A 132887-nucleotide genomic window follows, 5' to 3' on the forward strand; every position below is an offset into this window, starting at 1 on the left:
TAATAATCCTTACCGACTAGCTCTTCCGACGGTGGAATCGTATGACCTTCGCTTTTGTCGTCGGCCTTAGTCAGGTCGAATGAATACTCTTTTTGTACTACCGCGGTCTTATTCCTTTTAACAAAGCCAGGCTTTCGCAAGGCCGAACATTCCAGGGGTTTCGTTCCCAAATATTCGGCCATGTTGACTTCATCCTCGGAACCACTATCTTCGCTATCGGACACCACGGCCACGTCAAGCTGGTCTTTATAATAGGTCCCTTTAGATGCGCCTCTCCTCTGTTCTTTCTCCTGGAGGAGTCTTTCGTAGCTCGTCACCCTGTTTGTTAGCTCGAACAAGTCCCGAAACCTGTGGCCCTCGAAATGCTCCCTCATAGCGAAACTCATTCCTCTTACCACCATCGGTACGCAATCGGCCTCTGACATTTTGGTGGAGCACCTAGTCCTGAGGTTTCTAAATCGGCCGATATACTTTTCTGCCGACTCACTTGGTAGCTGTGAGATTCGGGCGAGGTCAGCCAGGGTGACATCAGGTGGTGCCCTGTAAAACTCTTCATGGAAGAGGATTTCGAGATCCTTCCATGTGTCCACCGAATTGGGCGACAATCTAGAGTACCACGTGAACGCCATTTTCGTCAAAGAGCTGGCGAAAAGCCGGAGCTTCCAGAAATCGTGAGCGGCTGCTTCGCCGCATTGGGCTGAAAACCGGGCGACATGTTCAACCGTCGACTGACCCTTCTCCTCGCCCGAAAACAAACTGAACTCTGGCACTTTATACCCCCTTGGGAAAGGATATAACTTGTCGATCCAGTCTGGATACGGTTTCATGTACGATGGGCGAGGCATAGGTCGCAGATCCACCCCGAGCCTTTCTAGCATGTCCACGAGTTGCCCTTGATTGTATATACTTGGATCGCCTCCCTCGGAGTACGATCGTTCGCCCGTGTTGGGCTCCTGGGTGTTGGCTCCAGTAGCTCCCCCTTGTGGCCTAGCCTCGCCTTGTGGGTTGGACGAGCTTGCTCCCGGATGATCGGCCCTTCCTGAGAACTCGGCCTCGTTCCTTGTTAAGAGCTTAACGGAACCATATGTATACCCCATCTTGTTAGGTTGTTGTTCGGCCGAACCACCTGGTTGACCAAAACGGCTCGGTGTTTGGTTCTGTTCGGCCCTTCTGTACCCTTGATCGGCCGCGGATTGCCCAGAAAATAATCGCCCTAGGTTTTCCATTGCCTTGTTGAGGCCATCTAAGTTCCCTTGGATCTGCCTCTGGACCGACGTTTGGTCGGCCATGATGTTCCTCATCACTTCGGACATCTGATGCATAGCACCGTCGAACATTTGCTTGTTCTCTTGCGCTATTTCGCCCCTCATGGCCGAGAAGTCGGCCTGTGATAAAGAAGGGCGAGAGGGAGGAAGCTGGCGCGAGTAGTCTATCATGTCATCGGTCGCGTCGTCGATCTTGTCCTTAGGTAGGCTCCCCTCGGTGTCCGTTGTGTTTGGCACCTTGCTTGATTGGTTCACCTGTTTATCCTTGGCCATGGTCTCTGATCTATCCGAATCTGATTCGTCTACTATGTCACCTTCCTTCCGTTGTTGTCGGCGTATAGACCGAGCGTGCCTGGAATCGTCCTTAAAGTCCGTTTTTGTGCTAACCATAAACTGGTCCCCAGTGGAGTCGCCAAAAGATGTTCGCCTGGAAATATTCCGGACTCGAATCTTTGAATTTATAATCGGGATCGGTTTGAGGTTTGATACTTTAACGAACCTATGCAGATATTCACAGGGCTTGTTTGGTTAAAAACACTTAACCACGTGATCTAAGAAGTAATAATCTGGGAGTCACGGACTCAGGCGAGATTAATACCGAAAACTACTCCTAAATTAAAACAATCCGGAGATTGCGGGATAAAAAGCACTGGGCTTGGTTTTTGATTGATTGATTTGTTGATCCAAAAATAATAAAACTCTGAGCTATTTATAGCTCCTCATACTTAAGACTCCTAATTTAACTAGGACTAAGACTCTGAAAGAAAATCACTCCTATTGAGCTACAAACTCCTAATAAAATAGAAAAAAGCAATAATAAACAAGCTTTCCGTTGGGCCTTAATCCCTGATAAGCCCGTATGAAGTTCTATTCGGTAATTATTTGGGCCGGTGTAAACAGTTATGCACAAATTATAACTAATCAAGCTGTTGAGTTATGGCTCATATCAATTCTATTTAGATTAGCATACTTAATCCTTTATTTAACATTGTTTTTCTTTTGGAATTTATAATCTAGTTCCTTAATGGATTAGGACATAAATTGTGTTTTAAGGGTTCACTATAAATACAGGTATGACCCTATTGTAAACTCACAACAAACATATAGAATAAATTCTCTCTCTGTCGTGGAGTAGATCGTATTGATCGAACCACGTAAAAAATCTTGAATGATTCTTTTCTCTTTTCTTATTTATTTTCTGCTGCGCTAACAAGTGGTATCAGAGCCTAGATTTCAAATCTGAGATTTTAGGTATTTTGTTGATTGAAGATGTCGCTTCATAAATTCGATATTGAGAAATTCAATGGTTCGAATGACTTTACTTTGTGGAAAGTCAAGATGAGGGCTGTTTTGGTTCAACAAGGATGCGTTGCGGCGTTAGGAGGAGAAAGCAATTTACCGGAAGGTTTGTCTGTGGGAAAGAAGGCAGATATTATGTCAAAGACACATAGTACGATTTTATTGAGTCTTTCTGATGAGGTATTGAGAGAGGTTATCGGTAAAGGAACTGCTGATGCTTTATGGGGAGCGTTGGAAAGCAAGTTTCAGAAGAAATCTCTTACAAACCGGTTGTATCAGAAACAACATTTGTATACATTGAGGATGACAGAGAATACTCAGGTAAGAGATCATGTTAATAACTTCAATCGAATTGTTATAGATTTACAAGGTGTTGGTGTTTCGATTGAAGAAGAGGATCAAGCCCTCATTCTTTTATGTTCTTTGCCCAGTTCATATGAAAACTTTGTTGATACAATGTTATATGGTAGAGATTCGATTTCTGTTAGTGATGTAAAGGATGCTTTGCAATCCAAAGAACTAAAGAAAAAGGTCTCTAACTCTAATGAAGAGGAATCAGTTTCTGGTCTTGTGGTGAGTCGGGGCAGGAGTCATGAGAGAGATTGTGGGAAAGGAAACAGGTCGCTTTCCAAATCGAAGTCTAATGGACGACGATGCTATCACTACAAGGAGAAGGGGCACTTTAGAAGAGATTGTCCAAAGCTGAAAAAGGGTGGCGAAAACAAGGAATCAAGCGGTAATGCTAATGCAGCTGTGGTACAGGAGAGTTCCGATGAGGAAGAAAGCGGTGATGTTTTGACTGTGAGTACATCAAGTTCTGATAGTACCTGGGTCCTAGATACTGGTGCATCTTATCATATGTCTTCTAGAAAGAAATTGTTTAATTCTTTCAAGGAGTGGAATGGCACTGTAAAGGTGGCGAATGATAAGGAGCTTGCTGTCAAGGGTAGTAGTTCTGTTCAGATCAAGATGTATGATGGTATGATTAAAACATTTGATGCTTGGTTTATTCCTGAGCTGCGGAAGAACTTGATTTATGTGGGTACACTTGATAAACAAGGGTACAACCATTCAGGCGGAGATGGACATATCAGAATTTCTAAAGGTGCTTTGACTGTGATGAAGGGTGTGCTACAACACGACATTTATATTCTCATAGGGAGTGCGGTAGTGGGAACAGTGGCAGTTGCTCGATCCTTGGAGGTACATGATAGTAAAACCGAGTTGTGGTATCAGAGGTTAGGTCATATGAGTGAGAGAGGGCTATCCATATTGAGTAAACAAGGGTTGTTCAAAGGAGCGGAAACGGGGAAGCTGGAGTTCTGTGAAACTTGTATTCTTGGCAAGCAACGCATGGTGAAATTTACTTCTGGAAGGCACACTTCTAAAGGCATCCTGGATTATATTCACTCGGATTTATGGGGTCCTGCTCGGGTTGAATCCCATAAGGGACTCAAATATTTTGTGACCTTTATCGATGACTACTCGAGAAAGGTGTGGTTGTATTTTCTGAAATCGAAGGATGAAGTGTTTGGGCGGTTCAAGGAGTGGAAGACCATGGTTGAAAAGCATACTGGAAGACAAGTCAAGACACTCAGGACGGACAACGGGTTAGAGTTTTGCAATGCACAATTCGATGACTTCTGTAGAAAGGAAGGTATAGTGAGGCATCACACTGTACGATACACACCACAGCAGAATGGGGTTGCAGAGCGGATGAACCAAACATTACTGCAGCGTGCTCGGTGCATGCGATTAAATGCGGGTCTTCCAAAGCGTTTCTGGGCTGAAGCAGTTAACACTGCTTGTTATTTGGTGAATAGATCGCCATCTACTGCAATTGATTTGAAGACGCCTCAAGAGGTATGGTATGGTAAACCCTTTGATTATTCTGGCTTGCGTGTTTTTGGTTGTGTTGCCTATGCTCATATTAGTGATGGTAAACTTGAGGCGAGGGCAATGAAATGCATATTTCTAGGGTATGCGACTAGAGTTAAAGGATATAAACTGTGGTGCACAGAGATGGATAGAACTCCAAAACTGATTATTAGTAGAGACATAACCTTTGATGAATCTACTATGTTTGGCCAGAAAGAGGAACTTGGTGATCTTGCAGGAAAAACTGATATGGGTGCTAGCCAGAAGGTGGAGTTTGTAGCTCCAAATAGGATTACTACTGATCCTATAAGCGAGCCTAATAAAGAAGTGGTAGAAGAGAGTATAGCAACAAAGAGAGGAAGAAGGCAAATCAGAACACCAATGAGATATGTGGATTGTGTTGATACGGTTGATACTAATCATATTGCTTATGCTTTGGCAATAAGTGAGATCATTGATTCTGATGAGCCGCAGTCGTATAAAGAGGCAGTGCAGAGTAGAGAAGCATCTGAATGGTTAATTGCCATGAATGAGGAGATGCAGTCTCTTGAGAAGAACAGTACATGGGAGTTGGTACCTCGACTAAAAGGAGTGAAACCGGTAGTATGCAAATGGGTCTTCAAGAAGAAAGAGGGTATTCCTGGAGTTGAATCAGCTAGATTCAAGGCGAGACTTGTAGCGAAGGGTTTTTCACAAAAGGAGGGAATTGACTACAATGAAGTATTCTCACCTGTTGTGAAGCACAAAACCATTCGGGTTCTTCTATCTATGGTGAGTGCGTTGGATCTTGAGTTAGAACAACTTGATGTGAAAACAACATTCTTGCATGGGAGTTTAGAGGAGCAGATTTATATGTCACAGCCGGAGGGATTTCTTGATTCTGATCACAAGGACTATGTGTGTTTGCTGAAAAAGTCCTTGTATGGTTTGAAGCAGTCTCCTAGACAATGGTACAAGAGGTTTGATGCTTTCATGCTTTCTCATGGGTATGTTCGAAATCAGTTTGACAACTGTGTGTACTCTAGGAAGCTGCCTGATGATTCCTTGATCTATTTGTTGCTATATATGGATGATATGTTAATTGCAGCTAAGTCAAATTAATGACTTGAAAGTCTTGTTGAGTAGTGAGTTTGAGATGAAGAATTTGGGCGCAGCCAAGAAGATTTTGGGCATGGAGATTTGGAGAGATAGGAAAGAAGGCCTGTTGTATGTTTCTCAATAGAAATATATTGAGAAGGTGTTGCAATCTTTTCAAATGGACAACTCTAAGCCAGTAAGTACTCCTTTGACGTCACATTTTAAATTTGATGTTAATGCACTACATAGTACTGATGCTGAGAAGGAATACATGAGCGCTGTTCCGTATTCGAGTGCGGTTGGAAGCTTGATGTATGCAATGGTCTGTACAACACCTGATTTAGCACATGCTGTTAGTGTGGTTAGCAGATTTATGAGTAATCCGGGAAAGACTCATTGGGAGGCGGTCAAGTGGATTATGCGGTATTTGAAGGGAACGAGTGGCATATGTCTGGTTTATGGTTCTAGTGGTGGTTCTGATGGAATTGTGGGCTATACAGATTCCGACTATGGAGGAGATCTTATTCGAAGGAGGTCCTTAACATGTTATATCTTCACCCTGTATGGATGTGCTATTAGTTGGAAAGCAACTTTACAATCTACAATTGCTTTGTCTACAACTGAGGTGGAATACATGTCATTGACAGAAGGGGTCAAGGAAGATATGTGGTTGCAAGGTCTGATTGATAGCTTGGGTTTAGAAGTTCAAAAGCCTGTGATTTATTGCGATAGTCAAAGTGCTTTGTGCTTGGCGAAGAATCTGGTGTATCATGAGAGATCAAAGCACATTGATGTGAGGATGAACTTCATTCGGGATGTCGTGGAAGACAAGAGATTTCTTATAGAGAAGATAGCCACTGCAGTTAATCCAACAGATATGTTGACAAAGCCATTGCCAATTGAAAAGTTCAAGCTTAGCTTGGACTTGGTTAATGTACGCATTGTATGAGGCCCTTAAAGGGCATGGATGGCAGAGAGAGAGTTGGTCTTGCTTAACTTTGACTTTGGAGTAATTTTAAGTCAAGGTGGAGAGTTTATTCTGTGATGCAATTTGGTGGCCTTTGTGATTTGCTGAAGAAGGTTTCAGGATTAATCTTGTTGGGTGTATTCGCCAAGGTGGAGATTGTTGAGTTATGGCTCATATCATTCCTATTTGGATTGGGATACTTAATCCTTTGTTTAGCATTGCTTTTCTTTTGGGATTTGTAATCTAGTTCCTTAATGGATTAGGACGTAAATTGTGTCTTAAAGGTTCACTATAAATACATGTGATGACCCTATTGTAAACTCACAACAAACATATAGAATAAATTCTCTCTCTATCATGGAGTAGATCGCATTGATCGAACCACGTAAAAAATCTTGTGTGATTCTTTTCTTTTTTCTTATTTATTTTCTGTTGCGCTAACACAAGCATTCGACATATACATAAGCTATAGGAAACTTTATATATCTTCATTAGCAAAAAGTTCGATTTCATCAAAATGAAAATCACTATCAAAATCCACAGAAGTAGCAATGTTGAAACTTTGACAAGTGTCCTCTGTGGAATGAGGCAAACTGAAGCAGGTAGGCGACTCAAATGCCACAAAATCTTTCCACACCATCATAGAGTCGGTTATATGAGTTGAGGTTTCTTCTTCATTGCATTCTTGCCTTACAACAATAGATTCCGAGAGATTGTTATCAAGAATCAAGTCGTCCCTGCAGGTATGATGGCCAATGTAAGTTGTGCAGTACACTTGCGGGTCTTGTTCCATTTTCTGAACTTGTTTTGTTGCTTTGCAACCTCGATCATACTTGTGTGTGCACCTAAAGTAACTCCTGCAATATGCCCATCAACATCAAAACCTAGAACACTACACAAACAGGTCATCAAAGCACGACCATCTTCAATAGGTACCTCATATACTTAGCATTGAGGATCTGCTTCTGCCCGTATTTTCTCCAAGCACGACCATCTTCAATCGAGGCAGAGACAGTTGCCCACGACTCTGAACTCTTTCTGCAGCCAATTTAAGTTTGATTATCAACTAATCATGTAGGGTTGAAGTTAAATAAAAGTGTGTGTATATATACTTACTTTCTCTTGTGAGAACCTCTCCCGTCCTTACAATTAGCTCTCTTCCTGCTCTCACCTGAAGCTTCAGACCTCCGGTCATCACAACCAACTGAGTCCACTTGCGATGTAGGAGCTAGATTCATCTCACAAACCTCAGCAGAAAGCAGAGAAAGAGCCTGAGTGAAAGATGTTAAGATGTGGAGTACAAGTTGATGTTGCAAAGTGAAAAAAGCATCATCCCCTTGAGGTTTCTTGAAAAGAATTTGAAGTTGAGTTGCAAAGTCTTGGCCTTGAATCAGCTCTTTCACCACACTGTCCTTGCTCATCATTGATAGCTTGTCAGGCCAATTTCTTGAACTGTTACGTTGCTATTATAATTTATATGTAAATGTATTCCTATATCCTATCATTCAAAGCAGAGAGCAATGGATTATAATTGAGTTATTATGATGATGTTGCTTAATGGAGAAAAAAAGGGTGGGGAAATAGAGAAGAAAATTGTAGGAAGGAGGCATGATACTGAAAGTGAATGGAAGTTCCAGAAACATGATGCTGACAAAGGGGTATGTGACGTTTTCACCATGATGCAATGCTTTCTTCAGTCTTCTCTTGGACAATTAATCAAGGATTCTATATTGGGCTTTTTATATGAAATACTGTTTTTTTCCAACATTTACTTTTTTTACCACCCCTTCTAGATCTTTACATTTCATACCAGCTTTCTTTTCTTTTATACTACTTTTTAAAAAAACTTTACTTTTTATATTAATTCATATTTTCCATCATTTTCTTTCATTATTTTTAATTATTTTTTTCACCATTATATTCATGCACTTAATATTCATCACATGTTTTAATTTCAATTTTTTTAATTTTTTTAATTTTTTTTAATTTTTTTGGATTTTGACTTTTTTTTTATTGCTGATGTTTTTTGTCAGTTATAATATCAACATGAAATCAACACGAAATCAACATATATAATAAATTTATTAATTTAAATTTTTCAATCTTTTTTTTGCACTAATTTTTATTTTTTAAACATTTTTTCAATTTGATATCAATTTTTTTATTTTATTTCACATATAATTTGTTCTTTTTCGTTGATGTTAAATCAAGTAAATATCAACATAATATCAACACAATATCAACATAAGATCAACATTGTAACATTACAATAATTTAACATCATTATTGTCTTCTTCACCGATGATAAAATCAACAAAATATCAACCGAAAATCAACACAATATCAACACTGTAATATTACAATAATTCAACATAATTATATGTCTTCTCCTTGATGCTACCATATTATTTCTAGTCTCAATTTAATTTAATTTAATATTTTTAGTTGATTTCACAAACATTATTATTTTATTTTTCAATATTAAAATATAAAAAAATCAGTTGATATTAACATAAGTCAATATAAAATCAACAATACTGTAACATTACAATAATTCAGCAATCAATCATCATCAAGAAATCGTTTTGCGGAATAATAAAAACGCAAAAACACAAAAAAATGCAGAAATAACAGAATTTTATTCTATAAAATCACAAAATTATTCTACATAACATGAAATGAGTATTAGATTCTTTAAAGATACTCTTTATACATATTTAATGGTGAAAAAACAGTAATAAATAAATAAATTACAGATATGAAAATAAAAGAAAGAACAAAAAATTTCAGATCTGAAATCAAAACGATAAAAGAAAGCTAACGGCGAAATGAAGGCAGAACGGCGGAGGCGAAACGACGAAAATGGAATGGCGGAGGCGGATTGATGCAAAGAACAAAAGGTGAGTTGAGAGAGAAAGGAGAGAGAAATCGGAGGAGAGAGAAAATAATCTTGTTTATAAGTGTTTGTGCTATTAGGGCTCTATTTATATGAATGGTATAAAAGTAATAATTTTTTTTTGTATGTTAGTTTTAAGAGAAAATTACAAAACTATACAAAAAGAGGAAGAAAATAACAACAATGCTAAATTTGCTGAAATATCACATGAGCACCTCAAAAAATTGAAACTTTACATGTAATACCTTCCCAATGAGAATGCAACACATGGCACGCACAAAACAAATAAAAAAAGGTCAAAAACGCGTCAGAAACGCGTCTGACATGCGTCTGACATGCGCGTCAGATTGCGTGCATCAGTCACGCGTCATTTTGTCAAACTATTCAAACATGTATCATTTATGTATCTGTTATGTATTGGATATGTATCAAACACATATCTGATTATTATTTTTTCATATTTCTAAAATAAAAATAAATAAATAAATATATTATTAATATGTACTATTTATATGTCTCTAAGGTGTATGTATAATATATTTTAAATTAAAAGATATATATATATATATATCACGTGCTTTAATAAAATTCACGCATCAAATTATATATATTATTGATATGTTACTATTCACTATAAATTGAAATATAAAAATAATAAGTTGTGATTTTTTTAACTCAACTTTGATCAATATAAACATCCTCACTTGAATTACAACCACTATTATATACAATGTATCAGAGATCTATCGATAATACTACATTTCAAAATACACACATAATACATATATTAAAATAAAAATTATAGGTCTAAACTATTTCTGATATGTATAAAAGATGTGTCGAATATGTATAGTATTTGTATTTGAGTTATATATTTAACGTATTGAATATATAACTTACGAGTAATTGAAATTTACCTATAACATATATTAAAATAAAAACATGTCATATGCTCTGTAAATTGTGTAAATTATTTATCAATGATACGTGTTAAGGATATATTTGTCATGTTTTAATTGTATATGAAAGATATATCTAAAAATACATCTAAAAGACATATATATTTATATAATATATATTTAAATATTCTTTGTGTTTCTGATATGTATTAATGACGTATGCAAGATGTATCGGAAATGTATAGGAGATGTACCGAAAATGTATCTCGAAGGCATTGAGGTACCACCATTGACGAGAAGTCGCATATCAAGGATATATTTATCATGTAATTATATATTAAAAATTTACCTAATAAATACATTTAAGAAACATATCAAACACGTTTGATGAATTAATATATATTTAAAAATAAATATAAACTGTTTCTAACATGTATCTGATATGTATAATATATGTATCTGCTATGTATAACATATGTATAACATAGATAAAAAAAAGCAGAAATCTAAAAAATTAGAGTTGGACTCAATACCATTCAACAAACACTTACAATTAGATACTGAACTTTTCTATCTTTTTTTTTACAAAGAAAGTTAAAATGTATCCTTTACCTAATATCTAAATACTTTTTCATATGTTTGGTTATTCTTAAGAAAGTTTTGTGAAAAATAAGAACAGGTGGTATAAGCATTTCAAGCAGGGTACTGCAAATCTAAACCTCTCAAAGGCTAGTTTTATCACAGCAAGAGAAAAAAACTAAGATATCCTTACAAACAAATTATGTAATCATTCACAAACTCTATTTAATTAAAAAAATTAACACAAAACATAATTTAGGCAAAGTTTCTAAGTATGCAGTAGAAATCTCCAGCTAAGTATGCAGTAAAATTTAGATTAAATCAACAAACCTAACTACCAAGCTAGTGGGCTAATCAGTTATTACTGGCTTTTTAAAAAGGTCAAGGTGAGCTTAATTCTTATCAATAGCCAAATTGTGAAGTGTGTTTAGTTGGAAAATTATCCAATACAACCGTTGTGCCATGTTATTCATGCAACAAATCAAGCCATGTAAAATTTGTAATGATTAAAAATTCAAATAATAATTGAAAAAATTTCTATCGCAAATACTAATTGACTTGTTGTACATATGACATGGAACAACTATTGCATGGGATAAACACTCTATTAGTTGATGTTTTTGTAATATAATATAAATATTAGGTTTTTGCAAATTAAATGACTTAAATTATATTTTTTTATTTTTTAGATACAAATTTAATAAATTAATAATTTTAATAATTATTAAATTAATAATTTTAATAATCAATAAATTTTTGGTCCGCTATGTATATTAATTATAAGAGGGTCTGTATCTAGTTTGAAGTCTATTAAATTAATGAAATTTTATTTATAAAAAAAGGGAATATAATGGAGTTTTAAATATTTTTTTTATATAAACTTTGTTATTTTAAGAGATTAATTTATAAGGAGATAAATGAAATGGTGAGTATAGAATGAAGTCTCGTAAACTATATATGCATTGTCACGTTGGATTTGAAATTGAAATAGAGAAGGACAGTAAAAAAAGAAATGGTAAAGTTAATTGTAAAGTTGGAATAGAGAAAGACACATGTTAATTTGAGAGAGAGTTAGCATTAGGTAAAATAAATATGAAAACTGGCACATTAATTGTAAAGTTAAAATTAGCATTGATGTAAATAATTAGAAGGGTTAACACTATTGTAATAATTGAGCGTGTTTAGCTCATTTTTGTAATTTTCTCTTGTTTTAAAATATCAAATATGAATTAGTATAAAAATAAATCAAACTTGAATATTGGTAATTTGAGTAAAAAGCCCTTCTATATTCTAATTGGACTTAGACAATACTAAAGTTTAGGCCCAATACGAAACCACGCCTGTAATTATAATAATTTAAAACCATTATCCAACAACAGCAGCCTCAAAGAGGCAGAATGGTGATTAGGTGCAGATCAGCTCCATTGCTCTCCCCCAGCATCTCAAGATTTATCAAACACTCTTCTATTTCTTCTTCCTCTCGCCTTCCTATTTTCTTTAAAACGAGGATTGATTCTCTCAGCTTACCTAAAAACATGACTTTACCCTCTATTGCTAACTGCTTCTCTTCTACTGCTGCTGCTGCTGCTGCTGCTGCCACGGCCACTGCCCCAGTTCCCATTGAATCCACTTTGGTGGTGCTTTCGTTCTACAAGTTCGCTGATTTTCCTGACCACGCTCATATGCGAAACTCCTTGAAGGACCTCTGCCAGCAGCTGGTATTTTCCCCTCATTTTTAGCTCATCTTGTTATTCTACTGCTTACTATCTTTCTTTGAGCGCACACCTCTCTGAACTGATCCTCTCCAGCGTGTTTCAGGCGGTATCATTCTCGCACCTGAAGGAATCAACGGAAGCATATGCGGGACTAGGGAATCCGTGGACAAAGTGATTGACTTCATCAAAAGCGATGAACGGCTGAAGGGGCTCAGACAGATGGAATCACCTGTCACTCCTGAGGATGAAGCTATCCATCATGGACACAGTGACACTTCTCCTCTGGCAGCAGGAGAGGATACCCCCTTTCGGTGGGATCATGTCAGGGTCAAGGTGAAGAAAGAGGTACTTTCTTATGCTTTTTGAGCTATTGTAAGCAGGTCTGGAGGAGAATCTTGATCATGGAATGCTTATATTTTTGTTCTTTCTTTATGCCTATGTAGATTGTTACTCTAGGAATGCCAGAGGTGTCTCCTATTGAAAGGGTCGGGAAGTATGTCAAACCAAAGGAGTGGAATGAATTGATCAGTGACCCAGATACTGTGAGCCACTTAAACTCTACCAATTACTATCCATATTTAAGTTGCTCTTTGTTGCCTTTGATTGCCCTTTCAAACTGCAGAATTAGGAAGTTGAGCTTGCCTTAAAAGAAATATCTGAGGATTATTTTCTGTTCAAGCCATTGCATTTAATTTCTTTCTTCCCAAACATCTTTGGCTAATTTTTGTTTAAAATAATATTCAACTAACTAGGCTTTTTTGTGTGAATGACATTTTAATGCATTTGGTCTTTTCATTGGGTTTGTTGGCTTATATATAGAAATTTGGTGGCTGGACTTGAATTTTATAAGCTTTTGTTTGTATGCAAATGGATAATAGATTTGTCGGTGCTATCGGCTATTAAGAGGTTATCATGGTTGCTTTCTCCAAGAGTTTATGGGCAATCAAATGTGTCCCAAGGAATATCAGGCCTGCATATGAGCTTTGGTCTTAAAAGCTTGTTTTAACTGACGATCTTGATTCTATTAGTTCCATTCCATTCATGTCAAAGTTGCTTATTCAACTCTATCATAGTATCACTGTATTTTTGAAAAGTTTCAAGATACTTAAGTCAAAACTCATCTACATTTTTGGAGTTTTAACACATCGAATGTCAAATTATGTAGAAGTTGGAGATGTATGCGCTTACAGGGCAGTAGAATTTAGAATTGGGAAGTTAACAAAATTAAAACCTAAAATGTTTTGAAGGTCGTGTATGTTTGCGCTTTTATGTTTTAATATTGTTCTCGATCCTCCACATAGGTGGTGATTGACGTCCGGAATGCTTATGAAACTAGAATTGGGAAGTTTGAAAGAGCAGTAGATCCTTGTACAACATCATTTCGCGAATTTCCTTCTTGGGTGGAGAATCAGTTCCAATTTGAAGACACTGCGGAGGAGAACCATCAAGAAGGAAACAAAGACACAGATGTTGAGAGCCCAAAAGAAAAAAAGCCACCTCGTGTGGCTATGTATTGTACTGGAGGAATTAGATGTGAGAAAGCTTCAAGTTATCTTCTCAGCAAAGGTTTCAAAGAGGTGACGTCCTATTGTTCTATCTTTTAAAGTGAAGTGTTTATACATAGAGTTTCGTTTCTTCTGCTTGTCTGCATATTCAGCATACATGTCTTCTCTTGTCCTTTTAGATTCTTATAGATTGGAGCGAGGGATTGTTTAGTTTCTGAAACAGAAGTGTGCAATCATTCAAAGTGAAAAATGTTTACCATATCTCAGCTGATACTTGCTGAGATATAGTATCATCCTCTGTGAACTGTTGAACATTCAATAGTTTGATTTCAATCTTGCTTATCTGCAGGTTTATCACCTGGAAGGTGGGATTCTGAAATACCTAGAGGAAGTTCCAAAGTCTGAGAGCCGGTGGGAGGGTGAATGCTTTGTTTTTGACAAGCGAGTCTCAGTGAAGCATGGGTTGGAACAGGGTGAATTCAAGCTGTGCTATGGATGTAAGCAACCAGTGAGTGATGCTGACATGGAAACTCGAGAATGGGAGACTGGGGTTTCTTGTCCGTATTGTTATTCATTGAAATCGGAGGAAGAAAAGGAAAGGGCAAGAGCACGGCATATGCAGTTTAAGAGCTGGGGCCTCATTGGAGGTCCTGACAAGGGTCGCCGGCCAATATCTAAACCAGATAGTAATACTAATAGGAGCAGCTTAAACAAGCAGTCAAGCTGAATGTAGGCAGTAAGCTGCAAGAATAGATGATTTTGTTAGAATGAACTTGGACTATTTTTATCTACCGGTGTCTCTGCCTTGCAGTGTTATTAATTAATTCTTTTATGTGTAATTGAAATTAGCAAAGCAGCATTTCCTTTTATTATTACTCTTCACTCTTCAGCTAAATGTTACTATTTTAAAGCTTATACATGTTGCTACTACATATAATTACTATTTTTTTTTATCTAAAATGAATATATGTATACTGATTGAAACGTATTTTGGGTGATTTAAATTAATTCAATAAAATATACATCATTGATTTATATTAAATCAGTATAAAATATGGGATTTTGTTTGATCTTTTATTATGTTTAGTAGATAAAAATACTGGTCACTATTTTTAAGAATAAAAGGGTCAACGCGCCCCCTGAACTTGTGATACGAGGTCATCTAATTCAATTTTTATTTTTTTGAGCAACTAACCTCAAAACTCTTCATTTTTGGGTCAAATAACCCTATAATTGTATTTTTAAAATGTGTAAAATACAAATCGGAAATGAGAGATACAAAAATATAATTAGATACTTCCATAATTGTTGCGATATAATTATCCTAAATTCATTTTTTTGAAATAAAAATATAAATTATGTGTTATTTGACCGAAAAATAAAGAGTTTTGGGGTTAGTTGCTTAAAAAAGTACTATAAATTGGGTTAAATGACTTCGTGTCACAAGTTCAGGGGGCGCGTTGACTCTTTGTTTCTATTTTTAATATATCTTAGTCAATTATTATGGGCTTAACAGCCCAAAGGTTCATATAAATGATCTAGGTTGAATTTACAAATACGACGAAAGAAGAACAATTTGATTTTTGATTTTCTCTCGATTTTGAAAAGTGATACAATCGAATCGGTTGAGAAATGGCAGGCGAAATGACGATATTCAAGTTCCTAAAGCCAAGGTCTCGTCCTCAACCCGCTGATGTGCAAGCCGCCGCCGTTTGGGGCGTCGCCGCCGCCACAGGTGCTCTTTGGTTCGTTCAGGTAAAATTTTCTCCGATTCATCTGTCTTATATACTTATCCTTCGAATTGCTAGCCCATCTTTTGCAATAATAAAAAAACCATCTTCTTTTGTTCTTTAATTTTGCAATAAGCTATAGAATTCATGAAATTAGTCAAAGTAAGGGTTATAATCTTATTTTAAGATAATTACAATTCTGTTTTGGTTTAGATTGGATCTTACAATTCTTGTTCTAAAATTTACTAGTTCGTTGTATGTGGTTGCTATACTGGTTTTACCAGATGCTCAACTTCATCTACTGTAATATTATTCTTATCTGCAGGTTGCTTTGAATTGCCTGAGTTTTACTTGCTAGAGTCTGTATTCAAGTTATAACCAAAACTGTGCTTATCTTTGGGTACCAGCTTACAATATTCACATCATTATTATAAAAAACATGTAAATAATAGTACCTATATTGCACAGAAATTTATGGAGACTTTCTGAAAACGATCTGGATTCTCCAAAACTTTATATTTATAACCTATTCTTATCAAAACTATTATTTTGCTGTTTCTTCGTCTCAGCATTTGTCCGTTTCAAGTTTTTTTCTTTCCGGTGCAACATAGATAGGTTTTGTGTCTGTATGAAAGCTGAAAACTGAATCACAAAAAGTTGGCTGGTTATATCACCATAGGAGAGTGTAGGTTTTGTAATTTGTAGGCATGGAGAGGATGGAGCCTTCCTTTGGTCACTTTTAATAGTTGGATATTTTATTTTCAATTTCAATCATCTAGTCTTGAATGTTGTTTTGCTTCATTTTTACTGATTTGTAGTGAAAAATTTCGCTTTCTGTCTTTGTATATCATCTTTCTGTGCCTGTATGTTTCTGACAAACCGTCTAGGAGAAGTAGGATTCTATATGCATGTTAGACAACGTCTGCTAGATTTCTGATTTTTTTATCAACCTTTACCAATTTAATTAACGTTGGCAGACCGTGCTTAAATTTATTAAAGTGTTGCATCTCACTACCAATTCATGGAAAATTGGGAAAATATAGACCCGAGTTTTTCTCTGCACCCTTGTTCTTTCTTCCTTGCATTATTACAATTTTTTAGTCATAAGTTTCTTTTATTAAGTGTTTTTCTTCTTTCTCTCAGCCATTTGATTGGATTAAGAAGACTTTTTTCGAGAAGGGAGAGCCTGAAGCCTGAAGGAAAATGAGTGATTTTTTTTTTTGAGTGCTTGCATCAGGGAAAGCAATGAAACAGAGTCGATATAAATAATGTTGTTCCATTTTCTAATCCATTGTTGAGGCCTTATTGGGCAGTAATATTTGGTGTCATTCTGGCATGGAACTATTTTTATCTCTTCCATAATCTGTGTTATCTTAACTGTACTTGAGCTTTTTGCTAATCTATTTTTCTTCTTTGACACCAACTTCCTTAATTTAGTAATTATTGCCAAGTGGATAAGATTATGTTTGTTTATGCTCCTAATATTCGCACACTTTGATAAGCTTAATGGTGACAGAATGATTTGTTGAATGGATCACAATTGCATGATAAACAGGTTATAACACGTTCCGGAAAAGAGATGAAAAAGTAAAACAGAGAAAGTATGCAGTTCCTAGTTGTAAGGTTTGGCTGCAATAAGAAACTAAAGCCTAAATATAGTTAAAAATCGAAAAAAGAATTAATGCTACTGCCTAGGTATTTTATCAGAAATTCCTACTTCTTGGGTTGTGGAAATGGTAAAAATTGAAATCATGGGGATAGATTTAATTGATGACCATATTCTAACCAACTTCTCTTTTGAGTCGAACTCCATATTCTTTATGTATGTAGTTTCCAAGTTGAACAGAAAAGCCTTTCCTTCTCTCTTTCTATCTTCTTATCCCCTCGGATTGGCCATAGTTCTTTTAATCTTTTGAATTGTATCAGTTTGTTAGTGGAATGAATGTATAATGGTGGTGGAGAGATAAAAGGAGAAAGCATCAGTGGAGTTATTCGAAGCTGCTAAGAGAGCTGCCGAGTTGGAGGAAGGAGGAGGCGCGAAGAAAATAGGTGGCTTGATGCATTGTCTCAGCTTAAGGCCTTTCCTGTCACCATTCAACTTCTTGTTTCCATTCAGGTTAGCTTAGCGTTTATTATGTGTACTTGATCTCTAGAAATATGCTCCTGTTACTGTCAGCATCAAATATACTCCTATTAATGTGCTCATGAATTTGATGACATATTGACATGGCCTCATTACATAAAACGGACTAGAACCTGACTGTTGTCTGTTCGTACACATATATATATACTGGTTAGAACTGCTGTTTCTTGCAAAACAAATTGATGTACTTTGATTTGTTTTCCTGCAGGTTGGTAAGCCTCTCTGATTTCTTACAAAGCATTCTAGGAAGAACATCAATTATCTTGCTTTTGATGTGTTTGCACTGCATGCGGAGAAAAATGCCAATGGAGCAAAGAAATAATGTCAGAAGTGCCTTGTGTTTGGAAGCTCTGTTCATTAATCTGTTTATACTCGGATTTGAGCTTCCATCTCCTTAGGTTATATTATTGAACTGCCAGTTTAGGATGTGTATATGTATTCAGGAGTGTTTAGAGTATCATAGTTATGAATTTGAAATAATGGATACTGTAATTAAGCAATTGCTATCACTTGATTGTCCTTTTGTGCAAAAATGATTGATTCATTAGATTCTAAATTCCACAAGTGACATTGAGCAAGAATTGATAGTATGGTTACACTCGAAAAAACAAGAAGGACAGTTGATGATTGACAGAATGAAAATGAAATGTAAGATTAGTGAGAAGGTGGGGTAGTGCGTTGCTTGAGTGCCTGAAAGACTTGAGAACTCTTGTCGAAGATCTGAGCTCTTCTGTTGTAATCATTAGGGTTCCTGCCTTGATCATCCCCCATGATTGCTTCTCTCTCTAAGCACTCCAACAGCTCCACTATCCCCTTCCTTTCTTTGCTCCTCCCCAACTCCCTCATCCATTCTTCCTCCTCTTTTTGGTTCATCTCACTGAGCCACCTGAATCCAGCTTAGCACACCCGGCAGCCAGCCTTTGGAGCTTCAAGTTCAGGCTGGTCGTGGATGGAGGAGTTGAACTAAGTTGAGGTTTAGTTTGGTAAGAAAATAAAGATGTAGAATTCTGATAAGAAATCAATGATTTCATTGTCGTAAGAGGTAGACTTTTTCTGACTTGGAGGATGGATGATGAGCTTTTATAATGGAGCAACCCACATGCAGAAGCGGCCACGTGTAAGCATGGCTGTTGGTGAGATTTGGGGCACGCGCTTCAAAGATTGATAGCCACGTTCCTGTCAAAATCTGTTTTTATTTGGCAACTTGTCCATTTGCAATCAATGCAGCGGCTCTGATCATCTTCTTCTTCTCCACCCGGCCCAAACTTCTGACGTTCTACAATACAAAACTTGGGGAATGGATCTCCTCAAGTTCATAATTTCCTCTATTTTTCTCAACTATACTTAGATAAATGATACATAAGTAAAATAATAAATTTATTATCAAACTAAATTATAATTTGTTTATGTGTCATCCATTTAAGTGGACTTGAGGGAAATTGAGGGATTATTGACTTGAGGGAAGTCACTCCCCAGAACTCGCGCTACTTAGGCTCTATTTTTATCCAACAAGATGACGTGTGATTAAAGAAAAGGCAAAGACTGGAAAACAAAATATAGACGTATATAAATTTATTTTTTGGAGAAGAATAAAATAGCAAACAGATGATATACGTCCCTTACTGAAAAATACGCTCAAATGGAAAAATTAAATATTGTAATCATAAATATAATATTATACTTAAAAAAAAAACATAAATAAACAATTACTTATATAATATGTTAAGCACCATTTTGATTGAAAATTTGTGGATTTTAAATTTATAAAATAAAATCATAAACTTAAAGATTTTATTGTTTGTACTATAGAATTAATGATCCTGTAAGAATAACTTTAAAATAATAAAATATTACAACAAACCAAGATGATTGTTTTTTAAAGACGGGGATTGTTATCATGTTTTAACATACATCACACCGCTGATTATTTTTTAATTATTTGTCTAAAATTCCTCATGCCTTATTTTTTCATTGTATTATAAAATTAAAATTTAACTTGTATAGATGACTATTTTTTAGTGTAAAACGAATATTATATTTAACCAAACTATTTCACAATGAACAAATAGTAAAGAAGAAAAACACTGGCATTTGTATTAGTATGCACAGCACAGTTATGTATCCAAAGCCTGGCATGACACTTGCAGCATTTCCATTCCATGACAAGCAAGTACTGAGTGATTAAAGCTTCCTTTTATATTTGACAATGTACAGATTATACTAATTTACCAATTGATGAATCAGTTGCCTACAATGAGCTACAATTTTTTTTTCCCGATAAATAAGCTACAATCTACATTAGTCTCCCTACCTGTTAGTGAGGACTTAATGATTGCCTATGTACACCAAAAAACTAACATTCTAGCTGCAAACAAAAGTTTGGTTAGAGAACCTACAAATACAGTGGGATGATCAAGAGCTTCTGTCAGATGTAAGATGACCAGAAGATCGCTTTATTGCAGTTGCATTCCGGTGGTTTTCTACTAGCATCCCCGTTACAAAGAATGTCATGCTGTATTCTCCTTTAGTCTCCTCTCAGCTGCTATAGCAGCAGCCGCAGAAGCAGGCAAATGTCTAAGACTTTCAGTCGCCTCTTCACCACTTTCTGGAACTGCAGATCCTACTGTCGCGAATAAGGACTCAACATCCTTGAGTGTCAAAAGTGGCTGATCCTGTTTTTTTGTGTTGCCACTTATAAAAGATTTGGTATTTCTGCTCCTATTCAGCTTATATATGCTCTCCTCCACCGTGTTTTGAACCTGAACTCATTTAAGAATAGATAAAACAAATATTGAGTGATGAAAAATAAAAAAAATGATCAAGCAGAAAGAAACGAGCTTATATATGTCTAAACATATGATACGTGAGGGAGTGCGTTTTAAAATGCAGTTTTCTTACTATAAAACGATGGACGAGTGTTCTCTTTTCCTGCCCAATTCGGTGTACCCGGCTAATTGCTTGTGCTTCAGCTGCAGGGTTAAGTAGTGGCTCCACAAGAACAACATGTTGTGCTTCTAAGAGATTAAGACCATTAGCGCCATGTTGGATTAAGAGCATCAACACTTGAGCTGATTTTGGCGATTCCATTTCGCCACCTACTCCTTGGGTTCCTTTCGCATTCATTGCCTGTCCTTTGAACTGGCTGATGGAAACATGTGCTTTTCTAAAGTAAAAGAACCAACAGCAAACGAATGAGAACAGACATAAGTTTATAACCATTAAATAATAGCAAATCTGTATGTGCCAGCTTTTTGTTTATCATAGCAGCCAAACCGTTATATCTATTACCAAATTAAGAATATTTAGTAGCTTCTTTTACCTGCCTCCTTTCATCCGTATATAGGTGATACCATTACTATTGAAAGCATGTTCTAACACATCAAGGACATCATTCCAACTTGAGAAAACCAAAACTTTTGCTTCAGGATCTGAAGATTTTATCCACAGTATTCTTCTCGTGACAGCTTCAATCTATATGTCACAAATATGCACATGTAAAGAAGGGGTACAAAAAGAATTATGAGCTATCCTACAGCAAAATTTATTCACATAAAAAACGTAAGCGCCCAGTATTTCATAACGCACTGACTTAGGAAGGAGTACCTTCGTTCCATATGACCCTTGAACAGACAAAGATACTTCACTCTTTTCATAATCTTGAACTGTACTTAATGCTGCTCGATTGCAAGATTTGTCATGTCTGTCATCTGCATAAGCAATATTTCCAAAATCTGTATGCTGCCGACAGGTTGGGCACATTACCCACTTATGTTGGAGCTTTTTCTCGTGCAGCTCAGTCATGGAAAATAAACCTGCAAGAAATGATCATGATATTGTAATTAGATGAGTGGTAATATTAAGTATAAACCCCAGAAAATGGGCATTTGACAATATAAGACATCTTGTAGACAAGTGTGCTTTCATAAGAGAGATGAGCTGGGTCTCTTGCATGGTTAAAATGTTTGATAACGATCCAAGGAAGCTCGCAGATATAAACCACTATGTCATAGGCGCACCTTAAATGTTTTCTGGTCAAGCTGAATCCTATCTGAGCAAGCGAAATGGCTATAGCACTCCAGGGATTGTTTAAAATAAATCAATGATTATAATAGAAGGAAAGAAGAAAGGGCAGAAAGTGAGTTGCTTATCATGTGAATATAAGGAAAGAAGAAAGGCATAATTGAAATATGATAGTCATAGGCATGAAGGACAACTAAAGATGACGAACAAAAGAACAAAACCCATTCTATAGTGAGAAGATTGTTAATATTTTAATGACAGAAATCGAAAGATAAGACTTTCTTTGAGAAAACACTGACAGTCGCTTCATACAAGATGAAAGATTGAATCTAGAAATAGATTGCTGGAACATCTAAAAGGCTTATGACATGGAAATTGAACCTTTTCAATTTGAAAAAAAAATTAAGTTGTCAGAGATAATAATACTACTGTTGGAGCCGCACCTAACAACTTAAACTTTTGGCTGATTGGTTATTTGACACGTCTTAATATCGAAAAGTCTAAAGTTCAATCTTGGGCAATCCTCATTTGATTAATTAAATATACAAGGTAAAATAGGCATGTACTTGTCCACGCTTCAAGTGCAGTGAGCCAGTGAGCATTCGCATGCGGGACATGTTAAAGATAATATAATTATTGGAGTCTTGCTTAGCAGCTTGACCTTTTGGCTGAATTGAATATTTGACATCTATAAATTACTTGCAAGCAATACAGATAAAAAAACAAAATAACATGCTTTTTCCTATTCATATATCAGCCACTTGTCTGTGACTCTGTGTTTTCACATTCAGAATATTTTTCATGGGATCTTATACAGAAGAAATTAGATTTATGGTACTCTCTCATGCATGGCCTTTGCAGCAGTTAGATCATGATGAAACAGGCAATGAAAAAAAACTTACATTTACAGCAAGTGAAATGTCCACATTGAAAAACCATCTTTTGATTGTTGAGCTTTTCTTGACAGATTGGACATGCTTCCTCTTCATTTTTGTAAAGGTCTTCATTTATCTTCTCTCTAGATGATGTCGCCCTAGATATTCCATGTGGTAACCCGGAACTTGAACTTTTTGCTGGTGAGTTCTGTTTGGAGGATGCCAAACCCTAAATATACAAGAGTAAAAATGCAGCAGCTCAGGAATCATTTCATCTAACGAAAAAAAAATGATTGGTCACTGGTCAGTGACAAACGTGCAATATCTGTTTAGACCATGCAGATGAGAAAACTCAGGATAGACATTTGATATTTCCTTACATATATTATAAAGTTTGAACCCACAGGGAAAAATAATTTTAATAAAGATAAATTGAAGTGGGTAACAGATGTTCGCAGTTCGCCCATAGTAGTGGAGGATAGCAAACCTTCCCATCAACCCATAATACTAAAATATTAAAATGCCATTTCCTCAGTAAATTTTACTAAGATGGTAATCCATATAACTGAAATTTCAAAAATGCTAATACCTTTAGATATCGAAGCCTCCCTTTTATTTGTGACAATGAGGTTAAGGAAATAAACTTTTCAGTGGACTGTATCACACTAGCAGACTCCAATTCATTTGGACCTAAAGCATCAATTGAATTATCATCTTCACTCTCTCTTAGGTGCAAACGCGAGGTCGCCATCTTAATCTCATCATGGGCACACAGGAGTTGAGCTTGGGAAACTGCTAAGGATCTGGCATGGCTGTATTCCTTTCTCATGCCCTTGTCAGTGTAAATGGAAGGACGCAAAAAGAAAATCAGATTTCTGAACAGATATGGAATGCTTGCATGCAGTTATGAATGGTTCAATCATATCAATGCACGGCCATTTTAGCTGTTGCTAGCAGCATAAAGGGATTAGCGGACTATACCTCCAAAATGTGTAGCTGCTTACTGGCTGCTGACATACCGTGCTTTCCTAACTGAACTTTGCCATAGCTCTTTATAACACCAAGAACAACCTCTAAATCCGAGGGTGACTTTGAAACCTACCAACTCAAAACCATTAATAGAACTACAAGGAAATTCTAGCCTTTCTAATTATCAAGTTTCAGCCAAAATTGACACAGAAAAGAATCGATACTCATAGTACTTCTCACACAAACATTTGGCAGGGTCTCTTCGAACTTGTAGGTATATTTAATAATGAAGCACAAGTTAAAAGCATGACATATCAAATATAAGCACCATCAATTTCTTGCATGCATGTGTTTTGGATCCTAAATTGTACTTCTGATGAGCCTACCCATCAAAATCTTTTCAGGTTACTAACAGGAAGGAAAAAGAATTGAACAGAAAGGTTTATTGGATTTCTCTGGATTACAGTGTACTCCAACTTTTAGGAATTATGGATGCTTTTTTTTTTTAACACAATCACAATTTAGGATTAACAATAATAAAGATATTCTTATGCTGTCGCCATATTTTACAGAGAAACCCCCCCCACACACACCCTCATAATCTGGTGAAAGATAAAATTATCCACCATCTCCTGCATGTGCTCCAATAAAGGATCGTCCAATGACAACCTAGTACATGCAACTTTGAACTGAAAGATTTAGAAGATGAGCCATATCCAGTGCCAAAAAGTGGGTCTTAACATGTAGGTGGAAACTTCTTATCAGTCGACTTAAGTTCATTGCAGGCCAAGGAGCAAATCAAGATGGTAGATAAAATTTGGTTAACTTTGGCCCAAGGTAAAGTAACTTACCACTATTCTTTCTCCGGCATCTCTCTTCTTTGAAGCTTTGTTAACATCAGTAGATGATGTACTCTTATTTGTCCCCGATAAGTTCCAGTAGAAACGATTAAGTGCAGAGTTTTTTTCCTGCAAATCTACAGCCTCTTCTGCAGATGTAATAATCTCTCCATGTGATTTATTGAGTCGGAACAGTCTTGCCTCATAATCCTGATGAAAGAAGAAAAAAATATCCATTTTTTCTATTTCAACTCTAATTTTTATGAACTAAGCAACTTAAGCAGGCAGGACAGCAGCAAACCTTAAATAATCCCTCTAGTTCACAATGAAGACATGTAGGACCATCATCAGTAGCTTGGCAAATTTGACAGTATCTTACACGTTCAATATCCTCATCCTTTGGTTTCTCCATAGTCTGATCAATTTCCAAAATCCGATCAAGCAATATTTTCCTAGAGGTTTCCAACTGGTCAAGGCGAGTCTGAATATGGTACTTTAAAGCAGTAACACTTCGGAAGCTGAAATAGAATCCATGACAGTTTATCACTATCAAATGAAACTCAAAGAAGAAAGTACATAAACATGTTAAAACTTAGTTTATTTAATTTAATCATTCAAAATAGAACAGATAAAATAATTGCTGAGAAGTGCATTTATCTTAAGCTAAAGAAACCCTAACTTTTCTATTCCTGCAGGTCTATCTCTCCATTCAAATACTCCATAGCATCATGGAAAAGCAGTATCTCATAGTTCTTTATTACCCTCTTCATGAACTAAAGCTCTACATTTTAAACTAAGAAATTCCTATGTGTTCAATCACATCAAACTCTCATCAAACAGACTGAAAGAGAGAACCCCAGTAGCTCATGGCCATTCACTTCAGAGTAAAATTAGTATGCATTGATCGCATTAATATGTGAAGGTCAGGTAGTGCCCATCCACTCCCCACCAAATCCATTCTTTCTATAACCATGAAGCTATTTCTGAAGTAACTATGTAACAGAATCGTGTATTAAGCATGCAACAATTATAAAATGGTCAGTAACAGCTATAAGCCATTATATTATTCCAAACTGAGAATGAAGGAAATGCATTCTAGCATCAATATATACCAACATATAGAGAAGAGAAGAGAATATGAGGAAAAAAATTACAAAGTCATCTCAATCAATAATGCTATCAAAGAAGTGCACATGAAAAATGATTGTCAATGTGAGGAAACAAGCATATTTCTTAAAAAGAAAAAAAAAATCATAAGATAGATACTGACTGTGATGCGATTCTGGATGATCTTGAATTGTTTAGAGTTACTGAGACAGCCTCTTCAATCTTTTTTATCAAGTCTCTTGAGTAGTCTTTGTTCAGCTCAGCATGATGAAGAACATCCAACCACCATGCTGACAGCTGATTTTCTTCATTACTAATTGCATTACAAACCTTGAAAAGAATTAAAAAAAAAAACTTTTTCAAACCAGATTGTTTAAAACATGCTGATGAAACTAATAAAAACAAGTGCCACATGACGAATTCCATCATTTGGTTTTGCAGATCTCTCCAGCATTTAAGAATAACCAAAACACTTGGCAGGGCATGTTGATAATAGATGCCAACAGTTTTACATGCATGACATACATTCTATGGGCCAGCATGGTTAAAATATACCTGCATGTATGACTTTTTGAAGTCTTGTTGAGCCACAGAGAGCTTTGCAGTAAAGACAGCTAGATATTTTTGTTTTAATTCTTCACATGATGCTCGTAGAGATCCCTCGCTGAAAGATCTAGAGAATACTTTAGATTTATCACTACCTCCCATGCCACCATGCAAGTTATCTTCTGATGCAAATAAAATATTCCCAGCATCAGCAGTGAAAACTGAATTGGCTTCTCCACTAACTTTTTGTTTCTTTACAGCATTAATGTTGCAATCTTCAAGTGTGTGCAGCTTAGAGGCCTTTTCTCCATGCAACTGTTGTCCGTTTAAGGAGAGATGAGATGAGCAGTCAGGGACCAATGGAAGTATGTCAGCAAGGTTATGATGAATGTGAATATTCAATAAAGGGTCTAGGCGGAAATCTTCAGAATGCTCTTCAGTCAGAGACAGTGCTTCTCTATATAACGATACAGCTTGAGAAAAGTTGTTCTCAATCATAGCTATCCCAGCAATTGCATTTAAAGCAACAACTAACTTCCTGAGAGCTTCTTCCCCTTCTATCTTGGTCTTACCAATAAGGACCTTTAAAAGAGAGATCCCAATGAACAAGATTTATTAAGGGAATCTTCATAAAAAAGACTCATTCAAATGAACCATACCATTAATATTTCTTCCATAGTCATGGGAGATTGTTGCATAGAACGCAGCCCTGAACTTCCCACTTGAGGGTGGCAGCAGGCTTGCCGAAGCTTCAAGAGTGAGTTGAGTAGCTTTGCAGCCTCTGCATGGGTAATGAACGGATCATATGAATCATTAGCAGGTGGACAGCCTGTTTGAAGCAAACATGAAGACAATTTAAAGACATATTTTTCCTGTGATTATACATTATAGCAAATGCTTCGAGAAGAATTGACCCTTAGATGAAGGTGCAGGACATCATATAAGAACCTGTGGCTTTTCTTTTAAGAATGTCATCTTTCAAACTTGCAACAACTTCGCGAGCATAACTAACACAAGTTTCATGCTGTCTCTGGTAAAAGTGCTCTTCAATAGCTGACAAGGAGAGCCAAGATACACATTCTTCTTGAGGTGGGAGTTCTAACTCATCAGCAACATGTACTTTTGAAGAACGCCACATGATTTGTTTGAAGAACTTATGGGTAAACTCCATAGCTCCTACATCTCTTCTCTGCATAGATCAGAAACTAGATACTAATATTTTCCCAACATACAAATATTATATAGATGAAGGAATTGACAATCACAGACCTCATATGGATCTTTAATAACATCAGTCCACCAACGAGATATATTGAAAGGGCTTGCTTTTAGGAATCTTAGAAGTCCATATAAGTCATCAAGTTTGCGCTGTATTGGAGTGCCTGTAATACACCAGCGGTACTTAGCAGACAATCGAAGAGCCATTTCTGCTGCTGCTGCTGCATTACTCTCCACCATTTGAGCCTCATCCAAGCACACTCTCCACCAAAATATCCTGGTAAGAAGAGTTGGAATGACAGGATACCTACAACATATGGCCACAGATTATTTTTGCATACTCAGTTTAAGTACTAAAACTACATCTAGCTAGAATAATTCTCTGGAATAAATCACAAAAGTTTAAACCTTTTTAATACTTCACTAGCAGTTGAGAAGCTAGCATCAGTAAATATGACAAGACATATTGAAGCACCGTGTTATTATTATGCATATGATTTACTGTATAAGAGATACAGTAAAGCTCGTATTCAGAACCAAGCAAATTTCCTAAGAATTAGCGATCAATTATAAAGAATGCAAATACAAGCCAATTTCGAGGAAGGAAAAAAGAAGTTATCTCTAATAAAACTAACAAATCACAAGGTTTGTAAGAACCTCTTCTGGAGTCTCAGGAAGTGTCGATCACCTTCATGCCTATCAGAGTCATGTGATAAATCCTCTTTAAGCACATCATATGTTGTCAGTACGATGTCCGCATTGACAAGTTCACTGATATCTATTCCAGGTGAATTTGAAAGAGACGCATCCCTCACACCTTCGTATACACAGGTTTTTAAAGAGCCTGGACGTGTATGACTAAGAAAACAAATTAAGAGGATCAAGTCAGTACCAAATTTGATCCATTGGAAAATCACTATAGAGTGATTTGATGCAATGGAAAATCACTATAGAGTGATTTGATGCAATGGAAAATCATTGTATACTGCATAGTGATTTGATGCATCGGAAAATCACTGTATAGTGTTTATGAATAAAATTAAACAAGTAATGACATAAAATATTTTGTTATAATTTTTACTCCTCCACATCCACACTGAAGGACCACATCGAAAGGCATTGTGGCAAATAAAAGATCACTCTCAATATCCTAAGGAATTTTAGTTCTACAAGCAACAGATAAACTTGATTTCTGCACTTCAAGTCTTGAAATATGCTAGTGTAACAAATAAATAACTATTAACTAGAAGTTAATACCGTGCAATTTCAGAACACCACTGGGGCAATATAGGAGCAGGACAGACAATAAGAGTGGCTCCGGTGTCTATGGGAGAGTCAGTAGCTTGTATCAATTCAGAGCACATCCTACAAACATGCTCTCCATCTCTCTCAACAAAGTTGACTGTAGTTTTCTTTCTATGTTTTTGTACCTCGACTGCTGACCTTTTCTTTTTCCCCTTGGCAGAATAACCAACACAATCTGCATGTTGCCAAGCATCACAAACGTCACACTGTACCCATAGTCCTTTATATTTATAACTTTCACTCACAGCTCCACATATGCACTCAACACGCTCTTTTTTCAACCTTTTAAGTCCAACTTTCTGGTGTCCAGTATCTTCCCATGCATTATCAATGAAGATGTCATCCTCAGACTCTGACTTCCGATGAGCAAATACACAAGCAAGCAGTTCAACAGTCTTACCCAAACCCATCTCATCTGATGCAGTCATAAAAGATCAAAGTCACTATAACAATTTAGATTAAGCCCCCTGCAAACGTAGCTGTATTTAACCTAGTTCATTTTAAATAAAGATATACATAGATCCATAATGGTTTTATAATTGTCACTGTTTTTTTTTTTTGATGAATTCAACGTCAATGTTACTAAACTTTCAACGTGTCAATAGGTGAAAACTGAAGCTATGTTACTGAAAAGATAAGAGTAAATATTCTGATCTCACTTAAAAAAATTGAAATCCAGTTTGACAGTCCAAAATTCTCTGCAATCAAACATTCCTAACACTTATTCATTAAGGATCAGTTCCCAAAGACATTTATTGGTCTCATTTAACTTACAAATATATAATTCTATGGTTGATTAAATTTTGATTCTAGGCAGATGTGAGTAGAAGGATATACAAGCTTATAAGCAGGAATTTTGACAAATGGAAGACAGAGTATAGCGATGGACATACCAGCAAGAATACCACCAAAAATACACGGTGAAGAAATATCTGGGCACAATGAAACATTGCCACTGCAGACAATTTATAGTAAATATAAGTAAGAGACAAAGTGTGGTTGGGAGGAAAGGGGTTTATCTTTGGAAAGGTATCACAACTTTGAACCATCTGTCCCGAGCCAATAATTCATACCTGAATGGATTATAGAACATTGTTGAATGACCATCAACAAAATCCACGGGCATGCACAGGGGAGAAAAGAAGTGACTTCTCTCCTTTTTGCTTAAATCTTTTGAATCTCCTCTCTCTTGTTGTAACATCCAGTAAGCAGCACGGCGCTGATATGGTCTCAACATAGGGAGTAAGTCAGGCAGGTCATCATCAAGCATTGGATTAGACCTGTAAGAAAATAATGTGATGGATATACATGATTAAATAATCTCTTTGGTATGCATACGAAAAGTATGACCAGTCAATTGAAAATAGCACGCACTCACTTCAATGGCTTGATGGCTTCATAGAACCCAGCAACATCGAATCTAGCACGTTTCCTGGAGTTGCTCATATCCATCCCCACCTCTCCAAGCGAGACAACTTCCATTTGTGTAGATTGAGTAACTCCATACCTAGCCTCTGAAGTGACTACCTCTGGTCGCAACCAGGCCATTAAATTCATCATACTTTTCATCCATAGTTGCCTGGTATGTTCCAGAAGGGACTCGCCGGCACTAAATGCTTTCTTAAGTATCTCAACTCTCACTCTGAGAGACATCATCTCCTCAGAACAATTAAACCCCAAAACTGGCCTCAAAGTCAAAAATTCTAAACTAATCAAGTGAACGAGAGCAGTAATACCCTCGTCTGGTCCATCAAAGCTTCCAGAAAAAATTACTGATTGCGTCTCTTTATCTTCAACCATAGATTTATCAATACATTCTAAAGATATACCAGAGGAGGAAAGCACAGGCCAATGACCTAATTTGATACGAGTGATGACAAATTCATCAGTATAGCGCACTCGAAACCTCAAGGAATACTTAGATTCATGATAAAATTGTGAGTCTATCCTGAAACTAGAATATGATTCTCTTAAACTAAAATCATTTAAGATGAGTTCAGCTATATCAAAGTGGTCATTTGAAGGCCAATTAGTGGAATCAACTTCCACAAAATAAGGTGTATGAGCAGGAACAAAATCCCCATTTGGTGATGTGTGAGTCTGAGATGCTTTTTGTTTGTCAAACTCTGGTTCAGCAGCACCATTGTTTGGTACAAGTAATGCACCGGATCGATGTGGACGGGATTGCTTCCTTCTGCCCATCTCTAGGAGTGAAGTAAGATCAATAAAACAGTGCAATTACAGAGTAAAGCTCATATGTTTACTAATTAAAAGTTCAAACACAGTAAGCTCAATTTGAATAGCACAAGACAGCAGCATATAAGTTACCAGAAAATTGTAAAAACCAGAGGAACAAACAGAATTGGGAAAGAATATAACCTCTTGAACAATTGTGGCTTCAGACCATATTGCCTTATGCTCTGTTGAGTTGTGCTGGGGAAGAAAGCAAAGGAAAACGCAAATCACGCGCGAGTTGAGCAAAAGCCGCTTCTAATTCTAACTCACCTTCCTATTGAAAATTACACTTATGTCCTTCCTCTACCTCCATAACAAATTATCAAAAAAAATGGGAGCTTGAGCAGCAACATGGCATCAGCATGCTAGTAGGAATAACTCATTATTAGGTCCCTTAACTATCATGTTTTTGTTTAATAGGTCCCTAAACTTCACTTTGAGCTTACGTCTATGTGTTTCTTCTCCCTCGGATCCTTATTTGGATCTCTGTCAAGCAAGTGATTTCACGCGCCGTTAATTTAAATGAAAAATAATTACGAATTTCCACGTATAAATTATATGATGATAATAATCAGGTATGGGTCAACAAAAATAAACGGGTTAATGGGTTAGAGGTGTTAGGGTTTATCAGTCTCTTTATTCTGATTCTAAACTGGCGATCATTTGGCCAAAAAAACTGATGATCATTTCCTCTCGTTACTCTCTACATTATGGTTGACTGATCAAGAGATGGATTTCCCGTTTTTAATTTCGGTACAAAGTGTCCATGAAGTTAATTTTGGCAGTATTTCACTTTCTCCTTCTTGGATTCTTGGTCTGGGTTAGTGAAATCTGATGTAATCTAAGGGTTTATTACTGTTATTATTACTGGATTCAAAAGTTAACATTCAATTCAATTACCTGCATAAGTGCAGTAGCTTTCTTTTTCTCTTGAAAACATAACAACAGTCCATTGCATTATTTGAAATGAATCTACTTAATTTATTGGAAAAAGATCCGATTATGAGTTTCAAATTGTTGTAGACTTGTGAGATAGTGATGTCTAGTGTTGAAGAGAAAACCTGAAAGATCTCTTTCATAGTCAGCAATTTTAATTCCAGCTGCTTGTCCTATGTGGCGATCTCACTCTGCAAAACAGGAGCGTGAAACCACAGGTTTGACAGAGATCCAAATAAGGACATGAGAAAGAAGTTTAGGGACTACTTAAGCCGTAACTGAAGTTTAAGGACCTATTCAACAAAAACATGATAGTTAATAATGGGTTATTCCTATATTCTACCAAGGAATTTGGTGCCACGTGGACTTCTAACTGTCATGTGTTTAAAATGGAAATGTTTGTCAGTACTAGACCCAGGAAGAGAAGCAAAGCAAAGTTGTGCATATGGCGATGATTTCTGTGTCGTCGCTATTGAGAGGATTGCTGAATCCGTGTCCTTGTCCTCAGGTCAGCTCACTCTTTTGTTTTTCCAATTGCTTCTGGGTTTTATTTTGTGTGTGTCCTCTCATCATTGTATTTGTATCAATCCTTGCAGCTGTGTGTAGCAAGTTATGGACCCAGGAAGCTTCATTTCCGGTCAAAGCTTTTTGCTAGGTATTCACCTGCACAGGATCGTTTCTCTTCGCGACTTCAAGGTATTGATTTTAGTTATATATGGATTAGACTGACATGCAATTATGAAGTCCTACAACATCTTCATGCCACATCTTCATACCAAGACAAAGTCCTACAACATCTTTATCATGCTACACTTTGCATCTGTGGTTATCCTTGACCAATTTCATAATTTGGATTTTTATTATTTACTTTTTATCTACAAGTCTGCTTCATGCCACAATAATTGATGTTTAAGCTCAAATGCTTCTCCACTTTCAGACAGTATTGAAAACTTGCCCAAACTTGTGGAGGATATCATCCAGACATCTATCAGCACAGGTCCTCGTGGACCCTTAAGGCTAGCTCAAGGCATCCAAGCTGTTCTTGGAGTTGGTAGCGAGTGGCTGGCAGATGTCTCACAGGTACTTTTCGTTCAACCAAAGGGATTCCCTGTTTCCTTTATTTTTATGTGTATGTATGTTATTTTACTTTCCTTAGTCCCTCAGGTACTAGAATGAAGGTTTTGGGCTGCCATAGCACAGAAGTCACTAATCTTCAGTAGCATTCTTAAATTTGCAGTCAACAAATTCACCTTCTGGATTGACTACCCAATCGCAGCTTGGATTACTTTCTCCACTATATCTGAGGAAATTGTTTGAACGTATGGGAGCAACCTATATCAAATTAGGTCAGGTAAGTCCTATTGCTGCTGTCTTAGATTCTTCATGAGCGCAGAGTCATTCGTCTGTCTATCTGTTTGATTCTTTGATTAACCTTATAAAGATGTTATAACATGAAGATGAATTTGTATGTTCAAAAAACCCACTGTTTTTATGCAATTAGCAGGTTAACTTTATGTGAATACATTCATTGCTTTAAAGCAATAAGTTTAGTTTATCTATCCTGGCCTTTTATGTAACTATTAATTATTATTTAACTAATGCTTTCTTACCATATATGTTTCCCAGTTCATAGCTTCTGCACCAACAATATTTCCACCAGAATATGTTGAAGAATTTCAGAACTGTTTCGATAGAGCTCCAGCAGTACCCTTTGAAGAAATTGAAGCCATCCTGCGCGAGGAATTAGGAAGGCCAATAGAAAGTGTGTATGAGTTTGTTGACCCGACACCAATTGCCTCAGCCTCAATAGCACAGGTATCATTTTCTTTGCTTTTTTTTTCTCTCCTTCTGCAATGGTTTATGTGTCTATGGCCAACTGTGGTCTGCCTCCTTCCCTCATATTATCATTAATCAAATGATCGGTTGATGCCTATGATTATATTGCCTAGGTTCATGGGGCTAGACTTAAAGGTACTCGAGAAGATGTGGTTATAAAGGTCCTGAAACCTGGATTGGAAGATATATTAGTGGCAGATTTGAACTTTGTGTACATTGTTGCTCGCCTGCTGGAGTTTTTAAGCCCTGAACTCAGTCGAGCATCGCTGGTAAAATTGTTGACTTTGTTCATTTTCTTGCAACTTATGGCAGGTTGCAGTTTTTGCAGAGAATTCATCCCTTTCTATTTATGTAGTTATATGGGTAACTATGATCCTCTAATACCCAAGTACTTACGCGTTAGCTGAAAAATTTGAATCAACCAATGTATTGGTTTTTGTGTTTCTTGGCCTTTGCGTCTGTGTAAGAATTTTTTTAATATTGACATAAGAAGTTTTCTCAGAAAACATGCATCTGTGTTTATTCTTTTCTTGTTTTTGCTTATGCTTTATGTTTGGTTAGGTTGCTATTGTCAAAGACATAAGGGAATCCATGCTTGAAGAAGTTGACTTTTATAAGGAAGCTGCAAATGTTGAATCATTTCGGAGATATTTAGAAGCTATGGGACTTACAAGGCAGGCTACTGCCCCAAAAGTCTATCAGCATTGCAGCACCCGGCGAGTTTTAACCATGGAGAGGCTTTATGGAGTACCTCTTACTGACCTGGACTCCATAAGTTCACTTGTTGCTAGTCCAGAGACCAGTCTTATAACAGCCCTAAATGTTTGGTATGATGTTGGAAAAACTGACATGCTTGCGATATTTAATGTGTGTTCCGAAGATCGTTTATTAAGTTAAAGAAGTTAATACGCATTGATTTTTAATTTATGTGCAGGTTTGGTAGTTTGCTTGCATGTGAAACTTTCCATGCAGATGTACATGCTGGCAATTTGTGGCTATTACGTGATGGACGTATTGGGTTCCTAGATTTTGGTAAGATACTAAGATAAAGTTTCGCAAGATGTTTATTTGTGTTTTGCTTCATATGAACTTTAATAAAGTCATCAATTTCCTTAACAAGCTTAGGATTGTTCTTATAATTAAAAATTATTAGTTTTTCAATAGACGGTTCTGGTAGCTGCTTTACTTCAGTGCATAGTTGTTGAATTAGGTACTTTCTGCAGATACTCTGCCAGTGGCTAAGCCTTGTATACTGCTCGCATGATGGTTATTGCTATGTGTCTAAATTATCATCACATTTTCTGCTTTTCTGTAAATTTCTGGCAAGCATCCTGTGTTAATCAGCAAAGTCATACAAAATTTGAGTCTTTTATCATTCCTTTGTGACCCACGCACAGTAATATTAAACAGAGTGTGAAGGAGAATCATTTAGTAAATTGTAGACTATAGAGTACACATTTCAGTTTTTTTCTGTTAGATTTTGCATTGCCCAATAATATGTTGTATCTCCTGAATTTTGTTCAATGAGGAGTAGACAAAATAGAAAATGTAGAGCTATCTGTGATGGTTTCACTGAGCACATATGGTTCTGACCAACTTAAACTAACCCATATCAACAGGTATTGTGGGGCGCATATCTCCCAAAACTTGGGCTGCTATGGAAGTCTTTCTGACATCAATTTCTAGTGAAGAGTATGAATCAATGGCATCTGCTTTGATTGAAATGGGGGCTACAGACAAGGATGTTGATGTTAACGCCTTTGCTCGAGACTTAGAAAAAATATTTTCATCAATACAGGCAAGCACTGATTACTTTGAAATGGTTAGCTTTGAAGTTGCTCTTAATTCATTGCTGTTCTGTTTTTTCTTTTCAGAGTAAACCTCTAAACTTTTTAAATTCAAGTGCAGGAACTCGATACAGAATTAGTTGTTGCAACAGCAAGAGACGCTAATACAAGAGCAACCGCTGTTTCTGCCAATGTACTTGTTGATGAAAGGCAAATGAATGCAATTTTTCTCGATGTGGTAAGAGGATATATCCTAGTTCTTTGAGGAGGAAAACAGTTGTGTGAATCAGTTCCAAAGCTATTTCAATTATTAGTTGATATTAGGTCCAAAAGGTTTGCCAACGAGTGAAAAAAACCTTGTTATTCGTGGTAGATTACCAAATGACTAGCTTCTTAAACCCAAACTAGCTCTTAGCCTGTAAAGTGGCTTTTTTGCCAAGCATATGATTTCTTGTAATGCTGGAGTCGCAGATCACAGACTCCGGATTTGCAATAAGGCATAAATCAGCTTGCAAAAATAGTCTGCAAGTTTGTGGGTAAGACATTTTCGTAAATATTATCTTGGGGCTCTAGCTCAGGTCACAAAAGAATATGCTAAGATCAAGATGGATCTTTATTTTGATGAATATATAAGTGTACTTTCCTCGATACAATTTAGAACATAAAGTGAAATAAGTTGGTCCATTATGCAAGAAAAGAATTAAGTATAATATTTGATGGAGCTAACAAAACCTGTAGAATCTTTTTGCATTTTCTAGCGGTCTTCATCTGCCTGATTGTAATTACAAAACGGAACCATTATCATTCACTATTATTCTTTGTTTACTACAGGTTCGTGTCAGTGAATCTTATGGACTCAAATTTCCAAGGGAGTTTGCCCTTCTTATGAAACAGCTTCTTTATTTTGATCGCTATACTCGGTTGTTGGCCCCTAACATGAACATGCTTCAAGATCAGAGGATTACAGTTGTTTCAAATGGACGAAGCAGAAACAGCAGGGATAACTTCAAATGAAGGTTGCATATGCAGGCACCAGTAGCTTTGTTTTATTCCATTTTGTTTTACTTTGTAAATACAACAAAGTGAATTGGAATGCACTACACTCTTTAGAAGCCATTCACAAATAGGAAATATATAATACCCAGTTTGCCTATCTTATTTGTTTCTGCAGTGGAATGAATGCAGTTTTACAGCGGTAAATTCTTTTTGGATTAAAACATACAGCTACTTATATGAACATGTCAATATTGTAAATGCAGCAGCATTTGAACCATTACTTTTTAGATCATGAAGCTTTTTATTACCACAAATGGCAACCAATCCATGGTCAAAATAAAATAATATTAATTCATTTTTGATACAGAGCAGGTATTGGACAAGTGCTTCAAAAACATTCTATACAGTCAATGAACTATACTGGTACAGAAACATCTTTACACAATTAAATGTCTGGCTCTACTTCTATTATATACTGGGACTCTCAAATGTGTACTAAATGTATGAAATATAAACAACAAAGGGAAATCTTCTTGAAAAGTAAGCCAAGTAACTAGAATACCATGCCTCTGGTTGAGAACAAAAATTCCATTTCTCTCACGTCAGGTTGCGTGTTTGATGGAACGAGCTTGCCTTTGGGTCAGATGGTCCGCTACCAAGCATCACAGCACTTGGTGAAGAATAACCCATCAATCGATGAAGTGGTGAACCTCTTCCTCCTGTTGCTGATTCTGGAAGCTCCTCAATTTCTGAGTACTCTTTCTTTGAATTGTATTTACTAGTGGAAGGGCCTCTAGATTCATATACTTCAACATGATTCTTACCCTTACTTTTAGAATCCTTTAAAACAAACCTCTTCCTCTCTTTTCCATGATCAAGTGAGCTGTATGAAACATTTCTTTCAACCGCATTTCCATGGATATCACGAGGATCCCTCTCGGTAAAATCATCAGAATCTGAAACAGGACAACCACTGACATGAGACGTTGAAGTAAAGTTTCTCCGGTGAGTAGCATTATTATACTCATCGGCCTCAATTGGTGGACCAACTTCACTGATTGGTGTAAATGGGATTAGATGACTTCCGTTTACAAGTGAATACTTGAGTACCTCTGAACAAGCTCCACATCTTAGCCGATGAAATCTTCTTTCTTTGAAGAGGAGAAAGTCTGCAGGTAGCTGAAGAAGTTTCAAGCAACAAGGACAAGTCGAGAGAGGCGCTCCACCTGCTATGGGCCTGAGGTGTCGCTTGGCCAAGTGGTGTTTCTCTCTCAAGTACGTGTGCACCTCGTGATCTCTATGCCTCTGGTCATCAGACTTGGCTCCACGGCTATATGTAGGAAATCCAGAGTCCACATGCCGTTGAGGACTTGATGGAAGAGATCCATAAGTATTATAAAGGTTGAGGCGAGAATGTACCTGACAGAACCCTTTGTAGTGGTGAAGCAGAGATGGAGGTAATGGTGCCGAATGCTTCCAGTCTTGGGGACAGGAGCACGAGGAATGATCAAATCGGTGTCTACTGGTTGTTGCCTCAGCAGAGAATGGTATTCTCGAGTAATTCCTCTGTTGAGGCCAGTTGCTCCCATCTCCGAGTCCTCCAGAATATTTAGGAATGTACGAACTATGCAAACTTTCCTGTTGTCTGGCCTCATGATCATAGTACATGGAACTACGATTATCTTTCCAAGCGACTCCTCCCTTTGTTTTATGACTTATGGAGGTGCTGTTAAGTTGCTCCTGCAATTCATGAACCGTTCTCAACAGTTTCATCTTCTCCTGTTCAGCGTATGCGGACATGTCTTGAGAAGGAAAGCTTGAACTGTTATAGAAACCATGCTGCACTTGACCAGAGGGACTACCACTTTCATAGCCGGGCAGAAATTCTCTTTGATGCAAAAGATGCTGAGACATATATGCATCTCTCTCTGCCATTCTCCAGTCTCTAATTGTATGTCCTAATCTTGTTGGCTCCAGCAATTCACCTCGATCCAAGTTGCTGAATTTCCTGGTATAAAGTGTCTTTTCAGGCAGCACGGGTGCATAATTCCTCGAAAGATGTTGCATATCATAGTTGCTGTAGGCCTGAAATCTTTCTCTCTTGCTCCTTGCATCAGCAGCTGCATTGTTTGCAAGCCTATAAGCATGTTTTGATGGATAGTTGTGTCTATCAGGTAATTGATCATCGGTTTCTTCATAAGAAGAGATGTCATCATCGTAATAAGCATGTGTGCTCCTAGTTGTTGGAGATTTTGATAAATCTATGAGAGTGCCACTGAGCTCAGAGCTTGGATTGACTAAATTGGTTGTTTCAAATGTATTTATAGATCTAAAACCGTGATGTTGAGTACCGTCCAGAGGCTGCTTTTGAAGTTGAGTAGTCGAATTTACAAGACCATCAGGTGAGATGCCTTCTACAGCTGGCCTATGGACAGGGGAAAATGCAGCATTTCCCTCTGTTTGGGCCATATCCCTTTCACCTAATCTTCTCAAAATGGAATTACTCTCATGAATTTCATCTGCTTCTGCCTCTACTTCTGTTTTCACTTTTTCATCTAATGGCGAGTTTTCATCATTATCTTCGACTTCTGAACAACCTCCTGATAAAGAGGACTGGGACAGTTCTCCATTAGCAAACTTAGCAGGATCACTTGCTGAAGATTCTTCATTAGGAAGTCCAAACTTCTCAACAATGCACATGAAAGATTCATTTCTATGGCTTCTATTGTAGAGATCTTCACTTGATAAGTTTAGAACTTTCCCATTTTCACATTCTTCAGATCCATTTTCATATTCTTCAGATCCATTTTCATCACTTCCACTCTTTTGGTCATCGTTCAGCGAGTCCTTATCTTCAAGATGCTGACTATCAAAATCCTCATATCCATTTTGGTCAGTTACATGGTTTTCATCCTCAATTTTTAAGTTTGCGCCTGTGAGCCTGTCACCGTTGCAATCACCGAAAAGTTTTTCTCGTTCCACAGACCCAGCAGAATGAAGAATTGCTTCATGACTTGAGCTACTGGATTCCTTATCTTCAGAAACATGATCCGATCTCTTTGTCTCTGCAGCATTTACTTCAGCTAAGCTAGACGTTGTGCTTGCAGCATTTGCTTCAGCTAAGCTATACGTTGTGCTTGCAGCATTTGCTTCAGCTAAGCTAGACCTTGCGCTTGCAGCATTTGCGTCAGCTAAGCTAGACGTTGTGCTTGCAGCATTTGCTTCAGCTAAGCTAGACGTTGTGCTTGCAGCATTTGCTTCAGCTAAGCTAGACCTTGCGCTCGCAGCATTTGCTTCAGATAAGCTAGACCTTGCGCTCGCAGCATTTGCTTCAGATAAGCTAGATGTTGCGCTTGCAGCATTTGGTTCAGCTAAGCTAGATGTGCTTGCAGCATTTTCTATCCGCAGTTTTGCTGTATGAGGACAGAAGAATCAATTAAAAACTGAATAGCAGCTTCACATTTGCAGGATACATCAAAGTTCCATAAAGGAAATGTCAAAAAAAATAACGGCATTCAATAACTAAATGCCTTTGAAATGATTATGAGGCGATATTTCAAAAAGAAAGATGCAGGCAAAGATAAGCAGGCTTATTAAAATGAGAGAATATATGAGAAAATCCAGAGCTGAGTACTGTTCGGGCAGTCTTAAATTGTAGCATGCAGCAGAATGAAGATGGATGATTGTTGTTATTGAAAGAGAATATGTTACCTTGGAGATGAATTCCGCAGCCGCCGCACTGGTAGACAGGAACATTAGGCAACTCTGGAAGGATCTGGCGACATCTAGGACATCTTACTAATCGAATCTTTGCGCTGGTTTTGCCGCTCATGTTTGGCCAAATATAGTAGTAAGTGTAGTTTATCCAACCTTTGCCTGCCTAGACACTAAATATCATATTCAAACATGAATCAGACCCTATTGTAAGACTGAGGGCTGAGAGTGGGCTAATGTGAAATTAGATGAACAAAATTGAAGCATAAAGCATAATGGGCAGGGGAAAGTGAATGGGAGCAAATAAATAGAAAATAAAGAGGAGTTGGGATGAGATTAAGGAGCAATAAGTAAAAGAAAAAGAGTGGAGAAGAGATCCAAATGATATAGTAAAATTAGGATTGGAAGAAGCAGACAAGAAAGAAAGTAAAGAGGGTAGAGATCGGATCAAAACTCCCAAAGAAAGTAGAAAAGCAATAAATGAAAGGAACAGGATACACATGAAAAAGCAGTAAGTAAATAATATATATAAACAGAGGGAGGGAGAGATGAAACAACCTTAGTTAGCAAAAGCTTCTGGATAAATAATATCTTCTTCTTGCTGTTGCTGTTGCTGTTTGTTCGTCCACCAAACCATATTTATACAAAGTCTTCTTCTCTTGGAGTTGGAAGGTGATTTTAATTTTGCAAGTCAACCCAAGAGAAGGGATATAAATGAAGTTAGTTATGTAGTCTAGTGAGTAAATACCTACTTTTTTACCTCTTATATAAAGCCTTTTCTTGCACAGAGACGGACAGACAAGGGAATTGACTCATTGAAAATGTCTTGTTGATAGAAATGCTTAATTAATTATGAACGAGTGGTGAGACCAATGAGTTAGTTAGTGGTAATTAATTATAATGAAGTGAGTCGCTCATGTCTATTGTATTCCTTAGCACGACGACCTTCTCTTCATTTTTAATTCCGTGTTTCTAGAAGTCGTAGGTTTGACCTGGAATTGGCATCAAATTACTTATTTTAATGCAATCATTTATGTGTCAGCTTTTACACATAAAACACTATCTCATCAATCTCACTTTTCCTTCACCTTTCATTTCCACAATTCTACCAAATATGTAACAAATTGATTCACTTTTACTACTCATTAACACACAAAATTAAGCTCAATAATGTCTTATTCATTGACCTGTTTATGGGCCTCCATATCCGTCCAAGCCCATCTCCTACGATCGGGTTTGGATTGTAATTTTTTCATTTTAAAGCCCAATTTTAGCCTCAATTCGAAAAAGCACCTAATTTTATTTGCTTGCTGGTTTCATTTTACACGGCGATGTAAGCTCGGAAAAATTTAGTCCGGACCCACATATATAGAGTATAAGAGCCGGGTTTTGGACTTACATAAATAATAAAAAGTACGACCCATAAACAGGAGTGGGGGTGCAAACAAATTTGAGTTACTTGAGATAGGTTTAAAAATCCTAGTTAAATTCGAATTCGATCTGCATTTCATTATTTGATTAAATTGCATAGTTTATAATAAAAAAAAGTTCATTGAGAATAATACCTTTTAAAGAATAAATTTCATTTTTATTGAATTCGATGTCGAGTTCGAATTCAAACTCGAGCTTAACTTTGAAGATTTAATCCATCTGAGCTCGAATTTATACAACACGCTCAACCTCCAGCTCGAACTTGTAGAAATCATTCAACGTCGAGTTTGATCTAATTCGTACTCGACTCAGCCTGCTTACACCTCGAGAGGAATTTTTTAGATATGAACTGAGTTTTAGGTGAAACAAACGGTGCTCACATGGAGACCAAAACTGGTGACTAGTACTAATTTATTAACGGAGCACTATAAACTTGAACTCTACACACAATACTGATATCAAATGGTATATTCAATCTAATTTTAACACCAAATACCCTGTTATGACAATGCATATTATATTGAATTCCAATGGTCCAAGCCTAACCTTTCTGAGAAAACATAATAGTAATACAACAAAAACATGAGTAGCAGTGCAGCAAGCATTAAAATGTTTTGATACCACAAACAACAAATTGAATAAGCAAATATGGAAATTTCACTTAAGAAGCAATAACTGAATGCCTTATCTGAAATGCTCGGCAGATTTCTCTATACCCACTCCTGTAGTGATCCAAGGAGAAACAAAGCTGCCTTATTGCTTCCCTTTTCTCCTCTGCCCCATCAAAAAGCTCACATCTTTGCTTCTCCACTTCCTTCTCCAGCTCCACTATTCTCATTCTCAACTCACCCACGGTCTTTTCCGCACATTCTGTCCCAGCAATCAGGTTCGAATTTTCAATATGCATTTGCCTCATTTCATTGTCCTTGCAACTCACTTCTGCAATCAGTTGGTTCACCTTGGCATTCATCTCATCTTTCTCTGCCATAACCATGTCATACTTGAACTTAAGGCTGTCAAGATTCTTATTCAGATTCTCCACATGGACATTTTTGTTGCCAATTTCCTCCTTCAGTTCACTTATCTCTCCTTGCAGCCCTATCCTCTGACCATCATAAAGAAGCTGCATTTCCATTTTCTCATTTTCAATTTGCCTATACTTCTCCTCCATGGATTTCCCTTGTAATTCCCACTCTCTTTGCCTTGACTCCATCATAGTGTTTCTCTCTAACAAACTAGATATCTCAGACTGCAAATGTGCTCTTTCAGCTAAGAAATTTTCCTGCGCGTCAACTAGTGCAAGTTTTGATGCTTTCACCTCATTATCAAGTGCAGAAACATCATTTTTATATTTAACAATCTTCTCTTGCAAGTCTACAACCTGCCAGAACTCTGAATCAAGCTTGCTCCTTAACAAGTTTTTTTCTTCTTCAGCCGATTTTAGCTGGCCTTGTAATTCATTTGTATTGTCAGCTAATCCCTTTTGCAGCTCCACCACTTTTGTTCTCTCCACTTCAAGATCAGCGTCCCTCGTTCTGATATCTCTATGTGCCAATTCAAGCTGATCCTGCAAAGTCTCTGCAATAACCGTAAAGGGTTGGCTTTTCTCAAGCTCACCCTTTAATCTAGCAACCTCTTCTTCCGAGAGCTGGAGCTTTCGCTTTGAACCCCTCAACTCTTCCTCATATCTCATAATTTTTCCAAGCAGTTGTTCAAATTTCCCATTTTCTTGTTCATTAAACATGCTATTGCTATTTTCTTCTGCGGCTAACTGGAGCTCTATGTTCATGATTGGGCCAGCCTCCAGCTCCGTGACCTTCTGGCGAAGTCCCTTGCGTTCAGTGTTCACTGGCATGCTATAGTAGGCACTGCCTGAGGAGTCTGAGTCAGAGTCTGATGACGATGAAGACAAATCGGAACCAGCTTTCAATGAAATGTCAGAGGTGGCACTATCAGAACTCATAGAGGCAGCTTGATGGCCAGTCTTGTGCAATGGCTGCTTTTGCTCAGGAGTTAGCGTCGGAGTGCCGGGGACAGTGCTCGCATCGTGCAAATGAAATTCAGGTGGTAAAGTCTTGTGCAATTCAGCATTCAGATGATGAGAGCGTAGAGCCAGTGAGCGATATAAGCTGTGGAAATCCTCAATTTCAGCAATCAAGTGAGGCCTAGTGAGTTTGCAGATTTCAGCTTTGTTTGGTAGAGATGCAGCATCTTGCTCAATCATGTTGAAGACTCTGCTGATAGTCGGGTCCATCTGTGTACAAAATAAAAAAGGATGCAAAAATATAAAGTAGAGCACAGTTGTGGAACAAAAAAGATGTTGATGGAAATAAAATTAGACAAGTGTAGTTGCAGTTAAAAGCAAAAAAAAGTATAAATGAAGAGGATGAGAAGGGATTGCAAGTTGAAGATGTAAGAGAAGGATTGGATGATGAGCGAATAGAATAAAGAAGAGGGCAGTGAGTGGCTAAAAGGAAAAAAATGTACAAAATGATATACCTATACGTTTGTGCAATTAAAAGTAAGTCCAGTGAAGAGCATAACTGACCTGAATAGGATAGCTGCCTGGAGAGAAGCAAATAATAATAATGAAAGAGAGTGGAGACAGTGAGAAAGGTTCAGAGGAACATCAGCTCTTTTTCAAAATCATTCATACAGTTGCCGCTTTTCAATTTTCAAATTTCAACTTCAATCTACCACTACCCTCCTTTCAAACATTATTAGGGTACTACAGTCTACATCCAATAAACATTTGCAACCTAACCCACCACGCGCTTCAACCCATTCCATCATTAACCCAATATTACTCTCATTTTAATTTTTCCTCACAAATATAAAAAAACTAGTCGTAAGGCGCATTTGCACCGAAACTAATTAATAATTATATTTTTAAAATAAATTCACAGCTAAAATTTAATAAGTTAAAATTTATAAAATAATGAATAAATGCTTTATTCAATTTAAAAAATTAATGAAAATTATTTATTAATAATCATTTTAAAATAATAAATAAGTGTTCTATCTAGGTCAAATGACCAAAAAAGTCAAATTTTTCATGAAAGTTCAACAAAAGTTCAAATTTTTCAATTTTATCCATTTTGTTCTGAAATGCATGATTTCGTTTCAATAATATCAACTATGCAATATTGTTCATGTGTACCCTACATGGCACTGATGTGGCATTATGCTACACATCAGCGCCAAATGAGTAAAATTATGTAATTGCACATAATTGAAATGAAATCATGAGTTTTAAAATAAATTGGATAAAATTGAACAATTTGAATTTTTGTTAAACTTTCATGAAAGTTTTGACTTTTTTTAGTCATTTGTCTTTTATTTATGGTTATTTATAAAAGTGCTTTCTTATCCTCTCAATTATATAAGTATATAGATGTTTGATTTATGAACCTAAAAACTATTGTTTAACCAGTTCAGCTGAAAAAATTAGAAATCGGTGCCTTTTTTTTAGAATCAATATGAGCTTTATTAGAGATCAAAATAAAGTTACAAGCTCATTAACCGGAAAAGGAATATTTCCGTTATAAACACGATCCCTCCCAAAGAAAATGCCTCATTTAGCTAAGGCATGAGCTACTTGGTTGCATGAACGATTAGCATACTGAAACCGAACATCACGACCTTCGCAAGCAGCTAAGCAATCTTCGACCATCACCTGCAGGTAGTCCTCAGCGCAATTAGGGCCATCAAGCCTAGTAGCCACATTTGAGGCATCCATCTCGCAAACAAAGCTAGGAGAAGCTAACTCTCTAGTCAACAGTAAGCCATAATGCACTGCTTTTACCTCAGCTATTTCTGCATTAACACAACCATGCAGAATTGACACCCCAGAACGAACCACTTCCCCTTTTGAATTCCTGCAAACCGCACTCAAAACCGACAAGTTCTTTTGAACTGAAACAGATGCATCTGAATTTATTTTCAGGCAAGGTGACACCGGAGGAGTCCAAACCTGGCCATCTGAAGCACGACTACTATCCTTCCGCTTCTTGCAATTCCCTGAGGAAATCATCGAATGAATGTTGTTGAAGAGCATCGGCGTTGGCACCCTGTGGTTTTCAAAAACAATATTGTTTCTATCTAACCAAATCACCCAAAGGATCATGATAAACAAATCCAAATCCTCTCCTTCCAATTTACTGCTCATAATCGAAAGCCAGTCCCTCACAGAACAACACCGGAATATATCCACCCTAACAGCTAACGGCGACACCAACCACAATCCTCTGACCACTTCACACTCTATAAGGCAATGAATGTATGTTTCAACCTCAATGTGGCAACGAGGGCAAAGATCAGAGACATTAACCTTCTTTTTTACCAAATTATCGTTGCACGGAAGAGTATGATGGGCAATACGCCAAAGAAAGTGTTTTACCTTTGGAGGCACTGATGCACGCCAGATATTATTCCAAAGACATGGATTATCGTCCATTGAAAGACCTGCAACACAATCTCTCACCCTCTTAGCTGCAATATAGTAGGCCGATTTAACCGTGAAGAGACCCATTTTAGTGTGCGGCCAGAAAAGTTTATCAGGTGGAAGCCGATTACTGATGGGCAATTGCAGAATATTAGCTGAATCCGTCTCCGTAAAAACTTGTTTAATCTTATCCGCATTCCAGCAGCAATGTTCCTCGTCGATAAAGGAGCTAACCCGAACACTATCATTAGAGAAATTTGCACCAATAGGTTTCATATAGCTAGTTGTCGTAATCCAGTTGTCGCACCTTGCATCTATTGATTTACCATTCCCTATACGCCACGCTAATCCATCGATCAACACTGATCGACTCTCAATAAAACTTTGTCAAACGTAGCTCGCCCACTTTCCCTTGCTAGCCTTAAGAACATCAGATTCTGGGAAATACTTAGCGCAGAAGACTTTACCACACAATGAGTCCGAATACTGATAGAGCCTCCATACTTGCTTTGCTAACATAGCAAGGTTAAAAGCCCGAACATTTCTAAACCCCAATCCTCCTTTGCTCATTGGCATTACAAATCTTTTCCCAACTAATCCAAGAAATTTTCCGTTTGTTTTCCGCTCCACTCCAAAAACACCGAGCCGTAGAGCTTTGAATCTCGTTGCAAACCGAAATAAGCAAAGCAAAACAACTCATTATATACGTAGGGATTGACTGAACAATAGAATTTATCAACACCTCCCGACCCGCCTTAGACAAGTAGTTTTCTTTCCATCCATCCATCCGTTTGTGGATCCTATCCCTAATAAACGCAAAAATAGGTTTTCGAGACCTTCCAATCATAGTAGGGACGCCAAGATATTTTTTAAAGAAAGCAACTTCCCTAACTTCCACAATGCTGCCAATCATGATCCGAGTATGTGTTGGAGTCCCTCGACTGAACATCATCTCCGACTTGTCAAAATTCACCAACTGCCCCGACGCACATTCATATTTTCTAATAACCTCTTTTAAGTAACGACATTCCCTTTCATTGGCTTTGGCGAAGAGAATACTATCGTCCGCAAAAAAGAGGTGATTAATCACCGGGCCCTCTCTACAAATCTTGCCTCCTGTCAACCGACCATTTACCATTCCTTTCCTAAGCAAGCCCGAGAATCCTTCGGTACATAAAAAGAAATAAATATGGTGAGAGCGGGTCGCCCTGTCGAAGTCCTCGTTGTGGATGTATCAAACCGTGGGCTTGTCCATTAATCATAACCGAAAATGAAGCAGTTTTAATACAAGACATGATTAATTTAATAAAGTGAGCTGGAAACATCATTTTCCGCATAACTCCCTCCACTCTATCATAAGCTTTGCTCATGTCAAGTTTAATTGCCACTGAACCGCGCTTATTCCTTTTTCTAGTAGACATCGAGTGAAACATCTCAAAAGCCACCAAAGCATTATCAGTAATAAGCCGTCCCGGGACAAAAGCACTCTGAGACTCATTAGTAACTGTAAATAAGACCCGCTTCAATCTATTCGCTAACGTCTTCGCAATTAACTTATAGACCACGTTACATAAGCTAATAGGATGAAAATCTTTCATCGACGACGGCTTCGCTACTTTTGGGATTAACACGATATTAATGTGATTCATAGACTTCGGCATAACCCCATTGACAAAGAATTATTTTACACATTTAAGCACATCTGGACCCACCACACTCCAGTAAGTACTGTAGAAAAGCGCCGACATTCCATCCGGACCTGGGGGCCTTAGTCGGGCTTATATGCTTGAGAGCCTGGACAACCTCCTTTGGATTAAAAGATCTCCCCAAACAATCTGCCTGTTCAGCTGAAATAGCCGAGTCAATAGAAGAAAAAACTTCTTCTTGACTAGTCGGACCAGACGAAGAAAACAAGTTCTGAAAATAACAAAGAGCCACTCGTTTCACTCCCTCACCAACCTGCCACGCATTCATCTCGTCTTTAATATGATATATCGTATTGTTTTTTCTTCTGTTTGTAGCTTTTTGGTGAAAGAACTTCGTATTCCTATCGCCGCTTTGCAACCAATCCGCTCTGGTGCCTTAACTGGCCAGATTGCTATAAAATTTCTCTTTTTAACCAGTCTGTTGAAATGCGCCGGACCGAAAAATCTGGTCCAAAATTGCCAAGTTTGACAGAGTTTTTCTATTATTTAATTTTATCGAAACCAAGTTATTTACTCATTTTTAAATTTAATGGTTGTACAACACAACTCATGAGATGTATGAAGTTTATTTTTCTAATCAAATTATTCAATATATATTGTTCTTTATATCCTGGAAAATAGGTTCAGCCCCCTGCTCAACCTTTAATATGTATATCACTATCATTTGCTAAAAACTAGTAAAAATTTAAAAAAAAAATTGAATTGATTAACCATCGTTCAATTTTTTTATTTATTTGTTAGTGCATGATTTATTTATTACTACAGGAGTATTATTTTGTAATTTTTTTGGTACTTATACTTTTATACATGTATTAAAATTTTAATTATACATATATATTATACACGTACATATATTGTTAATAAAATTTGAAATCATGGATTTCATCACATGATTAAGCATAAAAGTACGAATCGACATCTAGTGAGATCAAGTTTTTAAAAAATTTATATTCCATCATAGATGTTGATAGGAGTAGAATACTCCTAATACTTAAATAGTTTTTTTGCATTGTTTAGTTGTGCTTTAACATGTATTTTTAAGCGATTATGTGCCTTATTACTTGCATAAGTGTTTCAGGCACAACGGAGCGATTGCGGAGCGAATGTGGTCAAAAAGCGTAAAGAATCGAAGAACTGTCGAAGTTGCAAAAGTCTTGAGTGAAGAAATATTGACAGATGAATTTTCTACTGAAAATTATCAAGGAATGTAGGCAGATGAATTTTTGCTCATATCTTGATCAAGACATATCCTTCTCGATCGAGAAGCACTTTAAATATATGATGAGATTTTAATTTTGGAGTAACAAGACATGAGGTACCACTTTCGTTTTTGGACCAACCTTGAACTTGTATTAAGAGGATTCTTTCTTATTTTGTAAGCCCTATTTAAGGTAATTTATCTCTAAATTAGGAATACAACTCACATACACTTTATAAAGAACATTTCACCCACCTTTAGTTGTTTTTTTTAGTTAGGAGTAGAGTAGTTTTAGGGTTTTGTGCCTCCATTTTTTCCACTATTGTTGTGGCTTAGAGCTTTATTTTATAAAAACAAATTTATTATCTATGCAAGTTTATTATTGGAATCTTCATTTTCTTGTTTATGCTTTTAATACCCATTCTACTTAAGGTAAGCATCTTACTCTTTATTAAGCTTAGTAATTATTGCTTAGTGGTTAATGCTTGTTTAGTTATGAGTAGCTAAACCCCTAGTTTATGGGTTGTTTTAATTGCCATGTTTGATTGCTTGATGATTGGTTAGGGTTGTATGCAGAGGCGGAACTAGGGAGGGTCGAAGAGGGTCGGCCTACCCTCCTCGCCGGAAAAAATTTAAAAAAAAAATAGAATTTTTAGGTTTTTTTTAGTAGGGACGGTTATAACCGCCCCTAGAAACCGTCCCTACATGTGTTAGGGGCGGTTTTTTCTTTGTAGGGGCGGTTAAAACCGCCCCTAGAACTACAAATTAACATATTTACACCATATTTACCGCCGTTTGATTTTTTAAATAGCCGAATGTAAAAAATTTTACCCTCTTAAGCTGGAGTCCTGGTTCCGCCACTGGTTGTATGTGTTAGGGTTTTGTTGTGTTTATTAATTTTAATGCTTAGATTAAGTTGGCCTCTTAATCCATGATTAGTGTTTTTTTTAGTGAGGGCGAGTGTAATACCCCAAATATTTTAAGATAATTAAATCATGTCACGTGTCACGAATTCCAATACATTAAATCAGAATGGATTTAATGTAATAGTATCAGGAATTTAGAGTAAATTTTATTAAGCGTATTAGCGGGATTTGAGGATAAGGTTAGAAAATTAATATAAAATAAATCCCGTGATGGATATTATTTCGCCAAGGTAGGCGAAATAGTTTATATTAATTGTAATAAAAGTCTCGAGTCAATCCGAGACCTTTTAAAATTTGGACGTAGATGCGTTTTGGGCTAAATTGCAATTTTTTCAAAGTTCAAGGACTAAAGTATAAATTAGCCAATTAAGCCTCGAAAAATTTCAATTAAAGGATTATTGGTGGAAAATAATAATTTTAGAATTCGTATTATTTATTGGTGATACCTTCTTCTCCATTCAATACGTAGGTAATTGAGTTAAAGTGAATAATTAACCAATTGGTTAAAATAAAAAGTTTGAAAGAGAATTGGTTTAAGTTAAAGGACTAAAATGGATAATTAGCCAAACTATATATATGAATGGAGAAGAGAAAGGAATGATCCAGAGAGGAAAAAGAGTATCAGAGGAAGGTTTAACGATCATCGTCGATCCGTCGCCGTTTCGCCGTTTCTCGTCCGAATCGCACGTTCTTTATGTCGATTTGTTCAGAATTCAATTCTCTATCTACTACGAGCTTCAAAACGAGGTAAGATTGAATGATTAGCTCAAGGTTTTGAAAGTTCTTTGACTGTTTTAATAATTAACGAGGTAATCGAATCGTATACGTCGAAATTATGTTTAATCGACGTTTTTGAAGTGATATTGTTAGAAACAATGTATTGCTCGTTTTAGGGTATCGAGCACGTCGGGGCGGCCTGGAAAAAGAATTCTGGGACCGTGCAAATGCACGGTGTGCGAACGCACACAATGTGCAATCGCACACACACGGTTGTGCAAACGACACACTCACTCGTGCGCTCGCACAACCAATGACGAAGTCATTTGGGGCATTTTCGCCCCGTTTAGACCTAAATTTCCGACTTCAAGTACGTCGGGCCTTAAAAGTGAATCACAGACTCTGAGAACACAAAATTTGGATATCAAACGTGACATGTTCGATTTAGATTTTAATATATAAGAAGCGTATAGTTAGATATCAATAAAAAGGAATATGATTAAGAGATTATCAAGATTAAGAGTCGTATTGGAATAAGATTGTGTTTACCTAAGTTAATAACTTAGGGTTTTAGTACTAAGTCTACGTTTATGGATTAAACGTACAGGTAACTCAATTAAGTAACTGACGTACCGACAAGCTACCAAGCCGTCTAGCTGGAGTAGCTACGTAATCGAACAACGCATGGAGCTTACGCTTGCGGGATTATAATATTGCAATTTTGGGATAGCGAATTCTGTGAGTTTCAATTTACTTTCGCGTATTATTTATAAAGTTATTTTCATATATTATGAATATTATGATTTTATACATCGCATTTATATGATTCAATGATTTGAATGATTGTTTTTGAACTTAGACTAGTACGCGATCCGAAGAAACTAGCTACCTTTTGGGTGTCAATAGGCTGTGTGATCACCAGTATCGAGTCAATCTAGTGTGTTTGCATATGAAATATAATATGAATATGAACATGATACGAATATAAATATGAATTTCGAAGTTGGACAATGAATTCGATACGAGTGAGCACTCGGTTACGGTGTAACCTGGAGTCCCCATATCTAGTGAGTTGGACTCACACTTTGGGATTAAAAGATTGGTCGTGATCGACGTGGTAGAGTGTGAACACTCCCGGGTCGGACCATTTGGAACAGTATGATTTGAATATTCGTAAGTTGTGTTGCATTTTAGGTTATTAGTTTCGAACGGATCAAATACCTGCTTATATGTATTATTTTAATATTACTGCTTTCTTAAATGCGATGTTACGTTTTATAATACCGTTAGTAACTTGCAAGCTCACTCTGTATTTTCCCAAAATACTGACCTCCTCACAGTATTTTCTTTCAGGTGATCGGAGTCGTATCAGACAGACCATCTCCTTTTTGTTGGCAGTCCGTGGGCTTACACAAAGTACAAGTCTTTATAGAGCTGCAGTAGTCAGTAGGTGTCAGTATAATGTTTACGATTTAATTTCAAACGGTATTTGAAAAGTAAACTCTGATATAATTTTATAAATAAGTTGTTTATAAAAATGATGTTTTGTCCGTTTGAATTTGGTATCAATTGCCATGAATGGAATTTGTTATGATTGTGACTGGAAACAGGACGGTGCTGGATATGAGATATCGCTCGGTAAGACCCTGATTTATAAGAATTGTTTCAGATCTGTTTTCAGAAGTGAATACGAGATTTTGATACTTGTAATTATATTATTAAAGAAGTTCATGAAAATGTTTTATTAATAATAATATATTTTTATTCGCGAAAAATTTATAGTGGTTTAGGCTTGCTATGGGATTTAGAGCTATCACTCCCATTCTCTAGCGCCGGTCGCGGCTCAATAATTTGGGTCATGATAGCGAGAGTTAAACTAATCAAATAGACCTAGTTAAGCATAAACTTTAGACCTAGATGCACGAGGGTGATTTAGGGATTTAGCGGTTGTTTGACTTTGCGGATTAATCAGATTGATTGGTGTAGTTGACATTGCGAGAGTGAGTTGGACTTCGACTTATCAATCAATTGTCGGTCTTCGACTTCCGGCTCGAGAGAGCGGATTTAGATACCTTAAGATGGCTTGACCCAAACCAATACCCTTAGACGCTTTTAATTATTGTTTTAATCTTTTTAATCACTTAGTTGTTCAATTGTAGTTTGTTTTATAGTTTAATCGTTGCTTGTTTTAGTTTAATTCCGTAGTTGTTAATCGAAAAACCTTTTACTCGTTGCTAAACGAATTGGATTTCATAGTCAATTTCACTCACTTTTAAACCTCTCGTATCTGTGGGTTCGACTTCGACTTATCGAGTATTACAAGTTGTTAAGTAAAATTATCAATAGATGTATGGATGTTTATCACATATATTAATTGTGTTACAACAAGCCAATAAGTATTAGCGATAGAAATTTTTTTAATTATTAAAAATTGCACATGGATAACGTATAATTAGTTTGTTGCACGAATGATATTGCTGAAACGATTGCACTGAATAATTTTTCTCGATATACATATTTCAAAAAAGGCATAAAATGAGTCGCTCAATCATTTTACAGCTAATCACAAAATGGGATAATCTTTTATAAAATATATATACATTCAAAGAAGGTAAAAACTCTTATCATGTCTCAATTTAAATAATGGATCCACATTGGTTGATAATGGCATCTTAGTGGGGACTATATAATATATGGTGGATTGGATTAGGCACTTTGTAGATATCATCAAAATAAAAATGATAATTATCAAATTAATGGCTCTTTCCGTTTGACTTGTTGTGAATGGAGGCCTCTCATTCAACATTTTGTGCACCATTTTGACAATTCAGATTCTTCACATTATCATCATAAACCAAGTTTTCCTCGCTTGTAGTTGTCTTCCTCATATTAATATTGTCTACAAAATCCTCCCCTTGATAAATCCTCTTATTCTTTCAGTTTATATTGTATTTTTGAATCTGTAAATTCTAGAGTGAACGCAATGATTAAAAAATAATGTGATCCGCTACAGTTTAGAATCCATTTTAAAAAAAGTATAATTAATTTTCAATTTTATCACTTATTATTTAGTATTATTTTAGATTAGGCTTTTGCTCCTAACATTACTTTGTCTTTATAGCCAATAGAAGTCTAACATGTGACAGTTTTGTTTTACATACCAACTTCTTTAGCTTAATACATAGTATAACCCCTGAATTTATACCCTTTTACTCATCTAATTTCTAAATTTAACGGTTGACCTATCGAACCCCTGAACTTATTAAATAATCCCTTTTGACCCCTGAATTTGATAATTTATAACTGTTTAACTCCTACTCGTCCACCTGGCTTTGGCGCGTGTGTTCCAATAAAAATTGGCGCGTCAGGGTAAAAAAGAAAAACTTAGGTAAAAAAATAAAATGGCTTAATACGTCATTTGACCCTTGAACTTGTACTAATATACCTACTTGACCCCTAAATTTTTTATTCAACCATCACACCTCTAAACTTGTTAAATTATCCTTCTTAACCCCTAAATTATCCTTCCAGACTTTATATTTTTTTTACTACATATCGTTTATTTTGTATTTATTTTATGTAAATTATCAATTTTAATAAAATTATAATAAAAATAGTTATATCTTATATAATTATTTTCATTTAATCTAATATTTATTTTATTTTATTTTATTTTTTGTTAATTTTAAGTATTATTTTCTTATATAATATTTATTTATAGTTTATTAAATGTTTATTTTATGATTATCATAGTTTATTTATGTTTATTATCTATATATTTTAAATTTATTTTTATATTATATAAAAACTATATTTACCAATATAATATAATATTTACTGGGCATTTGAGCTGCCTCTAACCTGATCATTTAAATCTCATCTCGTGTATTGCAGTTGCAAAATAAATTAAAATGAATATTAAATTAAATGGAATATTTATTCAATAAAATATAATTATTTTTCATTGCAATTTTATTCGAACTGATAATATATAAAACAAATAAACAGTATCATTTAAACAAATAGTGTATAAAATATGGAAAACAATATTTTTTTATTAATTATTAATTAAACTAAATATATATTAAAAATAAAATATAAATTAAAATAAATTTAAAACTCTCAAATTCAGGGGTTAAGAATGATAATTTAATAAGTTTAGAGGTGTGATCGGTTAAACAAAATGTGTAGAAGTCAAATAAGTAAATTAGTATAAATTCAGGGGTCAAACTATGTATTAAACATTATATATTTGGTGATGTGGTAGACAAGCTAGCAGTCTGGTCAAAGATCTTTTGCCACGTCACTGCGTTTGAGACTCAATCTCTGTTTCAGGGATTAAAAAGGATTATTTAATAAGTTCAGATGCTTGATGGGTAACACTTTAAGTTTAGAGGTTATATGGGTAAAAAGGTACAAGTTCAGGTTAAACTATAGAGAAAAATTGACAAATACCCTACATGACTATAATTAATTAGATTTTTACTGTTGACCAAAAAAAAGTTGATGACATACTTTTAAGTTTTCAAATTGCACAAATAACTTTATGATATTTGAGAATTACTGTCAACTATAAAAAAGGAAGGAGTGGTTACAAGAATCAAAATCTCCTACAAAATCTCAAAGAATAAATATATAGCAATTAATATTCAAGAATCTTTAATAATCCTTAATTATAGTTACTGATAATTTGAATTATATGCCATAAACGGCAAAAAGAAAACCAAAAAAATAAAATGATTAAAAAAATGAAAATAACAAGTATTTGAAAAACAAAAAAATCCAGCAAAACAAGAAATTCATCAACTCATCATAAACAATCAACAAATATGAATACACAATATAAATTCATTTATTTGTAAAAAAAACTGATATACTGTCAATTTACATGTAGTTAACCATTAATAAATTAAATTTAATAAAAAAAACTATTAACATCATAAAATCATTTTTAGATAAATCTAACAATAATATATCATAAAATTAACAGTACACCAAATTAGTTAACTGTCAGTTAACTTTAACTAATAAAAAAAAGATAATTAACATTATGTATTCATGTTTTAGATAACCAATACAAGTATAGTTAATCAATAGTTACTCGTTAGGAAACATATAATTATCCTCTAATTATTTTTAAAATTATTCAAATATAATAAAAAAACAACTGAACTTCAAATTTCAATTATTTTAAAAATAATCATACGTATAAAAATAACTGTCTATTAGTCACATATTAATTAACTGTAATTAAAAAAAATTATCACTATATATTCATGTTTTATATAAAAAAATCATACAAAGTTAGTTAACTATTAATTAACCATTAGAAAACATATAGTTAACCTTAATTATTTTTACATCATTGTTAATATCCCAATTACAATAAAAAAGACAACAGCTGCCGGCCACCGCGCCTTCGTTCATCGTTCGCTTTCGTTCATCGTTCGCCTATCTTCGTCCCACTCCAACAACTGCTTTCAGTTCACCTATAGTTAACCATCAGATAACTCCATAAGAACCCTTACACAATTAACAAACAAATAAAATGCATAAAAAAATAAAAACTAAAATAACTAACATAATACAGAGTTCATAAAAAGGGTCTAACACATAAATACATTCTAATCTTAGTTCACCCATAGGTAACCAACATACAACTAAATATTAACCATAAACAGATTAAAAACATATAACGTGCATTAAAAAAAATTGAAAAATTAAGAAAACAAATACATAATTTAAACACATCTAAACAAAACAACCAAATAGACAACATTTAGTTACACACCCTAAAATACATTATTGAATCACAGGAAACAAAATACAAAAATCAATTAAAGGTAAAAAAATAAAGAATTTTAATAAAAATTACCTTAACAGAAGTATGAGGAGAAGGAACAATTTTTCTTCTTCTTTTGATTATCAGTGACAGTGAATGCCTCGAAATCACTGTCACTATCTTCTTGATTACTAAGAACTCTAGGGTTCTTACTCGAAGTTTGAGCATCATCAAAATCAACTTTCCGTTTGCTAGATACCCTCTTCGATTTTGCCATTGCGGGTGTCTTTGATGAGGATGATTTCATATCAGAATTATTTGTTGAAGACGCCCTAGTTTTCGCCATTCCAGAATTTGTGTCAACCTAAAATCAAAGAAATGAGAAAGATTTGGAAAGTGGGATTGGAGAGTTGTTTGTGGAGTTATTTATGGAGTAATTTTCGGAGATATTCTTGGAAGTATCTATTTCAAATGTAAACATGCAATCGGCAATTAAAAGAGGGAGGTTACCATTTACGATAATGGCTTTTTTCTAATTTAAAAACCTATAATTGCTAACTAAAATCCTAAAATTCAAATAAATTAAAAGGGCCCCGTAAATCTCAATTCTCATTTTTGAGGTCGTATTATTCTAATTAAAATGGTCAAAGCCCGTAATTACTCTAATTTTCTCTAGACTATATTAAGCCCAACTTCTTTACTGGATGGGTGAGTTTTTATATGAGGCAATATATCCAACTAGGTCATTCAACTTTTATGCAAAGTTTATATATATATTCTTAAATTTATTTTTAATGGTAAAAATGCTCAAATAAACTTATCATAACATAAAATTAAAATTAAAAGTTTTTATATAATTTTAACATAAATTGTAATTTTATATATTATCTCATCATAATTTAAAATTAAAATTTTACATATAATCTCAATAAAATTAAGACAAAATTTATCCAAAAAAAAATTAAGATAAAATTTATTTTAAAGTCCATGTACATTTTTTTTTTATTTCGTTCCTAATAGTTTTTTTATTTGGTATTTTTATTTTTAGAAATAATTTAATAGTCCTTCTGTTAACGTGCTTGATAGTAATCATGCACCTAATCTTAAGTCACATGTATATTAATACCATGATTACCACTTGTCTATCAGTTTACTATTAGACAATGGATTAACAAATCTTAAAAGATATAAATTCATATATATTATTACATCTAAACACTAAAGGGATTGCTAGTCAGTATGGCAACTCCATTAAAAAGAGTAGCACTACAAAGAGCAACCCGAAAATAATATAATTATTTCATGAAATTTGTAGGGTTGGATATTTAATAAAAGCTCAAATCATTTCAAAAGCTAAAAAAATCGAGGTAATACAACAAATTCGTCGAGTATGCAGAGACTCTTCGATTTCGTATGTTTCCATCCAGCTAACTTTAAACTCAAGGTAACTTTTGTACTCGTCGAGTATCTTACTTACCACGAGTTTAAGTCCAAATGATGACAAATAAACTCGGGGTGAGGTTACAAACTCGTTGAGTTTGAAAGTTGGCCTCAAGTTTGAACTCCTACAAATTGGTCCAGACTCAAGATAAGCTTTATACTCGTCAAGTATATTGCTCACCTCGAGCAAAAAGCACATAAAGCAAAAATTACAAGATACCTTAAAAATCATTCAACAGTTTTTTTAATTGCACTTAATATCAATAAAGAAGGGGTTTACTATTCGCCGTCCCAAATTACTACCCACCGTCCAAGTTTTGACTGAAATGCCCCTAACATAATTTCAATTCAAAAACAAAAAAACAAAAATCCTCTCAACTCAAAAATCTCTCAAACTCAACCTAAAATTCCAACGATAACCGGAGCCGATTTATGTCGCAATCAACGGGAAATAAAAGATGAGAACCTTCGATAATTAATTTTTTTCGTTTTTAACTGTTTTAATAGAAAAGAAACTTTTTTTTATTTTTTTAAGAGCCATCGCCCGACGATGGCGATGGCCCTGTGCACCATCGCCTGGCGATGGCGATGGTGCACAGGGACAATCGTCCCCGAGGGACGATTGTCCCAGTGGATCATCGCCAAACAATGGCGCCTATGGGCCATCGTCATCGTCTGGCGATGGCCCATAGGCGCCATCGCTATTGTTTGGCGATGGCCCATAGGCGCCATCGCCATTGTTTGGCGATGGTCCATAGGCACCATCGCCATTGTTTGGCGATGGTCCACTGGGATAATCGTCCCTCGGGGATGATTGTCCCTGTGCACCATCGCCATCGCCAGGCGATGGTGCACAGGGCAATCGCCATCGCCGGGCGATGGCCATTAAAAAAATAAAATAATTTTTTTTTATTAAAACAGTTAAAAACAAAAAAAATTAATTATCGGAGGTTCCCGTCTTTTATCTCCCGTCGATTGCGGCATAAATCGGCTCCGGTTATCGTCGTGATTTTAGGTTGAGTTTGAGAGATTTTTGAGTTGAGAGGATTTTTATTTTTTTGTTTTTGAATTGAAAATATGATAGGGGCGTTTCAGTCAAAACTTGGACGGTGGGTAGTAATTTGGGGCGGTAAATAGTACACATAAAGAATAAACAAGTTCATTTATAAACTCTTTTAATCGTTTTTATGCAATTTCATCTTTCGAGAATGAAATTTGTTTAAGATTTTTTTACGATTTAAAGATCAATAAAAAGAGAAAAATGTCAAAGAAAATTAGACTTGTGCAATCTGGTGTTTTATTTATTAAATGGAAAACACTCAACCAAATGAAAATTGCACATATGGAATTTTTTAATAACAAACATGTGTTAAAAAAAGAGAAAAAACACAAAAATGTACGTGCTACATTAAAGACAAACCTTGTTCAAAAGGTTAAAAAAAAGATGAAGAGATTATACAACTAATCAGATTAAAAAAAATTAAAACGGTTATGAAATTCTTGATTGATTATCACCACGACTATACTGGGATATATTGGAATTTTTTTGTTTGAATTTAGAAGCTAAATTTCTTGGTGGTTTGAAATGGAAAGGATATTTAAATCGTGAAAATTGTTTTAAATTATAAGTTTTATAGGTGGCAGGACATCTACATAATATTCTAACAGTGTTGATTAATCCTTTTAAAATCAATGGTTGATATTATTTTGTTTAAAAACAAAGTACAAAGACCCTTTAGATTAATATTGAATCATAATCACTTAATTTTGGAACTAATCCATCAAAGTCTTTTAGTCCAATTTTAGGATGAGTTGACCAAAACTTATACCCCAATGACCCCCCATTAGCAAAAGGGCGTTATCATGAATTTGTTAAAGTAACAATCTTACTCGTAATTCACAAAAATGGTTAATTTAATTGGAAGAGACATTCGGAAGACAACATCTACTTAGTTCTTTTCATTTACTATATTATTTTATGCAAACACTGAATAATTGTCTCTTCGTCCTTTCCCATATTCGCATCTCCATCCCAATTTTTTAAATGATAGGATATGATTGAGATCATGAGATTTATTCACAAAATTAATTAACCAGTCTTCTATATCTTTAGTAGCCAATTGAATCAAAAAAAAAAAAAAAGTAGCCAGTTGAATTAATGCAAAAAATCTGATATAAATTAATTAACCATCTTAAGTACTTTAAGTTTTATGTTACTAGTAACTTTTTAGGACAAAGTACACATATAAAGAAACTTTTTTAATATTAGCCAGTTGGCATTAAATTCTTTTATCCTTCCCATCACTATATTTAGCTTTATATATGACCCCACTTATAGCTCTTTGTCAATCATATGCCTCAATTCAGTTTTCTTGGTGGCTTAATTAAACATATTTATTTCTTATTATACTTTAGAAATTGCTATGAACGACTCAAGGTTTTATAACACAAACACACACATGTAATAGTTGAATTGAAACAGAAATGAATTAAGGTTGATTTAGTTTAAGAATGATGCAAAAAATGACAAGTGGTGGTCATGATATTGATATCCCATCAAAAAACTAAAAAATAGGATATTGTCGGCCGGCAATATGCACTAATAAACAAAGAAAGCAATGAAATTGTGAAATCATTTTTTAATTATATATATTTTGAGTATATCACAAAAACATCACCAATTACCAAAGGAAAATTAATGAGAATTTCCACAACAAATTACTAATGGAGTGTATAGCATAAACTAACACACATGTGATATGATGCGATCAAGTGGGGCCATGTGGTGGTGTTGAAAAATTAGAACCGTTGATCTAATTAAACCCCAGTGAGAAGTAGGTAGGGTTGAGCCTAGAATGGAAATATGATTGCAGCATAAAGGCAAACATGATTACTATTTGGATGAACTGCTTCTAATATTTAAAAACAGCAACAGCAACAGCAACAGCAACAGCAAGAAAAAGCGTTCCCATGGCAGAGAAGGCACACTTTGTGCTGGTGCATGGAGTAGGCGGCGGGGGCTGGTGCTGGTATAAGCTGCGGTGTCTGATGGAGAATTCAGGCTACAAGGTGTCTTGTATTGACCTCAAAGGAGCCGGCATCGATCCCACTGATCCTAATTCTCTACTTTCTTTTCATGATTACAATCATCCTCTCATCGACTTTTTGTCTTCCTTGCCCGATCATCACCAGGTGCTCTTTCAATAATATTCCTTCCGATATATGATTAAAATTCTTAATTAGTATGAATCTGGCAAAATATAGGTAATATTGGTAGGGCACAGTGCGGGTGGGCTAAGCGTAACGCACGCAACTCACAAATTCTCAAACAAGATCAAGTTAGCTGTCTATTTAGCAGCCACCATGCTCAAGTCCGGCTTCTGCACTGATCAAGACATTCAACAGGTAAATTCTATAGCCCTTCAATTACAACAATGAGACAACATATTTTAACTTCAAGATTCAGCTTCTTTTTGTACTGCAGTGCTGCATCTGCATGTATTAGATTGATAGTAAATTAATGGGGGAGGGATGAGATTTATATTTGGATATTATTGAGTTGTTATCCACTTCACTCACATCCTTCACTCTATGCATATACCTTACTTTTCCATTTCATACCAAATTTAATAACTGCTAGTATAATTTTAGGGCATTTCTAATAATATTATTATCATCTTAAACTTTGTATAAAAAATGGGAACATATTAATTTATCATTGTTTTTTTTTAATTTACCCTTTTTTATCTTATTTTGTCACATAATAGTTATTTGAAGAAAATAATAGATTTATTGTAGTAATTTTTTTATTGATTAGACATGGTAAAATTTCTATCAAATGGACACTATGGATTGATTGTCGTATTAATGGTGCGCGCCTTCTGTATAATTTTTTTGGCCTTTCACCATGTCTATATTATTTTATTTAGGGTTAATCATTAAGAAAAACCCTCACCTTTTAATCCCTTTATCAGTTGCATCCTGACGTTGCAATTTTCTCAGTTGCATCCTAATTTGCACCTTTGGGTTTCAATTCCACCTTTTAAATCAAATTAGACTTTTTTCACTCGAAAAAAATTCATAAAAACTCTTATAAAGTATTCGTTTGAACTTTTTTCCACATAAAAGGTTAAAAAGTTAAAAACGGATGACTTATTTTAACCTTTTTTCAAATGAAAAAGAGATTAATTTAGTACTTGCGGGTGGAATTGAAAACCAAATGTGTGAATTAGAGTATAACTGACAAAATTGCAACATTAGGATGCATTTGAAAAGGGGTTAAAAGGTGGGGTTTTTAAGCCTTTTATTTAATATATTATTATAATTTTTTATGTATATAATTATTTTTTTATATTCTATGATCATACCTTGAATAGTATCCAATAGTCTTATCTATTCAATAATATCAGATGTAAAAATAAAATAACATACCAAACGAATTAAGTGATAATCTAGTGTTATCCAAATCAAAAATCAGAGTCAGTAGTGTACTACTAGTAATTATTATGAGGTGACATGTGATTTGGTAATTGATGAATATGTGGAAGCTAGCTGTTAAAGAAAACTGAGTCGTCTTGCTTAAAGGACTGTTCTTTCCCAATGCATAAAGTTTAAGTATTTGTTTGGAATAATTCATTTTCAGCTCCCTAAACTATACATATTTTGTCTATCCGGTCTTAAACTATTTTCTATTCTGAGAAATTTTTAAGTAGGCTCAATCTATCACGTTATTAATGGACTAAACCTATCACATTATGACACATCATAAAAATAATGGCACTATCGTAATATTACTATTTAAAAGTGTAAAAAAATAATAAACCAAATTACGATAATGCCATTATTTTAATGACGTGTCATAATATGATAGGCTAGTCCAAAGATAATGTGGTAGACTGAATCTACCTAAAAATCTCTCTTCTATTCTTATCTAGTCCTTTAATTTAGCGAAATGCCATTTTCAAGTTCCTAAACGATAAAAACGATGTTGTTTCGTTATTTTTGGAAATACTATTTGTTACCCTAAATGATGTCGTTTTTGTCAATTAAGGACTCAAAAATAATTTTTTGCTAAATTGAAAAACTAGATAAGAACAAAAAAATAATTTAAGATCCGGATGAACAAAATATGTATAGTTTAAAGACCTAAAAATGAGTTATTTCTATTTGTTTTTACCTTTATATTCACCAAAATATCAAAACTTAAACAACATTGTTTTTTATCAATCAAGAACTTAAAAATGATTTTTTCACTAAGTTGCAAGATCAAATAAGAAAAAAAAAAGTTTAAAGACCGGATAAATAAAATATGTATAGTTTAAGAAACTAGAAAATGAGTTATTCCTATTTGTGTTTTTACCTTTTTAATCACCAAAATATAAAAACTTATACGTACAGGGAGTTCCTGATCTATCGTCATACGGGGACGTGTATGAGGCAGGATTTGGATTAGGGAGTGATAAACCTCCGACCAGTGTCATCATCAAGAAACAATTCCAGCGCCAAATCATATACCAATTGACTCCACTCGAGGTATATTTTTATTTTACTAGTACATGATTTGAATTGAAGATACTATTTAATTAAGTTTAATCCTTGTGCTGAAGGATTCGACTCTAGCTGCCATGCTGCTGAGGCCAGGACCCATCCAAGCATTACAGTCGGCACAGTTCAAGAAAGAGGAGGAGGACGACGACGGGATAGAGAAGGTGAAGCGCGTGTACATAAAGACACTGCAAGATCATGTGCTGACACCACAACAACAGGATGCCATGATCAACAGGTGGCCTCCCTCTCAGGTTTACGCCTTGGATTCTGATCACAGCCCTTTCTTCTCCTCTCCCTTTCTTCTCTTCGGCCTGCTTCTTAAAGCTGCTGCTTCTGTCTCTTCTAATATTATTTAGCTCCCTATATTTTACCTGGGGAACTACTTCTTTAATTCTTGATATGTTATCTTCTTTCCAAGGAATTTGACATTGAAATAAGACTATATGGCTCCAAAACACAAGGGGAAAATCAAACAATTCAAATCATTAGATTGTATTTCTAGCGAAGCATCTTTTGTCAGTTGTATATGCTTTTTTATTCTCGCCATATAACACCATCTCAACTTCCACCTTTCTGACATTCCAAAGATGAACATTAGTTATTTATACTAGAAAAACTAGCCATTTCTCACCCACTTGTGCAAAAAAGAACGATTTCGCAGGGAACAAATGAAGGAAAAGTTTAGAAAATACGAAAAATTCTCAGTGAGAAAGCACTATGGACCACCCTTTTCAAGCTTTTCCATCTCATCCCGGTGCTTTCTTTCTGCTTCCTCAAGTTCTCTCTCAGCGTCCTCCTCTTCCTCAATATCATCAAGATCATCAAATTCCTTGCTGGCTGCCATCGCTTTCACAACTGGATCTCTCAGCTCAGATATTAATCCACCGCCAACTTTGTACTCGTCTTCATCCCCAATAAGAAACAGTCTCTGGTCAGGTCCTGATGCCATAGGAATGTCGACAGCTAAAAGCCTCATATCATACTGCACACCACATAGTATCATATTATAACGTTTAGACCAATATGTGACCGTTCTTATAATCATCCGAGGAAAAGGAAAAAATCTTAAATATGAAAGCAGTAGCAGCTACATAAATTCATATTTTAGAGATATAAAAGAAAATGTATTGGACACAAAAATAAGCAGCATAATGAATTAAATTGAGAGGACACTTTTGAATATGTTTAAGACTGTGTTCATCTATCATGCTGGAAGACAGATATCCACAGAAACACAGGGACTACAAGTTCTCCGAAGTCTGAAATCCCAAAATACAATTATCTTTAGCTATTTAGGACGACAGAGACTACACTCCTCCTTTTACTCCCCTCCAAAGCTCAACAACTTCAGTAAAAGGCATAATATTTTCACCAGCCCCCGCTATAAACATACATCATTTTTCAAAAGCCTATGGTATCTCCAAATATGACATCAAATTCTATTTCCAAATAGGAATCAGACTTGTATTTTATTTGTCTACTGGAAAATGACTGGCATGTGAACAGAATTTTCACTAAAAATTATATCTAGCCAATAAATAATTACCCACTAGTAAAAACATTGAAAGTCAATTGATTCATATTTAATCCCTGGAAAAAATTGGAAAAAAATGTTTTCTTCAATAAAGAATAACCATATAATTTTTTTTTGTAGTAACACATAATAATATTCGCACAAAATGGGGCAAAAATATGGGATTTTCCTGCGACTGCTAATGAAGTACTTGGCGGCGGTTTCCGGTCAGTAGTTGTTCTCTGGTAAATCCCTTTGATGTTTATGAGTTTCTATAATCGTAGACAACTTCATGCTTTTACCACAACATTTTCATTATTAACATCTATATGCATGCTAAATGCTACAATAAGCATAAAAATGTTTTAGGGACATTTTCTCAAATAAATGCTCAAATCTCATATTAGAAGTCACATTATTAACAAGGAGTCAACAGTTCAATCCATTCTTCACGAGAAGAGCCACTCATTTATTGTCTAAGAAGACCAACAATTGACTAGAGAACAAAATACATCATGTTCATAATCACGATCACTTCAATAATTTCCAGGAGTAAGTTTTGTTTATAAAATAATATAGAAGAGATAAATAAGATTAGCTTTCATCAAAAAACAAAAACATGCTTCAGCATTTTACTTCCCTCCATCATATAGTGCAAGGTAATGATTTTAAAAATCTCAATGAAATGCTGTAATGCCTCATTACATGAGCAAAAACAAATGGAGAATGAGATATTAGAAGCAAACCTGGCCTTTTTTCTTTTTAACTTCCACGCTGACTAATCCCTTTCTCTCAGAACCTCTTATTGGGAAGATAACAAAACATCTTTTGCTTCTAAGCCTTGGCTTGAAGTTTTTCAATGTAATCCCACCTCCGGACATCACGTAGGCTCTCAAATCTGTTCCAGTGAGTGGAGCGCCCATAACCTCAAGAATTGCAGCAGAAGTATTAAGCTTCCTCATTGCTATTCTATAAACTCTATCAGGATTGACTGTGATTCTAGAGCGGAGATAGAGTCCCTACAACAAATTAGAAACACGTAAGATGCAAACCTTTTAGCACGACTAATGCTGCAGCACCACAACAGCAATAGATCAACCCACTAATCCTGCTAAGACATTGATTTCTTTTTGCTTTTCCTTTTTAGAGAGGTAGGGATTTCATATCGAAAAGGAATGCACAGATCAAGCAGTAATAATGATAGCCACAGATTAGCTCATTCACTTGCAGCATGATGAACTGTGAACTATTGCCAGATCTACATTGAGATATGACACTTAAAGAATGTGCATGTTATCGATGCGTTTCCAAAGAGAGATTGCTTACCATCAATTCAGATTATTCAAAAGAAATTAGTCTAAGCAATACAAATTAAGTTAGTCAGTAGTAGTTTTCCAATCTTGTAATTAATTTGAATTCATCAAAAACAACGAGCTTGTATTGATGTGAGCACCAATGGAGTTATTCATGCTAAATGTGCTCCAAAATGGAAGGAAACCATCCAATAAACTAAAGGGAACACTATAAAGTAGTTTTATTGATGAAATAATAAGACGAGATAGGGGAGGGGCTTACAGCAAAGGCAACAATGGCAGAGGAAAGGGCAAGAAAACCATACTTGGCCATGCCTTCAGAGAGGCCAACAAAAGTATTGGCAATCCCGAACATGATCCTCCAGAGCAAACCACACATAACCACTCCACCTGCCCCCACCAGGAACAGAACATTCCTCTTCCAAAAGGCATCCATCTGCAGCCCTATGGCTCCACGATACCTGGAGAAAGCAGCCGCCGGCTTCTCAACAACCTTTCTAGCAAAGCCAGTCACAGTTTTGCCGCCCAAATTGGAAGAAGAAGAAGAAGAAGAAAAGTGTGTGTTCATCCCATAATACCAAGGGCTACTGCTTCCCCTCTGTTTAGAAAGAAGCGATAATGAACCCACATTAACTTTTGTAGCAGTGTTATATAGGGAAGTTGATCTTGAAGTAAATGAAGGGTTTAAGGAAGAGAAATAATGGCCTTGAGTTGTAATTCTTCTAGAACATAAAGAGGAAGAAGAAGAGGATTTTGACAAGTTTTTGAGCTGGAGGAGAAGTAGGATTTTTCTTTGGGACATTTTTGTTTTGGATTCACAAATTAAGTGAAAATTTAAAACATTTGCGAACTAGAAATAGCGGCAAGAAGATTAAATCTGGCGAACAATGCTCTTCTTTTTCTGGTTTGATTTGGGGAGAAAGGAAGCTGTTTATTTGATTTCTTTCATTCTTGCGAAAACGGTGTCGTATTAGAACTGAAGGGGCACGTGGCGAAAAGAGATAGCCTCCACCGCACTGTTGAAATAGACAAAGAAGAAGAAGAAGAAGAAGAATTAAGAGAGAAAAGATGAAGATCTTCCATATTCCTTGCCTAGAAGATAACTACGCCTATCTGTGAGTATTGTTTTGTGTTGGCTGTATTGAATTTAATTTTATGATTGACTCATATGATATGTACTATAGGATAATAGACGAGGACACTAAAGAAGCAGCAGTAGTGGATCCCGTGGAGCCGCAAAAGGTGCTTGACCTCGCCAATCTCCATGGCGTCCATCTCAAGTTCCTCCTCACCACTCACCATCACTGGTTCTTCCTCCTCCTTTTACTTTTATGCTATATCTCACTTGTTTACATATGAACTGAACTCAAACACAGGGATCATGCTGGGGGTAATGAGAAGATGAAGGAGCTCGTCCCTGGGATTCAGGTGTGCGGTGGTTCCCTCGACAACGTCAAGGCCTGCACCCATCTAGTTCACAATGGTGATACCTTTACTCTTGGTTCTCATCTCACTATTTTGGCTCTCCACACTCCTTGGTATTTCCATCATTCTCTTGCTGCAAATCCACATCACCCTTATTTTAATTCACAACACTCTCATATCTTCAACCATATTTCTTATGCTCTCTATTATCAGTCATACTAAGGGTCACATAAGTTATTATGTTACTGGCAAGGAGGGAGACCATCCTGCAGTTTTCACTGGCGACACACTGGTTAGTTTTACCCTATTTTCATTGTTTTTTATACCAATATTTGTTTAAAGTACCTGACAAAATCAAATATGTTGTGTGCTTAGGATAATTTTATTTTTCGGTTTGAACAATTTCTCATTGCTAGAGAAGTAGATAGAATGTATCCAGTTAATCATACAATGTATATAGGATAGGTAGGATACTTGCCATTGCTATTTATCAGGTCATTTGAACAGTAGACCACCTAAATTATCCCCATTATTTAAAGATTGATCCTTCCTCTTTAGTAATACACTTTTAAGCAATGCGTCATTACCATCATCATTACTGTGTTTTTTTAACTTATTGCTTATGCAGTTTATTGCTGGTTGCGGGAAATTCTTTGAAGGCACTGCAGAACAGATGTATCAATCACTTTGTGTCACGTTGGGTTCACTGCCAAAACCTACTCAAGTCTATTGTGGTCACGAGGTAATTCTTTTTCTTTTTCATTTTCTTGGTTTACAACTTTAGATAACATTAAAATGCTGCTTTCTTTTTCTCTCGTGGATGAACTAAACTGAATCTCCTTATCATTTATTTATGCTTTGAGATCTCATTGAAAATCAGATTTTATTGATATTTCTTATAACTTAAAGTTCATCTCTCCCTCATTTTTTTTCCTTTGGGCTATTTCTGTTGTTTTTGTATTTCTGCCCATTTTAACTTAGACTGCTATAAAGTTGAGTACTTCACAGATGTTTAACAACAGAAAAAGAGTATAGTTACAAGGGTTTAGGTGACTTTACTAGTGTTTTGAATATCTGAAAATGGTTAAGTGAGGATATTGACTTTGGGGTTTTTCCTATTCTAAACAAATTCATGCGAGGATGCATAAAAGGAAACTTTTAATTGACGACATGATATGGAAATAGGAAAGGGTATTAAAATGAAATCATTTGTTTGAGCATAATTTAAGTGGCATTCACTCTTGTCTTTTGATTGATTGGTAAGGATGCGTTATATGCATGCTCTATCAGTATCACTAGCATTGCAGCTCCCCTTAGGAAAAGGAAAAAAAATCAATTAGCATGCAATTCAATCTGGATGCAGGGGTGATCTAATGGCTACTTTAGTAGTTTGCAAGTGAACATTATAGTTATGTATTTAATTTTAGTAAATTGGAAGATCAATTCATTTTCTGATCTCCACTAACGTGGTTGTTCTTTTTTGATATTTGTTTATTTTTATTTTTTTCCAGATTAGTTTCAGTTGACATGTAACATCTGGTATTATATTTCTCCAGTACACTATCAAAAACTTGCAATTTGCTCTATCAATTGAACCGGATAATGTGAAGTTACACGAGAAGCTTAAATGGGCTCAGAAACAGCGCCAAGAAGGTCTCCCCACCATTCCCTCAACAATTGAGGAAGAGTTGGAGACAAATCCATACATGCGCGTGGATCTTCCGGAGCTTATGGTTCCTCTTTTTACTCTCGTTCTAATTGGGTTAAACAGAAATATATACCAAATGAAAGTTGTGGAAATGATAAAAGATATGGGACTTAGATTTGGAATTGTACCCTTTCTCAATGTTCTATATTGTTAGGCTTCAAGCTTTCACAAACTCCTGCATAACTTTTGTATTATTTCTGCATATGCCTTGTTGTGCAAAGATCTAAAATAACTTGCTTATCTAAAATCTTGCTACATTCGCAGGCAAAAGTGGGCTGTGAATCTCCTGTTGAAACCATTCAGAAGTTAAGGAAGCAGAAAGACAATTGGAGAGGCTAGATCAGGATTTTTTTTATCTTCTTTATGTTATGTCCGAGGGCATCAAGAAGTTAAACTTTATATCTGTGAAGTCGATGAAAATGCTTTGGTTGCAGATCGTTATGTAATATGCAGATGCTAACTGCAAACTCTTTTCATGTTTTTATTATGAAATGACATGGCATGTTTTAAAATAGTTTGTCCAGAGATAGCAGATGCATCTTCCCCATTTGGCTCTTTTGCTTTCTATCTTTGCAAAGGGCAGTCTATTGTATGTATATAAGTAATAGAATCTGATTTCACCTCAGTTGTTGCTGGAGGATTGTGCAATTAGGACACTATAGTCTGCTGTGCTTTGGTTTCAGCTACAATTTTGAGCCTGTGAAGTTCTGCTGGACAAAAAACTAGTAAAATCTTGTTTAACTCATCTTCGAGGCAGATTGCATGTAAAGTGAATTGTACCAATGATGGGAGAATCCATTCCGTGATGGTAACTTTATCTTAGCTTGAATTATGGTAGTTTTGCTGCTAATTTGTTTTTATTGTTAGGGGAGAACATAAAAGCATGACTTGTATTGGAGTGCAAATCTCGGAAAGAGAAATAAATAAATACTTTAAATGGAGTGTGTAGAAACAAGTATGAATTTTCTGTTAATAAGTGGAGATGAGCGTGATGCTAACTAAAACATGTGCTGGAACAAAATAAGCTAACTTGCTTAAGGTTGGGTTAAGACACCTCTTCTTCATTGGTCTGAAGTTGAACTCTCGGATCTCTGTGCAGTTGCATCATCTAATTTATATTGTATACTCCAAAGACCTATTAAATTTTCCTGGTAATGTTTCCTGTTTATGTTCTTCATTTATATTCTTATTTTTACAATTTTATTTTCTCTGCAGTTGGAGATAACTTTTCAAACTTCTTCCTCTAAACAACTGCTACATTATTATTTGAAACTTCAAGTGCAGAAACCGGAACGCCAGGCTCAAATATTTGCATGCGCCAGTTTTACTCCACAAGCAACCATTGGTACTGGTTTTAACTCGGGATGTTTCAGTCATCTCTTTCTTTTCTGTTGGAGCGTGCTGGTATTGTTTTAACCCCACCTTCCGACCAACTGCATCAAACCAGCCAACATTTGTTAGTCGATGGAGCTTTCCCTCCAACTCAGTTGCCCAATTCTGCTGCCACTAGCAATAGAATTAGCACGGCCGAGGTTCTTATTCAGATTGCTGAATCTGTATACAGTGATCATCATGGGATAGGAAGAGAGGAGCAAAATAACGAAACATCAGATAGTGAAACAAGTACTGATAATGGAAGTACAACTGATGAGAGATTTGATTTAGTGTCTTCTCCTGCATTAGCTCCTCGTTCTAACCGTATAAGCTTGATTGGGGATGTTGTCTGGGATGGGCAAGATTCTTCTATCCAGGGTACTGAGTTGCACCACATTGGCAGATGGATTGAGCAAATTTTTCCATTCTTCTTGCTGTTGCTAGTTGTTTTCATTCGTCAACATTTGCAAGGTAAATAGTATTGATGTTGTTTTGCATTCTTGGCGGGTACATCTACAGCTAATAAGGTAGAGCAGTGTGTTTTTTCTTTTATAATCTAGATTGACTTCAGTTCAACAATGATGTTCCATCTAATGGCTTGCATTTGCATCACTTGCTTGGTTTAAATAATTTTGTCCTTGTAATATGTGCTGTATATTCGAGAGTCTGGTAGAAGGAAAATTTCGGGATTATATGATTGATAAGACTGCATGGTTTAGACTTCCCCTGTTCATCCTGGAACATTGACAATCTAATAGATATTTCATCATTGACGAAAAATTTCATAACATGATATAAGGAGTCAGACTTCTGCAATTAATTATGTATTCTAATCAGATTCAGATGTTGATTGAACTTGGGAATTCAGGAAAATTATTTGGCTGGTATTTTTTTTCTTTTCAAGTTTCTTCCCAAACCATGAAGCAAATATTGTTCAACTGCTTTTACTTAATAAGCCAGTAAATCTCTTAGTCTCTTTCTTATTTGGAATTTGGAAGTACTTACTCTTATAGTAGAATCTAGAGAGCATATGTTTCTTCACTTATAATTGCTTGAAATGTGTCTTATCTTGTTTCTTTCTCTTTTTTGCAATCTTGAACTATTGTTCAAGTCGGCTTATTTTTATTCTTTTATACTTTCAGGATTTGCTGTTGCAATCGGGATTACAGTTATACTTCTCAAGTCAAATGACATTCTGCAAAGACAAGTTGCTCTAAAGGTTATCTTGTTTGTGTGGCATTTACGGAAATTATTTCTTCCAGTTTAACTTCTGTTGTGAAAATAGTTTTAAAAGAGAAGGTTAATCACTGTTTATGCAGGGAGATAGCAAGATCTATGTTTTTGCTCTGATCTCCATATTTGGCATCCTTTATGTGATTGGTCTTTACTATTGTTATCGAAATGATGATCTTTTGCCTCCATTGGTCATGCTCCCTCCAAAAGTCTTACCACGTTTTCGGACTGCAGTATTCATCATCATAATAAATGGTATATCTTTTGAGTTTTGAGCAGTCCTCATGAATTTTAATTTCTAGTAATATACAGGTGTTATGGTGATGGAGGTATCTCAGTGTTTAGATGCTGCTTATTTGGTAAACTATCTATGAATAGCAAACCATATAAGTTTAATGAAGCATCAAGACAATCAAGAGTTATCATTCTTTCTGCATTAGAAATATTTCTTTATATTATAGCAACTAATCGTCAGCTTTCCTGTTCAATATGGTTTAGCTTTTTTGGAATGTGTCATTTTTGTCAACCATTCTGATTTTTCGACAAATAGAAAGAAAGAAATATTTTGGTGATAATTGCAGTCAGTCCTTGCTCTTTTGCCAGATTCATCCTTTTGCACACTTCTTTTGGTTCAGTTTTCCCTTTCAATGTTTTTCATGTTCCTTTAAACTCGTGTCTGTTGTAATGAGTATTCTCTAAACTTTTACTACTTTCAGATGCATTGGTTCGACAGGCAGCAATGACTTTCAAGTGTTTACTGTTATTGTATTACAAGAATGGTGGTGGCCTCAATTATTACCGGCAGGTGAATGATGTGATGCCCTACAAAGTTATGTTTCATTTCAAGTATTACGTTCAACTGCAAGTCCGTTTTTTAGAAGTTTGAAAGAACCTTTGACTTCAATTTGGAATTTGGTTTGTAAGGGTCAAATGCTAACGTTGGTTGAGCATATGTTGCTGTTGTACCGCACCATGATACCAACGCCTGTATGGTTTAGATTCTTGTTGAACAAAGAAAATGGATGCCTCTTCTCATCACTGACGACAGGGTTTTATTTAACATTCAAGATTACTTGTGTAATTGAAAAGGTAAGTTGTGCTCAATGATTGTGGTTCATTCTGTCTGCTTGTGTTGCTGATTTGCTAATTATGTTTAGTTAATTGGTTGTGATTATAGGTAAAATCCTTGCTTGCAGCCTGGAAGGCGTTATCACAAAAGGAAGTTCATTACAGATCATATGCAACTGCGGAACAGGTGAGAATGGTGATTCAGGCTCCTGTATTTCCAGGGAGGAAGAAACTTGTAATTTACTTGTAAACTGTTGAGATGTTTCTTTGAAATTGAAATTGCAGCTGATATATAAAAATGTGCATCAGAAGTAATGAACTGAAGTTATTTGATGCAGGTAAGTGCAGCAGGCGATCTGTGTGCCATTTGCCAGGAAAAGATGTATTATCCTGTATTGTTGCACTGTCGACACATATTCTGTGAAGAGTGTGTTTCAGAATGGTGAGTTTGCTGGTTGCTGAATTTACTGTAAAACATGGTCAAAGTGGTATTATTTGGTGGTGCAGGTTTGAGAGAGAAGGGACGTGCCCATTGTGTTGGGCGTTGCTGAAACCGAGAAATGTGAGGTCATTTGGGGACGGGTCAACAAGTATAGTATTCCAGTTGTTTTGAAATATCTGGATCAAAGTGGATGATTGACATAAATAGAGGTAGGAGGGGAACAAATGGGATAATCCATTTATGTATAAAGGTGCTGCATTTCTATCTCTGCATGGGACCCTCATTGATGGTGGGAGATAGATATTGGTAGTAATATAATTAGGTTTTGGTGGCAAGTTGTTTTGTGCTGTCGTACAAAAAGCTGGTGTATTGGTAAGAAGAGATTAAAAGAAAGAAAGAAAAATATGTGCGTATGACTTTGCACAAAGTTAGCCTGAAAATGGAAACAGTATGATGATGGCAACTCGGACCTTAATCTGCAAAGGACCACAAATGCAGTGTGAGTGAGGCAGGAGAGGAAGTAATAAATAGAAAGATGACTTTCATTGTTACCATTTTTGAATTCAGTGCAGTCTCACCCCTGTAATGTCCATCTATCACTCTCTAAATTACTCATTTGTGATTTGAATAGAAAAATATAAAATATAAGATTCTCTCATACAATGATCAACTATATATATTTTTGCTGATAAGAATGTGTGTGTCTGCGTGTGTGAGCAAGGTATAGTGGATTAATATTTGATGTGAATAAAATAAGAGATGCATGAAAAATGTTTGGGGAAAGTTGGAGTTGCATATCCTAATGAAAGTGGAGGAAATGATGGATGAATGAGGAGATGAGAGAGAGGCAGTGAGGGATCTGCCGACTCATTGATTCAAGCTAAATATTGGACCTCTTTTTCTGTTTCTTTTCTTCTTTCATTTCCTCATACATACATATTGCTTCATCATTCACTAATTATAATATAGTATATCATATGCCAACAAATGCTTCTATTCCACCACACCCTATGCTTCCCAATTTTCATTTCTTCTTAACACAACTGCTTACATCTCTTTCTACCACTTTAATACTATTACTATACAAATTCCTCTCTGCTGCTGCTGCTGCTGCATTGCCCAACATGGATCAAACTAATCTTCCTCTTTAACCAATTCAACTCCATCTACTTTGTATGCTATTACTCATCTCTATAAATTCATTCTTATGATTTCCATTTGAACTAATAATTAATTAATCTGTAAGATTTAAATCCCTTCATTTTTATATTTCTATTATAATCACTAAATTACTACAATCAATATATATTTCTACCTTTCTCATCACCTTGCAATTTTCTATTCTGTTAATGTCAGTATGAAAATCAAACTATTTTTGCTTGTCTTCTTAAGTTTCATCAACAGGTTACTTAAATCACAATCAAACCCTTTTTTATCTAATAAACTTGTAATGTAAGTAAAGCAAAATCTTGAAAGGCCAACACAATACATACGGGGAAGCAAAAGTTTCTAAATTCATAGAATTCAATGAATACGTTATTATGGTAATTTATTGGTCATACAAAGTTTTATATGTAGAACTCATCATATAAAAATTAATATATCTGTATTTAGATTAGTTGTAAATTTATTTTTAAAAATATAATCAAATTGATAATATATATTTTAAATAAAGTATTAACAAATAAAAGGTAAATGAAATTATAACTTAAGAATCTAACGAAGCTTATAAAAGGATATTGAGAAATATTTTTTATATTTTATTTGAAATAAAAAGTTCGTGAAGGCAAGTAGATGATGAGAAAATTGCCAGCGCAATTTTTAGGTTTCAATTGTTCAATTTTTAATTTGAAGGGTTTATATGACAAATTTTGAAGTTTTAAGGGAAATTTGTGTAACTCTAAATAAAATGAAGGGCATTAAATAAGATGGATGATAGGAGAAAGTGCAGAGGAAGAACAAAGTAAATGAAGAAACCTCAACGCTCTCCTACTGTCTGTACCTCAGAGGTTCGTCTTCCTATCTCGTTCCGATTTGTTTTGCCTAATGTTTTTAGATTATGCGATCAATTTTTTCATTGAAATTGGAACTGAAAATTGGGTTTTTCTTGTTCGAATCATCAGAATGATAATGAAAAAGGTTTCAAAGTTTCCTTTATGTTTATTATGAATTTGTACTAATACATGTTATTTGTGTGTTAATTCTACTGACTCACTCTTTTTAAGTCTTTGGATACGGGAATCTGTTTTATTAAACATTTATTTTGGTTGCTGTGCTGAATTGCTGCTTATTTCATTCAATTGAATTATGCATTCTGGCAGTGGTCTACCTCTATAACTGCAACATTGCGTATCCTGTGTCCTATGGGTTCCTAGCAAGCCATATTCACCTCTCCTCATGACTTCCACTGTTTCTTCTTCTCGCGGGTTTCTTCCACCAACACCCCATGCCTCCTTTGGTTCTCCCAACATCATTCCTCCTCCTCCATCTATGGCCCACCCCCAAACCGACAGCCTCGAAACCGAGTTACTCTCTGTCTCTTGGAATCAGGACTATGGATGCTTTGCTGCTGGCACAAACTCTGGCTTTCGTATCTATAACTGCGACCCCTTTAAAGAAACCTTCAGACGCGATCTCAATAGTGGCGGATTCAAAATCGTTGAGATGCTCTTCCGCTGCAACATTTTGGCGCTTGCAGGCAGTGGTGCTAATTCCCAGTATCCTCCAAACAAAGTCTTAATTTGGGATGATCATCAAAGCCGATGCATTGGTGAATTTTCATTCAGGTCTGAGGTGCGTGCAGTAAAACTAAGACGGGACCAGATTGTCGTGGTTCTTGAGCACAAAATATATGTTTATAGTTTCATGGATCTTAAACTCCTTCATCAGATTGAGACTTTAGCCAATCCTAGGGGGCTATGTTGCCTTTCTCACCATTCAAATACGTCTGTTTTAGCTTGCCCAGGTCTTCATCGAGGGCAGGTTCGGATTGAACACTTTGGGCTCAATGTCATGAAGTTGATCAATGCCCATGACTCCCATCTTGCATGCATCACCTTGACTATGGATGGCCTGCTTCTAGCAACTGCCAGTACTAGAGGCACTTTGATCAGAATTTTCAATACCATGGATGGGTCTCGCTTGCAAGAGGTATCAGGCAGACATTTATTATGTTGATGTGAATATGTATGCAGTCTTAAACTATCACCACTAGTTTTCTTCTTGGTTTCTATCTTCTGGAGTTGCGTGATTCACAAATAAAACTATCATGCTGCAACACTTTGTAGTTTGTTATTTTAGTTATTGATTGTTAAACTTTTATCAGAAATACCTGCCTATGTGGCAGCTGCAAAGATAAGTAGTGGGCTAATCATGCTAATCAGCCTGTTTGAAATTTTTGTATTGAGGATATGAAATTTTTGTATTGAGGATAACATGTCATTTTATTTTAAGTTTTACTGCGCACAAAACCTTACAAAGACCTGGTTGATTGCAGAAAGGTAACATTTGTTTCCCATTTTATTATTCTGGCATGATGCTTTTATTGTAATGTGGAAACAAAATTCAAATGATGACCAGGCTTCATCTTGAACTGCTATTGATATTTTAAGATTCTCACATATAAATGTTAGTCGTTGTCTTCTTGTAAACTAAGTTGTGTATAGTTCAGATGGGATTCAGATTTACAAAGCTGTTTACTTATAGGTTCGAAGAGGAGTTGACAGGGCCGATATTTATGGCATTGCGCTGTCTTCGAATGTCCAATGGCTAGCTGTTTCTAGTGATAAAGGTACTGTTCACATTTTCAGTCTTAGAGTTCGAGTGGCTGGAGAGGACTCTTCCTCTTACTCAAGTCCTATTCAGGGTTCAGCATTGTTGAAGCAGAATTCATCAACTTCTCTTGATGCTCTTATTTCTCCAAGTTCTAGTGCCAACCCTGGTTCATCCTTGTCTTTTATGAGAGGTAAATATACTTAATCAGTACTATGCAGTGTGTATATATAATATAAGCTCTTCGATACAGTCTTAGGGGAAAATGTACCATAACTCTTCATTCTATGTTTATTTATATTTTCGATAAAATCTGGAACTAGAATGACTTTCATAACCAGGACCTGCATGATAAATTACCATAAGGTTTGGTCCGATAGCAAGTTGATTGCATGAACTCAGGTAATGAATTTTTTAAGATATATGAGATTTAAGCAACTGAATTGGTTGGATTTGTAGACAATATCTAGGAACCCAAGATTCATGTTCAAATGTTAGAATATTTATTACTGGTTACTTCAAAAGTAGATTGCTTTATTTTTTGGTTTACTTGGTGTGTGTTCTGTGGATAATATTACATGTGTCCTTCCTTTCTAGTTTTCAGACCTCTTCTTCTTCCTGCCCGTATCTTCCATTTTTTACAGGGAGGTGAGAATTCAGTTTTCTCCCTCTAGTCTTATCTTTTTGATACTTGTTCTTACAGGGATGTTACCAAAGTATTTTAGCTCAGAGTGGTCATTTGCCCAGTTCCACTTGCCAGAAGACACCCATTTTATTGCAGCATTTGGATCCCAGAATACTGTTATTATTGTTGGCATGGATGGAAGGTGAGGAGGATGTGCCCTGTTCTTTTATCTGCTGAAGCTGTGCATTTTATCATAATTTTAGTTTTGATTATATTTTGTTGCTTGATGGCCGAATAGATTAATAAACGAGCTCATAATACTATATCCCTTTCGGTCCCCTGAACCTTAACTATATCTTTAATGAACTTTCATTGTCGCTAATGTTTGGTTTAAGTGCAAATTTGAGATCCAAATTGCAGAGGCTTTTATTTTGTTGTTGTGTCTGTTTGCAAACTGTTTTCTTTCACTGTGAACAGTTTCTCACAGATTTGAATCATGTTATCAGTTTCTACAGATGCAGCTTTGATCCAGTTCATGGAGGGGAGATGGTGCAGCAGGAATATGCTCGCTTTCTGAAAATAGAGAGCATTCCGCGATAGGGATACGAGTCACTGTCATTGTCGTGTGTAAATACGGATCATCAATGTACATATTGTGAATGCTGTTATTGATTGCTGACGAGCAAAATTGCAAATATACAATATCGCAAATCTATCTATATAATTGAGAGGTTCAATAGAGTATTCTTAATAATTCTCACCGAATAAAGCATTTTTACGAGTTCCCACCTTTTTTAAATTATTTTTATTAATTATTTAAACTTTCAAATTTAGAAAACTATTTGTTTTTATAATGATTTTTAGATTGATTAAAGGCGATGTTTGGTTCATGGAATAGGTGCGGAATGGAATAACTATTCTATATAGAATGAATATTCTTTGCTTTGGTTCGTGGAATAGCTATTCCATGGAATGGAATAACTATTCCATGATTTTGTGTGATAAACACTCCTCTCAAAAAGTAAAGAATAGCTACCATTCCATGAAGGCAATACATCAATCGTTACCTAATAATTATCTAAAAATAAGTTTGAGATGATAACTAAAGAGCTTTAGATAGCAAGTATAAATTGTGATTGTTATGCAATCGTAATTCGTAAATTAGTTCCATTTGCATACATTTCACTATAGTTAAACAATGAATTAAAGTATTAAACTGTAATAAGACTAAGCAAATTGAGAGGTGAGGAATATTAGCAATTAAGGGAATGTTTGGTTAAACTTTTTGGTGGAGTTTTTTATTTTTATTTTTCAAAAAACTTCACTAAAGTGCTTGGTGAGATTTTTGTAAAAGTTTTTTATGGAGTTTTTTGAACCTCCAAAACCTGATAGCTGTTTCAATATTTTTAATTAGACAAAATTACCCCATTAGAATATATCGTTTCTTTAATATATAAAATTATTTAAATTATTTTTAAATACTTTAATCATTTATAAATTATATTAAAACAACTATAATTTAATTTTTTTTTAAATAAATCATAAATTATCAAAAAAATATCTAAATAAGTTTAAACTAAATATTTCTTTTTATAAAAAATAATTATTAACATTTTTATTAAATATTATATAATATGATATATTTATAATTTTATAAATAAAATAAAAATTGTGCTCTTTAATTACGATCATTTTATATATAAAACAACAACAGTCATTTTATATATAAACAACAACATTCATTTTATATATAAAAAACAACAGATCAAATTTCACCGAAACACATATAGTACTCTATCTGCTAACAGCTAGAAACACATATGTTATCGATGCGTTTCCAAAGAGAGATTGCTTACCATCAATTCAGATTATTCAAAAGAAATTAGTCTAAGCAATACAAATTAAGTTAGTCAGTAGTAGTTTTCCAATCTTGTAATTAATTTGAATTCATCAAAAACAACGAGCTTGTATTGATGTGAGCACCAATGGAGTTAGTCATGCTAAATGTGCTCCAAAATGGAAGGAAACCATCCAATAAACTAAAGGGAACACTATAAAGTAGTTTTATTGATGAAATAATAAGACGAGATAGGGGAGGGGCTTACAGCAAAGGCAACAATGGCAGAGGAAAGGGCAAGAAAACCATACTTGGCCATGCCTTCAGAGAGGCCAACAAAAGTATTGGCAATCCCGAACATGATCCTCCAAAGCAAACCACACATAACCACTCCACCTGCCCCCACCAGGAACAGAACATTCCTCTTCCAAAAGGCATCCATCTGCAGCCCTATGGCTCCACGATACCTGGAGAAAGCAGCCGCCGGCTTCTCAACAACCTTTCTAGCAAATCCATTCACAGTTTTGCCGCCCAAATTGGAAGAAGAAAAGTGTGTGTTCATCCCATAATACCAAGGGCTACTGCTTCCTCTCTGTTTAGAAAGAAGCGAGAATGAAGAGTAATTTGAACCCACATTAAGTTTTGTAGCAGTGTTATACAGGGAAGTTGATTTTGAAGTAAATGAAGGGTTTAAGGAAGAAAAAATTGAATAAGAAGAAGGGCCTTGAGTTGTAATTCTTCTAGAACATAAAGAGGAAGTGAACGAAGAAGAAGAGGATTTTGATAAGCTTTTGAGCTGGAGGAGAAGTAGGATTTTTCTTTGGGAAGGCTTTGACATTTTTTTTTTTTTGGGTATTTACAGATTCACCAATTACGCGAAAATTTAAAACATTTACGAACTAGAAATAGCGGCAAGAAATGAGAAGATGGAACAATTAAATCTGGCGATTATTATTACGATGCTCTTCTTTTTCTGGTTTGATTTGGGGAGAAAGGAAGCTGTTTGTTTGATTTCTTTCATTCTTGCGAAAACGGTGTCGTATTAGAACTGAAGGGGCACGTGGCGAAAAGAGATAGCCTCCACCGCACTGTTGAAATAGACAAAGAAGAAGAAGAAGAAGAAGAAGAAGAATTAAGAGAGAAAAGATGAAGATCTTCCATATTCCTTGCTTAGAAGATAACTACGCCTATCTGTGAGTATTGTTTTGTGTTGGCTGTATTGAATTTAATTTTATGATTGACTCATATGATATGTACTATAGGATAATAGACGAGGACACTAAAGAAGCAGCAGTAGTGGATCCCGTGGAGCCGCAAAAGGTGCTTCACCTCGCCAGTCTCCATGGCGTCCATCTCAAGTTCCTCCTCACCACTCACCATCACTGGTTCTTCCTCCTCCTTTTACTTTTATGCTATATCTCACTTGTTTACATATGAACTAAACTCAAACACAGGGATCATGCTGGGGGTAATGAGAAGATGAAGGAGCTCGTCCCTGGGATTCAGGTGTGCGGTGGTTCCCTCGACAACGTCAAGGCCTGCACCCATCTAGTTCACAATGGTGATACCTTTACTCTTGGTTCTCATCTCACTATTTTGGCTCTCCACACTCCTTGGTATTTCCATCATTCTCTTGCTGCAAATCCACATCACCCTTATTTTAATTCACAACACTCTCATATCTTCAACCATATTTCTTATGCTCTCTATTATCAGTCATACTAAGGGTCACATAAGTTATTATGTTACTGGCAAGGAGGGAGACCATCCTGCAGTTTTCACTGGCGACACACTGGTTAGTTTTACCCTATTTTCATTGTTTTTTATACCAATATTTGTTTAAAGTACCTGACAAAATCAAATATGTTGTGTGCTTAGGATAATTTTATTTTTCGGTTTGAACAATTTCTCATTGCTAGAGAAGTACATAGAATGTAATCCAGTTAATCATACAATGTATATAGGATAGGTAGGATACTTGCCATTGCTATTTTTCAAGTCATTTGAACAGTAGACCACCTAAATTATCCCCATTATTTAAAGATTGATCCTTCCTGTTTAGTATTACACTTTTAAGCAATGCGTCATTACCATCATCATTACTGTGGTTTTTTAACTTATTGCTTATGCAGTTTATTGCTGGTTGCGGGAAATTCTTTGAAGGCACTGCAGAACAGATGTATCAATCACTTTGTGTCACGTTGGGTTCACTGCCAAAACCTACTCAAGTCTATTGTGGTCACGAGGTAATTCTTTTTCTTTTTCATTTTCTTGGTTTACAACTTTAGATAACAATAAAGTGCTGCTTTCTTTTTCTCTCGTGGATGAACTAAACTGAATCTCCTTATCATTTATTGATGCTTTGAGATTTCATTGAAAATCAGATTTTATTGATATTTCTTATAACCTAAAGTTCATCTCTCCCTCATTTTTTTTCCTTTGGGCTATTTCTGTTGTTTTTGTATTTCTGCCCATTTTAACTTAGACTGCTATAAAGTTGAGTACTTCAGAGATGTTTAACAACAGAAAAAGAGTATAGTTACAAGGGTTTAGGTGACTTTACTAGTGTTTTGAATATCTGAAAATGGTTAAGTGAGGATATTGACTTTGGGGTTTTTCCTATTCTAAACAAATTCATGCGAGGACGCATAAAAGGAAACTTTTAATTGACGACATGATATGGAAATAGGAAAGGGTATTAAAATGAAATCATTTGTTTGAGCATAATTTAAGTGGCATTCACTCTTGTCTTTTGATTGATTGGTAAGGATGCGTTATATGCATGCTCTATCAGTATCACTAGCATTGCAGCTCCCCTTAGGAAAAGGAAAAAAAATCAATTAGCATGCAATTCAATCTGGATGCAGGGGTGATCTAATGGCTACTTTAGTAGTTTGCAAGTGAACATTATAGTTATGTATTTAATTTTAGTAAATTGGAAGATCAATTCATTTTCTGATCTCCACTAACGTGGTTGTTCTTTTTTGATATTTGTTTATTTTTATTTTTTTCCAGATTAATTTCAGTTGACATGTAACATCTGGTATTATATTTCTCCAGTACACTATCAAAAACTTGCAATTTGCTCTATCAATTGAACCGGATAATGTGAAGTTACACGAGAAGCTTAAATGGGCTCAGAAACAGCGCCAAGAAGGTCTCCCCACCATTCCCTCAACAATTGAGGAAGAGTTGGAGACAAATCCATACATGCGCGTGGATCTTCCGGAGCTTATGGTTCCTCTTTTTACTCTCGTTCTAATTGGGTTAAACAGAAATATATACCAAATGAAAGTTGTGGAAATGATAAAAGATACGGGACTTAGATTTGGAATTGTACCCTTTCTCAATGTTCTATATTGTTAGGCTTCAAGCTTTCACAAACTCCTGCATAACTTCTGTATTATTTCTGCATATGCCTTGTTGTGCAAAGATCTAAAATAACTTGCTTATCTAAAATCTTGCTACATTCGCAGGCAAAAGTGGGCTGTGAATCTCCTGTTGAAACCATTCAGAAGTTAAGGAAGCAGAAAGACAATTGGAGAGGCTAGATCAGGATTTTTTTTATCTTCTTTATGTTATGTCCGAGGGCATCAAGAAGTTAAACTTTATATCTGTGAAGTCGATGAAAATGCTTTGGTTGCAGATCGTTATGTAATATGCAGATGCTAACTGCAAACTCTTTTCATGTTTTTATTATGAAATGACATGGCATGTTTTAAAATAGTTTGTCCAGAGATAGCAGATGCATCTTCCCCATTTGGCTCTTTTGCTTTCTATCTTTGCAAAGGGCAGTCTATTGTATGTATATAAGTAATAGAATCTGATTTCACCTCAGTTGTTGCTGGAGGATTGTGCAATTAGGACACTATAGTCTGCTGTGCTTTGGTTTCAGCTACAATTTTGAGCCTGTGAAGTTCTGCTGGACAAAAAACTAGTAAAATCTTGTTTAACTCATCTTCGAGGCAGATTGCATGTAAAGTGAATTGTACCAATGATGGGAGAATCCATTCCGTGATGGTAACTTTATCTTAGCTTGAATTATGGTAGTTTTGCTGCTAATTTGTTTTTATTGTTAGGGGAGAACATAAAAGCATGACTTGTATTGGAGTGCAAATCTCGGAAAGAGAAATAAATAAATACTTTAAATGGAGTGTGTAGAAACAAGTATGAATTTTCTGTTAATAAGTGGAGATGAGCGTGATGCTAACTAAAACATGTGCTGGAACAAAATAAGCTAACTTGCTTAAGGTTGGGTTAAGACACCTCTTCTTCATTGGTCTGAAGTTGAACTCTCGGATCTCTGTGCAGTTGCATCATCTAATTTATATTGTATACTCCAAAGACCTATTAAATTTTCCTGGTAATGTTTCCTGTTTATGTTCTTCATTTATATTCTTATTTTTACAATTTTATTTTCTCTGCAGTTGGAGATAACTTTTCAAACTTCTTCCTCTAAACAACTGCTACATTATTATTTGAAACTTCAAGTGCAGAAACCGGAACGCCAGGCTCAAATATTTGCATGCGCCAGTTTTACTCCACAAGCAACCATTGGTACTGGTTTTAACTCGGGATGTTTCAGTCATCTCTTTCTTTTCTGTTGGAGCGTGCTGGTATTGTTTTAACCCCACCTTCCGACCAACTGCATCAAACCAGCCAACATTTGTTAGTCGATGGAGCTTTCCCTCCAACTCAGTTGCCCAATTCTGCTGCCACTAGCAATAGAATTAGCACGGCCGAGGTTCTTATTCAGATTGCTGAATCTGTATACAGTGATCATCATGGGATAGGAAGAGAGGAGCAAAATAACGAAACATCAGATAGTGAAACAAGTACTGATAATGGAAGTACAACTGATGAGAGATTTGATTTAGTGTCTTCTCCTGCATTAGCTCCTCGTTCTAACCGTATAAGCTTGATTGGGGATGTTGTCTGGGATGGGCAAGATTCTTCTATCCAGGGTACTGAGTTGCACCACATTGGCAGATGGATTGAGCAAATTTTTCCATTCTTCTTGCTGTTGCTAGTTGTTTTCATTCGTCAACATTTGCAAGGTAAATAGTATTGATGTTGTTTTGCATTCTTGGCGGGTACATCTACAGCTAATAAGGTAGAGCAGTGTGTTTTTTCTTTTATAATCTAGATTGACTTCAGTTCAACAATGATGTTCCATCTAATGGCTTGCATTTGCATCACTTGCTTGGTTTAAATAATTTTGTCCTTGTAATATGTGCTGTATATTCGAGAGTCTGGTAGAAGGAAAATTTCGGGATTATATGATTGATAAGACTGCATGGTTTAGACTTCCCCTGTTCATCCTGGAACATTGACAATCTAATAGATATTTCATCATTGACGAAAAATTTCATAACATGATATAAGGAGTCAGACTTCTGCAATTAATTATGTATTCTAATCAGATTCAGATGTTGATTGAACTTGGGAATTCAGGAAAATTATTTGGCTGGTATTTTTTTTCTTTTCAAGTTTCTTCCCAAACCATGAAGCAAATATTGTTCAACTGCTTTTACTTAATAAGCCAGTAAATCTCTTAGTCTCTTTCTTATTTGGAATTTGGAAGTACTTACTCTTATAGTAGAATCTAGAGAGCATATGTTTCTTCACTTATAATTGCTTGAAATGTGTCTTATCTTGTTTCTTTCTCTTTTTTGCAATCTTGAACTATTGTTCAAGTCGGCTTATTTTTATTCTTTTATACTTTCAGGATTTGCTGTTGCAATCGGGATTACAGTTATACTTCTCAAGTCAAATGACATTCTGCAAAGACAAGTTGCTCTAAAGGTTATCTTGTTTGTGTGGCATTTACGGAAATTATTTCTTCCAGTTTAACTTCTGTTGTGAAAATAGTTTTAAAAGAGAAGGTTAATCACTGTTTATGCAGGGAGATAGCAAGATCTATGTTTTTGCTCTGATCTCCATATTTGGCATCCTTTATGTGATTGGTCTTTACTATTGTTATCGAAATGATGATCTTTTGCCTCCATTGGTCATGCTCCCTCCAAAAGTCTTACCACGTTTTCGGACTGCAGTATTCATCATCATAATAAATGGTATATCTTTTGAGTTTTGAGCAGTCCTCATGAATTTTAATTTCTAGTAATATACAGGTGTTATGGTGATGGAGGTATCTCAGTGTTTAGATGCTGCTTATTTGGTAAACTATCTATGAATAGCAAACCATATAAGTTTAATGAAGCATCAAGACAATCAAGAGTTATCATTCTTTCTGCATTAGAAATATTTCTTTATATTATAGCAACTAATCGTCAGCTTTCCTGTTCAATATGGTTTAGCTTTTTTGGAATGTGTCATTTTTGTCAACCATTCTGATTTTTCGACAAATAGAAAGAAAGAAATATTTTGGTGATAATTGCAGTCAGTCCTTGCTCTTTTGCCAGATTCATCCTTTTGCACACTTCTTTTGGTTCAGTTTTCCCTTTCAATGTTTTTCATGTTCCTTTAAACTCGTGTCTGTTGTAATGAGTATTCTCTAAACTTTTACTACTTTCAGATGCATTGGTTCGACAGGCAGCAATGACTTTCAAGTGTTTACTGTTATTGTATTACAAGAATGGTGGTGGCCTCAATTATTACCGGCAGGTGAATGATGTGATGCCCTACAAAGTTATGTTTCATTTCAAGTATTACGTTCAACTGCAAGTCCGTTTTTTAGAAGTTTGAAAGAACCTTTGACTTCAATTTGGAATTTGGTTTGTAAGGGTCAAATGCTAACGTTGGTTGAGCATATGTTGCTGTTGTACCGCACCATGATACCAACGCCTGTATGGTTTAGATTCTTGTTGAACAAAGAAAATGGATGCCTCTTCTCATCACTGACGACAGGGTTTTATTTAACATTCAAGATTACTTGTGTAATTGAAAAGGTAAGTTGTGCTCAATGATTGTGGTTCATTCTGTCTGCTTGTGTTGCTGATTTGCTAATTATGTTTAGTTAATTGGTTGTGATTATAGGTAAAATCCTTGCTTGCAGCCTGGAAGGCGTTATCACAAAAGGAAGTTCATTACAGATCATATGCAACTGCGGAACAGGTGAGAATGGTGATTCAGGCTCCTGTATTTCCAGGGAGGAAGAAACTTGTAATTTACTTGTAAACTGTTGAGATGTTTCTTTGAAATTGAAATTGCAGCTGATATATAAAAATGTGCATCAGAAGTAATGAACTGAAGTTATTTGATGCAGGTAAGTGCAGCAGGCGATCTGTGTGCCATTTGCCAGGAAAAGATGTATTATCCTGTATTGTTGCACTGTCGACACATATTCTGTGAAGAGTGTGTTTCAGAATGGTGAGTTTGCTGGTTGCTGAATTTACTGTAAAACATGGTCAAAGTGGTATTATTTGGTGGTGCAGGTTTGAGAGAGAAGGGACGTGCCCATTGTGTTGGGCGTTGCTGAAACCGAGAAATGTGAGGTCATTTGGGGACGGGTCAACAAGTATAGTATTCCAGTTGTTTTGAAATATCTGGATCAAAGTGGATGATTGACATAAATAGAGGTAGGAGGGGAACAAATGGGATAATCCATTTATGTATAAAGGTGCTGCATTTCTATCTCTGCATGGGACCCTCATTGATGGTGGGAGATAGATATTGGTAGTAATATAATTAGGTTTTGGTGGCAAGTTGTTTTGTGCTGTCGTACAAAAAGCTGGTGTATTGGTAAGAAGAGATTAAAAGAAAGAAAGAAAAATATGTGCGTATGACTTTGCACAAAGTTAGCCTGAAAATGGAAACAGTATGATGATGGCAACTCGGACCTTAATCTGCAAAGGACCACAAATGCAGTGTGAGTGAGGCAGGAGAGGAAGTAATAAATAGAAAGATGACTTTCATTGTTACCATTTTTGAATTCAGTGCAGTCTCACCCCTGTAATGTCCATCTATCACTCTCTAAATTACTCATTTGTGATTTGAATAGAAAAATATAAAATATAAGATTCTCTCATACAATGATCAACTATATATATTTTTGCTGATAAGAATGTGTGTGTCTGCGTGTGTGAGCAAGGTATAGTGGATTAATATTTGATGTGAATAAAATAAGAGATGCATGAAAAATGTTTGGGGAAAGTTGGAGTTGCATATCCTAATGAAAGTGGAGGAAATGATGGATGAATGAGGAGATGAGAGAGAGGCAGTGAGGGATCTGCCGACTCATTGATTCAAGCTAAATATTGGACCTCTTTTTCTGTTTCTTTTCTTCTTTCATTTCCTCATACATACATATTGCTTCATCATTCACTAATTATAATATAGTATATCATATGCCAACAAATGCTTCTATTCCACCACACCCTATGCTTCCCAATTTTCATTTCTTCTTAACACAACTGCTTACATCTCTTTCTACCACTTTAATACTATTACTATACAAATTCCTCTCTGCTGCTGCTGCTGCTGCATTGCCCAACATGGATCAAACTAATCTTCCTCTTTAACCAATTCAACTCCATCTACTTTGTATGCTATTACTCATCTCTATAAATTCATTCTTATGATTTCCATTTGAACTAATAATTAATTAATCTGTAAGATTTAAATCCCTTCATTTTTATATTTCTATTATAATCACTAAATTACTACAATCAATATATATTTCTACCTTTCTCATCACCTTGCAATTTTCTATTCTGTTAATGTCAGTATGAAAATCAAACTATTTTTGCTTGTCTTCTTAAGTTTCATCAACAGGTTACTTAAATCACAATCAAACCCTTTTTTATCTAATAAACTTGTAATGTAAGTAAAGCAAAATCTTGAAAGGCCAACACAATACATACGGGGAAGCAAAAGTTTCTAAATTCATAGAATTCAATGAATACGTTATTATGGTAATTTATTGGTCATACAAAGTTTTATATGTAGAACTCATCATATAAAAATTAATATATCTGTATTTAGATTAGTTGTAAATTTATTTTTAAAAATATAATCAAATTGATAATATATATTTTAAATAAAGTATTAACAAATAAAAGGTAAATGAAATTATAACTTAAGAATCTAACGAAGCTTATAAAAGGATATTGAGAAATATTTTTTATATTTTATTTGAAATAAAAAGTTCGTGAAGGCAAGTAGATGATGAGAAAATTGCCAGCGCAATTTTTAGGTTTCAATTGTTCAATTTTTAATTTGAAGGGTTTATATGACAAATTTTGAAGTTTTAAGGGAAATTTGTGTAACTCTAAATAAAATGAAGGGCATTAAATAAGATGGATGATAGGAGAAAGTGCAGAGGAAGAACAAAGTAAATGAAGAAACCTCAACGCTCTCCTACTGTCTGTAACTCAGAGGTTCGTCTTCCTATCTGGTTCCGATTTGTTTTGCCTAATGTTTTTAGATTATGCGATCAATTTTTTCATTGAAATTGGAACTGAAAATTGGGGTTTTCTTGTTCGAATCATCAGAATGATAATGAAAAAGGATTCAAAGTTTCCTTTATGTTTGTTATGAATTTGTACTAATACATGTTATTTGTGTGTTAATTCTACTGACTCACTCTTTTTAAGTCTTTGGATACGGGAATCTGTTTTATTGAACATTTATTTTGGTTGCTGTGCTGAATTGCTGCTTATTTCATTCAATTGAATTATGCATTCTGGCAGTGGTCTACCTCTATAACTGCAACATTGCGTATCCTGTGTCCTATGGGTTCCTAGCAAGCCATATTCACCTCTCCTCATGACTTCCACTGTTTCTTCTTCTCGCGGGTTTCTTCCACCAACACCCCATGCCTCCTTTGGTTCTCCCAACATCATTCCTCCTCCTCCATCTATGGCCCACCCCCAAACCGACAGCCTCGAAACCGAGTTACTCTCTGTCTCTTGGAATCAGGACTATGGATGCTTTGCTGCTGGCACAAACTCTGGCTTTCGTATCTATAACTGCGACCCCTTTAAAGAAACCTTCAGACGCGATCTCAATAGTGGCGGATTCAAAATCGTTGAGATGCTCTTCCGCTGCAACATTTTGGCGCTTGCAGGCAGTGGTGCTAATTCCCAGTATCCTCCAAACAAAGTCTTAATTTGGGATGATCATCAAAGCCGATGCATTGGTGAATTTTCATTCAGGTCTGAGGTGCGTGCAGTAAAACTAAGACGGGACCAGATTGTCGTGGTTCTTGAGCACAAAATATATGTTTATAGTTTCATGGATCTTAAACTCCTTCATCAGATTGAGACTTTAGCCAATCCTAGGGGGCTATGTTGCCTTTCTCACCATTCAAATACGTCTGTTTTAGCTTGCCCAGGTCTTCATCGAGGGCAGGTTCGGATTGAACACTTTGGGCTCAATGTCATGAAGTTGATCAATGCCCATGACTCCCATCTTGCATGCATCACCTTGACTATGGATGGCCTGCTTCTAGCAACTGCCAGTACTAGAGGCACTTTGATCAGAATTTTCAATACCATGGATGGGTCTCGCTTGCAAGAGGTATCTGGCAGACATTTATTATGTTGATGTGAATATGTATGCAGTCTTAAACTATCACCACTAGTTTTCTTCTTGGTTTCTATCTTCTGGAGTTGCGTGATTCACAAATAAAACTATCATGCTGCAACACTTTGTAGTTTGTTATTTTAGTTATTGATTGTTAAACTTTTATCAGAAATACCTGCCTATGTGGCAGCTGCAAAGATAAGTAGTGGGCTAATCATGCTAATCAGCCTGTTTGAAATTTTTGTATTGAGGATATGAAATTTTTGTATTGAGGATAACATGTCATTTTATTTTAAGTTTTACTGCGCACAAAACCTTACAAAGACCTGGTTGATTGCAGAAAGGTAACATTTGTTTCCCATTTTATTATTCTGGCATGATGCTTTTATTGTAATGTGGAAACAAAATTCAAATGATGACCAGGCTTCATCTTGAACTGCTATTGATATTTTAAGTTTCTCACATATAAATGTTAGTCGTTGTCTTCTTGTAAACTAAGTTGTGTATAGTTCAGATGGGATTCAGATTTACAAAGCTGTTTACTTATAGGTTCGAAGAGGAGTTGACAGGGCCGATATTTATGGCATTGCGCTGTCTTCGAATGTCCAGTGGCTAGCTGTTTCTAGTGATAAAGGTACTGTTCACATTTTCAGTCTTAGAGTTCGAGTGGCTGGAGAGGACTCTTCCTCTTACTCAAGTCCTATTCAGGGTTCAGCATTGTTGAAGCAGAATTCATCAACTTCTCTTGATGCTCTTATTTCTCCAAGTTCTAGTGCCAACCCTGGTTCATCCTTGTCTTTTATGAGAGGTAAATATACTTAATCAGTACTATGCAGTGTGTATATATAATATAAGCTCTTCGATACAGTCTTAGGGGAAAATGTACCATAACTCTTCATTCTATGTTTATTTATATTTTCGATAAAATCTGGAACTAGAATGACTTTCATAACCAGGACCTGCATGATAAATTACCATAAGGTTTGGTCCGATAGCAAGTTGATTGCATGAACTCAGGTGATGAATTTTTTAAGATATATGAGATTTAAGCAACTGAATTGGTTGGATTTGTAGACAATATATAGGAACCCAAGATTCATGTTCAAATGTTAGAATATTTATTACTGGTTACTTCAAAAGTAGATTGCTTTATTTTTTGGTTTACTTGGTGTGTGTTCTGTGGATAATATTACATGTGTCCTTTCCTTTCTAGTTTTCAGACCTCTTCTTCTTCCTGCCCGTATCTTCCATTTTTGACAGGGAGGTGAGAATTCAGTTTTCTCCCTCTAGTCTTATCTTTTTGATACTTGTTCTTACAGGGATGTTACCAAAGTATTTTAGCTCAGAGTGGTCATTTGCCCAGTTCCACTTGCCAGAAGACACCCATTTTATTGCAGCATTTGGATCCCAGAATACTGTTATTATTGTTGGCATGGATGGAAGGTGAGGAGGATGTGCCCTGTTCTTTTATCTGCTGAAGCTGTGCATTTTATCATAATTTTAGTTTTGATTATATTTTGTTGCTTGATGGCCGAATAGATTAATAAACGAGCTCATAATACTATATCCCTTTCGGTCCCCTGAACCTTAACTATATCTTTAATGAACTTTCATTGTCGCTAATGTTTGGTTTAAGTGCAAATTTGAGATCCAAATTGCAGAGGCTTTTATTTTGTTGTTGTGTCTGTTTGCAAACTGTTTTCTTTCACTGTGAACAGTTTCTCACAGATTTGAATCATGTTATCAGTTTCTACAGATGCAGCTTTGATCCAGTTCATGGAGGGGAGATGGTGCAGCAGGAATATGCTCGCTTTCTGAAAATAGAGAGCATTCCGCGATAGGGATACGAGTCACTGTCATTGTCATGTGTAAATACGGATCATCAATGTACATATTGTGAATGCTGTTATTGATTGCTGACGAGCAAAATTGCAAATATACAATATCGCAAATCTATCTATATAATTGAGAGGTTCAATAGAGTATTCTTAATAATTCTCACCGAATAAAGCATTTTTACGAGTTCCCACGTTTCTTAAATTATTTTTATTAATTATTTAAACTTTCAAATTTAGAAAACTATTTGTTTTTATAATGATTTTTAGATTGATTAAAGGCGATGTTTGGTTCATGGAATAGGTGCGGAATGGAATAGCTATTCTATATAGAATGAATATTCTTTGCTTTGGTTCGTGGAATAGCTATTTCATGAAATTGTTATTTCATGATTTTGTGTAATAAACACTCCTCTCAAAAAGTAAAGAATAGCTACCATTCCATGAAGGCAATACATCAATCGTTACCTAATAATTATCTAAAAATAAGTTTGAGATGATAACTAAAGAGCTTTAGATAGCAAGTATAAATTGTGATTGTTATGCAATCGTAATTCGTAAATTAGTTCCATTTGCATACATTTCACTATAGTTAAACAATGAATTAAAGTATTAAACTGTAATAAGACTAAGCAAATTGAGAGGTGAGGAATATTAGCAATTAAGAGAGTGTTTGGTTAAACTTTTTGGTGGAGTTTTTTATTTTTATTTTTCAAAAAACTTCACTAAAGTGCTTGGTGAGATTTTTGTAAAAGTTTTTTTTGGAGTTTTTTGAACCTCCAAAACCTGATAGCTGTTTCAATAGTTTTAATTAGACAAAATTACCCCATTAGAATATATCGTTTCTTTAATATATAAAATTATTTAAATTATTTTTAAATACTTTAATCATTTATAAATTATATTAAAACAACTATAATTTAATTTTTTTTTTTAAAATAAATCATAAATTATCAAAAAAATATCTAAATAAGTTTAAACTAAATATTTCTTTTTATAAAAAATAATTATTAATATTTTTATTAAATATTATATAATATGATATATTTATAATTTTATAAATAAAATAAAAATTGTGCTCTTTAATTACGATCATTTTATATATAAAACAACAACAGTCATTTTATATATAAACAACAACATTCATTTTATATATAAAAAACAACAGATCAAATTTCACCGAAACACATATAGTACTCTATCTGCTAACAGCTAAAAACTATTGCCTATCACTATCGGCTATAAGAAAAAGATGAACCAAACAGGCCCTAAGAATTATTGATCCGAGGGAAGAATAAGGTTTCCCAGTAAATTCCAAATTCAGAGGATCGAAATGGAAGTTTGACATGTCTAAAGGTTTTCTTCTTGGTGTCATAAAATAGCAGAATATTTGCAAAGGAGCTGAAAATAATCTCTCCATTCTTTAGGCCCTTCACTTCTCCGATGAGTCTCCTATCAATAATTCCTTGAATTGCAATTAACCCTCCTTTATACCAAAACGAAGAGCGGTGATCTTTAAGCATCCACACCACCACTTGAGAGCTGGTGATCTCAACCATGCACAGCATTCCGCCGAGGTCAGCCAGGTGCAGGGAATTACCATCGTCTCTCCAATCAGGAGGATGAGTGACGACGGAGAACTTCTCCTGTCTCAGATTAAAACAAAGAATGTAGTCATTGCTCCTCCTGAGGGGCTGATGGGTGGTCTTCCGATCGATCTTCCAGTAAATATGGTCATTGACCAACACCGGATAGTTGAACTCCTCCACCAAATAAGGGCATCCTTCATTCAGCACTCTCCAAGAGGTGGGGTAGTTGGCTGCTGAAAGTGTAGCAACGGAGCACTCAATCCTGCCTCTGCTGCCATGAGAGATGAATCGGACCACTTTGCAGCCGTTGATGGAGTCCAGATATCCGAATCCGAATCCGGCGATGGAAGTTCGAGGAGGACATGGAGGGAGCTCAAGAATTTGACGGGTGGCAGGGTTACATACGTAAATACAGAATTGAGAGGCGAAACAAACTAAACCGCAGGAGGAAGAGACGAGGAGCTTGATGGGGTCGTCGACTTTGACGGTGAAGCGAGAGCGGACGGCACCGGAAGCATCAACGGAAACAAAGGCATAGGAGAAGGGGTGATGGGGAAGAGGATTGTAGAAAAACTGAGTGGAGCGGTAGAGAAAGAGAGGGTGATTGCCGGATCTTGATCGGTGCAGTTGTTGAAAACGAAGAGTCGAAATCAGGTGACACCAGGTTTTGCACACACTCTTCGACCTCAATATACTCTTCACGTCTAATCTCGAAAGAATGTCCTCCGTTATAGTTTCCGGCAACACCATTCTTCCAATTCCTAAAAAGTAAAAACTGGAGCCGCTATTTAATTAGATATTCGTATCCTGCGTACAGAAAATAGAAAGTTAGAGCAGTTATGGAAATAGAAAAATTGGTGAGTTGGTGCTTTTGTTTTGTTTCACTTTCAGTAGTAGCAGTTTTATAAACGAAGGATTCTTCTTCTACTCGCCACCTACAATTTCATTCATCTTTCCATAACTGCCATTTCTTCTTTTTTTTGGTCATCGCATTTTACTTGTTCATTATGTTAATGTTGCACACATCCATTTCTTTTTGTTTCAACATTAATTTTCTTAAACTGCATGAATCTGAATGTTCATTGTAAATATATTTTCCAATATTTGATCAATTGTACTGAGATGTTGTTTGGTTGAACTATTATTCTATTAGATGTTTGTTGTTGTTGATAGCTAATAACTATATAGTAGCTATCCGCAATAGTAGTTTGAATAATTTTAAATAATATAATAATTTTTTTATTATATCTTATATTTATAAATAAATTATACTATATCTAATAAAATTATTAAAATGATTTAATTATAAGAAATAACTTTTAATTTAAATAGCTGTTATATACACATTATTTTATTCACCTTTTGTGTGATATGAGGTACAGAAAAATTCTTATCTAGATCCATAAATATTCCATAAAATTACCTAATGAAATGTTAGAAAATTTAATATAATTTTTTTTCTCTCCTAATTTTCCCTTTCTTCTTATTTTCTTAACATCTAAATTGGATAAGTCCATAATTTTCTATGAATCGGGTCTAGGTTAGAATTTCCCATGAGATACAAAATAATCTTAAAGTCTTTGGAGTTCTTGTAAAGAGTTAACCATATTTTTATTCTAACGGTATAGTTATAAAAAATGTTATTTATTTGGTGATTTTCTATCAATTTCGTGTTTATTTTTTGATGATTAGTGGATGAATCGATTTTTTCCGTGATTATAAGCGTAATTATAAACCATATAAATCTCTTGTGTTATTATTTGTTAATTGAACACCTTCTGAATTTGATTCTACTATGCCTACCAATTTCGTTACAACCAATCCTCACTACTTAGTAATTTATCTCTCATTCTACTAAAGGCTAATTAGAAATTTGCTTGTTTTACCCATCACATCAGTTGGTTTTAAATGTGGTCAACAAGCATAACATAAAGGTCAGATCTCTAGTTCGAATCCCACATCTCGCATGAGAGTTGTTGAAAGTATTTATAGAAATTGTTAAGACCTGAGAAATGGAATATCGAGACTACTCTCTTTGGGGATGTATCCAAGTGGTTGGACTCGGCCACAAAAGAATGCTCGAATTCCGCCGGAGTTCCCCCGTTACCAAAAAAAATTGCTTGTTTGTGTTTCGAGCAAATAATTCTCAAACTCCCACATATTTTATACTACCTCCGTTTTTTTTAGTTGTCCATTTAGCCAATATTGCACATACCAAGATAGTGCTTCTTTTGTCTCAATTTATAAAGAAAAAAATACTAATATAGCCCTGTTAGTTAATAAATGCCTTTTAAATTAAAACATAGGGTCATTTATTAGGGATGCATAAACTTGGAAGATAAATAGCTAATATCACATGAAATTACTAAATGGACAACTATTTGTAGACAAATAAAATTGGCTAAATGGACAACTAAAAAAGAACGGAGAGAGTAATTCACAATTTATTACTCTTTGTTTAAAAATCCTATTAAATGGCTCCTCGCAATTAATTATGTTGATAATGAGGAACTTTTATTTCAGTTAGGTTAATGATCACTCACTTTCAGAAGAAACTTTTAGATAGATCGAGATCTACTACGTTATCCATAAACTAAGCCATTCACAATAGAACACCTCATTAAAATGATGGTAATATTGTAATATCACCATTAAAATTTAAATACATTCATTGCATAATTATTGCGATATTAACCTCATTTTAACGAGGTGTATGGCTTAATCTACAGATAACGTGGTAAACTCAATCTATTTAAGAATTTATGCACTTTCAGTTATGTTGACAATTAGATAATTATTTTACAAGTAAAATCAATACCTTATATAACAAAATTCAAAATATTTCTTTATTTTACTTTAATAATGTGGCTAATTGCAAATTAAATCACAAAATTTAGCGTGATTTGCAATTACAACACACATTTTGAGACTTAGTAATGTCAGTTATCAACTTTTATTTTTTGACAAATTAAAATATCGACCAATCATGAAACAACAAAAATGCTAATGTGACTGTATAATATAATGTCCACGTCATCATTTTTAAATTTGGTGTTCAGATTGCTAAAAAAAATAAAAGTTTGTGACTAACCAAATTTTAAAGTTCATGTTAATTGCAAATTACACTAAAATTTATGATTTAATTTACATTAACTCTTAATAATATGATTTGACTTGATGGACCCTCCAGGTTACGGGTACAACACTCTCTGTCTACATTTTCTTCCTCTTCAACAATCACAAACATCTAAAGATCAAACAGTATTATAAGATTACAATCCAGAAAATATTCTCGAGCACAACACAAATTAGCAGCCAACAACCACAAGAGCAGAAATTTAGAGAAAAATGTAACAATGTAACAATTAACTTCTAGAGACAACAAGGCCGGTATAATACAAATCCCGACATGCACAACTTTTCCAAGCCAGAAAATAACAACTAGACGATCTCTTCATGTTGCAATTCATAAGAGACTCTCAATGATAGATCATACCTAGCAGATTAGTTTGCAGTCCAAGCTTATTTTATTATGTCTGTTTAATCAATACCCTTCTTTACTTGGCAACTTCTTGTGTCCTTATTATCTTTGCTGTAAACCAATTATTAACATTCTGCATAAGCATTCCAGCTACTCCAACTTCAAAGCCTAGAAGTTACACTTCTTTGATCATCTAATGCAATCATCAACTTTCCGATTGCTTTCCTGTCTCTAAGATCAGAAAATGCAACTCTAGCCTGCCAACAACATTTAATAAGTAAACAAATAGAAATCCCAAATAAATATCCAAACAGAATTATATTCCTTGACAAATAATTTCCACACAACTTGCAAAATTTATTTAAACCAAACACACCATTTACTGCTAATTGTAATGCACGAATTTTCATGATATAAAGAAGCAGAGCAAGCATGTTTAGATCCATACAACGTGTACACCAAGAAACATACCAACAAACTATTCAGCCTAGAATGCTTTGGTTTCGTCAAATATTTGAGCCTTAAGAACCCCATTTTTGTATTCACTATTGGTGTTAAGTTCACAAGTTAGACCCACCAAAATGAAGAACAGAATGATATCACATAAACCAAACACACCATTTACTGCTAATTGTAATGCACGAATTTTCATGATATAAAGAAGCAGAGCAAGCATGTTTGGATCCATACAACGTGTACACCAAGAAACATACCAACAAACTATTCAGCCTAGAACGCTTTGGTTTCGTCAAATATTTGAGCCTTAAGAACCCCATTTTTGTATTCACTATTGGTGTTAAGTTCACAAGTTAGACCCACCAAAATGAAGAACAGAATGATATCACATAAACCAGTTACTTCTCTCTAGAAATGCAATAGAATTGAGTTAAAGATGTCCAATATTTAGTATGCAAACTGAATAAGCAACTCCCTATAAATTTGGGTATTTTTAATTTGCTTAAGGTGACTTGATGCAGGACCTGTCCCTTTGTACCCTTTTAACTGGAATCAAAAGAATGATTACATCGTGTTGAGCCATGGCCCGCAGAATAGATTTTCAGAAAATCAATTTTTATTTCTTTTGGGAGGAAGACTAATATAGTTAAATAGCTATTAGCTAAAGGCTTACTCCATTGAAAGGAAAGAAAAAACAGGTGCAAAAACAATAAAGCATAGAGTTACAAACCTCAGCAAGGCTATAAGTATGAGAAATGTGGATGGTAATTAATCCCTTTTCCATCCATGAGAGTAGCTCTCTGATAGAATCTTCAAGAACCACTGGTCTGTGTATTCTGTAGCTACCCCAATAAAGTCCATGTATGGTCCAATTCTGCATATCAGGCAATCAAACATTATTTGCTATTACTTAGAATTTGTAATGCATGATTGTTTAAGCGAAGGTGAACCACTGGAAATACAACAAAATGTATGTTGCCTTAGTTGGAGAATGGACATTGGCGTTTATCTGATTCACTAATTATTAATTCCCTTGTGTTAATAAAGTTTTTTTTAACTTAAATTTGTACTATGTCTAGAAAAGGCATAAAAGAGTAGTTGAGAAGATAAGAGTACCTTGACGAGAGCAATATTAGAAGGGATGACGGGGATGTCCCCACTAGCAAATCCGATGACCAAAATTTGAGCACCCCAATTCAAAAGCTTGAGTGAATCTTTAGCGAGCTTGCCTCCAACAGGATCATACAAAACATCGACACCTTTAAGGTTCCTGGACTTGAGAAAGTCCTTGACACTGAGAATTAGATTTTCTTTGTTGGAGTCAACCACATGATCCACTGCCAGTGACTTCAAAAACTCTACCTTTTGAGCTCCCCTGTTTAAATAGGATACAAATTGAGGAGCTTGATTGGAGAAAGAAAGAGGAGCATAATGAAATGGAATACCTAACAACGGCAATAACAATGGCACCGCAGGCCTTGCCAATTTGAAGAGCAGAAAGGCCAACACCGCCAGCAGCACCAAGAACCAACAGCACCTGAGAAGAGGACAAGCGAGCTCTGTGAACAAGAGCGACATGGGAGGTTCCGAAAGCCACCGGGAGTGCGGCGGCAGCCACCAGATCACAGTCGTCTGGAACGGGAAATCTTTTTTTGTTGTTGAAACAGAAAAAGAAAAATTAAAAAGACATGGATAAGTATAGCAGTAAATAAAAGAAAATAGAAAAGAAAGAAGACATACAGATGGGATTGATCGGCGATGATGAATTGAGCGAAGGAGCCGAGGGAAGCAAAGGAACAGACGCGGTCGCCGATCTTGAAAGAGGAGACAAGAGGTCCGACGGCATCGATGACACCGGAGTAATCAGAGCCTGGGATGAAAGGGAGGGGTGGCTTTTCTTGGTATTTGCCCAAAATCTGCAGGTAATTTGCGTAGTTCAAGCTCGTGGCCTTCACTCTTACCCTCACAGCAGTCGGGGAGTTAAGCTGAGGAATCGGGTGATTTTTCTGTATCTCAATTACCGTATTTGCTTCACTTGGGATGGGAATGGGAATGGGATCACCCAATTTGTTGCACACCAGAGCTTCCATCTTTCAATTTCACATCTCTTTGTAACTGCCTGCCACCCCCATTTGTTAACTCTTGGCCAAACCCATCTGCGAGTCCCTGTACTTTAGACTTTTTCTTTCGGAGGTCCTTTTATTTCAATTTTATATTACTTGGTCCTTGTACAATTATTTTTCCAATTAAAATACCCTTATATGGATGGAATTTGGAGAGTGTGTCACACTCTCCGTTATTGAGAGTGTTAAACAAAAAAATATAACATTTAAATTTTAAAATAAAATAAAAAATACAATAAAACTCTTATATTTTATCTATAATATATTTAAACCCTTAAACTTAATTTACAAATCAAAATCAACTTAAATTTTTAAATTAAATTATTTAATGAAATTATTATAAATTCATATATATATTTCATAAATAATTAATATTTTTTTATTAACTAATTAAACCTAATTTTAACAATTATAATTCATTTATTAAATTTTAATTTATCTCAAAATTAAATTCTATTCCGAAATAAAATTTAGTCTAGAATTATAATTCTGCCACCATTTTTTTCTCCGTTCTCGTGGGTTCTCAATTTTTTCATACGGAAAAGAAAAAATTTCTGGCCAAAAAACCAGAAAAAAAGAAAGATTTCAGCCGGCTACCACTAAAAAGTGGTGGCCGGCCTCTCCTCTATTAATGGAGGAGATGCCAGCCACCATTTTTCAGTAGTGGTTGGCTGAATTTTTTTTATTTTTTAAAATTTTGTTTTTTTTTTTAGAAAAAAGTGCTAATTGGTCTCTGAAATTATTTATTTTTTGTTTAAAAAATTGACACGTCATATTTAACGGAAGTTTGCTGTTTAACGGAGAGTGTGGTACACTCTCTGTGTTCCATCCACTCAAGGGTATATTAATCGGAAAAATCGTTGTAGAGGGACCAAATAAGATAAAATAAATGTTTAAGGACCTCCGAAAAAATGTTGAAAGTACAGGGACCCAGATGGGTTTGGCCTTAAATCTTTTGTTTTCCACACCACACGACACGCCGTTAGCAACTGTTTTTGTTTTTATCCTTAACCATAAATTTTTTTTTTTTTTTTTTTTTTTGGTAAGCCCATCCGGTTTCCAAGGCTTCGCCCTGACTAATCCGGATCCGACCCGTGTCGCGCACCTGGCATGGTGGGTGAGTCTACCAGTGGGAATTTTCTGCATTCACAAGGACTCGAACCCGAGACCTTACTTAAGCGATACCAAGCCGCTTACCACTTGGACCAACCCCCATTGGTATCCTTAACCATAAATTGAAGTCAAAGGTCAAAAAAATAAAGAGAGAATGAGCGGAGGGATAGTGTTTCAGCAGCTGAGCTTCCTATCCCACCACCGCCCTTACCATTTACTGACTGGGCAGGCTCCGCCACTTGCAGTTTCTTGTCCAAGACTTCACTTCATCGCTCGTGTTTCTTCCTCTTCTGCAGGTATCCCTCTGTGTTTGTCAATGAACATAATTATGCTTGGTTAACTTTTCTTGAATTACTCATGTTTATGCTATTCAACAAATTCATTTGCAAATACAAATACACTGGAATGGAATAACTTTAACATTCTACAATCATTCATTTGTTCGATTATCCAACAGACCAGTGGCTGGACCCAAAAACACAGCGGAGAAACAAGAGAATAGCTGGAATTGAGCAAGATGAACTGTTGGAACCTCATCATTTAGCTGATCCAGACAGTTGCTTTTGCCAGTTTCAAGGAGTCCGCATACACCACAAGCTCTGCACTCCTCCACCACTACCACAACCCTCCAACATTAACTCTGCCTTCCCCCCTGTGATCCTATTACATGGCTTTGGAGCATCTGTTTTCTCTTGGTCCCGAGTTATGAAGCGCCTTGCGGAGGTTGCCACTTCTAAAGTTCTTGCCTTTGACAGACCTGCTTTTGGATTAACATCAAGACCTGATTCTTTCACGCTGGATGATACAAAACCATTCAATCCTTACTCCATGGCGTTTGCCGTCCTCGCTACCTTGTATTTTATCGATTTCTTGGCATCTGACAAGGCTATTCTAATTGGGTACAATACAATTTTATTGTTTTCAATCTTTTTTTCTCCCCTTTGATAGACCTGCCTTTGGATTAATCTCTCAGGCTTCTTTTTTCAGTGCTATTATTCTTTGAACCAACCATACATTGCTCCTTTCTTTGACATTCTTCGGGTGGGTGTAGGTATCATAGACTATAATAAGCCTATTCTTGTTTATACCTGCATTTGAATTATAAAAGAACAATTTATGTTTTATCATCCTATTTTTCTACTGGAAGGCAATGCATTGTAAGTCATACCGATTCATTGAGACTAACATATTATCACTTAAAGATAGCAAGAAACTAGAGTGCCGACAGATAGACTTAGGACTCATTCTTGTTGGTTTTTCGTACGCCTTCTCACTGCTATTTGGGTTCAATCATTTAAAATCATTCCCTAATTTATTGCTGATTCTTTGTAGTTTTCCGATCTTTCTAAATCTGTTAAAAATTTGATGTGCCAGGCATTCTGCTGGTTCTCTTGTAGCTGTCAATGCATATTTTGAAGCTCCAGAAAGAATTGCAGCTTTAATCCTTGTTGCCCCAGCAATAATTGCTCCACGTGCTGCTCATAAGGTTTCTGGAATAAATGAAGCAGCAAGTGATACACACAGTAAAAAATATGGATCAAATTCAAATATATTCACAGAACTTTCAATCAAGCTACTAGAGATTTTGTCAAAGTTTACAGCAAACATTGCTCAGGCAATGATGCAGATGGTTAAGGGAACGAAGGAGATGCTTAACTCTATGTATAAGAAAATGCTGTCAGCCATTTTTTGCTCTGCCTTTGGTGTAATGCTGGTATTGGATTTCCTTGTCTCATTACTTGATTTACACCGTTTCCATGCTTCCTTCTTAAGACTTACTGTTACCAACTTCAAACTATATTTTTATCTTCAATACCTTCTTTAGCGGTAACTTTTTCTATGTCTATCAGATAAGGACGATAATTGATAAATTTGGTATAGCAGCAGTGAGAACTGCTTGGTATGACTCAAATCAAGTTACAGAACATGTTCTAGATGGTTATACGAAGGTAATAATGTTTTTCCTGTTTAATTCCTTGTTTTCTTTCAGATCGTAGAATATTGAAGCATGGAAGAGCTTAAGCAGCATTTACTTGTTGTTACCTTCATAATAATTTCCCGGTTATTACCTTGAATGCAGCCACTAAGAGCCAAGGGCTGGGACAAGGCTCTTGCAAAATTTACTGCAGCAGCAGTTGCAAGTTCCGAATCTGATTTAAAGCTACCTGTTTCCAAAAGACTCCATGAAATTTCGTGTCCTGGTAATTATGTTATTTTAATGGTCCATGAGGGAGCACCTTCAAAAGGATTTATAGGCATATAAAAAAATTCTGTTCAAGTTTTCTTGTATCTATTTTATTGCCAAGCACTTTTAAGTTCTAAATTCCAATATCTACTGTGTGTATATTGTAATGGTAATCCTTGTCATTTTTTTTTTGGGCCCTCAGTTTTAATTGTCACTGGCGACAGTGATCGAATAGTTCCTGCTTGGAATGCTAAGAGACTCTCACAAGCTATACCTGGATCTTCCCTTGAAATAATTAAGCATTGTGGTCATTTGCCCCATGAAGAGAAGGTGGAAGAGTTTGTTTTAGTTGTTGAGAAGTTTCTGCAAAGAGCTTTTTCTGATTCAATGGAAGCATCTCTTCAAACTATTATTTAAACTGCATGTACAACTGTATACTATTTCATTATTTTGACTTTACAGTGGTATATGTTAACTGTGTCCATATGCACGAAATATTCAGCCGTTTCATTGTTTTTGTTTGTAAACGGGAAGTTGTAGTTATGGTTATTGCAGGATCTACTGATAATCAGTGTGCTACTTGATATTATACTGAGCAAAGCAATTGAAGAATTTATTTGGGTGAACATGTCTCATATAGCAATATCAAATCGACAAATTACAGGAAGCTGTAGCAGCATTCAATCAGAAAGGAGGATCTGTTGATATTGTAAGACTGGGATCTGGTAAACTTGAAGGAATACTGAATCCTGACATGAAGTCATCACCGAAAATCACAGCACCTGCAGCAAGAGCCCCAGCACCAACTCCCATGGCTGAACTAGGTGTCATGCCCCCTCGTCTGGGTGCTGCTAGGGACGATGGCATATTAATGTAATCTGAATTTGGGAGAAAAGTCGGCACATAACCAACATTGGAAGGAGGTGGCGGTGGGGGAGGGGTTCGTGGCGGATTATAGCTAGTTCCTCCTGCAGCCGGGGGTCCAAATCCACCGGTGGATTGATTAGGATGTTTTGGAGGATATGGCATTGGATTGACATGTGCATAATCTGAGAACTGATTTTGTGGGCCTCTTGGCGGAGCAAGAGGTAGGTCTGACGGATAGGCGGCTTGTCCCGCTCCACCTCCAGAACCAGAAGACGATGCAATGTCATTGCCGTGATCCATCAGAGCTAAACCGCCTTCATCTCCTGCATTGGCTCAATAAGTAAACTGGAACCGGATGTTTCAAAAGTTAAAAAGACAGAGATCTGTATTATACCTCGGTAAGAACTTGGTTCTCCTCTATCCTCTGAGATATGAATAGAAACATCTATAAATCCTTGTGGTTTACTGGAACTTTTTTTGCGCAGTTGATAGCTCCCTACTTGTTTTCCTTTCTGCCTTGAGGAATCTGAGCTATAATTTGCTAGGAACTCTTTCAAGACGACAGTTGCAGCGCCTTGAAGAGTCTCTCTTAGGAAAAGAGGCTCTCTACTGTATACTTGAACATGTAACGCTGCGTCATGAAAGTTCGAATCATCAAGCAAGGCAGCAAACTTGGTTTTCCATACAGGATTGGAGTTCCCAGAAGGATGAATGTTGGTGCAGTATTTGTTGTTGGGGTCAATCCAGCCAACAGCAAACCACTGAAGCTTCCAAAGGGAGGATGTCCGGCGAAGGCCGCGAGCAGAAATGAGGCAAACTTCAACCCAGATTTTGGCCATACTGAAACAGAAAGGGACATGAAATGATAATTAGTATTACTTAGTGGGGAGCAGAACCAATTCTTTTCTTTTCTTTAGACAAAGTTGATGCGATACTATTTAGTTGGCGTTATCCATAAGACTGTTTATATCTGTAGGGAACAGACGGTTACTTTGCACAATTAACGGGTAAAAACTTAAAGTACATCTCAGGCTGGCAAGAATCTGTGAGCCACAAGAGATGGCACAAAAGTCTTTCTTTATGCAGAATAATCAGGAGGGAAGAAAGTCATATAATTTTGCTAGTTTCAAGAAAAGAGTTACTAGGGTAATTGATCCTAATGGTCACTGAATTTTTGAGTTTTTTTATTTCAGTCACTAAACTATTTTTCTTTTCTTTTTAATCACCGAACTTTTATTTTTTTTCATTTTGATATTCAGGCCAAAAATGCTTAGGTGGCAGCCGGAAATTGACATGTGACAACCAAAATTTACTAGTTTTACTGTGAAAAATTATCAAATATACATAATTTCACTTTAAAAATGAGTTTTTAGGTCAAATTATGCATATATGGCAAATTTATAGATTAAAAAAAAATTAATTCCGGCTACCACCTAAGCATTTTTGGCAGAAAAATACCAAAATGAAATAAAATAAAAGTTTGTGATTAAAAAGAAAAGAAAAGAAAAATAATTTAATGACTGAAATGAAAAAATTCGAAAGTTCAGTGACCATCAGGATCAATGACCCAGAGTTACTACTATATAATTTGGCAAGGACTTGAAGGGCATTTCATCATCAATCAGACTGTCAGATTACTAATCAAAATGTTGGTTCGGTTAATAATCAATCAATTTAACCAAAACCTATACCTCAGAATTTATAATTTTAAATAGAATTGATTTAACTGAATTAATTAAAATCGTAAAACTATAAAACTAAGTCGTGTGAATTAGTTGGTTAATTCAGTTAAACCAATAAAAACATAAAAATTAAATTAAAATATATACAATATTCATTTTTTTGAAGCGGCAAGACTCACTGGAGGCTGCAGTTTTGAAAAAGGAAAATACAATGTCAAACCAATAAAATAAAATCCGGATTCCTATACAAATATAAACCCGAATAAAAAAAGACGGATTAATTATTTGAAATAGAAAGCAACTCTTGTAAAGCAACTAAACTAAATATAATATCTTCCGAAGGACAAATTTTTATCATGAAAAACATGACCATTCTTTCACTTCAAAATTTTCCAAATAAGAAAAATCCAAAGAACTTTCCATAATACACTATGGCCATGTTTGGTTCATGGAATAGGTGCGGAATGGAATAGCTATTCCGTATAGAATGACAATTCTTTGCTTTAGTTCATAGAATAGGTATTCCAAAGAATTGCTATTCCCTGATTTTGTGGAATAAACACTCGTCTCAAAAACTAAAGAATGGCTATTCTATTCCTTATGAAATAACTATTCAATTCCATGCTATTCTATTATAGGCTATAACCACATCTCATAGTCATGAGACGCCATTGAAATAGTCTCATTATCTTTATTACATTAAAATTAACCGATTGAATTTAATTCAGTCGAAAATCGACTATAACCCGATTCGAATGGAGAAAAGTAAAAATAATTATCCGGTCGATATTTTTTCAAATTTTTTTTCAAAAAAATTTCCTGAAGGAAAAGCATGTTTCTCCTTTTCCGAGATACCCGCCGCCACTGTCCGACGGTAATTTTTTCCAGAATTTTTTTGAAGGATCAGGCTCATCCTCTTTCGAGGCACCCGCTGCCGCCGTCTGGCGGAAATTTTTTTCGAATTTTTTTAATCCCTATATTTTTTCAGAAATTTTTTTTCGATTTTTTCTGGATTTTTTTTTTCAACGGTAATTTTTTTCCGAATTTGTTTTTTGAAGGATTAGTTTCCTCCTCTTCCGATGTAACCGTTTCGACAATTTTTGTTTTTTCATTTTTTTAATCCACATATTTTTTCTGAAATTTTTTTTCCGAATTTTTTCTTCTGGAGGATCAGACTCCTCCTGTTCCGAGGTACCCGCTGTCGGTGTCTGACCGGAAATTATTTTTCGACAATTTTTTTTGAATTTATTTTAATCCACATATTTTTTGAAAAAAAAATTCCGAATTTTTTTTTCTTCAAAGGATCAGGCTTCTCCTCTTCCGAGGTACCCGCTATGGCTGTTCGACAAAAAAAATTTTTGACAATTTTTTTTTTCAAATTTTTTTTTCTAGAGGATCAGGCTCCTATTTCAAGGTATCCGCAGACGCCATCCGACTGAAATTTTTTTTCCGAATTTTTTTAATCCACAGATTTTTCCGAATTTTTTTCCAGGAGGATATGGCTCCTCCTCTTTCGACGTACCTACTGAAGCCATCAGACGAAATTATTGTTTTCAGAGGAGGAGATTCTTAGATACCCGCCGCCACCCCCCGATAGAAATTTTTTATTTTTATGATTTTTTCTAAATAAAAATTACAAAATTTTTGAAAAAAAATCCGTTAGAGGACAGCGACGGATACCTCGGAAGAGAAAGATCAGGTTCCTCCTGAGGAAAAAATTTTTTGTCGGAGGGCGGCGGCAAATACATCTGAAGAGGAGGAGCAAGCTCCTTTTTTCGGGAATTTGTTTTTGAAATTTTATATTGGAAAACTTTAAAAAATTATTCGGATTAATTATAAAAAATAATTAAATTTTTTTAAAAAAATTGGAAAATTTTCGTGTTGAAAAACTATTTCTTTCAAAATTTTGGTTTGGTTTTATTTAAAAAAAATGGAAATAGAATTGTTCGGATAAATTTGATTTTATAAAAAATTTATTTTTCGGTTCGATTTTGAACATAAAAAATTTAGTTACATTATAATATAAACCAAACTAAAAAAATTAACCAGTTCAAGATTTTTTGTATTACTTTCAAAATTTTGATTCTATTGGTTTGGTTCGATATAAAAAAAAAATATTTTTTGAATTATTATTTTTAAAAATATTAATTTTTTAAAAAATAGAAAATAGAAAATTGATTATTAGTTAAATATTATATATATTGAGAGTTCAAATTTTTTTGTTTATCCAAACAATAAATTTGAAATTCATGGATTTGAAATGTAAAATTTGAAATCCAAATTTGAAATTCAAATCCATGTATCTAAACACACTCTTAAAGAATTCGGAAGTGTCCAATAAAGACCAAGTTTCCTAGTTACACCTTACCAAACTGCGACCTTGCAAAATTACAATGCATGAACAAATGGCTTTGAGTTTCATCCATACCACAAAGATCACATCCCGGTTAGCATAAGAAACAATCAATCGATGAGCTAAGAATGAATGCCTAGGAACTCAATCATGCAGTGGTAACCAAATGAAGAATTTTACCCTTGGAGCAGCAGATGTCTAACTCGCCATGAAAGGAGCTGCCGGAAACAAAGCAGCAGTCACCGCACCAGATTGGGCTGCAGCAAAACGTGGAGAAACGTCTGAACAGCTGCAGAAGCAGAATGGACAGCAGCTGAATACAGAGCAGCAGCTTGAACAAAACCAGAACCAGAATGAACAACAGCAGTAAGAGATTAAACAACAGCTGAATACAGCGCATCAGCTTGAACAAAACCAGAACCAGAATGAACAACAACAGTAAGAGATTGAACAGCAGCTAAACTAGAAGAAGGAAGCAGTTTCGAAATGCTTCCCATCGTGAAAGACTGATTCACAGACCTCCATAAGGTGACGTCTTCAGCCAGAGAATTCACATGGAGCTGCTGAAACTGGTGGTGCAATATTCAATTAATTTGACTAACCAAATTCTTAACACTTTCAACTCCAATTGGAATTTTATTAACGAGCTAACTGAATTATCCAGAACTTGTATTTGAACTTAAACCAAAATAGATTGGTTAATTAGGTTGAAGGCAACCAGTAGTAATTAGAATGAATGAAGAATGTGTTTACATACAGAGTACATAGGATACAAAAGTTTGATAAAGTTTAGAGTTTGAAACTAGTCTTGCGAAGTTGAAAGGGCCTTATCAGCTAGTGGAGCAGCACCTTCTTGTGGTTGAGCATACATCATTGTAGTGGAACCCAATATGTCATCTCCAAAACCACATGCTCCAAAGAACAACCTAATCCAAACATATAAAACATTATTTGAGAATCAAATACTATTAGGCCGTTGGTTCATGGAATGGAATAGTATGGAATGGAATTGCAATTGTATAGAATAATTATTCCATGAATCAAAGTCGAGAATAGTCATTCCATAAGGAATAGCTGTTCCATTCCGCAGACCTTAATAGATGCATCAATCACGGAAGAAGGAAGCAAATCACCTCTGATCGGCAGAACAAAGGGCGGCAATATCATAAATGTCTTTACTGGTGAGAATTCTGGAGCAAATGTGAGAGATGATAAGATAGAGAGTAGAGAGTAAGTGTAGATTTAGTAGAGAGGAGAGGAGAAGAGAACCTAATGATTTTGTGAACAATCATCTTTCCAATTCCCATTCTGCGCATGGGAGGGATAACCTGAGAGCAACACCATCAATGACTATATCAGCATTAAAATTAAATAGAAGAATGGGATTTAGCATTACCACAACATCGTAGATGGAAGCAGTCAATCCCAAATCAGAAACAGCGCGGCCAAAGCCAATGAGCTGGGACTTGGAGGGAGACACCATACCCACAGGGAAAGGAAGAAACGGAGGAGGTGAATGCTGTAAATTGGCAAAGACGGAGACGAGAAGAGAGGTATGGGAGAGGGCGAGACGGAGCTTATTTAAATCAACAGCTGCTGAAGAGTGGTTGCAGGAGGCGAAGAGGTCCCTGAGGTGCAGTGGGTTAACATGAGATGGATTAACGGAGATGTAAATGGGTACTCTTCTTTTGCCTCTTCCTCTGCTGTTTGCCCATTTTATTTCCATGCTCGTTTTGCAACCCCTACCATTTGAATTTGAATTTGAATGACACCCCATCGGCATCGGAATCGGAATCGGAATCTGCATCATCATCATCACTCCCCTCTATCACTTCTTTTTTTGGTAATAAAAAAAGTATTATTGGTATTTAAAAATATAATTATAAAACCCTCTCTTCCTCTAAACAGTACTAGTACATAATAAAAATTGAAGAGAAAGAAACCCTACTGAGCTACCAAATGGACAAAGGCGCTTCCTTTCTATTCGCTGGCATCACTTTCGATAAGAAGAAGTTTTCCGGCGACTTCTCCCGATTCCAGGTCCTCCATATTTTCCTTTACTCTTTTCTTTTTCTTTATCAAAACTTTATTCTTCAATCCTTTTGCTGCTGTTCAGGAGAAAAAACAGATTACTGATAATGATAATGATAATGATAATGATGATTTGCGCTCACTCCAAACCACAATTTCAGAGCCACTGCAACAGCAACTGCCTCTTAACAAGAAGAAGCGGAAACATGCTACTTCTTCTGGTACTTATTACTTTTAAGTTTCTTTTTTTTCTTTTATCATGTATGCAGTATAATACTATTGTTTTGCTTGCACTGTGAATGATTAACAATTTCAGTTCATTTGAAACAAAAAAAAAAACAAACAAACAGAAACGGTGGAGGGTTTTAATGTCTTTAAGGCTTCAAAGTCTTTAGCTTTGGCAGCAGATGAACATAACGACCAAGATGATCAAACACACCACTCTTCTTTGAAGAATAAGAACAAGCAAATTGAGGTCTTTCTTTTTCCCACTTCCTTTTCTTCATTGTCTGCTGCTTAACTTTCATTATCCTTCTTAATTTCTTGATGACATTAGAGAGATGCTCTTTTAAGGAAAGAGTATGGCATTCATGTATCTGGGGATAACGTCCCTTCCCCACTTCACAATTTTGCCGAGCTAAGCTCCAGGTATTACCCTGTCTTCCTTTTTATTAAAAAAAATAAATGATAGCCTGTATAATTCTTCGGTTTATTTTTGATGAATTAAGCTGCATCTCAGAGTTCTATCCTCCAATTTTTTGTTACTATGACGTGAGCTTTTTCATTTGTGCACAACAAGTGTTGGCATTATCTTATGTGTTACTTTTAGCTTTCATCTAAATCCTCTACTTTTCATGTTGAAAGGTTAGACTACTGTTTTCTTCTTCTTCTTCTTCTTCTGGTTTGAAATGCTTATAATACTGGATACACTGGGTTTCTATTATGTCTATGCTTTCTATTTCATTGGGTCAGTCATCGCACCCCAATTCTCCTTCATGTTTCTCTCCTTTTCTTCATTGCTGTGGTTTCTGTCTCAGTCTTCCTCTTATTGTGTGTTTAAATGTCCGATGTTCATTTCATTGGTCGGTTTGCTTACTGTTATAGTTCTGTAAAGTACTGTGATTGTATCTAGTCCACTTCTTTTGTTCCTTGCTCCATTTATAAGATACATCAAACTTCATATTGTGTTTATGATAATTATCTGTGTGTCAGGTTGCCACTTTTCTAACTGGAAAATCAAATTTATGGTCCATTTGCAGATACGATTGCGAGCCTTATTTATTACACAACCTGGTTGAACTTGGATTTATGGAGCCAACTCCAATTCAAAGGCAGGCTATTCCAGTCCTCCTATCTGTATGGTCTTTCACTTAAGCTATATTCTGCTATGACTGATTTTTACTCCCTCTCTTAGTTTTGAGTTCCATATGATAAAAAAAATCGTATGAAAATGACAAAGATTTAGTTAGTCTGCAAAAATAATTATACAGGCAAAATTGAGGGCATTGATTGGTGGTTATGTGCTATTTTTTTTTTGAAATCATTCTATGTACTTTAGCTATTTTGTTATTTTTGCATTGTAGGGCCGAGAATGCTTTGCTTGTGCCCCAACTGGATCCGGGAAAACCTTGGCTTTTATTTGTCCAATGTTTATGAAACTTAAGGTACTGTTTAAGCCTTTGAGGTTTTGAAATTGCTATTTCACAATCTCCTCTAATGAACTTTTCCATTAACAGAATTCGTCAAAGGATGGTATTAGAGGTGTTATCTTGTGTCCCACGCGTGAATTAGCTTCTCAGACAACAAGAGAGTGCAAAAAATTGACAAAAGGAAAATTATTTCATATTAAGTTGATGACCAAAGAACTTTTAAGAACTGCTGATTTTTCAAAGTTGCGATGCGATATTCTCATATCAACACCGCGTCGGTTACAGATAGCTATCCGCAAGAAAAAGGTGGACCTAAGCAGGTGGGTGCTCATTAATCATGCAAACTTTTGTTAATGTAATACCAAGACAACTGTTTGAGACCCCAAACCACAATTTCAATGATAGTCTTCTAATAGACCATTCATAACATTTTAAGGGATATTGTAGAAGAAACTGTTGAAACGCAAGGGGCTTTCCCCCTCTTTTCCTCTTCTAATTAACCTAACGGACAAATCATAGTTCCAAAATATTTGTCTCATTTTATCTTAACCTACTTGTCCGTAGGTATATATCGGTGAATGTCATGATGTGCAACTACTCACATTATTTAGTTTCACTATAATTTGCATACATCTTTGATCAAACTACAGTTGCTCTATAAGTATCCAATAATGAACTATTTGGTTGTACTGCTTCACTAAGTGAATTTTATTATATGTTATGATCAAACAATGGACGATTTACCAATGTTTCATTCCTTTTCTTGTTTTCCCTCTCCCTCTACTTTATTTCTTTATTTCTTCCCTTATCTTGTGTGAGGAGAAAAGAAAAGAAACAGAAAACAAGCTTTATGCTTGTTTTGTGTAATAGACACATGTATGGAGGATGTTTTTTTTATTACATTTTATTCTTCTAATGCATTTATTACGGAAATAGGAAAACATACTTGTAATTTTGATTCCGTTGGTTTTCTTAAAGGATTGCTTAACTTTAGCAAAAAGCTTTCTATCTTTGCTATTCCTGATTCTTATTTTTTCCTTATGATCGAGCAATGATGGTTTGTTTGCAAATCATTATACATTTTAGTGAAAGAAAATGAATCTACATTGTGATATGTTTGCTCATATATTTTGGTTGGCATGTAGGGTTGAATATCTTGTTCTGGATGAATCTGACAAGCTATTTGAGCTTGGCTTGTTGAAGCAGATTGATTCTGTAGTCAAAGCATGCTCAAACCCTTCAGTTGTACGTTCATTGTTCAGTGCTACTCTGCCTGATTTTGTTGAGGAGCTTGCACGTACAATAATGCATGATGCTGTCAGAGTAATCATTGGCAGAAAGTGAGTATTACCTTTTTTTACTAGGGAATGCAGTGCAATTTCTTTGATATGCATACTTTATGTGATCTCTTGAACAGGAATGCTGCTTCTGAAACAATCAAGCAAAAGTTAGTTTTTACTGGAAGTGAAGAAGGGAAACTGATTGCACTTCATCAAAGTTTTTCAGAGGTATGCTGCTAATATACATCTTAGCAAAGCGTCTTGTATCTTTTTTTTTTCCCTGAAGGCTGAGTCTGGCTGAATTCACATGCTCTAAGTTATACAAAGGAGGTTTGCCTATGTTTCTTAGGATGACTACTCCTTTGGTATGTGAACTCATTGGATGATTTTGAACAATGAATCTCTATCCAACACCAATATCCAAAGGGGATTCCCTTGGACAATAGAGATCTCATTCATTGTGAACTAGCAAGTGCAGTTTCTATTATGTTTCATTTGATATCTTAGCAAGTGCTGCTCCAATGGATACAATAGTTTGGGCCCTTCTCTACGTCTTTAACAGATAACATATTTAGCTCCTGATAGTAGTTCTATGCATTTGAGATAGTACTTATTCAAGTCCTTAGGAATTAAGCATGAATGACGTTTTGTTTTGATGTGTATTTCTTTATGTTAATGCTTCCAACTATTCTTGAAACATCTCATATTTTTGACTAACTTTTATTCTATTGTATCTCATGATTGACAGTAGAGTCTGAACCCACCAGTATTGATTTTTGTGCAAAACAAGGAACGTGCAAATGAATTATTTGAGGAACTGAAATTTGACAGCATTAGAGCTGGTGTTATTCATTCTGATTTGACTCAATCACAGGTACCCCATTTCTGCTCTATTTTGTACTTGATTTTCTTTTTATATAAGCTCATATGTTTGTGTTTAAGAATGAAAATACAGATCATGTGAGAGTTCTGGTGTCCGGTGGTACCAGGTCTCTAATAGCTCTGCTCTGTCTTATTGTTAATGAGATGTATAATACGCATTTTCTTTGCACTTACTCTATCCTAGATACTCAGTTTACACTAACCTTTTGTATTGAATGCAGCGTGAGAATGCTGTTGATGATTTTAGAGCTGGTAAGACGTGGGTCTTGATTGCGACTGATGTTGTTGCTCGTGGTATGGATTTCAAAGGGGTCAATTGCGTGATAAATTATGACTTTCCAGATTCTGCTGCTGCTTATATTCACAGGATTGGTATAGTTTTTCAGTCTTCAACTTTTTTTTGCCTGTATTAATTAGATGTGCAGTTAATTGTATGCCTTGATATAATATTGGATCTTGATCAGCTTCAGAACCGCATTCTGGAGCCCTTAGCCTTAAACCTTTTCTCATCTGTTTGATCTAGAAGTGCTGTTAGCAGATCAGTTTATTTCCCACTTCCAAGTCAATGTAGTCAAATAATTAATTGATTTCCTGTGCATTGGACCATTAATAGCCTCTAAACAACCAACATGTTGTCGATGCATCAACTAATTCTTTCCTTTAGAATGGCTTTAAATATTAAATTGACTGTTTCCTGGAGCTTGAAGAGCTCTGCTCTCTTCAGCTGGCTTGAAATTTCGGGTCACTGGCATATACTAACCTAACTACAAGGCTGATATTTGATATATTTAATGCATTTTTGTTTACGTAAATTTTCCTTAAGAATGATTGAAACTTCAGCTGGCTTGAAATTTCGGGTCACTGGCATATACTAACCTAACTACAAGGCTGATATTTGATATATTTAATGCATTTTTGTTTACGTAAATTGTCCTTAAGAATGATTGAAAGCACTGCCCTTTTTCTTTCCCGGAAATCTTTACTGACTTTTTGCTGATATCTCAATAGGACGGTCTGGCAGAGCAGGGAGGACCGGAGAAGCTATTACATTCTACACAGAAAATGATGTTCCAGTTTTACGTAATATAGCTAATGTTATCACAGGATCTGGCTGTGAGGTTCCTTCTTGGATCATGGCTTTGCGCAAGGTGAAGTGGAGAAAGCACCGTCCAAAAAGAGATTCGATTTCAACAAAACCAAAAGGCCTTGAAGATTGAAACAAAGATTCGAACAAAAATTACTAGAGTGTTTGCTATTCAAAAATTCTTAATATTTGAATTTGGATTGCTTTAGATACATAATTCCTAAACTTGTGATACAGTGCAAATTTTGCTGCACTTCTTGTTAGTGATCTAAACAAGGAAGAGGGTACTAAAACAACTAAACTAGCTGTATTGAAAAAGATGCAGAGCACTGTTTCACACTTTTGATCGACTTTAAGATATAACACATCCTTCTGAGCTGCAGTCTCTTCTTCCTCGTGCTTCATTCCCAACAGCATTGCTTCCTGCTCTTCAAGCACACCTACTGATATTATGATGATAAGGTTCAAGACGCTCAAATGCATATAGAAATGTTGAACTTTAAGTTTACTGCTCCAGCAGTAGCTCATAATTAGCTCCTTTCTTAATCATGTTCCTCTTGAGACTACTCAAAGTATCATACATCTCATTTGTCATCGGAGATGAACAACTCCCCGAAAAGAAAACATCTACCTTGTTTCTCACTTCTATCCAGCTACATCCCGGCGTTTTCTTCAATCCCTTCTCTTTCATTGATGCCCGTAGATTTGCTGCTCTATCCCACAATTCAGCATCTCCATAAAGATTCAATAGTTGGACATAATTGCTCCCTCCGCACGGTTCCATATTTAATAGATTGTTTGCTACAATTTCTCCGAGTTCAATATTTTGATGGTTTCGGCAGGAAGATAACAAAGATAGCCAGACACTCCTGTCAGGATCAATGGGCATCTTTTTTACAAAAACATAAGCATCATCTAACCGTCCTGCACGACCATAAAGATCAACTATGTTTACATAATGGTCCATCCTTGGATCAATCCCATACTCATTTTTCATCAACTGAAATAGTTGTAGGCCTTCTTGAACCAAACCAGAGTGGTTGCAAGATGACAACAGAGAAAGAAAAGTAATATGATCAGGTTCAACTCCACAACTTTGCATTTCATTAAATAACTTGATTGCTTTGAAGCACGCTCCATAAGATCCATAACCTGCAATCATCGTATTCCACGTTACCAAGGTCGCCTGAGACATGTTCTGGAAAATAGACTCTGAATATTTCAAGAACCCACACTTGATATACATATCAATTAAGGCATTCTCCACTTGAATATCAAATGGTATACAGAGTCTGATCAAGTATCCATGTACACTTTTTCCTTTCAGCAGTGCTGCAACTGTTGAGATGGCAACAAGAACACTAGTAAAGGAGAAAGAATCTGGATAAAATCCATTCCCCATAATTTGAGAAAATAGTCTGATGGACAGCTCTGGGAGATCATTCTTGCAGTAGCCGGAGATAATAGAATTCCAAGACACAAGATTTTTAACGGACATTTCAGAAAATACATTTCCGGCTCTTTCTGGAAAACCAAATTTGGCGTACATATCTAACAGTGAACTTGCAACAAATAAATCCAATTCCAGTCCACTTTTAATAACAAATCCATGAATTCCACAACCTAATTCTACCTTATCTAATCCAGTACAAGTACTGATAATGCTCGCCATAATATCAGAGTCGGGTTTCACCCCATTTGCCTCCATTGCTCTGAAAAAGTCCAGTGCTTCTTTGTATTTACTATTTTGGTTAAAACCCGATATCATAGAGCCCCATGTAACCACGTCTCTTTCCTTCATTGTGCAAAAAATCAAACTAGCATTATCAGTTTCTCCAAATTTACAGTACATAGTCAAGAGTGCACTTTGTATAGTGATGTTACTTTCTGCAGCTACCTTCACAATCTCTGTATGCATTGACCTACCAATATCATAAATTCCAACCGTACTGCTTGATGTTAAAACATTTAAAAACGTGAATGAGTCGGGAAGAATTCTACATGATCTCATCTGTTTGTATACTGCTAACACATTATAAGCATATCCATTACCAACATAAGCTGAGATTAGTGCATTCCATACTTCAATTCCTTTATCTGAGACCTGACTAAAAACTTTTTCTGCGAATTCAACTGATTGGCACTTGGCGTACATTGTCATAAGGGAAGTCAGAACGTAAGGATCATAGTCAAACCCCACCTTAATCACATCACAGTGAACCTGCACGCCAAAACTCAGAGACTCGCATTGACTGCAAGCACTTACAGCACTAGTAAATGAATGTGACACAAGTTTTACATTCTCATTTTTTGCTAATAAATATGACTCCAAACTGTTCTCCCACAGTCCATTTTCTGCAAAACCTCTAATGACCACGTTCCAAGCTACAACATTGCTCTTATCTTTCAGCTCTTTGAACACAGACCATGCAACTGTTGGCGTACCACAACTAAAGTACATATCAATGAGTGCAGTCTCCAAGAAAGGATCAGCATTCAACATGTTTCGAATAATGTAACCATGAATATGTTTCCCTACCCTGTACCCTATATGCCCATCACCCAGTAGAATGCACAAGGAGTAGGCATCAGGCCTAACACCGAACAACTGCATACGATAAAACTGAGCAACACCTTCTTCGTGACAGCCAAAACGGAAATACCCATCCATGATAGAGTTCCAAACTGTGATATCATGCCCGCTTTTTTCAGGCAATTGATCAAACACGTGAAGTGCATCAGTGAGAGGCCCACATTTGACATACATGTTAATGAGTGAAGCAGTGATGAAGTGATCAGAGCATAACCCTGCGGTGATGATATTAGAATGGATAATTTGTCCATACTGGATATTTGAAAGAGAAGCACAGGCCTTGAGGAGTGAAGGGTAGGTGAATCTAGTGGTATGAAAAGTAGGATTGTTGGAGTAGAGTTGCAAGGCTTCTGTGTGTTGCCGTTGCTGAACCAACCCTCTGATTTCAGAATTGAGCAAGGATGTTAGGGACAAAGGACCAGAGTTAGATGAAAGGTTTCGGGAGAAATACATGTCCACATTTTTGGACTAGAGGTCAGATGAGTTGGGTTGGGTAAGTAGCTTCGCATCAAAGTGGAATACTTTTATAAATGCTTCTGTTTGTTTTACTGTCAAAATTTGTATACTCCTTGGCAGCCTGATTAGAGAAAAGCCTAAAACAAACTTTTACGCCAATGAATCATCAATTATTTCCATTGAAGAAAGAAAAATCAGTTTTATAACCCATTACAAAATCTATACTTAATTAGGGTAGCATTGCATAGTAAGCAAAACATCTAATCTAATATCTATATTATAAAACTGGGTTTCAAATGAACACTAACTTTTTATTCCTTTTATGCCCACCACTTCCCCCTTAATCGAACTTTTTATTCTGGAATAATTTCAAAAGAACTACCGTAACATTTGTGTTTGAACAAAAATTTCCTACTGCCTTGGTATTTTTAATTTATTATTATTTGATTAATTAACCAATTAAGCTTATTCATTTTTCAGATTAACAATAATAGCCTCCCATTACTAAAAAAACATATAAATTACAGCAACAACAATATTTGTTTGAATTGTAATTATTTATTTTGATTATATGCTTTTTTTTTTAAAACTGGAATTAACTGTGATGCTAATTTGAAATTTTAAACCTATCAATTTCCTGTTCAAATTTAGCATAACCATCATCGAAATGGCAAGCAGTGGCTTTAACATTGATTTTATTCAACATAAATTTCCTCCAAATTCCAGAACCACAAGTTTGTTTGGATTGGAAAGCACTGCTAATGTAAAATCAATAATCTTCAATAAGCTGACACAGTACACGAGAAATTATTCCTAATTGGTTCGAGAAATACGAGCAACTTGTTTGTATTGGGTGTTTTTTTTTGTCAAAGATAGAATTATACTAGGTTAGGTGTTAGTTATCAGTGTTAAGTTTTTAGGAAATATAATTTTTCAGCCCACTGGCTGGCAGAGGGGTGGGTCGAACCCACGCCCTCATGCAAATGCACAGTGAACTGTGGCCAACCGGGCCAACAGTCACTTGCTAGTATTGGGTGTTGATAACACGATGATAACATTTCTGTATATAAAATGCATATTTTAAAATCTTATTAAATACTACAAGTGAAAATGCTTTTTCCTTTTCACTTTAAAATCTGTTGCAGAACATTACTATTGCTATGTTAAACAATGAAATTGAAAGAAGATCCATATTAACAAAAATGTAAATGATTCATAAAGAAATGAATATATATGAACTTGGGCCGTTGCCACCATTTTTACTGATTTTGTTCATATTTGAAGAGTGGATGTTGGTTGAAAAATGCTAATAGAGCTATTTGTCGTTGTTGTAATTTATGTGTATCTTTAATAATATTGGAGTTATTATTATTACTCTAATAAAGAGCAACTAAAATAAACATGGCGTGGCAGCTTCTTAGGGTGCCACACACCATGCTGCAGGAATTTCCTCCTGCCTAAGCAGCAGGAAATTTTTGTTCTTTGTGTTTATGGTTGTCTATTTTAGTCAATTCATGTTATTTGCTATTTGTTTAATTTCAGAAAAGCCAAGGTAAGTTCATTTTATTTTTGTATGATAGCTGGTTTGTTAAAAGGCTAATCCCTTGAAAAATCCCTCACCTTTCAACTCCTTTCGTTTGCACCCTCATCTTTCAAAAACGCCAATTTTATCCTAATTACCACCTTTCAATTTCAATTGCACCCTCAAAATATTAAATTTACTTTTTTTTACAGGAAAAAGTATAAATTTATATTCTATATTTCAATAAATATTCTAAATAGTATTCCATGTTAAAATATAAACAAAAAAATCATCTTCACTAAAAAAACTTAATTAAATTACATTTTTCAACAAAAAAATTAAAAAAATTGAATTTAATTAATTTATAAATTATATTACAAACTCTTGACCACCTGTAATATAGGAGAAAAGTCAGAGAAAAAAAATATGGAAAAAGAGGTGCTAAAATGGAAATGGATAGCAATAGTGGCAAGCATGTGTGGATTAAATGCAGTAGCGGTGCATCCTACACCTTCCGCATCTACTCTCCCATTCTCAAATCCTCCCAAAACTACGACCAACAAACTCTCGACACTGTCTCTGTGTTCAAAGACATCGGAGCTAACGCCGGAATCATCTCCGGCCTCCTCTATTCCGCCGTCACCCTCGACCGCAACCGCCGATGGCTCGGCATATTTGGGTCTCCATGGGTGGTTCACGCTGCCGGAGCAATCCAATGCTTTATCGGGTATCTCATGATGAGGGCCAGTGTTGTTTGGTTGATCCCACGGCCGCCGGTGGCTGTTATGTGTTTGTTTATGTGGATGGCGGCTCACGCGTAGACCTTTTTTCATACGGCCAATGTTGTTCATAATTTTCGTGATTATGGTAGGACCATTGTTGTATTTTGAAGGTATTCTGAGCTATTAGTCCTTTGATTTTACCTGGTGTTAGTTAGTATGATTTATTTAATTTGGGTGTAATTTTACTGTTGTCTAGTGTTTGATTGATGTTTATTGAGGTTTTGATTAAATGTTTTGTGTTGGGTTTTGGGTAGTACATAGAAAAGATTGGATTTTGGGTAGTTCGAAAATATTAAGATCTTGAAGAAGAACAATTCTAGACATGGCTAAAAGATTTATTTATTTTTTTATGTTTTTTAAATTTAATTTAATTAATTTTTTTAGGGAAGATGGTTTTATTGTTCAAAATTTAATACTGAGGACTAATATATATTAAAATATAAAGTATTGATTTAATTTTTTTTTTCAGTAAAAAGAGGTCGATTTAATACTTTGAGAGTGCAATTGAAATTGAAAGGTGGTAATTAAGGTAAAATTGGCGATTTTGAAAGGTAAAGGTGCAAACGAAAGGGAGTTAAAAGGTGAGGGATTTTTCAGAGAATTAGCCTTATTAAAAATACCCCTCTGTTTTGCTTTATTTTCTGAAAAAAATGCCCATTATACTATACATTAAAACTGAAGAAAAACGGCATAAAGACTCCACGACATAAATGATTAATCAAAACGGTAAAATGGTAGAACAACAAAACAAGAGGGCATGTGCATGTTGTCTTAAAACGATGAAGACGATGAGAACAAAATGTATATTGTGTACTTTAGAGATCCAATAACTTTCTAATGCTGCCTAATAAGTTAAAATAAAATAAAAAAAATAACATCTGCACTCCTTAATTTATATGAAGAGTTCTACTGCAATTCTTCAAATATTTTTTATGATTAAATTATTTTTAAAAATTAATTTATTTATTAATCTATCACATCTTATCATTATTTTAATTTTACAAATATGTTCCAATTTGATCAATATGTTGTTATTGTGTCCAATCTTTTTGTGTCTTACTTTTAAATTCAAACTTTTTCTATTTTATCAATTGTGGCCAATCCTTTTGGAATGAAAGACCATTCAAAAATTTAAATATCTGTACTCTTAAAATATTTTATTGAAATTGATATAAAATACAAATATTTGAATTTAAAAATTTGGTTAGTTCAAAAATAATGTTAAGATTTGAATTTGATGATTATTTATCCTTAATTAAATTTTTATAAACAAAGATAAACATATTTTGGGCCAAAAGATACAATTTTTTATATTTTATATTTTATGGATTAATGATTTTTTGTGTGAACCTAATTTTTTAATTTTTTTATGTTAAATTATTATCACGATAAAATTATTTTAAATTTATTGTATTAATTTATATTAATAATTTTAAACATCAAATTAAATTTTACTTTTTGTAATATTTATTAATATTATTAAATTGTTTCATTTTTCTACTTCAATACAATACTTTTTAATTTATATTTTTTTCTTAATATGCATCTCTTATCAAGGTTTGTAATTATTTTAATAAAATAATACAACTTCTAAAATTAATATTGCGTAATAATGAAATTGGTTCACTGATAATATTTTACGTAAAATAATGTGTCAATTTCAATACTCATTATTTGATCGATAATTAAAGGCCAAAGCAACGCTTGACTATTTTGCTAGTTAAGTAATATTCGTAAAGGTATATTTTAGTATAAGATTCCTTTTTATTTTACAAAGAGTCAGGTTAAGTTTTTTTATTTACAAAACAATCGTTATAGAGATGAGAAGAAGGAAATGAAAAAAAAATATCTATGTTATCTTTTATTTTAATACTAAAGGTATAAAAAAATCTTTCGAATTATTCAAAAAAAAAAAGAACATACATTTTTTTAATTTTTAGGCCATTTTAACTTCAACGTTTTTAAATGTTGTAAGCAGCTTTAATTTTTGAAAAGAGCACCAAAGCCTATTAGTTTATTTTTTGGACGCTTAACCTCTCACATTTTTAATTATTTATGTGATCTTTTTCAAGTGTAAGGATTTATTCGTACCATTTAAATAATTAAGGGTCTAAATGGCAAAGAAAAAAAACTAAAGAGACCTATAAATTCTTTTTGAATATCTTGAATGGCTTTTATGCATCCCCTACCTTATTTTTAAAAAAATATTTATTAACGTATTCACTTTTAGTATATATATATATATAAAAATTTGTCATTTACATAAATTAAATAATTTTTTTTGGTAAAATGCACCAAATAGAATAAAAGCTCAAAATCAACATAATTACAACTCTAAAATCCAGGCCCTGCCACAGAAAACCAGCAGAACACAGGACTCACTGCCACCCAAAGCTAAGATAGAAAACTAGCAAATACTAAGCTATACTCTGCCATTTTTGGTATAACCGTACAAAGATCAAAGAACTATTTCTCCTGTAATACAACTTCAGAAGTATATCTCTTCTAATTGTAGCAATGATTTCTGCTTCTTCAACTCTTCTATTTTCAAAAATGCAACTGTTTCTTCCTCTCCAGATATGGTATATACAGCAATTAAAAGCAATCATGCGCACTCTTGCCAGTAAGCTCTTACCAACAGCCTTATTAGCCATCCAAGACCATTTTCTTCTCCATCTGAATACTTCTCTGTTAATCAGGCAACACTGTAGTACTTTCCTCATAATGCTCTTTGAGATAGCACAATTAAAGAACAGATGCTCTACCGTTTCAGTCTCCCCATTACAAAACACACATTTATCATCATTAATCACACCCCATTTAAACAGTTTGTCTCTAGTTTTAAGTCTATGTTTAATAGCAAGCCACGAAATAAAGGCATGTTTTGGAACAGGACCAGCATTCCAAATGACTTTCCACCACATCACATTAGGATAATGACTTCTAAAATGATCATAAGCTGAGTTTATAGAGAATTTACCACTTTTGCCATGCTTCCACACAATACTATCATTTTTATCATTTTCAATTTTGTACTGACCTTTGATCAAATTCCATGCCTCCTCAGTTTGTTCATTCATAGGATCAGGGAGTCTCCATCTACCTGAATGCCAGACTTCATTAACTTTAGCTTGCTTAGGGACATCAGCATCCGAAATGGACATCTCAGGATACAAATCTTTCAGAGCTTTACCATTTATTCATGGATCATACCAAAAGGAACAATCCCCTTTCCCCAGAGTATAGTCAAAACTATCTTTTAATTCACTTCTCAACTTAATTAAGCTTCTCCAGTTCCAACTTGCATTCAATGGCTTTGTGATACCCCAGTAGCTCATAAGTTTAAACTTGTTCTTTGCAATCCAGTGTGTTCACATAGATTCTTTACTTTTCAGCAGATCCCACACATGTTTCATGACAACATATTTATTCCATATTGCAATATCTCTGATCCCCAACCCACCTTCTTGCTTACTTTTGCAGACCTCTTTCCAAGATACCAAACTACCATGTTTGCAGTCTGATGTTCCTTTCCACATGAAGTTTTTACAGATTCTCTCTACCCCTTTGACAACAGCAACAGGGTGAATGAATATTGTACTCCAAAAAACTTGCATACTGAATAGCACAGCTTTTATAAGTTGTAATCTCCCAGCATAAGAAAGGTACCTGGTGGTCCAGTGGTTGACTCTATTAGTTATTTTCAATATCAAATCACCACAATCACTTTTACTCGGTCTTTTGCTTATCAAAGGTACCCCTAGATATCTTATAGGTAGTATCCCCTCCTGGAACCCCCAATCTCCTGCAAAATTTCCAACTTCAGTTCCTCCTGCACTCCACTAAAATATATACTGCTCTTCTGTGCATTGATCTGTAGCCCAGAGACATCATAGAAATGTTTAAGCACACTGAAACTTATCTGATGCTAGTCAAATTGCACTTGCAGAAAATAAATAGATCATCAGCAAAGGCCATATGTTTGATCTTCAACTCCTTACATCCATTATGGTACCCAAAACTATCATCACATCTAGCAATTAGGGCTCTAAATAAATATTCCATAACAATCACAAACAATAGAGGTGATACAGGAGGGGACATTTGTGTTTATGGTTGTCTATTTTAGTCAATTCATGTTATTTGCCATATAGTAGCCATCGTTGTTTAATTTCAGAAAAGCCAAGATAAGTTCATTTTATTTTTGTATGATAGGTGGTTTGTTAAAAGGCTAATCCCCTGAAAAACCCCTCACCTTTCAACCCCTTTCGTTTGCACCCTCACCTTTCAAAAACGCCAATTTTATCATAATTACCACCTTTCAATTTCAATTGCACCTTTCAATATATACTGCTCTTCTGTGCATTGATCTGTAGCCCAGAGACATCATAGAAATGTTTAAGCACACTGGAAACTTATCTGATGCTAGTCAAATTGCACTTGCAGAAAATAAATAGATCATCAGCAAATGCCATATGTTTGATCTTCAACTCCTTACATCCATTATGGTACCCAAAACTATCATCACATCTAGCAATTAGGGCTCTAAATAAATATTCCATAACAATCACAAACAATAGAGGTGATACAGGATCCCCTTGTCTGATCCCCTTAGCTCCTTTGAAAAAACCCTCTGGCTGCCCATTTATCATTACTGAGTAGCATGGAGTCCTCACACACAGCATAATCCAATTAATCAATTTTGGAGGGAACTTTAAACCCACCAGGATCTCTTCAATGCAATCCCACTGAATGGAATCATAAGCTTTTCTGAGATCTATCTTCATTGCATAATCACCTTTCCCATTCACTCTGTGATAGTTATACACAAGCTCATGGGCCATCAAAATATTATCCCCAATTCTCCTCCCTGGGATAAAAGCAGATTGGGATTTATCAACCAGATATTCAAAGCAGGTCTTAAGCCTTATAGCCAAAATCTTCGTAATGCATTTATAGAGGACATTGCGGCAAGAAATTTGTCTGAAATCCCCTAATTTCTCAGCATTTACTATTTTTGGGATGATAGTAATTACAGTTGCATTGATCTGCTTCAACAATCTGCCATTATCAAAAAATTCTCTAACTGCAGCACATACATCATTCCCAACAGCTTCCCATGATTTCTTAAAGCACGGACTTCCATATCCATCAGGCCCTGGGGCTTTGTCACTCCCAATATCAAACATGGCACTTTTAATCTCCAAGTCAGAAACTGGTTTACACAGAGTAATGCTATCATTATCATTCACTACCATACCCTGACTAAACACATTGTAATCAACACTAGCCAATCTATGACTATTTTTCCCCAATAAATCAGTATAATATCCCACAATCTCATTTCTGATTATCTATTGATCTATAATAATGACTCCCTCCACACACAATTGGGTAATCCTATTCATAGAATGTCTCTGCTTTAAGGATCTATGAAAGAATTTAGTATTTAGGTCTCCAAGTTCAATCCATTGAGCCCTAGATTTTTGCCTATAGATATTCTCACTACAAGAAAACAGGGCTTTAGCGACGGAAATATCCGTCGCTAAAGCCCTCAAATCCGTCGCAAAACTACCTTTGCGACGGATTTGCGACGGACTGTGTCCGTCGCAACATATTTAGTCGCAAACAAAGTTTGCGACCAACAACGTGTCCGTGGCTAATTGAGCGACGGACAAGTCCGTCGCAACTTCCACAACTTCCGTCGCAAATGTGTCTCCAAATCATATCGTTTGGAGACAAATTGGCGACAGAATTTTTGGATGTTGCGACGGATCTTTCTGTCGCCAATTCACCAGCTTTTGGAGACAAAAGCTGATGAATTTGCGACGGATATATCCGTCGCAAATCAGCGACGGACCATATCCGTCGCCAATTCATCAGCTTTTGTCTCCAAAAGCTGATGAATTGGCGACGGATATGGTCCGTCCAAATCCCAAAGTCTGTCGCAAATTTCATAATTTTTCGGCATTTTTCTGCCGCTTTACGCTATTTTTTTGCCGTTTTCCCCTGTCGTTTTAAATACAGTAAAACAATTCAATTATGAATTACAATCAATTAAAACTGACAAATATATATATATATATATATATATATATATATATATATATATATATATATAAATATAAGAGTATACATATAAACGTCAGAATATAAAAAAAACCGTATTATATGTTTGTAATAAAATAAACTAACACGACACTACAAAGCTGGTGTGTCGTCATCGTCTGGTGGGGTAGGTGGGCGCTTTGGCCGATACTCTGCCGGAAGGTTAGGAATCATCCTGGCAATCTCCTCGTGTATCATCTGGGCCATGTTCGCAGCCTGATGTTCCCGAGCCAGTCGCAGACCCTCCTGAATGCCGGCCTGCACACGGCGCTCGACCTCCTCGTCTGCCTGCTGCGACGTCCTAGAAGAGCTGCCTCGATGCACCCTGGTGCTTGGCCCGGCGTACCTGCTGCTCGCAGAACCCAAGCCGTACACGCGTTTCTTCTTGTTGATGCCCTCGATGTCTAGAAACACCTGGGTCTCGTCCACGGCAGCTGGGCTCGAGGAGCTACCCTCTCTGGTCTGAGGCTGTGTCGCAGCAGCAAGCCTCTCAGTGATGGCGTCCTACAAAACAATAAAAAAGATATCAGTTTAGTTTTAAAGCAACCAAAAATGCATAACATATTACAAAGTAAACCTAATTTCTAACGAAATTTCGACAGCATTTCCTCTGTAATATGAGCATCACCCATTTTTCAAGGAAGTCCTGCAAGCAAATTCCAGTATATAATCTAATAATAAACATGTTTAACAGCTAACCAACAAGCATTTTCAATCTAATATATCATTTCCGAATTATTAAATTCAACTTAGAGAATTACAAGTTTAATAAAAACTTACAGTCATATCCTGAGCCCGTTTGTCAACCGGCTTCTTGTCAGCCTTCGTGGAGTGAAGGCGAGTGTACAACTCCGTCGCACTCGGTTTCCGGCCAAGCTCCCTTTCCTAAAATAAAAAATACAATTCATTTAGTATCAAAATAAAATAAATACGTTATTTAAGTATTTTAATTACTGAATTTTAAAACAAACCATCACATCCATATGCTTCAGAGCAGAGCGAGATCCACCAGTATGGCGGACAGGTCCAGAACCGGCGCCCGCTGGCTCGCTCATCCGATTTGCTCGGGCGGTTTCTGACCTTTTCTTCTCTTTCTCTGAGTTCCAGAACGCGTTCCAAGCATCCCAGATCTCCTGGGTCACAGAAATATGCTTCTGTTGCGTCCTCCTCATTCTGTGAATGTTGTCTTTGTAACGGTTGGCTGCATGGACCATGAAGACCTGTCTAATGACCTCCTCGCTGTACGCCGCACTATCCCACCAGAACTCTTTTTGCAAACAGAACAAACATGTTGCATTAGTTAGTTTTTTCAAAAAAAAAACATAATTTAAACGTTACGAAGCTGTAAATTGAATTACCTGGAACTCCTGGAAGTAGAACTCTCTCTGCTCGGCTGTGAGAAAGCGCCATGCTGTTCCATTATCGAACCAGCACTTCCTAAAAATCTCCCGAATAGCCCGTGAAACAGGCCCAGAGTCGATCAACATCGTCCTGTGATTTTTTAGGCATAGTTTAGTATATATACATATTACAATTTAAACGTGGATAACTAAATTGTAAACATACCTGCTAGGGTCCGGGTGAACCCTCGCCCTACCCCGGTCGTCCAGAACAGCCGGGGGCTCGCCAGGCTCACGCTGCTGCCGAGGCTGAACAGGTGCTCCAGCCTCTAACTGCTGCTGCTCCTCAGCAACGTCGTCATCGCCAGGAACAGGGTCTGATCCCCGTCCGCGTTCTCGGCCTGAGGCTGATCCTCGGCCTGTGCCTGATCCTCGACCTCGACCCCTCATACCTGCACATACATCAATTTTAAATGTTCGACAAACAACCAACACATTTATTAATAAAATTATACATTCCTTCGTGAAACATAAAACTAAGAAATATAAATTCAAATTCAACAAGTGTACACATGAATAATATAATTAAAAAACATAATTTCGAGCAGCGTTAATACATCATCTTTAATAATTGATTATGGTTGCAAAAAATCTAGTACATAAAATTTACTAAACTACTAAAGTTCTTCGCTTTCATCTTCGTCTGATGAGGATGCGATGAACTCATCTTCTGTTTCTTGTTCAGGAGGCATGAACAACGCATCTTCCTCAGCTTCTCCAGTTTGATCAGCCAAATATGTCGGATTGTCTTCTGTTGCAACAATGAGAGGATTTTCTTCTATGTCATCTTGAAAGGCCGGGATAATCCTCTCGGGCATGTCAAGCTCTGATCGCGCCTTTATCCTGCAAACTGCCCACCAATTTATTTTATCCCTTCTTTTACTCGGATATGACAGGTAATGAACTTGGTCGGCCTGTTCAGCTAAGATGAACGATTCATACTTGTTGTATCTCTTTCTGTTATTAATATCCACCATGTTGTATTTTTTGTTACTAATTGTGCCTGAATTTTGCGCTGGGTCGAACCATTCGCATTTAAATAAGACAGTCGTTTTCATTGGAAGCGCTGGATACTCTAACTCAATTATGTCTGTCATAAATCCATAAAAGTCATTTTCACTATCGACATATTGAGTTCCCCTTACGCAGACTCCACTATTCATTGTAAGTTGTTCCTCCCCATAAGCTTGAGTCTGAAACTTGAACCCGTCTACACGGTACCCCTTAAATGTTCTGACTGATCTAAGAGGTCCTTTAGCGAGACTAAGAATGAAGGGATTGGTACAGACAGTTGGATCTTGCACCTGAAGCGTAAAAGTGTATTATAAATCGGAACTTTTAACTAAAAGAATCGAAATATATTCTGTAAAATACTTACATATTGTTGAAACCAGCAGGCAAAGTCACTCTCGAACTTTGCTTCAATTTGCGAGGTGCTGATTTTAGGATTTCCTCTACGCAACTCGCCTTCGAAAACCCTTTAGTTACGAAGAAAACAATAATTAGAAGCTAAATAATCATTATTAATTACATTGACAGCTGTATTAAAGCTTACTCTCTGTAATTTTCAATTTCTGAACAATTCAACAGAACATATGTCCGGGCAGCAACAATCTCAGCATCTTCAAGATATCTCTTGCGGCAAGCATCCACTGATTGCCCTTGCGGCTTGAAAATAGATAGTCTCTCAACATCGTCGTCGACTTCAATGTCACAAACTTTATTTCTTTGCAGCCGCTCATGTATCATTGGGTCACCTTCTAAAAAATAATAAGCTGCAAATTTTGCGGTTTCTTCATTTAAGTATCCGCTACTAATGCTTCCTTCCACCCTCCCTTTATTACTCACTTTTTTTTCCAGTTTTCTCAAATATCTGATTCCACATACGCCACAGTAAGTAAACATTACATGTTAATATACTGATACACAGAATTGAGAAACTTCAGTAATATTACCTTTCAAATGGGTACATCCAGCGATACTGAACCGGCCCTGCCATCATAGCTTCGTACGGTAGATGTACGGGTAGATGTTCCATGGAGTCAAAAAAGCTGGGAGGAAAAATACGTTCCAGCTTACACAATATCTTTGGGATTTCCAGCCTCATACGATCTAGATCTTTCTCTGTTAGAGACGTGGAGGTTAACTCACGAAAGAAGATACTCAACTCTGTTATAGGCTCCCACACTTCCTTCGGTAATAGCTCACGGAGAGCGATTGGCATAAGTCTTTGCATAAAAATGTGGCAGTCGTGACTTTTCATTCCATGCATTTTCATACCGATTGTATCGACACATCTGGACAAGTTGGACGCATAGCCATCTGGAAATTTTATTAACTTAATCCACTCGAGCAAAGCCTTTTTTCCGTCCCTGTCCAAAGCATACATTGCCTTAGGAAATCTCCCAGTAACCGGATCTTTTGCTAACTCAGGCCGAGCACATATGTCATTCAACTCTTCTCTCGATTTTGCATGGTCTTTTGTTTTCCCGGGAATATTTAGTACAGTATTAAAAATGTTGTCGAATACGTTTTTCTCAATATGCATGACATCGAGATTGTGACGAATTAGATTCGTTTTCCAATATGGCAAATCCCAGAATATACTTTTTTTATTCCAACCATAATTTTCCGACTTCGCAACATTATTTTTCTCAGCCCCAATTTCATATGCCTTCATAAATCCCAGACTGTCCACCTCTGCCAACAATTCTTCTCCGGTTTTCGGCTTTCCGAAACTATTGTTTACGGTTTTTCCTTTTTGGAAATGAGTTGTATTACGACGGTACGGGTGACCACGAGGCAAGAACTTTCTGTGCAGGCAAATAAGATAAAGATCAACATCATAACTAGTCAATTTACAACAAATGCACTATTTTTGCAAAAGTCTAAGAATATGAAGGGTAAAACTTTTATTCAGAATTGCATACGATCTAGTGTTGCACTCTAGTCTGTACCAAAAGTTAGCACCACTGATACTGTAACTGTATTGTTAAAATTAGCCGACTCGGTAAGCCGTTCCGAAAATACAATTTGATCAAACATAAAGGGCAACTAATATGAACACATGCAAGTTTTGCAATGAAATGAGTTGGTTAGGAAACTTTAAATAGCCTAATTTTATCTTACAGGAGGCTGTGCATAGAACGATATTCTTGCAGTGCAAGTAATGATAATTAATCCATAAAATATGCGATAAAAATTAACTGAAAGAACAATAAATCTTCATAACATATAAAATTTAGCTTCAGTAAACTAATTTTAACCTTACACTTTAAATTTAATATAAAGAAAATCATTGGCTGCTATCAAAAACAACTTATAATCAAACCTAATCAGCACTATCAAGGTAAGGGTAAGTCACTCCCAAGCCAGAAACGCAAAAACCCTAACAGAAGAATCACCCCCGGAATCCTGTACCTTCCCCCCCACTGAATCATAACTTTCGACTACCGCATAAGTACACAAAGCATTAAATACTCCTAAATTGTCCACGATCCGCAATATTTGCATCCTGGCAAACATAACTACAGTCAGTGCAAAACCAACTATATAATTATATTAAAAATCTCCCATAAATCTACAGACAAGGCAATTAATAACTAATATGAGCCCATCTGCAACAGGCTTGCCGATTCCTCCAAATCCATCTCTACAAATATGCATAGCTCGGATATTTCTCAGAGAAGCACTGAACACAAGAACAGAAAGCCAACTACCAAATATATAGATGGTCGCAAATACCATCAAAAATTGAGAATGCTCTGCCGGAAAGCTGTCGCCTGTGGAGACCCAACTCATCATAAATTGTAAAGCCCACGTTTCCAGTAGACACCACAAAACCCAACTCTTCTCGCCGATTAATAATTTCCGTAGTACTTCAATACCTCTCTTAATCTGTAAAAGACATTGTCTCCACCTCCTAATCTGTAAACAGCGGAGCAGCGACGGCACCGGCGCTGCCACGTCAGTCTTCTGCTCCATATCTATCGTCATCTCGTCTCTCACCGCGGAAATGGGAGCGGGTACCGTCAGAGGGATATGGTTGATATTCTCTGTCGGAGCCGTGGCCTGTGTGTTAGTGGGAGTGCTAGGGTTGGTTGGAGAGGGTCTTTCGGCGGTGGCCTCTTTGGTGGTGGGACGGTTAGGGTAGACGAATTGTGTCGGAGGGGCGTCGGGAATCGGAAAGATACGGCGAACCATTTCTGAAATTGGACATATAATTTCTCCAACAATTATGTGCCTCGGAAAGGATGCTTCGGCCGCCATAGTGGGTTGTTTGGTGGCTAGTTAGAGTGAGATTTTTTTTGCCAAAGAGAGAGTAAGATATATATAGAGTGTGTTGTTTTTGTTGCCAAAGAGAGAGTAAGATATATATAGACTATGGAGAGCTCATTGAGTGGAGAGGTGCACACAGGATAATTGTCTCTCTGTTTCTTGCATCAGACGGTGTATGATGAGTGACGGGAGATTTGGCGATGATCATGTGGTATCGTATGGTCAAAAAGAAAGTTAGAGAGAATTAACAAGAAAATGAGCTCCTGAATGAACTGTACAATGTGCACCGGCTCACAGGATAATTGTCTTTCTGTTTCTTGCATCAGACGGTGTACAATGAGGGAAGGAAGATTTGGCGATGATCATGTGGTTATGTAATGATTACTTGCGAGCGAATTTTTGAAAAAGCTGTTTTGATTTTTAATTTAGTAGAGGAAGCGGGAGACATGTATGTGTGCGCGTTTTGGGCTGTGCAGCCAGTCGTGTGAGTTTAAGATCGTGTGTATGCACGCGTGATTTTAACATCAGTATCAGTTATGATTGGAATTAATATGGGCCGTTCGATTGCATTATATGTCTCGTATGGAGTTTGATTGCATTGTAGATATAAGCACGTGGGAATGAAAGCGAGTGGGGTGTGTGAATGAGAAGTAACAGAAAAATGGAATCAGTTTTGGGTGGAGGCAGGGAGCTATAACCAACAAATTAAAAGCTCCTCTGACACCTACTAGGTAGAGCTGAGCCGAATCCTTGCATTTTTAAGCTGAGAAAATCAAAGAGAACTTTCGGACCCATCAGCCCAGTTACACGATTAAAT

General features: G+C 35.7%; 26 protein-coding genes and 1 long non-coding RNA gene across 45 annotated transcripts; 13 read left to right on the forward strand and 14 right to left on the reverse strand.

The window, feature by feature from the left end:
* Nucleotides 1-6964: 6964 nt before the first annotated feature.
* LOC126662135 (WRKY DNA-binding transcription factor 70) lies at nt 6965-7910 on the reverse strand. The gene is made up of 3 exons (XM_050356020.2): nt 7603-7910; nt 7423-7524; nt 6965-7343 (listed from the first exon to the last, which is right to left on the reverse strand). Exons 1-3 carry the CDS (start codon nt 7908-7910, stop codon nt 6965-6967), a joined length of 789 nt encoding a protein of 262 aa, XP_050211977.2.
* A 4318-nt stretch (nt 7911-12228) lies between these two features.
* LOC126661282 (rhodanese-like domain-containing protein 7) lies at nt 12229-14995 on the forward strand. Its single transcript, XM_050355107.2, has 5 exons — nt 12229-12578; nt 12669-12920; nt 13019-13117; nt 13877-14152; nt 14430-14995. The coding sequence occupies exons 1-5, from the start codon at nt 12258-12260 to the stop codon at nt 14805-14807; spliced, it is 1326 nt and encodes a 441-aa protein (XP_050211064.1). The 5' UTR covers nt 12229-12257; the 3' UTR covers nt 14808-14995.
* Nucleotides 14996-17009: 2014 nt separating this feature from the next.
* Nucleotides 17010-18534, forward strand: LOC126661286 (uncharacterized). Its single transcript, XR_007635610.2, has 2 exons — nt 17010-17926; nt 18162-18534. It is a non-coding gene; the product is annotated as an uncharacterized LOC126661286 (long non-coding RNA).
* A 1485-nt stretch (nt 18535-20019) lies between these two features.
* Nucleotides 20020-31430, reverse strand: LOC126660195 (uncharacterized). Of its 3 annotated transcripts, XM_050353547.2 has the most exons (20): nt 31212-31430; nt 30211-31036; nt 29906-30112; nt 29726-29787; nt 28785-29247; nt 28185-28385; nt 27579-27834; nt 27258-27498; nt 26969-27138; nt 26319-26891; nt 25927-26093; nt 24958-25174; nt 24669-24866; nt 23830-23946; nt 23438-23680; nt 22876-23077; nt 21557-21765; nt 21273-21424; nt 20852-21116; nt 20020-20712 (listed from the first exon to the last, which is right to left on the reverse strand). In XM_050353547.2, exons 2-20 carry the CDS (start codon nt 31032-31034, stop codon nt 20461-20463), a joined length of 5019 nt encoding a protein of 1672 aa, XP_050209504.1. In that variant the 5' UTR covers nt 31035-31036; nt 31212-31430; the 3' UTR covers nt 20020-20460. The 3 variants fall into 3 exon arrangements, with proteins under 3 accessions (XP_050209504.1, XP_050209503.1, XP_050209506.1); XM_050353546.2 differs by lacking the exon at nt 31212-31430 and having other exon boundaries at nt 30211-31126; XM_050353549.2 differs by lacking the exon at nt 31212-31430 and having other exon boundaries at nt 30207-30316.
* Nucleotides 31431-32396: 966 nt separating this feature from the next.
* Nucleotides 32397-36779, forward strand: LOC126662246 (uncharacterized aarF domain-containing protein kinase At5g05200, chloroplastic). Its single transcript, XM_050356167.2, has 11 exons — nt 32397-32511; nt 32600-32699; nt 32941-33083; nt 33241-33354; nt 33630-33818; nt 33953-34108; nt 34401-34666; nt 34774-34871; nt 35459-35637; nt 35748-35864; nt 36458-36779. Exons 1-11 carry the CDS (start codon nt 32449-32451, stop codon nt 36638-36640), a joined length of 1608 nt encoding a protein of 535 aa, XP_050212124.1. The 5' UTR covers nt 32397-32448; the 3' UTR covers nt 36641-36779.
* Nucleotides 36780-36997: 218 nt separating this feature from the next.
* LOC126662244 (uncharacterized) lies at nt 36998-40953 on the reverse strand. 3 transcript variants are annotated; one of them, XM_056104008.1, is made up of 3 exons: nt 40895-40953; nt 40334-40498; nt 36998-40035 (listed from the first exon to the last, which is right to left on the reverse strand). In XM_056104008.1, exons 2-3 carry the CDS (start codon nt 40452-40454, stop codon nt 37220-37222), a joined length of 2937 nt encoding a protein of 978 aa, XP_055959983.1. In that variant the 5' UTR covers nt 40455-40498; nt 40895-40953; the 3' UTR covers nt 36998-37219. The 3 variants fall into 3 exon arrangements, with proteins under 3 accessions (XP_055959983.1, XP_055959984.1, XP_055959982.1); XM_056104009.1 differs by having other exon boundaries at nt 40334-40509; nt 40895-40910; XM_056104007.1 differs by lacking the exon at nt 40895-40953 and having other exon boundaries at nt 40334-40621.
* Nucleotides 40954-42267: 1314 nt separating this feature from the next.
* On the reverse strand, nt 42268-44455 carry LOC126662247 (protein NETWORKED 4A). 2 transcript variants are annotated; one of them, XM_050356168.2, is made up of 2 exons: nt 44316-44455; nt 42268-44021 (listed from the first exon to the last, which is right to left on the reverse strand). In XM_050356168.2, the coding sequence occupies exon 2, from the start codon at nt 44019-44021 to the stop codon at nt 42429-42431; it is 1593 nt and encodes a 530-aa protein (XP_050212125.1). In that variant the 5' UTR covers nt 44316-44455; the 3' UTR covers nt 42268-42428. The 2 variants fall into 2 exon arrangements, with proteins under 2 accessions (XP_050212125.1, XP_055959985.1); XM_056104010.1 differs by lacking the exon at nt 44316-44455 and adding an exon at nt 44267-44287.
* A 2143-nt stretch (nt 44456-46598) lies between these two features.
* Nucleotides 46599-47349, reverse strand: LOC126662136 (uncharacterized). Its single transcript, XM_050356022.1, has 2 exons — nt 46919-47349; nt 46599-46872 (listed from the first exon to the last, which is right to left on the reverse strand). Exons 1-2 carry the CDS (start codon nt 47347-47349, stop codon nt 46599-46601), a joined length of 705 nt encoding a protein of 234 aa, XP_050211979.1.
* A 13397-nt stretch (nt 47350-60746) lies between these two features.
* On the forward strand, nt 60747-64033 carry LOC126660264 (methylesterase 17). The gene is made up of 4 exons (XM_050353667.2): nt 60747-61172; nt 61245-61385; nt 63378-63512; nt 63587-64033. The coding sequence occupies exons 1-4, from the start codon at nt 60951-60953 to the stop codon at nt 63881-63883; spliced, it is 795 nt and encodes a 264-aa protein (XP_050209624.1). The 5' UTR covers nt 60747-60950; the 3' UTR covers nt 63884-64033.
* On the reverse strand, nt 63993-67252 carry LOC126660263 (uncharacterized). The gene is made up of 3 exons (XM_050353666.2): nt 66616-67252; nt 65787-66059; nt 63993-64509 (listed from the first exon to the last, which is right to left on the reverse strand). The coding sequence occupies exons 1-3, from the start codon at nt 67153-67155 to the stop codon at nt 64243-64245; spliced, it is 1080 nt and encodes a 359-aa protein (XP_050209623.1). The 5' UTR covers nt 67156-67252; the 3' UTR covers nt 63993-64242.
* A 48-nt stretch (nt 67253-67300) lies between these two features.
* On the forward strand, nt 67301-69998 carry LOC126660265 (hydroxyacylglutathione hydrolase cytoplasmic-like). The gene is made up of 7 exons (XM_050353668.2): nt 67301-67468; nt 67538-67660; nt 67730-67891; nt 67992-68070; nt 68407-68520; nt 69335-69511; nt 69751-69998. Exons 1-7 carry the CDS (start codon nt 67422-67424, stop codon nt 69823-69825), a joined length of 777 nt encoding a protein of 258 aa, XP_050209625.1. The 5' UTR covers nt 67301-67421; the 3' UTR covers nt 69826-69998.
* Nucleotides 69999-70127: 129 nt separating this feature from the next.
* Nucleotides 70128-74700, forward strand: LOC126660259 (uncharacterized). 6 transcript variants are annotated; one of them, XM_056103943.1, is made up of 9 exons: nt 70128-70637; nt 70702-71331; nt 72003-72079; nt 72180-72348; nt 72810-72922; nt 73018-73182; nt 73271-73348; nt 73500-73603; nt 73669-74700. In XM_056103943.1, exons 2-9 carry the CDS (start codon nt 70851-70853, stop codon nt 73772-73774), a joined length of 1293 nt encoding a protein of 430 aa, XP_055959918.1. In that variant the 5' UTR covers nt 70128-70637; nt 70702-70850; the 3' UTR covers nt 73775-74700. The 6 variants fall into 6 exon arrangements, with proteins under 6 accessions (XP_055959918.1, XP_050209611.1, XP_050209610.1 ...); XM_050353654.2 differs by having other exon boundaries at nt 70766-71331; XM_050353653.2 differs by having other exon boundaries at nt 70771-71331.
* Nucleotides 74701-75277: 577 nt separating this feature from the next.
* Nucleotides 75278-78753, forward strand: LOC126660262 (autophagy-related protein 18c). Of its 3 annotated transcripts, none has more exons than XM_050353664.2 (5): nt 75278-75612; nt 75925-76753; nt 77309-77567; nt 78078-78201; nt 78515-78753. In XM_050353664.2, exons 2-5 carry the CDS (start codon nt 76001-76003, stop codon nt 78597-78599), a joined length of 1221 nt encoding a protein of 406 aa, XP_050209621.1. In that variant the 5' UTR covers nt 75278-75612; nt 75925-76000; the 3' UTR covers nt 78600-78753. The 3 variants fall into 3 exon arrangements, with proteins under 3 accessions (XP_050209621.1, XP_050209617.1, XP_050209616.1); XM_050353660.2 differs by having other exon boundaries at nt 75284-75612; nt 78506-78753; XM_050353659.2 differs by lacking the exon at nt 75278-75612 and having other exon boundaries at nt 75782-76753; nt 78506-78753.
* Nucleotides 78754-79310: 557 nt separating this feature from the next.
* LOC130014986 (uncharacterized) lies at nt 79311-80674 on the reverse strand. Its single transcript, XM_056104202.1, has 2 exons — nt 80105-80674; nt 79311-79391 (listed from the first exon to the last, which is right to left on the reverse strand). The coding sequence occupies exons 1-2, from the start codon at nt 80672-80674 to the stop codon at nt 79311-79313; spliced, it is 651 nt and encodes a 216-aa protein (XP_055960177.1).
* Nucleotides 80675-80888: 214 nt separating this feature from the next.
* Nucleotides 80889-83560, forward strand: LOC126660266 (hydroxyacylglutathione hydrolase cytoplasmic-like). Its single transcript, XM_050353669.2, has 7 exons — nt 80889-81029; nt 81099-81221; nt 81291-81452; nt 81553-81631; nt 81969-82082; nt 82897-83073; nt 83313-83560. Exons 1-7 carry the CDS (start codon nt 80983-80985, stop codon nt 83385-83387), a joined length of 777 nt encoding a protein of 258 aa, XP_050209626.1. The 5' UTR covers nt 80889-80982; the 3' UTR covers nt 83388-83560.
* A 129-nt stretch (nt 83561-83689) lies between these two features.
* On the forward strand, nt 83690-88262 carry LOC126660261 (uncharacterized). 6 transcript variants are annotated; one of them, XM_056104064.1, is made up of 9 exons: nt 83690-84199; nt 84264-84893; nt 85565-85641; nt 85742-85910; nt 86372-86484; nt 86580-86744; nt 86833-86910; nt 87062-87165; nt 87231-88262. In XM_056104064.1, the coding sequence occupies exons 2-9, from the start codon at nt 84413-84415 to the stop codon at nt 87334-87336; spliced, it is 1293 nt and encodes a 430-aa protein (XP_055960039.1). In that variant the 5' UTR covers nt 83690-84199; nt 84264-84412; the 3' UTR covers nt 87337-88262. The 6 variants fall into 6 exon arrangements, with proteins under 6 accessions (XP_055960039.1, XP_055960041.1, XP_055960038.1 ...); XM_056104066.1 differs by having other exon boundaries at nt 84328-84893; XM_056104063.1 differs by having other exon boundaries at nt 84333-84893.
* Nucleotides 88263-88837: 575 nt separating this feature from the next.
* LOC130014442 (autophagy-related protein 18c-like) lies at nt 88838-92301 on the forward strand. 2 transcript variants are annotated; one of them, XM_050353662.2, is made up of 5 exons: nt 88838-89174; nt 89487-90315; nt 90871-91129; nt 91641-91764; nt 92078-92301. In XM_050353662.2, exons 2-5 carry the CDS (start codon nt 89563-89565, stop codon nt 92160-92162), a joined length of 1221 nt encoding a protein of 406 aa, XP_050209619.1. In that variant the 5' UTR covers nt 88838-89174; nt 89487-89562; the 3' UTR covers nt 92163-92301. The 2 variants fall into 2 exon arrangements, with proteins under 2 accessions (XP_050209619.1, XP_050209615.1); XM_050353658.2 differs by having other exon boundaries at nt 88846-89174; nt 92069-92301.
* A 1040-nt stretch (nt 92302-93341) lies between these two features.
* Nucleotides 93342-94507, reverse strand: LOC126661302 (F-box protein At3g07870-like). Its single transcript, XM_050355122.2, has one exon. The coding sequence runs from the start codon at nt 94493-94495 to the stop codon at nt 93425-93427; it is 1071 nt and encodes a 356-aa protein (XP_050211079.1). The 5' UTR covers nt 94496-94507; the 3' UTR covers nt 93342-93424.
* Nucleotides 94508-96993: 2486 nt separating this feature from the next.
* Nucleotides 96994-99803, reverse strand: LOC126661167 (uncharacterized). The gene is made up of 5 exons (XM_050354978.2): nt 99423-99803; nt 99128-99328; nt 98799-99057; nt 98413-98556; nt 96994-97483 (listed from the first exon to the last, which is right to left on the reverse strand). Exons 1-5 carry the CDS (start codon nt 99770-99772, stop codon nt 97388-97390), a joined length of 1050 nt encoding a protein of 349 aa, XP_050210935.1. The 5' UTR covers nt 99773-99803; the 3' UTR covers nt 96994-97387.
* A 1248-nt stretch (nt 99804-101051) lies between these two features.
* LOC126660513 (uncharacterized) lies at nt 101052-103692 on the forward strand. The gene is made up of 6 exons (XM_050354067.2): nt 101052-101214; nt 101376-101817; nt 102293-102632; nt 102769-102867; nt 102999-103119; nt 103306-103692. The coding sequence occupies exons 1-6, from the start codon at nt 101073-101075 to the stop codon at nt 103518-103520; spliced, it is 1359 nt and encodes a 452-aa protein (XP_050210024.1). The 5' UTR covers nt 101052-101072; the 3' UTR covers nt 103521-103692.
* Nucleotides 103693-103695: 3 nt separating this feature from the next.
* LOC126660514 (uncharacterized) lies at nt 103696-105167 on the reverse strand. The gene is made up of 2 exons (XM_050354068.2): nt 104365-105167; nt 103696-104293 (listed from the first exon to the last, which is right to left on the reverse strand). The coding sequence occupies exons 1-2, from the start codon at nt 104807-104809 to the stop codon at nt 103788-103790; spliced, it is 951 nt and encodes a 316-aa protein (XP_050210025.1). The 5' UTR covers nt 104810-105167; the 3' UTR covers nt 103696-103787.
* A 3532-nt stretch (nt 105168-108699) lies between these two features.
* On the reverse strand, nt 108700-109821 carry LOC126660061 (uncharacterized N-acetyltransferase ycf52). The gene is made up of 4 exons (XM_050353386.2): nt 109402-109821; nt 109275-109333; nt 109139-109195; nt 108700-108931 (listed from the first exon to the last, which is right to left on the reverse strand). The coding sequence occupies exons 1-4, from the start codon at nt 109819-109821 to the stop codon at nt 108808-108810; spliced, it is 660 nt and encodes a 219-aa protein (XP_050209343.1). The 3' UTR covers nt 108700-108807.
* Nucleotides 109822-109938: 117 nt separating this feature from the next.
* Nucleotides 109939-115313, forward strand: LOC126660060 (DEAD-box ATP-dependent RNA helicase 57). Its single transcript, XM_050353385.2, has 12 exons — nt 109939-110045; nt 110122-110257; nt 110387-110511; nt 110593-110684; nt 111296-111392; nt 111620-111700; nt 111773-112005; nt 112831-113025; nt 113103-113193; nt 113717-113839; nt 114069-114219; nt 114856-115313. The coding sequence occupies exons 1-12, from the start codon at nt 109965-109967 to the stop codon at nt 115062-115064; spliced, it is 1614 nt and encodes a 537-aa protein (XP_050209342.1). The 5' UTR covers nt 109939-109964; the 3' UTR covers nt 115065-115313.
* LOC126660059 (pentatricopeptide repeat-containing protein At2g40720) lies at nt 115073-118066 on the reverse strand. Its single transcript, XM_050353384.2, has one exon. It carries the CDS (start codon nt 117975-117977, stop codon nt 115437-115439), a length of 2541 nt encoding a protein of 846 aa, XP_050209341.1. The 5' UTR covers nt 117978-118066; the 3' UTR covers nt 115073-115436.
* A 1829-nt stretch (nt 118067-119895) lies between these two features.
* LOC126660876 (uncharacterized) lies at nt 119896-120514 on the forward strand. Its single transcript, XM_050354576.2, has one exon. It carries the CDS (start codon nt 119949-119951, stop codon nt 120321-120323), a length of 375 nt encoding a protein of 124 aa, XP_050210533.1. The 5' UTR covers nt 119896-119948; the 3' UTR covers nt 120324-120514.
* A 2187-nt stretch (nt 120515-122701) lies between these two features.
* LOC126662137 (uncharacterized) lies at nt 122702-123622 on the reverse strand. Its single transcript, XM_050356023.1, has 2 exons — nt 123553-123622; nt 122702-123471 (listed from the first exon to the last, which is right to left on the reverse strand). The coding sequence occupies exons 1-2, from the start codon at nt 123620-123622 to the stop codon at nt 122702-122704; spliced, it is 840 nt and encodes a 279-aa protein (XP_050211980.1).
* A 2863-nt stretch (nt 123623-126485) lies between these two features.
* Nucleotides 126486-127802, reverse strand: LOC126662138 (uncharacterized). Its single transcript, XM_056104203.1, has 5 exons — nt 127751-127802; nt 127364-127659; nt 127173-127277; nt 126982-127038; nt 126486-126896 (listed from the first exon to the last, which is right to left on the reverse strand). Exons 1-5 carry the CDS (start codon nt 127800-127802, stop codon nt 126486-126488), a joined length of 921 nt encoding a protein of 306 aa, XP_055960178.1.
* Nucleotides 127803-132887: the final 5085 nt, after the last annotated feature.

Source organism: Mercurialis annua, linkage group LG8, assembly GCF_937616625.2.
Source record: "Mercurialis annua linkage group LG8, ddMerAnnu1.2, whole genome shotgun sequence".
In the NCBI taxonomy this organism is placed as follows: Eukaryota; Viridiplantae; Streptophyta; class Magnoliopsida; order Malpighiales; family Euphorbiaceae; genus Mercurialis; species Mercurialis annua.

What these genes read in the sequence shown, in the direction of transcription:
- LOC126662135 (XM_050356020.2), bottom strand. Translation starts at nt 7,910, where the DNA reads ATGATGAGCAAGGACAGTGTGGTGAAAGAGCTGATTCAAGGCCAAGAC. An exon ending in AGAGGTTCTCACAAGAGAAA is followed by an intron (nt 7,525 to 7,602) that starts GTAAGTATATAT and finishes AATTGGCTGCAG; the next exon opens with AAAGAGTTCAGAGTCGTGGG. An exon ending in CTCAATGCTAAGTATATGAG is followed by an intron (nt 7,344 to 7,422) that starts GTACCTATTGAA and finishes GGCATATTGCAG; the next exon opens with GAGTTACTTTAGGTGCACAC.
- LOC126661282 (XM_050355107.2), top strand. Translation starts at nt 12,258, where the DNA reads ATGGTGATTAGGTGCAGATCAGCTCCATTGCTCTCCCCCAGCATCTCA. An exon ending in GGGTCAAGGTGAAGAAAGAG is followed by an intron (nt 12,921 to 13,018) that starts GTACTTTCTTAT and finishes ATGCCTATGTAG; the next exon opens with ATTGTTACTCTAGGAATGCC. An exon ending in TCAGCAAAGGTTTCAAAGAG is followed by an intron (nt 14,153 to 14,429) that starts GTGACGTCCTAT and finishes GCTTATCTGCAG; the next exon opens with GTTTATCACCTGGAAGGTGG.
- LOC126660195 (XM_050353547.2), bottom strand. Translation starts at nt 31,034, where the DNA reads ATGGGCAGAAGGAAGCAATCCCGTCCACATCGATCCGGTGCATTACTT. An exon ending in ATGTTCTATAATCCATTCAG is followed by an intron (nt 29,788 to 29,905) that starts GTATGAATTATT and finishes AATTGTCTGCAG; the next exon opens with TGGCAATGTTTCATTGTGCC. An exon ending in GGAGGCTTCGATATCTAAAG is followed by an intron (nt 23,078 to 23,437) that starts GTATTAGCATTT and finishes TTGTATATTTAG; the next exon opens with GGTTTGGCATCCTCCAAACA.
- LOC126662246 (XM_050356167.2), top strand. Translation starts at nt 32,449, where the DNA reads ATGGCGATGATTTCTGTGTCGTCGCTATTGAGAGGATTGCTGAATCCG. An exon ending in TTTCTCTTCGCGACTTCAAG is followed by an intron (nt 32,700 to 32,940) that starts GTATTGATTTTA and finishes CTCCACTTTCAG; the next exon opens with ACAGTATTGAAAACTTGCCC. An exon ending in CCTATATCAAATTAGGTCAG is followed by an intron (nt 33,355 to 33,629) that starts GTAAGTCCTATT and finishes TATGTTTCCCAG; the next exon opens with TTCATAGCTTCTGCACCAAC.
- LOC126662244 (XM_056104008.1), bottom strand. Translation starts at nt 40,454, where the DNA reads ATGAGCGGCAAAACCAGCGCAAAGATTCGATTAGTAAGATGTCCTAGA. An exon ending in CTGCGGAATTCATCTCCAAG is followed by an intron (nt 40,036 to 40,333) that starts GTAACATATTCT and finishes GTCCTCATACAG; the next exon opens with CAAAACTGCGGATAGAAAAT.
- LOC126662247 (XM_050356168.2), bottom strand. Translation starts at nt 44,021, where the DNA reads ATGGACCCGACTATCAGCAGAGTCTTCAACATGATTGAGCAAGATGCT.
- LOC126662136 (XM_050356022.1), bottom strand. Translation starts at nt 47,349, where the DNA reads ATGGTAAATGGTCGGTTGACAGGAGGCAAGATTTGTAGAGAGGGCCCG. An exon ending in ATTGTTCAGTCAATCCCTAC is followed by an intron (nt 46,873 to 46,918) that starts GTATATAATGAG and finishes GTTTGCAACGAG; the next exon opens with ATTCAAAGCTCTACGGCTCG.
- LOC126660264 (XM_050353667.2), top strand. Translation starts at nt 60,951, where the DNA reads ATGGCAGAGAAGGCACACTTTGTGCTGGTGCATGGAGTAGGCGGCGGG. An exon ending in CTGATCAAGACATTCAACAG is followed by an intron (nt 61,386 to 63,377) that starts GTAAATTCTATA and finishes TTATACGTACAG; the next exon opens with GGAGTTCCTGATCTATCGTC. An exon ending in ACCAATTGACTCCACTCGAG is followed by an intron (nt 63,513 to 63,586) that starts GTATATTTTTAT and finishes CTTGTGCTGAAG; the next exon opens with GATTCGACTCTAGCTGCCAT.
- LOC126660263 (XM_050353666.2), bottom strand. Translation starts at nt 67,155, where the DNA reads ATGTCCCAAAGAAAAATCCTACTTCTCCTCCAGCTCAAAAACTTGTCA. An exon ending in CTGCCATTGTTGCCTTTGCT is followed by an intron (nt 66,060 to 66,615) that starts GTAAGCCCCTCC and finishes AATTTGTTGTAG; the next exon opens with GGACTCTATCTCCGCTCTAG. An exon ending in TTAAAAAGAAAAAAGGCCAG is followed by an intron (nt 64,510 to 65,786) that starts GTTTGCTTCTAA and finishes TGTGGTGTGCAG; the next exon opens with TATGATATGAGGCTTTTAGC.
- LOC126660265 (XM_050353668.2), top strand. Translation starts at nt 67,422, where the DNA reads ATGAAGATCTTCCATATTCCTTGCCTAGAAGATAACTACGCCTATCT. An exon ending in CTCACCACTCACCATCACTG is followed by an intron (nt 67,661 to 67,729) that starts GTTCTTCCTCCT and finishes ACTCAAACACAG; the next exon opens with GGATCATGCTGGGGGTAATG. An exon ending in TTTTCACTGGCGACACACTG is followed by an intron (nt 68,071 to 68,406) that starts GTTAGTTTTACC and finishes TTGCTTATGCAG; the next exon opens with TTTATTGCTGGTTGCGGGAA.
- LOC126660259 (XM_056103943.1), top strand. Translation starts at nt 70,851, where the DNA reads ATGTTTCAGTCATCTCTTTCTTTTCTGTTGGAGCGTGCTGGTATTGTT. An exon ending in CATTCGTCAACATTTGCAAG is followed by an intron (nt 71,332 to 72,002) that starts GTAAATAGTATT and finishes TTATACTTTCAG; the next exon opens with GATTTGCTGTTGCAATCGGG. An exon ending in ATGATGTGATGCCCTACAAA is followed by an intron (nt 72,923 to 73,017) that starts GTTATGTTTCAT and finishes TTGGTTTGTAAG; the next exon opens with GGTCAAATGCTAACGTTGGT.
- LOC126660262 (XM_050353660.2), top strand. Translation starts at nt 76,001, where the DNA reads ATGACTTCCACTGTTTCTTCTTCTCGCGGGTTTCTTCCACCAACACCC. An exon ending in ATCCTTGTCTTTTATGAGAG is followed by an intron (nt 77,568 to 78,077) that starts GTAAATATACTT and finishes TTGTTCTTACAG; the next exon opens with GGATGTTACCAAAGTATTTT. An exon ending in ATTGTTGGCATGGATGGAAG is followed by an intron (nt 78,202 to 78,505) that starts GTGAGGAGGATG and finishes TCATGTTATCAG; the next exon opens with TTTCTACAGATGCAGCTTTG.
- LOC130014986 (XM_056104202.1), bottom strand. Translation starts at nt 80,674, where the DNA reads ATGTCAAAGCCTTCCCAAAGAAAAATCCTACTTCTCCTCCAGCTCAAA. An exon ending in CTGCCATTGTTGCCTTTGCT is followed by an intron (nt 79,392 to 80,104) that starts GTAAGCCCCTCC and finishes ATATTGAAACAG; the next exon opens with CTATCAGGTTTTGGAGGTTC.
- LOC126660266 (XM_050353669.2), top strand. Translation starts at nt 80,983, where the DNA reads ATGAAGATCTTCCATATTCCTTGCTTAGAAGATAACTACGCCTATCT. An exon ending in GAAGATAACTACGCCTATCT is followed by an intron (nt 81,030 to 81,098) that starts GTGAGTATTGTT and finishes TATGTACTATAG; the next exon opens with GATAATAGACGAGGACACTA. An exon ending in TGGATCTTCCGGAGCTTATG is followed by an intron (nt 83,074 to 83,312) that starts GTTCCTCTTTTT and finishes CTACATTCGCAG; the next exon opens with GCAAAAGTGGGCTGTGAATC.
- LOC126660261 (XM_056104064.1), top strand. Translation starts at nt 84,413, where the DNA reads ATGTTTCAGTCATCTCTTTCTTTTCTGTTGGAGCGTGCTGGTATTGTT. An exon ending in AAAGACAAGTTGCTCTAAAG is followed by an intron (nt 85,642 to 85,741) that starts GTTATCTTGTTT and finishes CTGTTTATGCAG; the next exon opens with GGAGATAGCAAGATCTATGT. An exon ending in CATATGCAACTGCGGAACAG is followed by an intron (nt 86,911 to 87,061) that starts GTGAGAATGGTG and finishes TATTTGATGCAG; the next exon opens with GTAAGTGCAGCAGGCGATCT.
- LOC130014442 (XM_050353658.2), top strand. Translation starts at nt 89,563, where the DNA reads ATGACTTCCACTGTTTCTTCTTCTCGCGGGTTTCTTCCACCAACACCC. An exon ending in ATCCTTGTCTTTTATGAGAG is followed by an intron (nt 91,130 to 91,640) that starts GTAAATATACTT and finishes TTGTTCTTACAG; the next exon opens with GGATGTTACCAAAGTATTTT. An exon ending in ATTGTTGGCATGGATGGAAG is followed by an intron (nt 91,765 to 92,068) that starts GTGAGGAGGATG and finishes TCATGTTATCAG; the next exon opens with TTTCTACAGATGCAGCTTTG.
- LOC126661302 (XM_050355122.2), bottom strand. Translation starts at nt 94,495, where the DNA reads ATGGTGTTGCCGGAAACTATAACGGAGGACATTCTTTCGAGATTAGAC.
- LOC126661167 (XM_050354978.2), bottom strand. Translation starts at nt 99,772, where the DNA reads ATGGAAGCTCTGGTGTGCAACAAATTGGGTGATCCCATTCCCATTCCC. An exon ending in ATCGCCGATCAATCCCATCT is followed by an intron (nt 99,329 to 99,422) that starts GTATGTCTTCTT and finishes CAACAAAAAAAG; the next exon opens with ATTTCCCGTTCCAGACGACT. An exon ending in ATTGTTATTGCCGTTGTTAG is followed by an intron (nt 99,058 to 99,127) that starts GTATTCCATTTC and finishes CTATTTAAACAG; the next exon opens with GGGAGCTCAAAAGGTAGAGT.
- LOC126660513 (XM_050354067.2), top strand. Translation starts at nt 101,073, where the DNA reads ATGAGCGGAGGGATAGTGTTTCAGCAGCTGAGCTTCCTATCCCACCAC. An exon ending in CTGCCTTTGGTGTAATGCTG is followed by an intron (nt 102,633 to 102,768) that starts GTATTGGATTTC and finishes TATGTCTATCAG; the next exon opens with ATAAGGACGATAATTGATAA. An exon ending in CCATGAAATTTCGTGTCCTG is followed by an intron (nt 103,120 to 103,305) that starts GTAATTATGTTA and finishes TTGGGCCCTCAG; the next exon opens with TTTTAATTGTCACTGGCGAC.
- LOC126660514 (XM_050354068.2), bottom strand. Translation starts at nt 104,809, where the DNA reads ATGGCCAAAATCTGGGTTGAAGTTTGCCTCATTTCTGCTCGCGGCCTT. An exon ending in AGAACCAAGTTCTTACCGAG is followed by an intron (nt 104,294 to 104,364) that starts GTATAATACAGA and finishes GAGCCAATGCAG; the next exon opens with GAGATGAAGGCGGTTTAGCT.
- LOC126660061 (XM_050353386.2), bottom strand. Translation starts at nt 109,821, where the DNA reads ATGATGATGATGCAGATTCCGATTCCGATTCCGATGCCGATGGGGTGT. An exon ending in CTTCCATCTACGATGTTGTG is followed by an intron (nt 109,334 to 109,401) that starts GTAATGCTAAAT and finishes TGTTGCTCTCAG; the next exon opens with GTTATCCCTCCCATGCGCAG. An exon ending in CTTTGTTCTGCCGATCAGAG is followed by an intron (nt 108,932 to 109,138) that starts GTGATTTGCTTC and finishes TGTTTGGATTAG; the next exon opens with GTTGTTCTTTGGAGCATGTG.
- LOC126660060 (XM_050353385.2), top strand. Translation starts at nt 109,965, where the DNA reads ATGGACAAAGGCGCTTCCTTTCTATTCGCTGGCATCACTTTCGATAAG. An exon ending in CAATGTTTATGAAACTTAAG is followed by an intron (nt 111,701 to 111,772) that starts GTACTGTTTAAG and finishes TTCCATTAACAG; the next exon opens with AATTCGTCAAAGGATGGTAT. An exon ending in TGCTTATATTCACAGGATTG is followed by an intron (nt 114,220 to 114,855) that starts GTATAGTTTTTC and finishes ATATCTCAATAG; the next exon opens with GACGGTCTGGCAGAGCAGGG.
- LOC126660059 (XM_050353384.2), bottom strand. Translation starts at nt 117,977, where the DNA reads ATGTATTTCTCCCGAAACCTTTCATCTAACTCTGGTCCTTTGTCCCTA.
- LOC126660876 (XM_050354576.2), top strand. Translation starts at nt 119,949, where the DNA reads ATGGAAATGGATAGCAATAGTGGCAAGCATGTGTGGATTAAATGCAGT.
- LOC126662137 (XM_050356023.1), bottom strand. Translation starts at nt 123,622, where the DNA reads ATGAGCTACTGGGGTATCACAAAGCCATTGAATGCAAGTTGGAACTGG. An exon ending in AAGCTTAATTAAGTTGAGAA is followed by an intron (nt 123,472 to 123,552) that starts GTGAATTAAAAG and finishes TAAATGGTAAAG; the next exon opens with CTCTGAAAGATTTGTATCCT.
- LOC126662138 (XM_056104203.1), bottom strand. Translation starts at nt 127,802, where the DNA reads ATGGCGCTTTCTCACAGCCGAGCAGAGAGAGTTCTACTTCCAGGAGTT. An exon ending in TCTACTTCCAGGAGTTCCAG is followed by an intron (nt 127,660 to 127,750) that starts GTAATTCAATTT and finishes GTTTGCAAAAAG; the next exon opens with AGTTCTGGTGGGATAGTGCG. An exon ending in TGAAGCATATGGATGTGATG is followed by an intron (nt 127,278 to 127,363) that starts GTTTGTTTTAAA and finishes TTTTTATTTTAG; the next exon opens with GAAAGGGAGCTTGGCCGGAA.